Here is a 144179-nt window from a genome sequence, read left to right on the forward strand (position 1 = left end):
GACATTGAGTAAGGATGTTAAGAAAAGACTGGTTAAAGCTTAGATATGGAGCATGGCTCTTTATGGCATGGAAACATAGTTAATAAAGCAGAATGATAGGTGCATATTATGTTCCTATTGTGTTCAATCATATTGGAGGCTTTTGAAATGTGGGTGAGGAATACTAAGTGGACAGAAAGGAAACCAAATGAGGAAGTTCTAGGTATGGTGGGGGAAGTGAGGACAGCTGAGAGAAATCATAAGGAGACAGGAGAAATAGATTCAAAGTATATTGATTGGCATTGGGATGTTGAAGACTAATAGTGGGGAAAATGTTAGGTAAATGAGGAAAAGGGCAGGAATATGACAGGCATGGACAGAATGAAGAAAGTAATGAAGGAATTGTAGAGGGGCTAATTGTGATTTTGGATTTCAAGTTGTTTTGCCAAGAGAGACAAGGGAATTGTCCCTGTAACATTTGGAGGCTGGTGTCCATAAAATAACTATCTTAACCGATAGATTACCATGAATAATTAAAATTGTATTTCATTCCTATTTCTCCTGAAAGAATTTAAAAATTTGCCGATGCAGTCATATAGCTCATGTGAAATTGTCATGCTAAAATAAAAATATTAGAATATTCCTTCTACCATACACAATTCCAAGTTTCACACAGAGGTATTTTGATAAATTGTTGGACATCATAAGTGAAATAAAAGGAAACTTGACAAGTTGATTCCAACACTTAAGATGTTATATAAAATAAAAAGGAATAAAAGTCAATGGTCCAATTAAATGATAATTTGTAACACAAAACATATAGAAAATTTTAATATTCATTCACTTAGTACAAACATGGTTCCTACAATATTATTTCTACATTCAATGATGAATTAGGAAAGCTTACACTACACAAAGAAATATTTCAGAGGCTCATGAACGTAATCTAACAAACCTCAGTGGCATCCATCAAAGATGCTGCAAAACCCCAAGACACAATTATGATTTAAGTTTTAAAATAAAAATGCAGTTAAAATACTATCACACACTAACAATGGACAATTATATTTAGCAATACCTTTGAATCAATAAAATCCACTTATTTTTTGACTGTCTCATCATTTGTATTAAATTTTCAAACATCAGTGATATAAAATGGGTATGTATTAAGCATCGCCAACTCCATTAATTTTTAGGTGAATATACATGGTATAATAAATTCATTAGGTATTAATAAATGTTTGTGAGTGAAACAATTCTTAGGAATATATGCTTTGTTGTGGGCTAACTGTTATCACAGCATACAATTACAGTACAATCTCACATTTCCAGGAGTATAAATACAAAAATCTACCTCAAATATTGCCATGATTAACTTAAAAGATTTACAGTAAACAAAATCGCAAATGGAAGAAATTACCATGCTCACTTCACTAACAAGTGGTAGCATGTGTGAAAATATACCAAACATTTGATGCTAGCCGGGCAAAGAGAGGCAGGGTGGCTCCAAACAATGAATCAATTTACATGTTGCACTTTTCAAAATTATACGAGGCTTTTATAACGGAAAATATATCAAAGCATCAACATACAAAAACATACCATATTTACTCATGCAATTACTCCATCAAAGAGTTTACCTTCTGAATTTTAATAGAAATAACTTTTACAAAACTTGAATTAATTTCAATCTCAATTTACCAGAAGTCCACATGGATAAAAAATGTTTATCTCTGACCCATTGAAACTGCACGAAATATACCAGGATCATGACAGCATTATATTACATGAAGAGTTATTTATGCTAATGACTGAGCCAAGTAGTGTACAGACAAGTTATACACACACAAACACGCACGTTATTACACCAATATGTTTTCTCCCATCAGCAAATATTTCCATTATGAATTTGATCGAGATTCCAACAACATTCATCTGTGTTATAACATTTTCATTCTAAAGAGCAAGTGGCCTCTTGATACAGCCATTATCCACACTCCACTGCCAAGTTCACTATTTTCATTAACTATTACTTCATTGACAACTAGATCATAGATGTTCCACTAACAGCAATACCAAACCATTAACATAATTTCATGAAATGAACAATTACTGTAGATCATTCTTAGATCATCAGTGGAGTCCGACCTGAATTTATTTAAAAGAATTGCAGCTCCAATTTTTTCGTTAAATTTGGTAAGTTTTTATTCCAACATTACAACAGAAATTATGAGGAAAAATGTGAGTAAATGCAATAGTATGGACTTAGGATAGGACAATTCCACATTTAGCCTGTTTAAACAGCTGATAATGTGACTACTTTTTCTATGCCCGCAACCACAATAAGAACATCATAGAATAAATTCCTTTTAAATTTACTGCAGAAACCAAAGACAAAGAACTGGAAGCAAAATAACACAAAATATTATTTTTCACTTCAAGTTTTGACTTCAGTTCCTCGCATGAAATGACACAAAACAAATAGAAGCAACTGATAACTAACACTACAGAACATTTCCACTTTGTCGACCTTTCACTGTGCTATGCTAAATCAATACTAAACACTGAAAAAGATGAATTTTTAATTGAATATCATACTCCAACTACAGAAACTATTGCAAACTGGCTATTTAAAAATATGATATTAATAGTTATTTTGGGTCTAGAGTTCTAAATGAATAGTTTATTCTCTCACATTCTCAACGTTAGTTAAGATTTAATGATTAATCAAATCCATGGCACATTTGAATAAAATAGACCATTAAATAATTTAAATGAAATTTATTGGAAAATGTATGCAATGGAAAAAAATACCCTGGGCAACAATGTTTCCACAAGCCAGTCACCACACACAGACCAGGTCAAGATATAGGTTATCAAAATTAATGTGTGTAAAAACAAAACAGCAGGCTAGTGAACATGACCCTAGAAAATGTGATATATCACGCCAATTGGCTGTTCAGTACATCAAATAACCGAGTGGAGATTGGGATGGTGTGGTAGCTAACATACTGGCTTCCCACTCCTGAGGGCCATTCCAGAGGTGGTACGATCTTTCAGGGGTATCCCACTCCCTAATTGGGATGCTTTGTGGTTTAATGTCAATGCCAGGTTTCTCCCCACCCTTCCTTCATCCCCTGGATTTCCTACCAAATCACCCACCTATTCCTAATGGTGCAAATTATCATAGATGTCAGTTGCCTTCCCTATTAACTACTACTACAAATTGTCCAATGATGACCCACAAAGTGCAAAAACAGGAGGATAACTATCAAATGACACAGAAAAACAATAGGTCACCATGAGCAATACCTCAGTTAACTCCTAGCAACTGCATATTTTATGATGTTTTCAGATCAGCATTTAACTAGAATCTAACTCAAAATCTAAGAGTTGCAAAAACCTACACTTTATGTAGCACATACCTATTACTTGAGATATTGAATCAAATCTTTAAGACTCAAACGAATAAAGTTAATCTGGTTTCATTGAAGGTGCTTCAAAACATCACATCATATTTCTGAAGATTGCTTGTCCAACCCAAAAAATATAAATCACAAAATCAAATTTCAATCTCCTGCACTTTAAAGTAAGAATCCCAAAGACTTCATTATTCTCTTGAAAATGCAAACAATTGTGCAGCAATACCTGCTAAATTCTAACAGAACAAGACCACATCAACAGAGGATTTGAACGGTCTCCTTTTCTACTGGGGCAGAGCTCAATAATTTCCAATTCTCAGCAGTACTTCAATATTAATCACATATGTGACCACTGGAAGCATTTTAAAAGAGAAAACCTCTTCCAAGACTTTCAGCGAGTTATGCTGAGAAGAAGAAAATGGTCACAAACGAGGAATTACTTCCAAGCTTAGCCTAATTTTTTGATTTCACACAAGAATAGTAAGGCAATGCAAGATTTTGGCAGGGAAGACGGCATTTGATCTGGAAAAATGATATCTACTTCCGAAAGGAAATTTGAGAGGCATTTCAAAACATCAAGAGAAACCTCTACCACTGCTGACCACACCCTGAAAATTCTACACCAAACAGCCTGCCTGCCAGGAACCCTCTACCCACCTTCACATGCTAATTTCTACCATCAACCAATAATGACAATCATAGAATGCAGACACTCCTCCAACACAGGGCAACACTATCAATTGCTCTTGTGAGCCTTTCTTGCCTCGTGATTTAGCCTGCCAACATATAACCAACATTGGTCACTTCAGACTCAACCAGGAGGGAAGGGCAGGGGCATGGTGACATCTCAAGTTCAGCGCGACCAACAAAACATAAACAAGTCTCCTCTCCTCTCGGAATACTTTCATGAAAATGTTCATTGCCTTCCCTTAGGACATCATAAGTAAATGCTTCCCAAAACCACTCAATCTAATCACATTCCAATTTCATATCCCTTCTGTTCTGTTGATCCCTTGCATGGGATAGAAAGATTTCAATGGCACACCATAAAGTGTGGCCCACATTGAAATTGAACAGGAGATCAATGGCAGCAGCATAGGCACACCAAAAGAAGATGAGTTAATGCAGATAGAGATTCAGTGCACGGTATATTTTTCCTAAGGAGTTTCCCGCGAAAGACAATTAAGGGTATGCATCTCAAAAAAACACTGTCAAGAAACAATGGCAAGGTAATGGTCACCTGCCACCAAACACTCACCTCCCATGATGATGAAGGGGGTGCATGAAGCGGATGGTGATGCTGAGAGACCTCATGGGATGAACAACAAAAGGAACTTCACATTCAGCAGGAAATGAACAAATGCTGAGGAGTTGGCATACTTTACATGAGAACAAATAGTGCAAGCAGAAAATGCAAAGCCACCCAAATGATAGCCAGGCTACTTCAAATGCATTCCCTCAGTAGTGGCTCCAGTAGTGTGGAAGCACAGGATTCCATTATCGATCCTCAATGATTGGGAGGGCTTCATTATGAATGTTTGCTATTTTTGGCACTCCAGTAACTAAGGTGACTCCAAATCACCTAAGGGCCCAAACTATCATTCGGTGCACAATACAGGGAAGCAATGTGCAGTGTAGGATTTGAACGCTACCCTTTTGTCCTTAAAGATTTTGAATCAAGTGCATACCCCAATGGGATACCCTCCACCTTAAATGGATGGGGGACTTGATAGATGAACACATTTCTACTCGTTTATTTAGTGATAGTCATTACATAAGGCTTTGAGAATCCAAATCACAGCAAAAAATCAAGGAAGTACCCATAAAGTTCACTTGGAGCAAATTATTTCCTACATTATAATTATTATTATTCGATTTGACCATTTATGTAGATTTTGGAAGGGCAAATTGGAAGGAAACACACTCACGACCACTATAATTTTAAGCCTTGCACAAAATGTTACTGATCTCCATGCCTTTCCTTACTCATTTTCAATAAAGTGAAATTTACACATAAAGAGGTCCATATTATATTGTTCTAGCAAAGCATATAGTGAAAGATTTTTGTCAGACCCAGAGGTCAATTAAAGTTTTGAAAAGAAGATGTGCAATTTACCAATCTGCAGCAGACAACAGGTAGAAGGCACGATTTTCAATTGGTGTTTTTTTTTACATCTAAAGATTATTGTGCCAAAACACTTCCACTAAAATCACAATGGTGAGACAGATGTTTACATTCACGAAAAGATTCAATGACACATTTTTGCAAAAATGGAAAGGACTCTCTCTGGAACATATTGGCTGGAATGTCACTTTTATCACGGGATCAGTGTGCTTGCAGCTATGGCTGCTTTGGGTAATGCCTCCCTTGCAGTGCATCTATTTGTTTGGCAAAGCATGGAATGGACAAGTTCAACAATCCACGTCAATCCTATGAATCTCCCAACTCTTTCTCAGTGGACTGCCTCCAATAAAATAACCGATGGTGGACTTGACCCGTAGATCTTTAACAGACTCGTCTAATATGCCATTTACCCCTTAAATACATGAACTTAACCATTGACATAATCAGTCACATATTTCTGCTGACAACACGTCAGGTCTTGAGAAGACAACACAACCAAGGTAGTTAAACAACTAAAAGATAATGCATTCGAGAACTTCTTAGACCTCACTCATAAAAAAACAGGACATGAATCTCAAGTGAATATACTGAACAACTCTACAACTACATGGTGACCTCAATCAAAAAAATTAGTAAATTACCACAGACACGTTAGATTAGACTGATATGAACCCAAATCAAGACTAGTTCATAATACAATCTAAGAGGACTCAGCACAACTATGGCAAACACTCAAGAGGGCTGTTTCTATTCCAGGTGACTCCACAAACTCTGATTTTTGACATAAACTACTCATATACCACATTTGAAGAATATCATTTTTTATTGCTATGCTGAAAAGTTATATCACTCAATTAAATTACATTTCAAAAAAATAAATGAGACAGGTATTTTACAGGTAAATTGTTAAATTCAGTCAGCAGCAACATTCAATGACTTTAAACCTACATTCCACTTGATTCTTTAACCGAGTGGATTAGTAATATTGTGTTAAATTAATAGATTTAGTATTTACATCTATAGGCATCGTAAAAATATTTCAGAAAAATGCTAATAGATAAATTTAGTTTTAATATTCAATCCTCATGCCATGAATACTCATATCTTTTGAATGGATGAGACATACATTACCATGCAATGAAAAATATTCTGAATGAATCAAAGATATCAGCCAGACAATGGTTCCAAAAAAGAAGAAGCAATGCAAAACCTTTTGGTGTGGTGGTTTATCCTTCAGAGTGAGCACTTGATTCAAAAGGAAGATTTGATATCAAAGGACAAATATGTAAAATAATGAGCCAGTCAAAATGACCCCATGGAAAACTCTTAGAAGACTCCTTTTAATGCAAACAAATTCAACTATATTCATGAGCACAAATTTAACCTGTCCTGGAACATTAAAAATAGCAGATAAAATGGGAGGAAGTAAAGTTTTTTTATCACTGAAGGAAGTAAAAAAAATCTCTATAGTGCACATTTGTACAAGAACTATCAGTGAAGTTAGCAGAGAGGTTTTATTTTCAGCATACACATTGATCATCATATGAATGACCTTCAACGAAGCACTCCAAAGCTTGCAAGTTAATACTTAATACAAACAAACAAGTACAATTGTTTGCTTCATGTTAAAGGTGGAGGAACTGAGTCGTGCTTCATGGTTTATTGTGGGCATCCAAAGCACAAAAGAATTATCTAGACTCAATTCCCAATGCTGACTTTATTGATTCCTTCACTATTACCCTTCTCTTCATTCCCTTAAATGCACTACAATCTCATATTTAAAAATAGCTCACTATATTAGTACCACTAAGTATTCCAACTGTATTAGTCGAACAATGTATGAAAAATATTAGGGGCGGTTTGCAAAATTCAGATTAAGGTATCATATGACTTGATTTTACTTCATGTGGGATTATGTGATGCTAACCTTTACACAGTAAAGAAAATCAGAAGTGTTAACTTGATCCAGGAATGAAATGCATGTACATACATAAGGTTAACTGCAAATTTCCAATTATTAGTACTTCACAGAAGAATGTAAGTTATTCATTACGGGTACACATACTGAATATTTTCAAGGCTGTTAAATGAATCTGAAAGCTTTTCGATCAAATGGCACTGCTTTGATCTGCAAAGATGTCCCAAAAATCTTCAAATTTGCAACCTGCAGTGCATCAGAACAAAATTTAACACTGGAAAGACATGTATTAATTTTTCATATGCCGTTAAAGAGTTTGGATAAGAATATAATTTGGCCTGAGTTTACGTGATCTGCACATCCCCAATATATTAAGATGAGTACAGTTGTATTTAGAAATTCATTTTCCTCTTTTTATTCTTTTCCACATAAGTACCCTATTGCATTGAGAAAAAAAGTATTTCTTACACACAACTACAAAATGAAAGATAATTTAAAATAAAAGAGGGGCCTTCGATAAACAAAATTCACAGATTGCCTTTGGGAACAAAAAACCTGTGCCACTACATTTACAATAGAATTTTAAGACAAAATCTCTGTAGCACAGCATTGTGTACCTAAGTAAGGAGGGCATAAAAACGTACTAAATACTTTTGTGAGGCAGTACACTTTAGGATGGGTGACGAGAGACCAAGGCATTCCATTTGCAATAAGAGATTGAATTGAGACTTCAACTGGGCACAAATTCATAAGCTCATTCACGTCTTGAAAAATTTCCTTGCGAATACATAAAGCAAAAAATAGATTTAATTTCATATGGCTCAGCATAGAAAAAAACAGCATTCATGTACTTCTCCAGTATCAAACAACATAGCAGGCTATATAAAACAATATCATTACAAAACTCAAAAATGTACGCCCACAAGACTGAAAAGCCTTCTATGCAGAGAGCCTCTCGATCTACCAAATAAAGGATACTGAATGGATCAAGAGGTTAATTTGGTGCTCTACTGGTCAAACTTGGGAAAAGATTTGTTGCACTCTTCTTCTGAATTCATAACATTATTTTTCCCAGCTCTGTTGGTGAATACAAAATAAAATATGAATTGAAACATCTTCACAAAACTGTGATCATCACCTAGCCCATTCATTGATTGTCACTCATAATGATTGAAACAAAACATTAAAAATATTTTCCATTTTCTGGTTTCACATGAAAAATTCATAAGGACCCTCCACAATTTTACAATTATCGTAATAATATTGCAATGTATATTTTATATATATTTATATTTAAAGGGATATTTCAGGAGAAAACAATTCAAGTCACAAAACAAATTTTTATAAAATTCTACTGCACTGTTGTCATCAGTGATTTTCATACATTTGACAGCATACTGTAAAGAAAATACAAATTACCCACTTTAGATATACTGGGTGCCCAAAAAGCAACAGAAGTTTTATAAAGAATAATACCTTAAAATGTGAAATGCAAAATATCAGCTGTATTTTCCAAAAGAGCTGCCACCAAAAAAAAATATATTAAAAATTACAGTGCACCCAATTAGGCTCCAAAAAGAGATGAAATTTTGCAAGACAAATTATTTTATAGTAAAACCCAATTCATAGCAGCAAAACAAACCCTGATTCAATAACAGATGTCAAGCTTTAATAAATGAGACATCTTCATTCCAGGCATAAATGTTTTTTTTGAGTAAGATTTTTCCATGGAATGTACCACAAAATATGCATTCCCTCGTAGGCCAAATTAATCTCAAATTTGATTATATGCAAAAGAAACTGAAATATAGAGATCTTCTCCATGACAGGTCAACTGTATATAGCACTCATTATCACAAAGAGAATTGTTTTTGTTTTGAATAATTGGTAGTTAAAGGGCTCAGTAATATGTGCAAATAAGGTATTTTTTTTGCTCGTAACCCCAATGTTACTGACAGAGCTTCAATTCATCGAATAGAAAACTACAAGTGAAGGAATGATTTGGAAAATTGTTTTTGATGATAATATGCCATATTGCAAGGACAAGTAAAGAAATCATAACTCAATAATGTTGATAAATGAACTATAAATGAAACCTTTTCTTCATGACAGGATAACAAATACTGTATGACAGCAGGACAGCAAGTAAAATGGTGGCACGTGTGTCTGCCAAAATGAAACAGGTTTCTGATTCCACTTGCCCACTTCCTGACACGAATTTCTTCATTCCAATTCTTCAATTCCAAACAAGAGAACTTCCTCTGTTGGCAGGAAACAGAAAAATCTATGAACTGATCATGATCAGCACCTCTTACAAACAATATTCAAACTGAAATAAACAACTCCATAGTATAAGGCTGGAATATCCAGCTTTAAAGCTTTAACCGTGTGTTCAACACATAGAGATAATGTCTCATCTAAAAACAAGCTATTTGAAAATCTAAACTTTGGATAGTCTATATTAAAACCCGTGATATATTCCTGTGTTATAATTCCATATCCTGTGCTTCATCTTCACTGAAATCTGACATTGAGGATTCACTCTCTGAGGAAACTGCCTGCTCTTGCTCACGGAGCGCGGCTTCTGTTGCGTATTTCCTGACGTACTCTGAAATTCAAGCACATTCAATCACATTACACCCAATTGCTCACTCTTCAAAAAGATATGGCCTTAAACAAGTCCATCAAAAATGTCATATTCAAGAGGAAATGGGAAACAGGCAATAAACCTCTCTAAGTGAAAATAAAGAAGTGCATGCTCCCTCACAAGTTTTACTTTTTAGTTCAAACCTTCAACTTGCTGACATGTAAGAAAATGTATCATTATCTTAAAGTATGAGATACCCTTTAAATACCTGGAGGAGATTCAAGGGGAGACGGGGTTAAAGGAGGTAGTTACCCCCCCCTCCCCTAGGAATTTCCGCAAACTTGAAAAAATTACATTTTAATAATTTGTGTTTTTTATAAAGTAAAACATTAATTTAAAAAAATTAAATATTTATACGTACCAATTGCTTCCATTCGTCATTATTACAATATCACTGATCCCTACAGAATTATGAGGGGCAATCAAAGGAAAGCTGAATACTCACTACTACAAAACCGTGGAACGGTTTAATGAAAAAGTAGCGTACTTTCCCATCAATAACGTGCACGTTACCTATTCAAAAATGTTCAGATGATCAAAAATTTGACGATGCACGTTATGCAATCAAAATTGAAAAAATTCAAACATAGACATATTTTTACACACATAATATATAATTTTTACCCACATATGTATAGGTATACACAGATGCGTGGCATCTATACACGTTCAAGATAACTATGAAGCCCTGGGTGCACGGTATCAATACAAATTCATGATAACTACAAAGTTCTGGGTGCACGTTACACATAAGGTGCGCATTATGGATTGGAAATTACGGTAATGACCAAAAGCATGAATACATTTCTCCCACTTGGAGACGAGACGATCAATTCCAGTTTTGTAATAAGAGTTAGGTCACCGACGGATCCACAACCACACCCACTCTTGCACTTCCTCGTTCGAATGAAACTGATGTCGAAGTGTTATTAGCAATATTAATACTTACATTCAAATTTTAACACTGCTCTCTTCATTAAAATAAACCAAGGTAAAAACAAAATCATTTATTATGCCAGACAATGAATTATTGAGGTGCCATAGCCTGTTGCTCTGAAACGTTGCCCTTTGCAATTTCTATTGCCCTTGTAAATCTCTTTTGTTAGTTTGATCCATTTAAAGTTATGCATTGGTATGGCATTTTGAAACAACATCCCATGAATTTGGAAAGTGATATTGGCCATTGCTCTTCCATCAGAAGCCACCAACATGGCAAGTCTGCAAACCCATCATGTTCTTTAATTATTCTTGGTAAGCCATAGCTTTGACATTTACATGTATTTCACCAATGAATTACGTTCTTCAACATCCCATTGCACGTCGAAATGGTCAGCATCCATCATTCCTGCCGCTATTTGATTTCTCCCAACAAACCCCTCTCCTCCCCCACCTTGTTTAGCAATTCCTTGTTTGTTTTCCTCTCTGTCCACTTCACCTTCTCATTCCTTCTCCACACCTACATTTCAAAAGCCTCCAATCTACATCTATCATCCTGCTTCAAAGATCATGTTTCCGCGCTGTACAAAACCATACTCCACATCAAAGTTTTGACAAACATTTTCTTTACATCCTTTCTCAGTGTCCCTGCCATCAATTCCCTCCTCCTTGTGAAAACTTCTTCGCCTAATGCAAATCTTCTTCTTACCTCCCTGCCACTTTGTCCATTTTTGTCAAAAACACTTTTGAGATAGGTAAACTGTTCTTCCTGCTCTATTTCATGAACTCCTTTAGTCTTCCTCTTCCTCTAAAATTGCATAACCTTTGTTTAGTTAACATTTATTCTCATTCCATACATATGACACTAGTTTTTCAATGTGATCAGCAATGTTTGCAAACTACTGGCTGACTGGCAAACTAAAGCTAGGTCAAGAGAAGGGCTTGAGGCATCACTTTGTGGAAGCGATTCATATCGAATGAGAAAATACTTAGTTCCTTCATGTATATTTTATCATTCACGACATAGGTTTCGACTTACAAAGTCATCATTCCGGCTTAAGTACAAAGGACACACAGCTTTATATAGTAGAAAGAGTAGAGGAGGGTCTACTCTATAAAGCTGTGTGTTGAACTTTGTAAGTCGAAACACAGGTCGTGAATAATAAAATATATGTGGAAAGTATTTTATTTTCTGATATAAAGCTAGGTCATCAGCAAACCGAACTGATTTCATTAATTCCCCAATGATGTTCATCTCCAGTTCTTCCCATGCCTTTTTTACCATTTCCTCCACATTTGCATAGAAATGCACATGTGATAAGGGACAACCTTATCTAACCCCTCACTACTCATAAGTTTCTATATTCTATCAACTCGATGGTAAAAGACCATGGTATTTTAAGGCTACACTTCAAGTTAAGGATAACTTTCAGGTTACAGTGAAAGTTGGTACAAAAACAGTAAAAATTTTTTTTACAACTTTTCCAATGTTTGAATAGAAATGCACAAAACGTGAAAAATCACTGCATAGTCACCTAAGCACTTAATAGCCAACAATAGATCTTCAAAGTGGTGCCAATAAACCGCATTGGAAAACAACAGCAATAATATCGAATAAAGTTACTAATATGTACATAACTGGTGATAGATGACCTAATTTATTTAATATCGTTACAAATTATTTCCAATGCAGTTTATTGATACCAATTGGAAGATATATTCTTGAATGTTACAACAGAATTAAATACTTCACACAATAGAATTAATTTAATATTCCTTCCTTAGCAAGTGTTCTGGCAGGACATCATTATGGTTATTGGGATCATTTTTCATGTTACTCCTTTCCCTGAAATTTGTGGTCGAGGATTACCTCAACAAAGGAAGGAGCTCTCCCAGTGATGGCTGAAAGAAATTCTCGGTCATGCTATTGCAACACATGCCATCATTGGATCCATTTTCTCCAACAAAAACTCTCACATATTTTATTCTATGGTCACCTCATCGTTCAACACAAAGGAAAATGTAAACAAAGTAGCATTTTTGATTTATCTTTGGTAGACTTTTCAAACTTTGGAAAGGTTTCTTTTCCTTACATGCGTCAGAATTAAAATAAAATTCAAAGATTGCGCAGGCCCCAATGGATATTAAAGTTATTACTACCATCATTAATTTCAGGATTTAATAAGTAACATAATATTATATTATATTCCCAAACTATATTGTCATTATTCCCTAAAGCAACAAAATCATTGTAATGGAAGTATTAACCTTAAGACTAATTGTTATATGTTTTATAGAATTTACTAAACAAATATTACTTTGAAAAAATCCTAGTCAGTTAATTACGATTGAATGAATCAATGGTGCTAATGAATCAATGTCTGAAAGACAACATGTAAGTTTGATTGAAATTAGTGAATGCATTCTTTAAAAATCTTTTTAAAAAACCTAACCAGGGATAGGCAAATTTCATACCAGATACTTCATAAATATGTACTTTTTTGCCGTAAAATTTCACACAGAAGGTCTCAAAACAATATGACCTACATCATTGTTTAAAAATCTATCTAAATTTCCATCAAGATACAGCAGCATAACTTCCAGTCACCCTGTTTTGATAATATTTGAGGCACAGTACAATTTAAATTAAATAAATTTCAAAGGTATCCAGAGAGAAATTCAAACAAAAATTAAGGACAAGTCTACAAATGGTTTCCATCATCCTTTCATTAATTTCACAAGCAAAATTCAGTGGTTTACATACCTTGAACCTTTTTCTTATATTCTTCAGGCTTGTGGAGGTACATCGCTGCAGCATCCCCATTGAGGGGATCTATTGGATTGGGGTATGTAAGGAGCTGAGGCAGGAATGACTCAAAGATATTCGATAAGTCTGAAAGGCAAAAGATGAGGATGACTACATGATTACACTCAATCTGCCACAGGAGGATACAAGCACACAAAACAGATATGAATCCAAATAATGTCCAGGCCCTTCTTAATAAATCTTTCCATGAACTTAATAGCAGTGCACAGAGTATATTAGATACAAATGGATAAGGCAAATTGAATAAAACATCCAAACCATCAGAAAATGGTGAAGAATAACTATAGAGAGCAACTGTATCTTTGTCACTAACAGATTTCAATAAGCAGCAAAACTTATACCAACACTAATAGTTTAAAATATGCTTTTTCCAAATGTACGGTTCATAATAGCTTGAAACAATGTTAACATATAAAACTATGCATTTGACTCCATTGATGCTTTCAAATCATGAGAATCCTACTAGCCTCCTGAGTCTCTTCCATTACAATCACCCCAGACGTTTTTGGTCCAGTCTTTCCTCTTCAACCATTCAATCTGCTCTCATACACTACCACCTGTCTATCTGGTGACTCAACTCTCACACATTCCCATCAACATTACCAGACCAACAGAGCACACTTCAAACACGCCCACCTCAATCTGCATCGAATACACACTTTTTCAAAACTCAATTCCTTCTTCATCCTATCCCTCCCTCCTATTTTAGCTACTGACAATCCTGCAGTAAGTCATACCCATGGCTTCTTTTTGACATTATTGCTTATGCTGACATCCCCAAATTTCTTTTCCATAGAATGATGTAGGCAGGATGCACTTTTCTACAAGTCACCCTAGCTGACCTAGACAAACATTCATGTTTTGTTACATATTCAACATAGTGCCAATCATCCCACTCTCAGTAATCTCAAGCATTTTTATCTCTCAATCTATGCCTTTAACCTTCCAGAATCATGCTACCAAAACATTTAAAAAAAACATCCTAATGCACAGTTATCTTTATGTTTACATTCACTATGCAAGCAGTATTCTCATTCTCTTTATCAAATACAAGATGCATTCACCCTTAATTTCATTCTCTCTTTCGTCTCACTAAAGTTATCCAGGGTTCCCTGCAGAACCTTTTTGGTTTCCAGACATAAATAATTTATTGCCAGCATATAAGAGAACAAGCATATTTAAATCTCCAACCTCAAACTTTTCCATGCATCCGTCTCTATTATGTTGATAAAACCATAAATAGCAGTCATTCAGAGATTGCTCATCCCTGTTACATTGCATGCTTCATTACCATCCACTCACTCACTTGTGTGTCCCATTAACTCTTATGCTTGGCTTACTATTTTTATTTAGCTGTCAATATTCTTAAAATAAATTCAACCATGCTCATTCATTTCACATCCTCTCTTAACCTTCTTCCCACTACGGAACCTTGCCAAGAAACTAGCAAAAACAGAGTCTCACACAGCAAATAGGAAACCATTGAAGCAACTCAAAAGTGGCTAACGTTTGGCAGGTGGGATACAACCTACAGATAATGTTCGCCTTCTCGCTCTACCATTTTCTATACCTGATGCTGGAAAAAAATACTCAATGGTATTTTTTCCAGCAAATCGGCTTGCATCTTATGGGTCAAAGTTAAATTCATATACCCTCGGTTCATAAGATTCAGGCTGATTTTAGAGCACACTTTGGAGTAAAATAAATGTCTTATGGGCTGGGAAATACAAAAATTAAAGAAAAAAATGCAGGTTTTCACTTCATAGAAGCCTACAATAATACATAATCTGAACATAAACACAGCAATCAATCCGAAGGTCGGTTTGGTTGGTGATGTCAGTGTTCACCCAATACTAAGCCTGATTGGCATGTGAAATCAACACATCAGAGTAGGGGGGGGGGGCAGTGCCTTTCCCTGTGAAAGCTATGGTTTCCCAGGAAATGCTGGTACCCGAAAAATCACACAGTTCAGGTGAAGTTCAGGGTTCCCAGAGAGACATGCCCAGGATTCGATTCTGGGCCCTTTGGCCAGCTCTACCTCCTGGACTACCACGTCCCTTCATCTGAATACATTAAACTTTATTGCCACAACTTCAAACCATCAATTGCAATACTCTGTGACTGAGATATAATTATTTCGTAGAAAACTATTTCCAACACCACGTACTCCACTTTCATGATCTCATTATTGTTGAGCATGACATATTGATCGCAAATGATGCTGAAACTTTACACAACTAAATGTTTTTTTTCAATTTCTCATATCATGGCAGTCTTCTTAATACTTCCAACCTACCACAAATGGAATAAAAATGTGATAATCCATTATACGCTAAGGACAAAGGCACTCAAGATTGATTCATCAGAAAGGACCATAAATCTACTTTCACAGAAGTGCACATAGAGCAAGTAAAATATAAAACAAACATTGTGTATGCCAACATCTATTTCTACTCAGGGGTGAATAAAACAAACCTAGAAATTCCTTTCCATGGAATGATATTACATGGTGACGCAGCGTACACTCAGGGGGCTTTATATCACAAGGGAAGAAATAGACACAGAATATAAGAGGATAGAAGTGGCAATTTTGCGATAAACTCATGTTGTTAATCACTAAAAATTTTACAGAATAAGCTCTAGGTCAAATTGCCAATCAAATAGTTAAAACATACTTAATTTAAACACCTTAATAATGTTCAATACTATTTTTCATCTTGCAAATATTGTAAGTAATTCCGTGGATTTTTCTTTACTATGTGAAAATGAGAGAAAACATCCTAGGAATTTCCTTTGATTTATGCTTAGCATATACTTCAGTTTATAAAATAATTATGATTAGCACACACATTTGGTTTTAAACTAACACTGAAGCCATGGCATTTGTCCCCACTCCTTGGAAGTGACAAGACCAAGAACATTAAATTATTACATACGATGAATAACTGATCATAGCACTTTTCCACTTAATAAAATTTATTTTACGACCGGGTTTTGATGCATTAAACAATCATACATTTTATTAAATGGAAAAGTGCTTCGATCAGTAATTCATTAAGTTCGACTTCCACCACATCACGCCTGAAGCTACTCAATTTATTACATGCAATGTTTGTAGTTTACATAAACACACAAATATTTTAATTACTCCACAGTTAGGGGAGGCTCACCATATAAAGCTGTCCATGCTTGATTGATGACATCCAGGCAAACAGTTCCAGATACTTCATCGATGTTTGGGTGATAAACCTTGTTCATAAATCCAATTGATGGAGATTTGAAGGGATAATGCTCTGGCAAATGGACCTTGACTTTCCATACACCTCCCTCATATGGTGCTGCAAGGAACAATGGAAACCTCTATCAACCACATAGATAAGTAAACCTGCCTAATCCTCATCCACGTATTAGGGGAGATCATCCAGCAACCAGGCTTCATTCCATAGGATATCACCCACTGGGGACAGGTATTGCTTTATTTTCTTTCTTAAGATAAAAAAATATGCTAGCCCCCTTGCTAACATTATCATGCTATGAAACTAAAATGCTGTTAGCAGGGAGCACCTCAAATCAAAAACACCTTCAGTACCTTTCGCATTAACAGCAAATGATGATGTTCTGGGTTTTCCATTGTCTCTTTATGTGCCATGTCACAGAATGGAAAGAGGGACAGAAGTGATCGGATGGCATCAATTATATGAACTTTGGCAATTATTCACTTTCAATTCAGCCATCTGACAGTATGGCAGTAATATTGTACTCTCTCAAAGGCATACAGTATGAAAATGGAAAATAACAGCACAGTTTTTTAAGAGAAGACATTGATAATTAAAATTATTCAGCATACCGTTTAGCTAACAAGTTCAACTAGCAAGTGTTGATCTTTCAAAGATACTCTTATGCAAAAAGTGTAGAACGCTCAAAGATTCTGTCCTTTCCATGAACTCTTTGAATTGCAAAACAAATTTGCAGATTTAGATGTGGTCAGCACACACACACACTTCTACTTCATTGGAAGATTTTCGAGTATTTTTCCTAGTCACTTATCTAAGTATTCCTTCACACAAACTTCCAACTCCATTAAAGTCTCTTCAGTATCAAAAGTGACATTAGGTACTTATATCTTTCCACTCCTCCAGAATCGCAGTAGCGGCATTTTCTTACATTTTGTATTTTTGAAACTGTTGAACTTTATGCATGTTTGTGCAAAGCATATTGTTCAATTCCATGCGTCAACATTCAAAGTCAAACTTCGGAGAATACCATTTCACACATAAAGGTGGGCTTTCAATTGGAAGGAAGGGCATTAAAATTCAGGGAGAAAAAACTGACCACTATTGCTACCATAAACATGACTGACTAAAAAGTATTCCTATGTTATGAATGCTTACTTACGAAAAGCCATGTTACCTACTTGATAACTTCATTACTAGTCCTTCATATTATTATGTACCTCCCAAAAACAAGCAATGTCAATGGTAATTTTGACTGCCCTTTCCATTGAACCAAAATGTACCAGAAATCATTCCCTGCTATTGAAATTGAACTTTGGTACACCCACTCCCGCAACATATGACAATATCAACCCTAAATTGAAGTAAACCTCTTATTTTTCCAACATCTTCATTCAAATTCAAAGGAACTATACCTTTTTTTCCATCTATATCATGAGAGGCCATAATATATGTTGCCCATGTATTTCACTAATTCTTTATGTTCAGCTCCTACCTGTATTGATGTATGTCTGTCATGCTCTTTAGGAAGAAAACTGACAAACTGTGATTAGTGAGCCAAGATTATCAAATAAATTATTTATGTAAACTGTATCACCCACATTTTGTAATGCAATTCTCTAGTAATGTCAAAACATGCTTTGAACATTGAATATTATGCTTTCATTAATAGGTGGCTCTGCCACTCAACACTACTAACCACTATCATTATGGTTATATTTCAATAAAATTTTTGTCTCAATAGCTACATTTCTGTTAGCAAGTGAAATATTACAACCTTTTGAGAGTACAGGGTCATTTTTTTTTACTGCTACCTGCAAAATAAGAATTGATGTATGCAAACAGATTTACAGTAATACAGGGTAGTCAAAAAAACCAATTGCAAATTTCCCAGTTTTGCCAAAATTTTCCTAAATACATAAAACAAGAGTTCAGAAACAACCTTTCTCTACTATGGCATCTGTCAAGTGAGCTGGCTGCTGAGAATACCATATGGGCATGGAAAATTATCAGAAAGCTCCACCAATGAAAATTTGAGGAACTAAAAATAATAAATAGTTCCTTAAAGGCTTTGCTAAAACATTTGAAATAGATATGTTTTCATAGATAGGGGAGCTTAAGAATATTCAATATATCATGTAACATTTACAGATCCACCCATCATCTATAAGAAAACAAAATCTGTCCCAAAAAGAAATGTTTCCAAACCCTTGCAGTAATTTAAATAAGTTCGCAGTAAGCTTGAAAAAAAAAACATTTTTGGATCAATTTTTCTGATGTTATGCATAAATTTACTATTCATTCATCAAGTTCTATTTTATCAAGACATGACAATGCATTGTAAAAATCTGACGAATGGAAATCTTCATTGCACTTCCTTCCTGCAACTCTTCTTGGAATGAACTAATGAGGGAAAGAATATTACTCTGGAGCTTAAACAAAAGAATACAGATCATGTGCCAATCTACTCATTTATGTTATTGAAGCATTGACCATGGACATCCAAAAGCAGTTATGAAGGGAGTCTAACAAAATTTTGTACGGCATTAATGAATCCTAGGTCTCGACACCACAAGCTCATATTACTGATGACCAAGAACAGGTAGAATCAATCCTTTATGTAATTATTATTCCCTTGAATGACTCTTGAGTGATGTGACTTGGAAAAGTGTTAGGTGACAGCAACAGACCCTTAAAAGTAATTTTTAATGGGGCAATTGTTGCAAAGGAAGTATCAATGATGACAAAATTTTTGCTGCTAATTATTAGGCTTAAATCAAAGTTGGCAATAAACTCTATTCACCAGTCAACTTCCTTACCAACCAACACCGAAAAGGCTTTTCTGATTCAATCAATAATTCATCCTAATATTAAAGTGCGTCAATGGCTTCTCTGCTATTGTAGAAGAAGTTAACAAAAAATAGCCAACTTTACAATCACTGAGTCTGTATTACCAAAATGAACTTTGAATTAACTTGTGAAAATTATATCTATCAGTAACTCTGCTCAACTGTGATGCTACCTGCTTGACGGAAACCTAGCTTAATACAGACAAACTCAGCTAAATGTAGTAATTAATTTTATTTCCAGGTCCGTAGAAAATTATGATATTAGTGACAAGAATTATGGTGGTGATATGTTGGTTGCAGTGTCCACTATAATTTCACCTTTTAAGAGATTCATCAATTTTTTCTAATATTTGTTACAATACAATTACACATATTCATTGAATTTGGTTTCTCTTATCTGAATTATACTTAAATCTGAAATTTGTTGGCTTTTTCCTTTGGGGGCATCTCAGGCAAGACTTAAAGTAAGGGCTTCTAATTTTGTTTGCACAATTAAGAGTAAAAATACACAAAGTAAAACAAGCTAGGTCCAATTTGGATGTACTTTTCTGGAAATTTTTCAGATAAAAAAATTGATTTCTTGAAGAATAAAATTTTCACACACAAGTGGCAGCACATTTTTGATTCAGAATTAAGATTTCAATTCATTTACTTAAATGAGGAACGAGAATTAAAATGTCACATTCTTTCTCCAGCTATTTATTCATTTGCAAATGCATATTATGATTTATGCCAAAAGCTGAATAGGCATTCTGTAAATTGTAAACAGCAGTAACAAACTCCTATAGTCTCAGATTATTTATTTAAAAGTTAACTTTAAAAGGAAACTAAGGCAAGTAATTTTGTGAATTGACAAACCTTTATCAAAAATGATAATTTGTGGAATTCTATAACAATATTTTGGTCAACTAGGCAACTATCAACAAGAGTGAGAGTTTTATTGCGGGGAAGTAGTGCCCGTGGAAGTACTGCCTATGGTGAAATGAGTGACTTGCTTGACTATAGGCAGTAATTCATTGTTGTTTTCTTCCCCAGGGCCAAGGCCACTTCTGTTCATGGTCATACAGTTGGCTGAAATATTGGCAATAAGTTCCACAAAAAATCCATATTGGCTAGAGGACCATCACCTTACAAACTCAGAGCCAACAGTTCACGCCCTCTTCGTTACAGTTAAGTAATACAGTTAAAATCATGGTATATAAATTGGGAGTATTTATGGTGGAAATTAATTGGTACACATTTAATATCCTTGCTTCTATCATGGTCAATTAACAGAGCATGTTCAAGTGTTTCATCGAAACAAGGTTTACTTTTCAATGCACCACATGGAAAAACTATGAATATATTTTGTACATAAAACCATGCTGCAATAATGATCAAATTACATACATTAATGTTTGTCACCATAGCAGTATTTCAGAATTATGTTTCATATTAAAAAAAATAATTACTTCATTAAGGATTTATTACATTTCTATTTACACAATACTACCTCCTAACACACACACACACACACACATAAAAAAAGCCTAAATACGAATTAAATCCAATCACAGGTGTACCAATAAATTGGTCAGGCGAAGCCAGGCTTAGCCACTAGTGATTTATAGTTTCCCTACATGGGGTCAGAAAGAAGAAACTTCGAAGAAAAATTTACCATTTAGAAAGAGGGACTAAAATAAACTTAAGTCCAGGTCACTTGTTCAATTGTAAATTTTAAGGTATACTGTAAACAGAGAAATATTTATGATACATAGAATCACTTCCTTGGCATCACCTCTCAGCAGTCAACAGGTTCATTCCAAGTAAATTTATTAAAGATAGCATGGAACCTAGATGGTACAATGTAGAAGTTTGAAAAATGTTAACATGTCAAAGGATATGTCATGCCAAGATGAAAAATACATAGAATGATGATATCTCTAGAAAAAAAAAGAAATGAGATCACTAATGATTATAAGATACCTAGGGTGAATACCAAGAAGGAATTTCAGAAAGCATTAAGCGAATTCAAAAGGAAAATATTAGCAGAAAATTTGAAAGAGAATCCGAAAGCATTTTGGTCATACATCGAAGTGGTTCCTGGAAAGGAAGTCTAAGATTGATTCACTGAAAAATAATAAAGGCCCATATATTTCAGATAATTTTCCTATAAACAATACAAGGTCTGTCCCAAAAGAAGTCAGACTATTTCTTAGATGGATGGATGGGTGGTGGTTTCTCTGGCTGGGTTCTCAGGGAGGGGAGTCACAGGGAAGGCTTGAGGCCGGTGGCAGTTGGCTCCCAGCCTTTGTAGTGTGTGGATCGTTTGTTTACAAAACCTCTATAACCTCGTGACACTTCGTCATGAACCATTTATTGAAATAGTGCTACGCCATCAAATTTTGCATGAAACTGGGGAAGAGACTCATAACCTGTTCAAGGCAGCTAATGGTGATCCCATCTACGCCATGGGTGATAGATGGGGTGTTTTTGAGTGGCATACTGTAAGTTGCTTTAGGAGGGTAGAGATGATGTTGAAGACGCCGAACATTATGGATGCCCTACAAACTCAAAGGGCAAATTCCACCTCTGACCTTCGGCTCGGGGGAAGCGTTACAACAGGCTGTGACGAGGGAGCTTAGCAGCGTTGTGAGTGCCGACTTCCAGAAGGCGTGGAAAACCTGCTGGCAGTGGTGTGTGGATGCACAAGGGCACTACTTTCAAGACTTCTGAGTGAATGTATCAATTCTGGCAATTTATTTTTTTTAATCGACTCAGTGCTACTACTTTTGGGACACACCTTGTAAGATTGACGCTTTCTAATTAATCCCTGCAAGTTATCAGACAAACATTATTTAACCAAAATAGGCGAGAGGTATTTTTATTTTTTCCTTCTTAGTAGCCTAGTGCATTGTCTTTATCTCATCTAGCTTTAGTTATTATCCTTCTTGTTAATTACAGCTCCTCTTGTATGCACAGGGAAGAATATCTCTCACTTAAATATCATAGTGAATGTACCTATAGTTACATCTACCATGATCTTCCTTATTTGTATTATTTTACAGAAATATATTGCCACTAAAAATTAATAAAAATAATTGTTTATGTGGCACACGTTTTGTGTAATCACTCCCTGTCAAACACCCTGGTGGTGGCTTGCGGTGTACCATGCAGAATAAAATAGAAGACTTTCGTTAATGAAATTCGTTAGTGGGCTTTGCTCATGTATAGCACTAAATAACTAAATATTTCCTTAAATGGCTTGTTGATAAGTTGCTAGGTTCATCATTTACTAAACAACTCTATGCTAGCAGGTTTGCAGCTCTCCTATATCGTTTCATGATCTCCGAAGAGCTATACTTGCCCAAGATTTTTCAGAAAAAGCATCATACCATTGGACAACTATTTAGCTACAATAGGATGCTTAGAAAAAGAGGCAACTGCATGCAAAACTCGTGTCAAGTGTGAGATTCTATTTATTAGAGATGAAAGCCAATAGACCTGCAAATGAGATGATGACACAGGAGATAAATACTAAAGAACAAGAGAATAGTTTCAAGTAAAAAATGAAGACGGTAACACGAGTGTGGAAGAAATAAAGGTAAAAGGAGCACTATACATAAAAGAATAATTAGCGACATTTTCAATATCCTGATATACAATAGGTTACATTAAAAATATAATGGAAGAAATATGGGAGGGAAATTTCAAAAAGACCAAGGGACATACATGTAAGCCAAGGAAAAAGATTTGAGAAAGAAAAGCTTTCACATCTTAGAATTTTAAAATACTTTTTGGATAGTATGCCAAGAAAATCTCCAACTGTGTGAGAAATCCTCCAAATGTTTCCAGCCATGGCTATTTCCCCTTCGCTCACCACCCTGCCATATAATTTGCGAAGATGACAACTGACACGGAGAGGAACTGACCAAATATCGTCAGATATTCCGTAAGATGAATAAGTTTTACCATAAAACTTGCAATTGAATGGCTAAAAAATGGAAAATCAAGATTAAAAATATGGAATTAAATTTGCTTTTTAACAATCCATTTCTCCATTTCATTTAAATCAATGGTTTTCTCTAACTTCATCGCAATGTTACACTAATATTCGGTTGTTTTATTCCCAATGACGATAAATCATCTAAGCATAAGGGCTGGTCACTCATGATTTCTTTCTGACACCAGTCATTCTCATCAACAACAACAAATGCACTATGACACTAATAAACATTCGCTCATTTAATTCATTATTTGTGTACAACGCATACAATTACTGATTTCACCTCAAAATATTCTTGCCGTTTCTGCCACCCAAAGAAATTTAACGCCCATGCCCATTAATCAGCAAAATTACGAGGCAAACTAAAAATTTTAAACAGTGAAAACAATACTTGTTTATAGCACGAGATCCCTATATTTCAGCTTAACCCATACAATATATAAACATAGAAAAATACTTTACTTACTTCTTCGTGGCCCAAAGAATTTGACACAAAATTCATTTAGGCCCCTCAGTATTGTAACTTCATGTTTGCTCTCGATTCTGTTAGAGATGTTAAGGAACATGAGGCACAGATTTGTACATTTTCACTTGATTTCATAATTTAAACAACGCAACAGGCAATTGAGAAGGGAATCATTGACATATCCCAACTTAAAACTAAAACAAATATATTGACACTTCATCCTGAGATAACCTGAGTATGACGATTTTGGTGACATACGTTGAATATCATCACTAATAAATATAATTAATTTACAAAGTACAATAATGACAGGACTTCAGCAAACATCCTAATCAATTACAAAAGAATGTCATGGTTGACAGAAAGATAATGTTGACCTTAAGATATGCAGAATAATATCACTTTTTTGTAAACATACGCAATGGAGAAAGTAACTGTAGTAAATGCTTCGTCCTCAAAATTGTTTCTGATGGCTACAATAAGATCTAATGCTATGTCAACCAATATAAAGAAGGTGATCGCGGAGTAAGCTGTCGAAAACGCTAAAGCTTGTGCTGCTCCGAGGTCTGATTCAGTAGTGCATCATATCGCGCAAATTAAGCAATATCACTCGACCACACGGAAAGGATACAATTTCATCAAGTCTGTGTCCATACGACGCTTTCCAGCACTTGGCGAAGACATTTTCGTGATCCTTTAGAATGCTATGACAAACTTTCCCCGTACGATCTCTAACTCGTCACAACTCTTCCCTCATGAAATTGCGATCTGTTTTGTGACCATAGAAGTGACACTCCGTGTTAAAAAACGGAATCGAACAGCTGACGATGGCCACAAGAGTGTGACGTCAAACAGTCGCTGCGTTTGCAACGGTAGTGAATGTAACTAAGGCCCAAACCCGGAACACGCCCCGCTGTCCCCCCCCGCCCTCTCTGGCGCCATTAAATCCCAAGGTCCCCCCCACTCCTCAGCTAAAAGGCTGTGCGAAAACATTGGAAAGGAAATACAGCAACGCCCAGAAAACTTCAATTGGTTTTACTGATGACAACTACCCCTTACAAAGTGAAAATAAAATGAATCAAACAATTAATGTACATGTAGAAGTTAATCACCTACAGAAAAAATAACATTCCATAATATCATAGTAGTTTTAATTAATAATAGAAATAATTTGAATTGGTTATCAGCATAAATACACTACAATCTGTGGGAATGTGGGGACATGACAGTCCAGCAAGTAGAGTGGTGGGAGAGTCAGAAGAAAACCCAGATCTGAATTCAGGTGATGCATCTGGGTGTATACAAATGTAATGATTTTTCGGATATCAAATCTACCTAGGAAACTACAGGTTGCACAAGAAAAGGAACTGGTCCGCCAAAACCGATCTGTGTACAAGTGTATTTCATATGCTGTTGGGTTAAGAACTAGTTGAGCTCTACCATCACCAATCAAACCAACATGAGGGTTGATACCTCTGGTTTTTCATATATATATATATATATATATATATATATATATATATCGATTACATAGATGCACTCATGAGAGCAAAATGAAGATTAAATAAAAGGGCACTCACATTTCACAAAGTTTAAGCTTTCGGCCTTCTCTGAGACCTTCTTCAGGTCATACTCTGATGTATATATTGATTTGTGAGAAAAGATATTTTCCTCTGATAAGGTAACCCATGCCAGAAAGTTTGAAGGGTAGTCAGTTTGAAGGGAAGCCAGACAAAAGGTAGTCTGGGCAGCATCTCTCCCTCAGTGAGGCAGCTGCGAAGGCATCTGACCCCAGTTGGGTGGCCATTGAGTGATGGTGTCAAGATAAAAACACTCTAAGAGGAAGTCATTGGGAAACCACCTCAATTACTTATCCACAGAACTTAATTATGGGTACTTATGGAGTCAACTGTGTCTGGCCCATGAGGCAAGACTCCATGGTCATCTTCTCACCAAATCCTCGCATAGAGAAAGCAACAGCATCTGGACAGGAGAGGACTGAATTAGTATACGAGTTTGGCAGTGATGTTCTCCAGGAGTCAGCTATGGTTGACACTTGTCCATTACATTCATCAATGCTGTGATAAGTCATTTTCAGAGCACCATCAAAACTGATTGAAGGATGCTTAGTTGTAATATGATGGCGTTTTGATGCATAAGTACCACCAGACTTGTATGAATACCTAGCCTTGTATGCCAAATTTCACTCAGTTCCTTCTCATGGTTCATGAACTTCACAAATTCCTGTTTTAAGCTAATGTATAAATCACAGCTAGATTCGATTTTTAAATGATTAACAGGATGATCAAGGAAAATAAATTGTTACACATATAACAATCATGCTTATTTTGGAACATTTACAAAATCTCACCTATGGCAGTTATTTATTATACAACTGACACAAAATCTTGTTCAAGTAGTGCAAAACAAATCGGTAAGAGGTGAGATACATAGATTTTACTTTCTTAATGGCATTAACATATGAGCTGGCCGTCGTATAATTCTAATGGAATGCACGAAATGGATGCGAGGGAGATGGGTTGGCGACTACTAGGATCTCTCATGGGGTAAACATATATGACAGATATGCGGAGAAGCTAACTGTAAATGAGATTTCATCATGAGGGTATTTGTAAAATATGATGAGATAGAGAAATGAGAAAGAGCATTGTTCCTTCTCCCATGTTGGATCTCACCTGGAGAATGCAGCTAGTATCTTGCTACCCACTTGAAAGCACTCAATTGAATCATATTGAAAGACAGACAACATGGGCAAATTTATACCTCATGTGCAATGCAATGCATATAATTTAAGCTATGAATCACTTTACTAGGATTTATAATAACATTGATATCACTCTTTTAATGTAAGACATTCAACATGCAAAATAAACATTTGACATCATAACAGCAATCCACCTGCTGAGTCACTAAAGAAAGTAAAACCACTAAAAATTAAGGAAATATATTAATTTCCTATTGCAAATCAATTTTTATCATCAAATGAGCCAACATGTGTAACAGAGCACATTACAATAGAATTTCATATGTATTACAACAATTTCAGAAGAAACTGCAAAGTGAACCAAATTTTTACTGATCAACATCCACATGCATATTACATGATTAGTTTTCACATGAAATAACTTTTGATCCTTATTTATGTTAAAAGTGATTCCAGATTCAATTAATTGATAACACATGGGCAATGAGTTCATTAGGAGTTCATGATCCTTGAGTGACTGTATGAGTAAATGGTGTGAAGATAATTTGATAATCATGAACAATGAGAAAACAACATTTATCCAATTACATCTCCACCAAAGAAAAATTACAGCCTCCCCGCTTTTAAAGATAAATGGGTCCCCTCTTTTAAGTTCTTCTGTGACAAAATTCTTAGGGATGCATATTCATGAGACTCAAAAGGGAAACTCATGTGGACAAATTAAGCCCTTAAGTTGCCATTGAATGTAACCTTTTGAGTGAAAATGTGACCCTGGTTGACAATGGAACAGCTCAGGATCAGTTTATCATGCATTCGTTCATAGTTGACTGAAATATGGAATTGCCATGTGGGGGCACTCATATCATTTCATGTACCTCTTTTGATCGCAGAAATGGGCAGTGTGAATCCTAGCTAACATTCCAAGGGCATGTAGTAGTAGCCCTTGCTTTGAAAATTTTAACTATTCCGTGTATGCATATTTTCTGTTTAATTATTATTGTCCAGCAAAACAAATCCATGCTCTACTTGATAATTAATGCTGATGAAAATGGGTACATCAGAAGAGGGTGTGATGATTCAAGGGTAACTGTCATTAACTCAGCTACAAGCTCCGTTCCAAAAATAGTAGGACTGAGTCGATTAAAAAAATTTATTACCAGAATTGATACATTCAATCAAAGGCTTTCGAAGTATCACCCTTGTGTGTCCACACACCACTGTCAGTGGGTTTTCCAAGCCTCATATGCATTCTGGAAGGCTGCACCCGGAATGCTGGTAAGCTTCCTCACCACGGCCTGTTGTAATGCTTCCACCAAGCCGTAGTGACGTCCTTTCAGCATGGATTTGAGGTATGGGAAGAGGGAGAAGTCTGGTGGGACATTGTCTAAAAATTTGGATCCTCACACATATGGTCGAGAACTCTATCTGCGTGTGAGTTTCCTTTTGTTCATCCGAGAGCACTTGTGGCACCAACTTTGCACACATTTTTCTCATGCCCATATTTTCAGTCACAAGTCGATGCACATCACTTTAAAGGATGCCTAGCTCATCAGAAACCATGCGAAAACTTAATCTGCGATCCCTGTCCAAAAAAGCAATTACTTTGCAAGATTTTGGTAATTTTTGAGGTCGAAGGGCATCCTGAATGTTCAACATCTTCTTTACGCTCCCGAAAAAACTTCTGCTACTCAAAAACACCTGACCTACCCATGGCATTATTACCATAGGCTGCCTTGAGCTTGTCATGAGTCTCTTACCCAGTTTTACCCATACTCATGCAAAATTTGGTGGCGTAGCACTGTTCCAATAACCGGTTCACGATGGAGCATAACGAGGTCACATAATTGAGGTTTTGCAAATGATATGTCTTCCCTGAGACTTCCCCTTGAACCCAGCCAGCGAAACTGCCACCCGTCTACCCGGGAAAAAATAAGTCATAATATTTTTGCAACAAACCTTGTGTGTTTTGAACTCTTGTTATGATAGTGTGAATTTCCTGAAATCATTACCAAGAAAACTAAGGGAAATGGAAAATATTTTGTCACTAAATCCAAACTTCAATTCCTGTGCTAACATCAATGTTATACTGTGGATAAATTCATGTCTCTGTCAACATACAATTTTATTCTATGTAAGCTGTTACTGCTCCCTATTTACTGTTTTCTTTTTTACTTGTGACTATCAATTGTATTCAAACTGTTACTGCAATCGTATTGAGTATACTGGAATATTTGCAATAAATGTGACGTGCTCCCTACATATGTCAAATAAATCTTTTAGGAACCAATAAACATCACCACATCTTATTATACAACTTACCTCTCACCTCCCCTTTCTTTGAAAAATATGCAGTTTCATTCACAGCCAATAATGCAACATATTCCAGGGTCCATGGCAGAATTCAGGAGTTTTTACCATGAAAATAGCACAGAAATCTTGAATGCTTTTATAGCTACCAAGAGTCAGTTTGAACCTGCACATTTGATGTTTAGTAGGAGGGCCAATACCATGTTTCCAAATAATGATGATTTGTTAGAGCCTTGTGTTTATTTTTTCAGAGATTCAGACTAAAATGTGGCGTAGAAAAGACAACGATAAAACTGGTCAAAACAAACTTAACAACTTTTTAAGTAGTCACCTTGTGGTTTAGCATGTGGTGCTTACTATGTTTTCCCTATGCTCGACTGCTGACGCATAAGAGCAGTTGTTTTCCATTCATACATTCACATGGCTTATTTAATTTTTGTGCAATCATAGATGTAATTATCCTGTGCTGACCTGCACATTATTGTCCTATAGATTGGCTGGATATTGTGTTCCATCATTTTCACTTATGTATGTTTCTTCCTTTAAGTAAGAAGCTGGCATTTTGTGCAGTTCCAGAATACGGCAATATGTATTCTATAGGATAACTATCCAGTGAAATGAATTTCCTTTACAAGAAATAATGTACGAGTAGAAATGCCAGAAATTATGTAATGTATTAAAATGCTGGGTTTTATTTATCGATTTACAAAGGACTTCTGCAATCTAAATTTCCTAAGAATTCTATTTCCCACTCTTGTTCGGCCCACTCTGGAATATAACTCCATAATTTGGACTCTTTCATATAAAAACCACCAGAGCTACATTGAGGGAGTTTGACACAAATTCTTAAAATTATCATACAGAAAACTTGACTATTTTTCTTATGATTTACCATATGATGATGTTATGTAATTGATAAATTTAATTACCTTACTCCATATGAGCAACGTCGTTGACTTAAAAGAGTCTTAAATGAGCTTTGAAACTGTCTTGTGGACTGCCCTGTTCTCCTTGAGTCGTTATGTCTCAATGTGTCTAAACTTAATACAAAAGAAAATAATTTTTTAAGTGTTTAAATTTGTAAAAGAAATTACACCCACTTCAGTTCAATTAAGAGGATGATGAGGCAATATAATGAACAGCCAGGTAACATTAATTACTCATCTCTCCTTAATGGTGCAAATGACCTCAGCTGTATATTGCCTTTTGTAATTACAACATCTACAACAAATTATCTCCTAAATTCCCAAAACTTTTGGGCTAACAGACCCTAAAAACACAGCCTTCCCTTCCCACAACCCTTCATGACAATCCACCTTTCCCATCGTGCCGCAGTCACTAAACCCCTCTCCCCGCACAAACCACGCACTGGTCATTTAGTACACAACGTTTACCCAAGTTATTTTGTCCAACTTCCACCCCCCCTCCCCCCTTTCACCTGCCCACCAACATGTGACTGAGATATGAAATGATTGTATTTGGACTCCAGCCGTCACCTATGCCTCTTCTTATACACACATGTAGCCAAAAGATGCTCTTCTCTCTCTTTACTTGATAATACATCAAGGTAACACGTCATATACCAATAAACATTCTCTAGACAAATATGCCATTCTCATACTATGGAACATTGGCATAAATATTAGCAATGGTACAATATCCCAGTTTATCTGACAACACAAAAAAGACCCAAGTTATTGTCCCATTACTTCAAATGCAATTTATGATTCTAGTCCACAATAAGAGTGAGAAAAACTGCTATTGTGGGAATAAAATCATCTGTGTCAACAACAACCAAGTTAATGAAATTTGTTGTCTCCAGCTTAACTTTATGGAATTTATACAACATATTGAAATGAAATAAGTAACTTAGTAATTCCACACACACTTTATTTAGAAAACGTTGATTATTACTAACTTATTTCATTCCAACCAAGTTAATGTCTTACATTCTGCTTTAATTAGCATTAAACAACTTTTATTAAAGAAAATATCCGCATATAATCCAACCTTAAAATGCAATGATAACCTTCATATGATTAAAAATGAACTTTATATAATTGCTTTCATGTACATATGTGGTTTCTATGAGTCTGACCATTAGAAATCCACAATAGTGAATTATTGTGTTTGTCAATCCTACTGATAGGAGAAGAGTGGATCAAAGCACTGTGGATGAAAGAAGGGCAATAAAATCAATGGTCAGTAGATGTGTAGCAATTTCAAGGGCGGTTTGCAAGAGGACTTGACCTTTGCCAAAAGGCTCAGTCCAGTTTCAGAGGAGTAATCCATGAATAAGTGAGCAGCAAGGAAATGTATCAATTGAGTTCAGTCGATTCGGTGAGTTCATATTTATGAAACAAAACAGCTCAAGCCAGTTTTGACTCGTAGTTTCATTTCAAATCTAGCTTGGGTTCAATTGTGACATTTTTACCATCAGACATCCTCTTTAACTCCTCCGATAATTTCCAATCATTACAAAATAGCATTTAAGCAAACAAATTTATTTCTCACATATCTACTGTACACCAAACTTTGATTCCAAGGAATAAAAGCATTTCAACATTATTTACAATAACATTATGAACACCATCATATCTAGCCAAGTTTAATCTTAACAAACACACCACGATTTTACTACAATGCAAGGAGACACTTTCATTCTTTACACTATGATAGAGGGTTGCTTTACACATATATCTGGAATGTTGTCATTAATTACATTTTGTACAATAACACCCAACTTTAGTTTCAAAACTAATGAAATACATAAAAAAACATCTTTGTGTACACGGCAAGCCATATCCACAAACTTAAGGTTCAGAAGAATGGAGGCAAAAGATAATTCAATGGAAAGGATGGAATTAATAATGACCTTAAATATATATACTGATTACTTAAAGAGTTCACCAAATTAAATCAAGATTGATTCCTTGATACAGAGATCATCCATAAATTAAATTATGAACAATCAGTGCGTTGCAAAGGCTTCAAAATTTTCTGATTTGATCAAAAACACAAGAATACCAGACACTGGTTATTATTTTAAAATACACAAGGAACTCATCAAGTAAGATTTACAATTCAAAATTACCCTATGACAGAAATAAGACAGTTCAAGGAAAAGGTTTGTAGGAAAAACTTTTACAGACTTTGCAGCAAAAATTGTAATTAAGGATTCACCAAATAAATGTAAATTTATAAATGAGATTTGTGCATAAGCAGTATTATACAAGAAGGGTCAATTGGCCAAAGAAATTGCTTTCCCAAACTATTCTGCATATAAACAGCACATTAAACCACTTGGAAAAGCGGAACAGCACATAAGATTAGATGCGAGTCACACCCTTGGTCCTGGAGGTCGATTCGCCCTCTGAATATGCCCTCACAAGACACACGAGAAAATTAATACTAGACTCCCTCGCTCATACCTACCACCACCCTCCAAGCATCTGACCATCCTGGGCATCATTCACTTTCCGTGGCACTGACCTCGTACTACACACTCTCCTCTGCAGGCCCCAATCGCAATTAAGCCTTGGCTGTGAGGGCAGATGATCCACCCTGTGCTGGTTTGCCACCCTGCGTTTGCTCCTTTTCCAGCTGTCGACCCAAATACTCCCTGCAAAGGAATATACATACGCTATGAGGACAGGGTGCAGTTTACTTATCCCCATTGATCATAGGCTGCAATCCTCTCTTCACAACATCTCTGCCATACCGTACGTCCTACATATCCCACAGTCAGAGGACACAATGCTACATGCAAGCACTGCCCAATGCGCAGGAGACATGGAATTGATTAAAATGCACCATCTCCACGTGCTGTACCAAAGGTAGATACGTTTGTGTTTTTGTTGAGTTCACCCTAATGATTATCGGACTGCGAGTTAACCAATTATGCTGCATTTCCTCTAGTAAGGTGTAGCCCTGTGATTGGGCAGACCCTCGTGGAGGGTGAAACAAAAAGGAAGAAATGCTTAAGAGAAACTGGCATGAACAAATAAGTAATAATGATAACTATTGCTCAGGTCTTTGACCATTAAGAGTGCCTTTGTTGCACAGGTTGAAGCTTGACAGATATGTTAAAAACCCCAGCATCACCCAGAGTGACTATAATACCTCCAGCATATCATTCATTATATATGAAATGATTTGCCTCAAGAAAATTGAAATTTTTATTAACTTGAGTTCAGGCTAATTTCACCTAAACATTATTTTTGTGACATTTTGAATGTAAATTTGGGTTGAATGCAAGCTTAAGTTTCACAGTTCCACTTTAATTCTTTCTTTCTAGATCCTCTGCGTACTCGCAATTAGTTATAAAGGCAAAAGTAGTTGTTGTTGCCTGTGTGTAGATGGAAGGGGGAATGGATTAAGGAATGAAGAAATTGCCAACTTTCATAGCAACACGTCAAATGACCATGATTTCTCAATCAGTGATTCGGAGAATAACTCAAGAGGAGAAGAGTTAGACATTAGTTTAACTAAAATGCCATCCTCCAAAGGCTGTGCAAGTGCGATTGACAGGTGAGAGGGATAATCCAGAGCATCTTCATCAAACTACGCTGCAATTATAGGCTTGGCGCAAGCTGCATATCATGTAACTGTACTGTGTAGTCTTATTTTTTCATGAACATTCAGCTGAAGCCAAACCAAAGATACCAAAACCAAAAGATAGGTTTAACAGTCGCCCAAGAGAAGATCCCCAAATTAATGAGGAAGAAATTGTGGCAACCAACCTTGCTTGCACAAATGAAAGCATTTCTACTGTGTGTTTTGAATTGTCCCATTAAATGCAGAATTCCCCATATCCTGCAACCTAAAAAAAGTACCTCTTGCCCCAAACCAGGCAAAGACTCTTCTGACTCCAACTCATACAACCCCAATTTGCCTTCTCCCTTCCCTCACCAAACTACCTGCTGAATGCATCATATTTTGGCCCGTCCAGCCACTCAGTAATCGAGGAAAATGACATCCTCCATCCAGAGCAGATGGGTTTCCGCAGACAGACGTCCAGAGTTCACCAAATTGTTCACCACTATCAACTCATTTCATGAATAATAAACAATTAATTTCGATTCTTTTCTGCTTCTACAAATAGAGTTTGCATTCCCGATTGCTTCATTCCACGATAGAAGAAAAGATGAAGGTGATCCACAATCCTAAACAATGTATACATAATTTTCTTTGAGCAAACCAAATCTTGTACATGATTTATTTTTATTGGCATGAAACACATTATCGTATTTTACTTTAATTTGTATGCAAAAAGTTGTTTCACTAATCGAGAATTTCACTTTGCAAGAAAGATCACGGAATGGATGACGCCCGTGTCATGAGGTTCCACTGCATCATGTTTTACATCTATTTATATGGAAAAAAGTGTTTTGCTAGATGAATTTTTTGTTGACGAATGAGAATTCTCAATGAATTATGCTCATTAAGTGAGGTTCCACAGCATTCCCTCTCTCCAAAATTCACTTGATATATTCTAACTTCACCCTCAATAGTGTCCTATCATTCCAAATTATCATGATACCATTCCCTTCTATCTCTGTGTTGTTTTTTTGCTACAATATGTTAACGTTAACCTTGCTCAATGGGACGTAATGACTCGTTAACGTCCCATTGAGCAAGGAAAAATTCCAATCAGAATTGGAATACATAAAATGAACCGCCGCTATAAATGGTTACAATCCAAACATTATCGACAGGATCCTCAAAAAACAAAAAACTTATTCAAGGCAGCACCACATTATTACCCGCTGGCAAAAAGAAATACCTAAAATTACCTTTCCACCCCACACTAACTAAAGGACTCGCTCCCATTTTCAAAAAACACGGTAGAAAACCTATATTCGTCACCAACAACAAACTCAAAACACTTTTAGGAAACCCAAAAGATGCCATTGGTCCACTTCAAAAACCAGGCATATACGAGATAAACTGTCCCGAATGTGACCAATCATATTTGGACAAACACGTAGAAATATCCTCACACCATTTAAAGAACACATGGCTTGCTACAAACTAGGACATACCAAAAGATTGGCAGTTGCGGAATATATGCATCAACACTCACACAAAATTGATTTGAAAAATTTAAAACTCATTGGCACAGCACCGAACCACTTATTAGACTATTACGAAAGCATCCACATCCACTGCTCAAAAAATAAACTCATGAACCATGACAAGGGCCCCATCCCATCATCCTTAATCTCCATAACAAAACACCAGAACCTTTCCACTGGGAAAAATCACCACTAATGACTAGGCCTCCATTGTCACCTGCGCACTGCTTATCGCCCCCTCCCACCCACCTTTCCCTGGCCACCAAAACAACTCAAATCCCTAACATGACCATTCCCCACACCCCCCATCCTAACTGACTTTTCACCACAACTCTCTTCCCCCCCCCCCCCCTTTTGTTAACCGTTACACTACACACAGTATATATAAGTCACCACACATGAGATGGCATCATTCCTTCTCTGAAGAGGACTGCTTTGCAGTAGAAACGCTGCGTCAGCTTCCGGGCACTCCCCTTACCCTTCCACAAAGCGCGAGTCACAGTACTCACGTCGGAAGAGATTCCACGGTAGACCTGTGAGTGAGTGAGTGAGTTTTGCAAGGGTTAAGGCGTCTTCGCATAACGAAGCAAGTGAGTGATTGGCGAGCCACATGGCGCAGAGGGAAACCTCTCGAAAGCCCTGGTCGTGTGAGTGCATGCGACTAGCAAGGATCAATGCTGCATAGTAGATCCAAGCTAGAGAGTGCATGATTAATTTTCATTTATTATTATTCTAATTTTTATTTTATTACGTGCATTTGAGTGCTTGAGAATAGCAAGGATCAATGCTGTATCGTATATCCAAGCTAGAGAGTATGTGATTTATTTGCAGTTTTCCATTTCATTGTTCTAACCGTTTGCGGTATCTATTTATTTTAATTATTTTTAGTTTTTTTTATTATATTTTTACTGGTTTTATTTTCAGTTATTAATTTATTTTTATAATTTTTATTGATTTACTGCTTATATCTTCTCTAATTTCCCCCACCCATCCTTTGCACATTTATAAGAGTACGGCTGAGGTTGACTCTTCCCAGTAAAAGCCTCTTAGTTGTTGCCAAAGCACATTTCCATATTTCACGTCATATTTTCCAGGGATTAAGTAATTGAGGTGTTTACCCTTCCTCAATAGTGTTTTTAACATAAGATCATCCCTCAATGGTCACCTCACAGGGGTCAGATGCCTCTGAAGTTGTTTCACTGAGGAAATGATGCCTCGTCGGCTACTTTTCATCATGAACAACCCTTACAAGGAGCAAACATCATTGCTCCCACCAGCGTAGCCCCACATTAATGCTGTAGTCCACAGGGAGGGCTAGTGATTGGGTGCCAATTTATTAAACGAACTATCTAACTCTGTAGAGAATGTTAATTGAGATTCATTTAAAACTTAAGCGTCACTTCTGCCTGACTCAAAGTGTTTTTGGATTCTTTCCATGTTGATTAACCCTGATGGATGACTGTTTCGCCACCTGGAACGCAAATCCAATGTTGACTATCAGGCTTAATCAACTTGGAAAGAATCTGAAAACTCATGAGCCATCGTTTAATCATCACGGAAGCCTTCACATCCACTCCTGGCTGCTATAAAAGGTATTTTGATAAATCCAAGAAATTATTGATGCAGAATTTCAGTGATCTCACCTTTTGAATGACTTTTCAATAGAAATAATCAATTAGTGCTCATAATTTTTCATCATATTGATTAGGTGTTTCCATTTCATGATTAATTAAGCAATTGTAATTCCAGCCCTTCAAATTAATTTTAAAACACAAGCCTGTAGAAATTTATTCACAGACTCGGGTGAAAATTACGTTCGTGCTTAAATGATATAATTACAGATAATAATACCCAAAAGAATGAAAACAGTTAAAGTATAAGAAGATTCAATACTTTTATATTTTTATTTAAAATATGCAGTAAGGTTGGAAAAAATTAATTGATTTCATATTCTGCACAAACACTTGGTGCAAAGGCATGGCCTCAAAAAGCCCACAATTCAACTGAGATTATACATACAGTTAACTCTTGATTATCCATGCCGATGGGTGCATGATGAAGCAAGGTTAATGGAAGAGTTTACTGTATGTATCGCAAGAAAAACTCTTTGCACTGAAGATGATAAATAGTAAACATCTAGGATTGCTAGTATGGTGGTATTTAAGAGATTTCTTCAAACATGTTCACAATGCAATCAATGTTTTATCACATATTTCCTCACCAGTTGTGGACCATAAGCTTCTGTACCGCTAACAGTGCTTCATACCGAACATTTGGATCATTGTGCCCAAGGAGCTGCATGACCAGCTGCTTTCCACCCAGTTGCTCTATAGCCCTGAAAAGTTTTAATTACACATTAGCATGCTGTTGTATGAATAAAAGAAAAATATACATGTTTAATGCTAGGCACAGTTTATGTTGTAGGAGATAGATGGCGTTGTTTTTAATTCAGGAAAAATTAGGAAGCGATGGGAGGCGTTTAAGGTGGTCATTTATTGGTAACGTAGTATGGACTCCCTTCAAGCAATTATCTCTTCCCTCAATGCAACATCTTCTGTTTCCTTCACATCCAAAGTTTCCTCCACTCAAATCACACTTTTAGATGCTCAAATCTCCAAGAGACAATGTCATTGATAAGAGTCGTGAGTTCAGTTCTGGAGCCGAAACTTCAACTTGGGGGGAAGGGAATGTCCATAATGATGAGCATTCGGGGCAAATGCCCGTCACTGAAGAAGAACTGCTGAGTTCAACTGACTAACTAATTAAGAGTGATCAATGCATTACACTGGATGAAAACAGTGAACAGTTCACTGATATTTCATTCTCAATCATTCATTAAACTTTCTGATGTATGGGAAAAAAGGTGGGTCCATCGCTGGCTACTGATTAACACAAAAAGAAGTATATGGATGCAGCAATGAATTTTCTGGAGCATTATTCTGATGAAAGAGACTCTTTCTCAACTCAAATTGCCACCGGAGATGAAACAGAGGTTCTTTTTTTGCAACACCTGGGTGTAAATGATTAATCAATCGAGTGGTATCACGCCACACCAACCAAACCAAAAAAAATTCAAGACGGCAGCGTCTACTCGAAAATTCATGGCAACCGTTTTCTGGGATCGATTAGGTGTACTGCTCATTGATTTTATGCCCTGTAAAGCTACTATCAATGCTGACACAATTTGCAACACATTGAAGAAATTACAGAGGGTGATTCGAAATCAATGGTGAGGTCAATTGTCTATTGGCATCATCATATCGGCCAACACGACAATGCCAGGCCTCATGCGGCCGAGGAAACACAACAACTTATTCAAAAATTCAAATGAGGAATTTTCAAGTATCCACCCGACAGCCTGGACTCGGCTCCTTCAGAGTTTCATTTCTTTACAAAACTAAAAAGACTTTTTGGCAGGGATGAAATTTCAAAGTGATGAAGAACTAAAAGAAGCGGTGACTACTTTTCTCAACGTACTCGAGGCAGAGGAACATGAAGCTGGAATACAAAAACTCATCACTCATTATGAAAAATGTTTAAATTTGCATGGAGACTGCGTAAAGAGGAAATTTAACATTTTTAGTTAGCAGATAAAATATTTTTTTAAGAAAATAATAACTACTCTTTCTTTCAATTCCAAAATAGGTGCTACTTTCCAGATGGCCCTTGCATGTTCTTCTCTATTAGTGACCTCATTACCAATTGCTATGACATCACACGTGCATCTTCCCTTTCTGAACCCAAACTGGTCATCCCTTGAGTTATCATTAGTCCTGTACCACTTACTGACAGTGCTTTCACCTTCCTTTTCATTTCACCAATTTTGCCTCTCCTTTGTACTATGATAAGCATAGATCAATATTGTTAATTCATCATTAAAATGCATGGTTAATGATAACCCATTCAAGTTTTCATGAAATGTCTAAGAAAATTTAATGCATTCTAATCTTTCACCTGATATTTAAATAAAAATGTACATTTTACCAGAAACATTGTACATACTCCCAATAATTGCATGCAGCTAATGTAATAAATGTTTATGCTAAATAATATCATGACTTTTCATCTTTAAATATTGGGTATTTAATTAATTATAGTCATAATTATATGCATGATCTTTCTGAAATGCATCTGGACTTACTTCTTCCCCCGGGGATAATGCCGGACAAATTCTCCAACGTCGAATGATGCCACTGACAGCACAAGAGGATCAGTGCTGGTTTCCAGGAGGCGAACCAGGATCCTCAGCAGTTCCATGTTGCGTTCGACGAGGCGAGGAGCATTCTCACGCCAAAACTTTGCAGATTTGTGCACCGGTGTCCACTCCAGTCTTCCGGATTTCACCTCTGTGGCATACTCGTCAAAGGAGCTGCAAGTGAGCGGAAAGAAGGAATGTGAGAGAGTCCCATGGGCACATCAAAGGATCAAGAAAAACCAGGAGCAGTGAACAGAGAGAATTACCCTCATCGAACATTCATTAAATTTTGGGCACCAATAAAGCTACTCTCTGACATACACAAGTGCCACCTTAACGTAAAGCCACCTGGGATCAACTAATATGACAACTGCATTCATGTATGTAGACATCAGAGATGTGAAGTTTTGAGGAAAGAGTTTTAAGTCAACTGAATAACTCAAATCAATGCATGCGATTTGATAAGACAAAAAAATGTACTCCCTAGAATAAACGCAATCAGATGGCTCAATAAATAACTGATTTTGTGATGTTGACATCTTGTAGTAGTACTTTTCATGGGAGGCGACTGACAGCTAAGGCCATTTGTGCCATTAGGGATACATGGGAAAGGATGAAGGGTGGTGAGAAACCTGGTGTCAGCATTAGCCTGCTCTCAACGAAAGGTGCCAATGGGTCCACAGCTTAATGTCCCATCTGATGGACAACGTACTCACTCAAAGTGCCCTTCACAAAGCACCTCAAGCAGGGATCAGGACATCACCGAAAAATATCTGTCGTCACCGGGATTTGAACCCAAGTCCTCATGGTGGGAAGCCAGTACGTTAGCCAATGCACCATCCCAATCCCCTTGACATTGTGATAAGGCCCAAAATGTCATATGTATTAGCTCCAAATCATCTGCTCACAATGTTCAAACTATACTACCTTGATCAAAAATTTCCCGGAATTTATTCAGAAAATTAAAAATACAAGTTTATTCATCTAAATCTATATTGTCCCCTTCAAAGTAATCCCCATCGACTGCAACACACTTATGCCAGCGCTTGATCCAATCCTCGAAACATTTTTTATATTCGGTTTTCGGTATGTCCATCAGTGCTTCCTGCGATTTTTCCATTACTTCCTCTCGGCTGCTAAAACGCGTTCCCCGTAATGGTTTTTTAACTCGATTGAACAGAAAGAAGTCACAGGGAGCCAAATCAGGTGAATTCGGTGGCTGTTGGATGGTATTTGTTGCATTTTTCGTCAAAAAATTACGAATAATGATAGCACTGTGCGACGGTGCGTTATCATGGTGCAAAATCCACGAGTTTTCTGCCCACATTTCTGGTCTCTTTCGGCGAATTGCTTCACGCAAACGTCTCATAACGCCCAAATAATACTCTTTGTTTACTGTCTGGCCTTCTGGCAAATATTCATGATGCACTACACCGTTGTAATCCATGAAAACCGTCAGCATTGCCTTCTTTTTTGACTGAAAACGACGTGGTTTTTTTGGTCTCGGCTCATTTGGTGAACGCCATTCACTTGCCTGATGTCTGGATTGCGTGTCGTACTCATAAACCCACGTCTCGTCTCCAGTAATGATCCTTTTGATGAATGTGGGATCGGATTCAGCCTCGCAAATCATGTCTTTTGCGACGTCAACACGGTCTCTTTTTTGCATGAAATTGAGGTCTTTTGGCACCAACTTTGCTGCTACACGACGGAAACCCAAATCATTAACCACAATGTCTTGGGCGGATCCATAGGCAATGTTCAAGTCCTCCGCTATTTCTCTGATGGTTAATTTGCGGTTATTGACCAACATTTCTTTTACTTTATCAATTTTTTCACCGACTTTCGATGTCGATGGTCTGCCACTGCGTTCATCATCTTCGATTGACTCACGACCACTTCTGAACCGCTCGTGCCACTGGTAAACGACCGTTTTTTTTAGAGAATCGTTGCCGAAACACTTTTCCAACATTTCCAACGTCCGTGCGCCACTAAATCCGTTTTTTACGCAAAATTTAATACAAGTTCGTTGTTGCAAATTTAAATCCATTTCTGCAATTGTAAAAAATCGCCAACACACACAGAGATAGATGTACTCTTGGCTACGTAACTTTTGCAAATGTCAAGTTATGACACTAAGATTTAAAGGGAATATCAACAACAGATGTACCAATTTAACAAAAAAAACAGAACTCAAATCGGAACGATGGGAGCGCCACACGGTGGTTATTCCGGGAACTTTTTGATCAAGGTAGTATTCCAAATTTTCCCAAAAATGAAAGATCCAAAGATTATGGACTTGATGCTCTCGAGGAGTTGGAAATTTCAAAAACCAATCTTTGCAATTGTGAAATTGTTAACAAATTTTTATAAGGTCCCCTCCCAATCCACCCATCCTAGACCTTCCATTTTTCACTATCGAAGTGCTCACAAATGGTGAGAGTACTTTGCTAATTCCTTATCTCTCACCACCCACCACTTCTTCATCTTCCCTCTCACACCTTCTCTCCTCATTGGTTCCACTGACACCATCCCTTCTTTTGATTAGTTGCACTTTGTAACATTCAGACAGTTCGAGTGTACATATACTGATATCCTGACAGGGGTATCTGTATAAATTTGAACCTTCTGAGTGCAAATCTTCCAATGATGACATCTTACATTGAAACCGAAGTTGTGTTCTAAATAAAAAATATTGCCTCCAATAATGAAATTTCAAAATGCTGCGGGAGATGCCGCAACAGTAATTTTTAACGGAGCCATCTGCTGAATGTGAATTACAATGTAATGAAAAATGATTTTTACACTCTGAAATCATATCATTGGAATAATCAAGTTTTGGTGCAATAATCCAACAAGAAAAAGTTGTGATGAGACAGCAGCTGAGGAATTAAAAACTGTTCAAGTATTTCATTAAAAATAAAGAATGTCCCAGCATTATAAAGATTTAATCTCAAAAATAAATTATCCATTTCATTATGATTACGACATCTATTGGTGCTCTGTACGGATACACCAGGTAATTTATATTCTTCCAGCAATGAGCAATTACGCTTACTGCTAGAGCTGAAAAATGAAATACCATTAAATAATTTAAAGGAAAAAATTAATTATAGCTTTAATTTACATACATTTGTTTTAAAAAAGAGTATTGCTGTAAAAAATTACTAAAAAAGGTTGAAATTGATAATGAATACGAGTTAATGTTTAGAACCAGAAAATATCTACACTTGGATTAGGATGGGTTTGAACCACTTATGTGTAGTGTAAATCCTCAAATTTACAAAAACAGAAAAACATTATGTCAAGAGAAACGGATATTTATTGGGCAAAAAAAAGTATAAATGTTTGTTGTGATGTTATCTGCACCAATCTTGAATCTTTGCTGCAACTGGCACTTGAGCAGTAACTATCGGTAAGACTTAACTCTCTTTCACATCATGTGCCTGACATGTAAGATGACTTTTGAATTTCGCCAAATAAGAATGAGATTTCTTGGATGGGATTTTATTTGCGGTGGACAGGGATGATGAAGTGGGGGAGGGGTGGGGGTGAGGAGTAGGGTGGGGTGGGGCGGGAGAGGATTGAAAGGTGTTAAAATGGAGCCTCAATGGGCTCCATCGATCATTAGAGAATTCCTCGACGATAGACACACGCAGGACTAGGTGGGCATTCATGACACTTTCAACATGTACAAACAGCGCAAGATAATGGGTGGTCACCATGGAAAACATGGTGAGGTGGAAGGCAAGAGTATAGATAGATAGATAGATGAGGGATGAAAGATATTCAAGGGAGGATCAAAAGAAAAGGGAAAAGAGAAAGAAAAAAATGGAAGAGATATAATGCCGTTTCGATCGCACGGCCATCTTTATTAGGCTATGTATGATTACCAAATAACCACACAACTGACCATGGGGAACAAACAACTACAGAAGTGGATAGAAAAGGGGGTGATAGCAGATAGGGGAGTGTAGATCTGTAGTGCCATGAGACCGAAGATGGAGAAGAATTAGTAAAATAATATGAGCTTAGGACACTAATTAGAACTACTCACCTTAAATCTTGTACAGACGTCTGGAGTTTTTCATTCAGATATGCAATATCTGACGATATATCCTCATCATCAAATTTCCTTTGCTCCAGTATTGATAGCTGCTTCAATACTTTACACTGAACCATGGCTATGCAATGCTCTTTGGCTACAGCTCCATCTTCCACTTTCTCAATCAAGTTCTGGAAAAATCCATTATTTCATAGGCATTCAATAAGTTATAATAATTCAAACAGGATCTAAACTAAGGGTGATTTGAGATAGTTTATAAATTAATGAAAAAACATGTAAGCAAGATAAAGATAGCCTACATTATAATTCACAACATATAAATGCGTTATTAAACCTAAAGAACTCAAATAGCTTAAGGCAGTCATTTCTTACCCTGAACACTGCCAAAATGATCCGTGTTACTTTCTCCTTCACTGAATCACTTAATATATCGGCCAGAATTGGTATAACATTGTACCTAAAGGAGAAAATGTTTACTTAATATCATCACAAGTTACAGAGATTGATGGGGGGAAATTTACAATCACAAAAACTCACTGCCCTTACTTGATACTACTCCTTGAGCATTGTAAAGAGTCAAAATACTGTCTCAGTCAGAAGCTAGAGATGGTAAAAATAAGGTAATACTAGCACCTTGAGGTACTTAGATTTCCTTCAACTTTAGTTATTCTTTCACTCCTTCAGCTATATTCTGTGTTATACTCCTGGGTGCTTCAGTGCATACTCATTGCACAATGCCTTACTTCACGTGTTAAGTTTATTTTGAGTGCATAACTTGTGTTCCGATGCAATGGCTTGTTATGGGTTAATTTTTCTCAGGATATTTTTCATGTTGATGGGGTCATGTCAATTTGATTCAATAATTAGAAATTCATGCCATGTGGCATTAAAAGTAATTAATCATCCATTAATTTTCCATTTTATTCACGATATTGTTTGTTTTCATGTGAAACCTTCCAAAACAATGACAGCTAAACATTTCCCTTAAGACTAATCAGAGACAGAGTTAAAACAAGTCAATCAAAAAGGTTGCTATTTATGCTATTTTATTTTCACTTTGGAAATAAAGTTGGTATGCATGGTTGGTTCATCCTCCATGATTTTTAAAACTGCTTATCCACACTTTTATTTTTATAATGTGTTACTGAATTTTCAGATATACATATTTGAAAAAACCCTGACATCCAAGAGTACCAACAAGCAAGGAAAGGTCGACAGCATTGGCTGAAGAAGTGGAAGAAATGTCATTCGAGAGTTTTTCAGATGAAAATTTACTTGTTAAGGAAAGAGCAATCTATTGACGTTCACACAGAAATAAGTGTACAGGAGGATGATGAGAACAGTGCTATTGAGAGCCACTCTGTATGGGACAATACCTTTAATTGTAGAGGGAAGAGGAAACATTTTTTAGGCACTCATGGTCCGAAAATAAGTGCAGAAAATATGAAAAATCCATAGAATTGGATAAATGATAATTCCGTGGATGCAGTTTAAGACAATATTTCAAAATGCATGTAAATTTTACATTCTTCAGGCATTGCCTTAGACATACGACTTTATTGGCCACAATCATTTTGTTATAGGACACCATTGTCACTAATTTATCATGCTTTTGAACTTCGATAGAGGGAGGCTGTGGAATTGGAAAATATCTTGTGCCGAATATATGTGGAACTGTGATGCATAATACCTTTGCCATTAAATTCAACAAAACATAAGAGAGGGAGAGAATGATGGCCGAGTGAAATGCGAGGAGCTAGCCACACTTGGTCATGCAATCAATACATCTGCACTTACTTGTTCATCTTTTCTGCCAGGACAGGATTGAAAGTGAGGACCCAAAGACAAAAAGTTAACTGGTACTGCACCTGGAAGTTAACCCTTCCAGAAAGCACCTGTTGGAAATCAGAAAGGCACTGTTAGAAAGTCATTACTCAAGAGATATACATTTTATCGCTATACATACACTTCCAAACTTCAATGCAATAATTTCAGTGTAAAAATCATTCGCCTTGACCGGGATTCGAATCCGGATCCATTGATGTCCGGCCGAGTGCTTTAGCCAGTTAAGCTATCGAGGCGTCCTCTTAAACTCTGAAATTTTGGGGGCTTTAAAGGAACAATATGTTGTGGCGAAATAGCGTACATAAAATGTCGCAGGCATTCGCAGTCGTACGCAATGCGCCACAGTCCACGAGGTTAAGGTCAACTTTTAAACAGTTAGGCTGTTTATTCCTTATACCAATTCCAAAGCAACTGCGGGAGATGCTGCAACAGTAACTTTTAACGGAGCCATCCACAAGGTGAATGATTTTTACACTCTGAAATTATTGCATTGAAATCCATATTAGCAGATGACTCCATTAACAGTTACTGTTGCGGCATCTCCCGCAGTTGCTTTGGAACTTCCAATCATGTACAAAATTCTAATTAAGAGGTAACACTATGGAATGAGACTGTTTTGCCGTGCAAAATTCTAATGCCTTTAGTCATTACAGCTGAGTAAATAGGGGGTTGCAGTTTACAGGTAGGAATACAATAGCAATATGATAAAAAGAAATAGCAATGAATAGGGAAATCAGCATTTAACTTAAAATATTCTTAGGTGACATAGAAAAATCCATTAATTAATTAACTTATACTAATCCAATTCCCTTATGGCCCACTTAAGAAGAAGCATTCCAAAGGCAAATCTGGAGAGCTGAAAGAAATGTTTTTTTTTAATTATTGGTAACTAATGTTGCATAAAAACATTTCTGCATCATGGTGTAAAATGTGAAATGGATGTATACTGAAAGACATGATATCTTTGTTGATTCATGGAGGCAATAAAGGATTACCGATATTTCTACAGCGACAAACTTTATACCTGAAGGAGTGTGGAGATGCCATCAACGGAAACAAACGCAAAGCGGTACTCGTCAATGCGCAGCATCATCTGCATGCACCGTGCCACAGACTGCATGTACTCATTGGCCTGGATGTTCGGGGGAGAGAGAGAGAGAGAGAGGGAGGTTGAGACGAGAGCCAAAGGAAACAACACAAATCATTCTTTTACCACTACACCCTACAGATTCTATATGGGGTTCAGATTCATTGTTTTTTATGGCAGGGCTTTAATGCACGAGTGGTCTTCACAAAAGTGCTTGGTAGTATAGGCCACAAGGCTAGGAAAATTACCCTGAACAAATGCAACTCCTCAGCTTAAGGAACAACCTTGTCCAGAAAATGGGGTAAATTCTCTCAGAGTTTTACCGTAATATGCAGCAGTCATTCTACAACTTATTCTCTCAAAAAACCCTGGGACTGCACCCAACATTACTCCACAATAACTTATGCTAATATATTTGGGTTATTTTTTGGAATAATGTGATGCTGTCGTTTCTGAAAGGATATACACAATAGAGCAATATATCGGAAAATAGTATTGCAAGATGAACATTTGAACTGAACCAACTAATGGTGAAATTTATTATTTACCTGGTACTTCTTCATTCAATTTACCATGTTAGTTACAAGTTCCAATTTACCTAGTTTGCTCCTAAACATTTATTTGCTGGAAAACTACATGGCGTCCCAGAATGCATCATCAATGTATACATAAAACTCTGCAAACTGTGATAGATCCACAGTCTCTGTGCATCCATCACAGATGGTTTATTTGCCAGCTATTAATGATGAACTCCTATTTGAGTATTCAACAGCTAACAGTTTAATATATGCAGCTTAAATTCAAATTTGGGTGGAGATTTTTCAACTCTACATGAGACATAGATTGGGCACTGAAGCTCAACTTAATGCAGCTTCTTCCTCCCTGATGGTCCATCATGGTTTTCCACTCTTCTGCCTTGATTCAAGATAATCATCACATTCTATATGCCCTCTCAACCAATTATAGGTTCTTTTTTAGTGAATGTTTACATTTTAGTTCCCTTGCCTCTTTGAAAAACCCTTCTAGTCATAATACTGTGTTTTTAGAGAACTTAGGGCAATAAATGATCACTTCTTTCCTGATTTCTGGTCTTTTGCATGCTCACTGTACTCTTTGCTTCCTCCTCCTACCAGAAATGACTGGTAGAAACTTAAAGAAATGAGAATGTAAAGGACATACTTGTACATGGGATACTGGACTTCATGAAATGTGGGAAGCTTTTTATTTGCTTGCTATATCTTGCCCTGTATCTGCCATCCTAGTATGTACACTTAAAAATCATGTACATGCTATGATTTTTGTCAATTTGAAATTATTTCTGTCACTGGGAACTATTAAAAAGCATTATCTGGGAACTATTTACATACAGGGAATGGCCTCATGATGTCACCACTCCCTCCTATGAGAAATCGACTCAATCTGTTCACTTCACTCATTTATACTGTATTCAACCTATACCTTTTGGTTCATATTCTTTCTCGTTCCACTTGCTTATCACCAGAACAGTTCACCACCATGCTTTGACAGAATCATATGAACACAATCCACTCTCCTTCTACCTTTCAATGATTTCCGACCATTTCAATTATTTTTAACACGTACAGGACTGCCTTTTTGGTTTGCGTACAGTGCCCCCATTCCATGCATTTTTTTTAACTTTGCACAATATTAATGCAAGCAAAGTGACTGTCCAGGTACACCACATTCATATTTTTTTAGTATTTTGTACATAATATGACTTGGCTCATGGCCTAGATTATTATTATTTCGCTCTCCTGCAACTCAGATGTGGGCATACTAATATTTTCAAACCGTATACCTTCATCATGTAGTTATGCATGAGAAATCAAAAGGATTAATAAAGGTAGGCACAGAGAATAAGAGGTAAGTGAAATTAGGACACTGAGACATCTTACCACACCATCCTCATTTCCCCTCAAATAGACCGCAAGCTTGTTGACTGGGGGGGTTTAGGTGAAAAACGTGATGGGTAACATTAACTATCAGTCATTCATATTTGAGGAACTGTTTACAAATTTTGGGTGAAATCTGAAGAAAAGCAATAAGAAAGTATGAAAAATGAAATTATGCTCGCTTGCCATCCCAATCCAGCAACCATGTTTCCATCCACGAGGCTCACATGGCCTCACAGGCCGGGGAGGATTACTTGGAAAATATATGAAGTAGCATACCTGAACTGATAAAACATCCAAAGAAATGTTCTAAAAAAAACCTGGAAAAATCCTCAATAAAGCAATACAAGAAGTAAAAAGGGGGAATAATTATGACTTGAGACCAGTCCCACCCCGGTACCCATTTCACTGAATATGGACAACAACCATGTTGGCTGGGTAGAATGGTACACACAGCAAGAGGTGAAACTCATGAGGCGATACTGGTGTCAAAATAGGGCTTGTAGTCTAGTACCCCACTCTTGATTGGATAGTTCCTTTTCTTATATAAGGTGGAAAAGAAAGCTTCGAAAAATACCTTCGACCTGAAGACGCAGGCAGGATGGCCAACAAAACTGTCGTCACTTAAAGACAACCAACAAGGATGGAGAACCCGGAAATGCAGAAACATATGATTTAAAAATTCAAAGAAAAAACGCTTTACTCTGTTTATGGTGCATCAATTTTAAAATGCAAAAATCAGTCATCTTGACCGGGCAATTGATTTTTACACATTAAAATTGATACATTTTAATGCACATAATTGATGACTCCCTTAAAATCACTGTCGCGGTACCTACCGCAGTTCTTTGGATTAGTCAGTTTATGGCATTAAAGACAAAATAATTTCCAGATTGCTAGGGTGGCATCCAAACATTTACCAATATAAAATACGAAGAAATGCTTTAAATATTGCGAAGATCCACAAATAATAAAACTAGAATAGACTGTATTCCATATTCTCAGTGATTGTTGTCCAAATACAAAAGTATTAGAATAACTTTTCAATTACAGATTATCCACTATTTTAACAAATGAATGTTTCCCCTTGCTAACTTACCAACACTGCAAGGATTGCGGTAACCCCCATTTACCCTCATGGAGTCCATCAATCTACTTCCAATAGTAATGAAATACAGGAAGCTCTCTAAGATTCAAGGAAGATAACTAAATAATGCAACGTTGATGAATAATTGCTATCTAACAACAATGTATTCCTTAATTTACCTTCAGCCATAGGTTTCAATAACGATTAAGGCTATTACGTTCACAGAAAACACCTTCTCACAAAGAGAGACATATTTGGACCATAAGTACTAAAATCAAACAGCTGCTGCTCTATGAAAAGCATGCAGGTACCAAACTTCTGTACATGGCATACTATCGGAGACTGGGGATCTTGGTGCATCAGACAGTGAGAGGTCCATGCTTCATCCCATTACCTTTGGCATTGAGTATGCCCAAGTCCACCCAATTCATCACGGTCTCACTACTGCAGAAGTGCTGTTTAGGTGGCTGTTGGACCTGAGTGGACTGACATGTCCTTCAACTCAGGCATAAGGATTCGAAGGTATTGAAAATGTGCACTCTGATACAAATCTTGCACATTGCAATGTAATCATACAAAATGACCATACATTCATAGATACACAACTAAATAGCTTGGAGGATAAACAAAAATAAATAGGGCAAGAATGCCTGATATCTTGTCTCGGTTGAGATGACCCAATTAGAATTACTCAGATGTCTTCTACCCTTTCCTGAGATAGAATCCCAAGAAGAGTAGACCATCAACTGTCTCAGGATTAAATGATGGTCACTGATTGTCAACAGTTATCCCTGTATAACAAAAATTGTGATTACTTGCAGTGCTTTGTAGCTGGTCATGAGAACAGCCTTTGTACTAATTTAACCAGATTTGGTAGCTTCTCTTCTTGTTTCCACCACCAATTTAGCACCCTAAAAAAATATCACTTTTGTTGCTTGATATAGGTTGCCTGTATCTGGCAATCTCCTCGCAAATTGATATGTCCATATCGCCCGGTCACTTCTCATAATCAACATCAATTTTTCCTTTTTTTTCTAGCAGCTATTCATATTGGACCTTCTTCCATTCACATGCATGGGTAGCACACAATATACACTTCAAAGTAAAAATGTTTTGTTTTTTTCTTAATCACCAAGCATCTTGGGCCCTCTGGGTGGTAGTATGAGGAAAGTGTACATTTTCGGCCATTCCAGAGTGACAACACTTACGTCAAAATAACATAAATCTCACTCTGAACTTTCCATAATGATATCAAATCAGTTGCCATTTTCTTTCAAACTATACTACACCTTCTTAGGCATGTACAAAGGCTGTAAAACAATGTGAGCCATACATATTTTTCATCCTTTAATTTGGGAGTTCCCTCTTGGAATGGCTTTAGAAAAACAATTTAATTCTTTACCAATCCTTCTTCAAGTCTGCTTAAGCAAAGCTCTTGGTTTTCTACTTTCAGTAGCTCCTTTATTTTTACATATATTGTGAGGGCACTGATTCCAACACAGGCAATTTAGTATTCCATTTGAGTTTTGCATTCTTGATGGCCAGTTTTTTTCCAGCCTTGAAGCAAGGACAGACTATTTTACATAGGAAACCAAAGATTTCATCACATAAAACTGTTCCATCACTTCTGGATTATAACCATTCTCAACCGAAAACCATGCGCCACAAGTATGTCAGAGTATTGTGGCAAGAGAATGTCTAAGGAAAGATATTCTTCTTTTATTCCCAAAATGATGCTCTTGTGTACGTAACTCCTTTGATATGAAGGCTCCTGTTTGCCGCATTTCTTCAGGAAAATTCATTCTTTAAACACCCACCCTGTTAATTAATTGCCAATTTACTACGTAGCACAAAATTATCGAGTTAAAATCTTTTCACATTTTCCATTCCGTTTCACGTTGCCATGCAAGTCCCTCACCAATTCACATCAACTCCTAGTTTCTGGGAATATCGGACAAAGTGAACATAGGATATCCAGTCAGCTCTTAATAAAAAGAGATGTTTCAGGCATGATATGGTGGAATATCATGATTCATTAAAAATTGGCAATTTTCCACAGAGTAAAATTTAATGCGAGCGGTTTCAATGTAACTACATCATCATCAGGTCAGCCTGACCTGAGGTTGACCCGATGACGATGTAGTTACATTGAAACCAGTCGTATTTAATTTTATTCTGTGGAAAATTACCAACTTCTAGTTATCATCAGCTCTTGATACTGTTGAAGAAAACGTTTATAAGTTCTTCAGCATTTACATGACCAAAATAAGGACCACTCTAGATTACCAGCTAGAATACTCAGCTAAAACTGCCACCATTCACCACGTGAAAATGGATGTGTATCAAGTTTGCAAATATCTATGCATTTTTGTTTGAATCACTTTTGCTACAGAGGAAGTACTTGTAAACCTAATAAAGAAACACCAATAATATGTAATAATACAATATGAAACTTATAAAGCTTGTTAAATGTATTGAAACATTAAAATCCTAAGTCACATTGAATATGAGATGTTTTTAGGTGATCTCAGTTTGTGGCACCTAACAAATAAATAAAGACCTCTATCTATCAAGTAAAGGAAATAACCTTGATCTCATTTAATTGATGGAAATGGTGTTCGTGACGGAACCATCACTCTCTTCTAATATAAGCACTCATTACCAGCATCAAAGTCAAACTGTTTTAAAATCAAGGTGGAAATGTTTTGAGTACAAGAAATCAAAATAATAAAATAGGGAGAGCTCAGGAAAAGTGACAACTCACCCAAAATTCTAGATTATCAATGGTGCCTGAGTCAACTAGGCATGAACAAGGTTTAGGCGGGCAGTCAAAGTAACATTCTTTTGACTTCGACCCCATTATCAACATATTCTAAGAATATATGTAGTCAATATAAGAAGGATTATTACACATAGATACTGCATGTCAGCATAAAAGTGTTTTAGTTCTACTTTTGGAGCCAATTCTTTCAATATTAAAGAAAGTTGGAAGATTGGGCAGATATTAAAACCATTCACTACAGTGAAAATACTAAATTCATAAGTCTTTGGAGAAATGAAAACCTTGAGTGGGTCAAAAATATCAACCTGACAATTAAGACTACAATGCTATTTATGTTAAAAAGACCAACACAGAAGTGTCCAAAGAATTGCTATTATGATAGCCTATGATGAGATTCTCCTTCCTATCTAATTGTGTTGTATTCTGGGGTGATTCCCCTGGAGCTAACAGACAATTTTCTAATGAGAACAAGCCAATCTATTCTATCATGTATGTACTTGGGGAAATCCCCTTTTCAAACTTGAAAGATTTTAACTCTCCTGTCTTTACACATACTTCATTGCACTATATTTAAAAAGAAGCTGTTTCTTAACCACCGCTCCATACCACAACTACCAAATGATTGCCAGAAGTAACATTCATTTCTTGACAAAAGTTCCATAATCTCATGGGACAGATATATCTGGGGTCGAAAAGTCACAAGGGTGAAAAGATGTGAAGCCATAATGTTGTAGGCAAATTATTCTGTGGTAGAGGAGTGGAGAACAGGCAGAGACAGGACAGGTTTCACAAGGCCACTTCAGATATGATGTATTTCTTTCCTTGCCTTAAATACAGTCTTGGGGCTAGAGGCCACTCTACATAGACTTTTCATTTTTTTACAGCGCAAAAATGAGCATCAGAATTATTTATGTAAGTAAGATATTTAAACCATCATTTTTGAAAAGTTTAACAGTTAATATTAATGCACATTATACTATTTCATGGATTAAACAAAACTAATTGCATAAGAACAATTATTAATGTTTATGGATACAACATTTACATGAAATTTGGTATCATATATAAGTTATCCACGTGATCTTAAAACTCATTTGATGCAAGACTGCTGTTTCATTCTATTTTCCCATTTGGTTCATGATGCATAATCTTTAATTCTACTTCAAAATCAAATCATATAATGACCTTAAATTTAATTTTGACAAATGCCACAAGCTGCTTGCTACTTGTAGCTTTCATACATATTTCTTTAATGTTTTATGAAGGATCTGGGATCAGTAAATGCTATTATTATACTGTAATTGTATTATTAGCTTTTGTGAAAAATCTCATCATTACTACATACTACTTGACGATGTGGCAGAGTGACAAGAAGAGGTTGGCCAGAGTAGTTGGCCTCTTTAAATGAGGAGAGAACGCTTTAAATGAGATGGAGCAAGTGGGATCACCACTCACACGCCTGGAGGTGGGGCCACCATACCGGATTGTCACTGATGAACTCCCCCGAGTTGTTGGGGGGTGGGAGGGGCTGCTGTGGCGAGACGGGCCCTGACACGTGCACATCCAGGACAATGTTGTTCTTGACGTGATCACACTGATGATCATCCCCCGTAACGCCAACGGTGGAAACAACCAGGCAGCCCAAAGGGTGTTTGCATCGAGGTCACATGCAAATGGTTTCAAGGCACACCACAAACGCACACAATTGCATGTATGAGCCCACATGACAAGGAAGGCGTTGAAAGACAATCCAAAACATGTAAGCATGAAAAATACAAGTTGGCCACCAAGTTCATCAAGTTCAAATGCACAATGAAAACTCATGTTTAATAAGGGCTTACTATGGATATCAAGAATCGTTTAAGTTGATGTTACCACATCCGCATGACAGTGAATTTTTTCAATCGCAAATGGGCAATATTTCAAATATACTCTCAAATTTTTTTAACCGTTTCACAATTGTGGATTACACATTAATCATCATTTAGTCAGGTTTCTAATATTGTTCAAAACATTATTCAAGTAAATGAATTCAAGTCGATGAAATGGTCCCTCAAGAGTTCATTAAATTTACCTCAAGAAATGTTACACAGGCACTCGTCAGGGTATGGGTGAAATATGGTCTGGGGAGCACATCAATTGGTTTGGCAATTAACTCTGAACCCTGATGGCCAATGCATACACATGCACGTACAATAATAATAATAATACATAATAATAATAAAAGAATGGCACATGTGGTAACAAGGGCATGGCTATTACACTCATTAATCAGAGACTCAAAATAATGAATAAAGTAAAGACAAATTCATAATGAGCATTACCATTTAATTGATGAGACTAGCACTAGCATAAATATGTGACATTACTGAACCACTAATACATCTGGGTTTGGTTGCATTTCCGAAAGAAAATATAGAAATGTAGAAATAGTGCTGGAATTGAGTTTTATACAATCCTTAGTAGGCATACAAAAAATTAATAGATCTAAAGAAATTAAGTTTAAATTACTGAAGAAAACTACATCAATTACAATATTCGAAGTAATTACAGGAATAAAAGTACTCTATACATATGTATGTTTGAAAATGTTCGTGTAAGTACGCACAGGCAGGAGTGCATGTGGATGTTCTTACGCAATTGTGTGCATGAACACAATTGCCTGGGTGCTTGTAGTGTGTGAGTGAATGTCTGCTCAAGAGCGTGAATGTGAATGTGTTAATGAGAGAGTAGGCATTTGTGTGACTGATTGAGTGAGTGAGTCTTTTGAGTATCGGTATGGGTAGGTGTGTTTAAGTCCATGAGAGTGTGAGTAAGTGTGCATGTGAGAGTGTGAATGAGTATTTGAGGGGATTAAGGGTGGCTAACATAATGGCTTCCCACCCAGAGGGCCCGAGTTTGAATCCCGGCAGCAACAGATATTTTTCAGTGGTATCCCGATCCCTACTTGAGGTGCTTTATGGAGAACACTTTGATTAAGTACAACTTCCATCGGATGGGATGTTAAGCTGCGGACCCCTTGGCGCCTTTCGTTAAGAGTAGGCTAATGCCAACACCGGGTTTCTTGCCACCCTTCATCTTTTCCTACCCATCCCTAATGGCACAAATGACCTTAGATGTCAGTCGCCTCCCATAAAAAAACTACTAAATGAGTATTTGAGCGTGGGTGCTTTGGTTTGAGTGTGTGACGGAGAGAGTGAAAATGAGCATGTAAGTGTATATGAATGAGTGAGTATGTGAATGAGTGTACATGAATGAGTGAGTGACTGCGTAAGTGTGAATGAATGAATGAATGATTAAGTGAGTGTGTAAATGAGTATAAATGAATGAGTGTGTGAATGAGAGTAAATTAATAAAGGTGAATGAGTGTGTGAATGAGTTTGTCTGAGTGAGTTTGAATTTGCAGTAGTAGTATTTATGGGAGGCGACCTACAGCTGAGGTCCTTTGCGCCATAGGGGATGGACAGGAAAGGATGAAGGGTGGAGAGAAACAAGGCATCAGCGTTAGCCTACTCTTTACAAAAGACACCAATTATTATTGTTTGGGTAGTGTGAGGGGTGTTCTTTTCCCTTCATCACTTCATGTGCACTTACTCACCCAAACACTCGCACACTTACTCATGCACATACACACATTCAATCCAACACTCATTCCTACAAACTCATCCACTCACACACGATAATGGGGAAAAAGCAACAGTTCAAGAGTAAATCTAAGTCCCGATGCTTCAATTGTCATAGTCATGGAGGGTTTTTCATAGACAGAAACCCACGATTCCTTGAAGAGTGACCCAAAGCTGTACAAAAAAGGTTCAAGGAACCAAGAACACCCTTGGATGCTTGGTGTTCAACCTGGAATGACTAGGAAGACTATAAAATGCAGTAGTTTTGTCATGCAGCTATTAAGCAGTTGCAGCAAAAGGCAAGGTATGTAGTCCTGAAGAGCCAAACAATGGCACTGGAATTAAGGGACCCAGAGGAACTAACCCAGCCAGATGAAATATGCCATGCCCTTTGGAACCAGCTCATACCTGTTCCATTGGTTGCGGTGAATGTTGTAAAATCACCAAGAAGAGCATGTGGAGACACACAAATTGCTGTACTGGCAACAGAAATAGGAAGAAAAGCCCTGACCAAGTGAAAAATTAAAGTTGGCTGGTCTTGAGCCAAATAAGGGAGGATAACACTTAAACCATGCGGAGTAAATGCCTTGGGTTTGAGCATCTGGGCCAGGATTGTGAAGGACCTGTCTGGTCCAAGCTATGTTATAGGGGTCTGGGGGGAAGGGCATACAGCTAAAGCAGGCATTGTGAAGGTGGACTGGTGCCTTCTGCTTGACGGCATGGTCGGCAACAACAATCAACCTGGGAACTCCCTTTACCTAGGAATACCAAAGTTGGGGCTCTAAGGAGGGGATGAGATTTCTTCAATTTCTCAACCACTGTGAGGCTGCCCACTCTGGGCAGATGGTATGGGAGAATGCAACCAATGTTGCTGTACTGTGTGAGCAGTGCAAACACTACAAGAACATTGAAGGATCACAAGCAGTGCAAGAACATTGAAGGATCACAAGCAGTACAAGAACATTGAAGGGATGCAAGCTCTACAAGAACATTGAAGGAATGCAAGCTCTGCAAGAACATTGAAGGAATGCAAGCTGTACAAGAACATTGAAGGCATGCAAGCAGTAAAAGAATATTGAAGGATAATAAGCCGTACAAGAACATTGAAGGTTCACAAACATAGGTCACAGATATAACTGGACATGCATCCATTTGGATTGGCTTTGGAAATGACATAACAGGAAATCCAGCAAATGCAGACACAGGGATTCATGTGGGCCAAGGTTGGGAATACATATATGCACCTTCAAGTGCCAGGCAAGAGGAATATGAGATCTTGTAGATCTTATAGACTAGTGGAACAACTGAGGAGTAGGCAATCAGTGATTAATGCTGTGGCTGAACGGTAACTAACAGAGCAGACAAATCTCTTTTAGACACCCTTGTGTCGCTTGAAGTCATCCTTATGAACAACAGCATGACACAGACATCAAACACCTATATTCATGAGGAATGGGAGTAGTTCCATTATAAATTTTATATTCATGAGAAGAAGCCTAGTTCAGCTTGACACTGGGTGGCATGGCAGTGATTCCCCTAAGTATAGTGATCACCAGGTTCCCATAAGTAGGGTGATTACCAGGTTATCTTCTTAAAACTCCAGACCCCTGGTAATTTGAGGAAGAAAATGCAACTGCCATCAATGGGATAGACCCCTGCTTCAGACAAGTCTGCCTTTGCACCAGGAGCACAATGGGCAAGAGGGTGGTCAACATACATGGCCCGAAATCAAAAGCATGCAGAGGCCAAACGAGCCTTAGTTAGGGCAATTATGTCCTGCAAAAGAAATAGCTGGAAGAAGTTATGCAATGAGGTTGATGAGGGGGGCCCTAAAACATTTTCATGGCCAAATTGAGGATGTCTGGCTAATTTATAACTGGTTCCAACAATACACCATTCCCAACTGAAGCAGAAGTAGCTACGCTGGATATCTCATTGCTAACCTCTTCATTCTAAACCGACTCCTCCATACCCAGAGACATCATTCTTCTCACCGAAGTAATAAAACCAATGTATCTTTCCACCACATTTTTTATTAGGTTCCCGAGGATGATTCTGATGGGTTGAAACTAGTTGTACCTGATGCATAAATATAGTGGAAATATACATGGTTTTTTCTTACTTCAGTGATAATGGATTTACCCAAAGTTAAGCCAGAGAACATCGATTGTATCATTCTTCTCGGTTTGAGAAAGTTGGCGTGACTGCCAAAAGGTAAAACTATACATTTGAGAGTCCTTTTTTTGTGCCAATGTTTTGAAGGTGTGAAAATAATATGGATAGTGTGTTGTCGCTGCTTAATATTTCCTCCAAGAGTGTGTGTGTGTGCATACATCAGAAAAGTACTCACGAACATGACATTTTTAATAATAAATAATACTACTTTCAACACAGACACAAACAAGTACAAGTAAGTAACAGAAGCTGTTTTTAATTTTATAATACATAACCACAATCATCAGAGGGAAGAATAGGATGGATGGAAGGAAGGGGTAGCGCACATGGGGATGAGTGAGGCAGGAGCACAAAATGGGAATTGTGGATAGGGAGAAGGGAAATGGGGTACAATTGGATAGGGGATCAATTGTGGATGGGGGATGTAGTGATGGTCGATGATTCAACATAATTTCTTTAATCTGGGGTAGAGACAATATTGCAGAAGCGGGATTCATACTTCTTCCAATGCATTCCGTTGAAGAGGCATGGCTGTGACAGGAGGGAGGAAGGACAGGCTGGCAAAATCATAGCAGTTAGCAAATTTTTGTCCTTAAGGGAAGCATGTTTATGAACCACGAGAGAGCAGACAGAACAGAGGGGTTATTAGGGTCTTGGACTATTAAGAAATAGGATGGGCATGTTAGAAGAGACAAATAAATGTATTGCTGTGACATTTTATAGTCTTGAGTCTATCAAAAACTTAATTTAAATGGTAGAATACCATTAACAATAATCAAGTTAATTTTTATTGGATCATTTATTTGTCGTAATTCAGTGACCCATCGCTACATAGGTATATTGAGTTTAACATGGAATATCTGTTTATAGTTTTGCTTCATTTCCTGCAAATTACAATTTCCACTTTCCCTACTATTTACACTTTTTTCCTTTGACGTCACCAAGTGTGTCAAAGAGGGGTTCCACTGCATTAACACAGGTGTGATGATGGCACAAAACACTAAAATAAGAACATGCAGATCACTCTTTAAATATTTTGGTGTTTAAACACCTTTTTCACTGAAGGGAGAAGATATAGAGCAGAGGAGATTCCAAGAAACTGAGGGAGATGCTGCGACAGTAACTTTTAACAGACTCATCCACTAAAAATGCATTTCAATGCAACATAAAAAGTGCATAAAAAACATCTTGTTCATATCAAAGCCTCAAAAATTTCAGAGTTAAGAGGATGCCTTGATAGCCTAACTGGCTAAAGCACTCGGCCGGCATCAAGGGATCCAGGTTCAAATCCCGGTCAAGGTGAATGATTTTTAGACTTTGAAATTGTGGCATTGAAAGGCAAGGGAGATGACCGAGAGGGGAGGGAAGGCGCAAGGAAAGGTTAAAACCTGGACGCATGGAGCAAAAGCCTGACTCATAGTTTCACAGAAAAATCTCAGCATGATTCTTAACATCATTCAAATGAAATCTCCTTGTAGGTAAAGATGATAAGAAAAGATTAGTATGAGACTATATAGAAAAGACTATATTATAGGGTGTAGTACTTCTTTGATATGATACCTGGCCTTTGAGGCAAGAGGAAGAGCAAAGTTGGGATGTGAGCAAAGAATGAATACAATAAGTTTGACAGAGAGGAAGTCAAACACCAAGATTTTAGATAGGAGAGAAAAGAGGTTAAGTAGCTGGGGGAAATCCGAAAAAGGAAGAGAAAATGGGTGACATCTTTATTGATAGGTAGCGTGACATTAAGACTGTGATAGATCGGAGAATGCTAGGTACTTGGAAATGTGTAGTATAGAGGAAAGAGGAGAATATGCTTTCTAAAAAGCCTGAAGGCAGGCAGAAAATATGGAAAAAAAAGCAAAAATGTACGGGAAGTTTGTTTTGTGATAATTACAAGGAAGTACAAGGTTGGTATAAAAAGTATCGGTAACATTTTTCTCCTGACATATGCATGATATGCTGAATTCAGACCATCGTTTAAGTGTGGCCATGATTGAAGATCATATGGGCAATTGATAATATGACAGTGCACGCCACTATCACTGAAACTTTGGTGATACGAAAGATCTACGCTAAACTCGTCCTGAAGGTCTTGACCAAGAGAGCAGAGTCGAGTGTCTGCTTGCATAGATCTTCTGCAATGGCATCACGACAATTCCTCAACCCCCTTAACAGTTCCGACTTGGCACCAGCAGACTATTTCCTATTCCCAAAAGTGAAATCTTCTCTCAAAGGACACTACCCTGGGATCCTAAGTGCTGTCAAAGAAGCTTGCATGTGTACTTAAGGACCTTCTGGACTCAGCAAACCAGGGAACCTTCAAAGCATGGGAAATTCAGCTGGGTACAGTGTGTTGACACCCAAGGGATGTACTTTGAACAATTTTGAAACATTGTAGCAATATCTGAATAAATCTATTTTTCCAAAACTTTACCAAATACTTTTTATGCAAACCATGTATTCTGCGCAATTGAATGAAATTTGAAACCAAAAGTTATAAGTCTGGAAACTCATAAATTTACAGATTATTTTGAAAATCTTTCCAAATCTATTAACTAACTATATCTACCAAGTTCAGTCTGTAGTGCAGCATAAGCTTGCTTTTTTTGTTGCCAAAGAAAACACCTAACCGCCTTTTAAACAATTTTAGTTCCTTTTGCATATTAAATAGCCAATTATATGAGCCCACAGAGATGAAATCAACAGAAGCAGTCAGTATCTTGGCCTTAAACCTGTACGTCTAATTAAGATTTTTGTTCTAAAAATGATAGGCACACACATCACCGACAGTTATTGCATTTTAAACAAAAGTACACCCAGATATGCATGGAAATATTACTCTTATCATTACAGCAATTAGTAATAGGTATCCTCATATGACTGTCAAAGAACAAATAATTGAGCCTCCATCAACACACTCACAGAACACAGAAGTCCCTCTGATTGCGCAGTAAATTCTGAATGGGGACTCTATATAAGAACCATTTTGACATATTTCGTGCATGCAAATGTCCTGATTACTGAGTTTCATTTTGAAATTATTTTGCATACATGCACTTGCATATATCATTTAGCAATGTAGCTGCTATGCTTAATTTGTCACGTAGATATCAAGTTAAAGAGTTGGGATGAACCTCATCAGTCTGTATCAATGACAAAAAAAAGCAGTTAAGAGCCCCTACAAGACAAGGGCCTACTGCCAACCCAATTGGCAAGCCCCACTCTGTCCAAATGGTCTCAAAATGAAAATATACTTGGAAGAGTGCACTTTTAGGAAGTCCAGTACGCGCATTTTCCATAAGAAGGTCCAAATATATACTGGAACCCAGTATTCATCAGAGGTAATTTTCCAATCATGAGAGCTATTATTTCCTCATGTAACATTGAGCCAAAGTGTATGAATGAATAAAGTGATGCAAAGAATGAGTAGGAGATCAACAAGAACATCAGCATCAATTGGAACAACTACATGCAAGATGCTTGAGCTGAGAACCACAATCAGCAAACAAACCAGAAGATTAAAGGCATCTAATTGCAGAGATGGATGAGAGCATGCTCACAAAACACAAGAATAATGTAGGCCGAAGATTCTTCAAGGGGAGTTTTTTGTAGAATCTACTTTGAGGTGCACCAGTTGTTTTTGTCTAGGTACACAATCACAGCGCAAAAACACCAATATAGTCATTTTAACCAACATGGGAAAAGCCTTAAATCACTTAACTAGGGTACTGGCAAGACTACACAACAATGGAGCTGGAAATGACCAGAGCTGCACACCTCGAAAGTCAATCACCATTATAAGTTCATGGATGTGGTCACTGGAGTGAGGCAACCAATTAGTGCAACAAAAACCTTCAAGGAACAGGGCCTAATCATTTGGAATTGTAAAATTTATTGCCTCAGGCCTAACTTCATGGAATTTGCATAACATATTAAATGAAATAATTGACTTAATAATTCCACACACTTTATTTAAATAACATCCCTATTAGCGAAGCACCTCATCAAAAGTGACTTTGTGACTAAAATTCTTCATTTTGAAAATAAAGGTCTAAGGCTCGATGCTTTGGAGCAGTTGGAAATTTTGAAATGCATCCATTGTAAGGATGAACTTGGCGATGAAATTTTGTATCCCTCCCGCTCCCCACTCCCAGACCTACCACTCTTCCAAGTCAATGACTGACACCGAAAGATGTAATTCTCTTTTCCTCCCAGCTACATTTTAACCTTTTACTCCTCCACCCTCCCTTACTCTCCCTCTCTGACCATTCCCTCCTCCCTCAATCAGAAGCATATAGTAGTATTTAGGGGAGGCGCCTGACAGCTGAGGTAATTTGCACCATTATAAATGGACAGGAAAGGATGAAGGGTGGAGAGAAACCTGGTGTCAGTATTAGCCTACTCTTTACAAAATGCATCAAGGGGTCTGCAGCTTAACTTCCCCTCCGATGGATGGCGTACTCACTCAAAGTGCTCTCCCCAAAGCACTTCAAGTAGGGATTGAGATACCTCTGGAAAATATTCAACACCGCTGGGATTTGAACCCGGGCCTTATGGGTGGGAAGCCAGTATGATAGCAACCACACCATCTTGATCCCCTCAGAAGCATATATACCAAGTTCGCTTCTATGAGGACCACCTGATGATGACGTTCAACGTCGAAACCTGGGTCGTGTTTTTTTAAATAAAGTGTGTGGAATTACAAAGTAAATTACTTCATTTCATTCCAATTTGGAGTTGTTTTTAACAGAATTCATGCGACGACAGCATGATGACCATGGAGACATGCTCGAGTCATGATTACACACCATTAGGGTCTCCTAAGTCTTAGTTGCAATTTATATTGTGTTTGCCATTGAAATAAAAAGTTTTCAACATGGGTCATGTGAACAGGAAAGTACATACCACCAAATGTTTACAGCATACAAGTTAATAAGATGTCTAACATAAATACATTTACCACAGGTTCATTTGTGAAATAAATGAGCAGATAAGACCCCCCCACACATACACACCACATTCTTAAATGATCTAAACAAAATCTTCTGTTACAAGAAATTACAAACTATAACATGCAGAAAATGGTGAATGTCAGAAATTTTTTAAATAAACTTTTAAACTATTAGGAGTAAGACACTTAAGAGTGACTATAATCTAAACCAAAATAATTACAAATTCAATTAGTAATAATAATGGCTATGAAACAAAAATATAAAGCACACAACATTTTTTTGGCACGCACCATCACAATTTTAACCAGAATCTCAAGTATGCAATGAGAGTAAAAAACTTCAAAGGTTATCATTCATTTTTGTGGCAGTATAATTTTAGTTTTGCAAATCTGTCAGCAGAAAATCTACAGGCAGCAATTTATATTAAGTATTCCAACATGCAAGATAATAATAAAGAAACATTTGTGACACTTCAAACAAAATCTGATCCATGTCTACAAAGGAAAATATACTTAAGGAAAAATAATATTTTAATCTTTTCTGATGTCCCAGGGTTTTACCAAGTGAATAGACAAAAGGGGAGAGGCAAGTAGCAGTTACACCACAAGAGTTTGGCAGCACTCTCACTCACAAGAGGGAGTGGAGGAGTCAAAGAGGGCAAAGACATTTATTTTATTCACTCCGTGAAACTTCAAAGACATAACACATGCACAAAAAATAAATACTTTCACAAACAAAAATGACAAAAAATGTCCATCTATGCAATATAATAACACCTGTAAAACATTTACAAGATAATATTCATAGGAGTGGACAAGAATTACAAAGCAATCATCTCCCATCTAGGTACTCCTAGATGCTGTAATAGTATTACTTTTGGATCTAACAAAACTGGAGTTCATTAAAAAACACTTAACATGTTAAGGCCACTTTCTTGTAAGAATTGAAAAACACGGAAGAAGGTATAAAAGAGTCAGTTCCCTAGCCCATTAACAGCAATTTGAATCTTTGGCTGTACAATTTACAAAAAGGGATGGCCTGCAGTGCGCGGGAGTATAAGTCCTTGAAAATAAGACACAGGCGTCAATTAGCAAAGCCGGGAGCGATATACAGGTATAAATTGGAAGAGGGGCTGATAAGGAACATTCAAAATAGTTACAATATTGACTAAATCTTAAGATGACCCTTACTTCTATAATAGAGACATTAACAGAGGAGGAAGATATTATCAGTCTGACATTTTAACATTACGTAGCCGTATTTATTGAAATGTAACAAAAAAAAATGATGAAATATCAAAAAAGGGAAATAGCTTGTGGAATTAGTAAATACAATTGAAATCCAAAATATTGTTTCACCCTGTAACCGCTGGGAATCTTGGAAATGTATTTAAAAATACAAACAATAGTCATCAAATTAAATTTACTAGAAACTTCTTTTACATGTCATGAAAAATAATTCAAACTACTATCCTATGTGATGCATTGCACAGCCATGCAAAATAAAGGAATTACTACTGAGGCTTGAATTGAAGCTGATGGGCAATTAATACATTTCAAATTGCTCAAATAAATTGCGGGACAGTAAGTTTAACGGAGTCATCTGCTAGTGTGCATTACAATGCAACAATTTCAAAATGCTAAAATCATTCATCTTAACCAGAATGGCACCTGGTCAAGTAGAATGATTTTTACACATTGAAATTGTGGCATTGTACTAAAAATTGTAACAAAATACATTCAACTTATACAGAAATACTCCTTTAAAAATATGTAGAATATGCACTTAATAGGCACCAATGCCATAATCATAATCATCACACCAGAAGACAAATTAATCCTTTGAGTGCCATGCATAGCTGCTTAAATATCGTGCAAAATTGCCAGACCATTTTAATGAGAAATGCAGAATTTTTTAAACATGTCTGTAAAAACATTAGTAATTATAATAACCATAAACACAGTAATGAACCCGAAGGTCTTTTGGTAGGTGATGGTAGGGCTCACTCAATACTAAGCCTGATGGCATGTGAAATTCACACATTAGGGTAAGGGGAACAGATCCTTTCCCTGCGCTGGCTATGATTTCCCAGGATTCTTGTATAGGAATAAACACACAGCTTGGGTGGAGCTTAAGGAGCCCAGAGAGGCATGCCTAGAATTAAACCCGGACCCTTTGATCAGTAGAGTCCAATACTCTACTCCACAACTAACGCATTCTCTATTATTATCTATGATAATTTGCTGAAAATGAACAGTAAACATACTTTCATTTAGTAAGCATTGTACTTTGAACAAATTAAAAAACAAACTTATCGCAGTAAAATTATTATACTCCACTGAGGCAGAGAGAGATAATAACTTTTGTTGTGTTTACAGCTCAAAAGCGAGGGATACCCTAAGAGTCCACACAGCACTCAGTATTTCCGCAGTTAACCACGTCCCCCTTATTCAGAAAGTCTGACTCATTGTCAGAGGCTATCTGGCCCCTATCTCTCCAGGTTAAAGGGACACTCCGTGATTCTGCTGTCACCAGAACACTAGTCCTAAGATGCAGTACTTCAAATTTTGGCAGTAAACAACATCCCTAATTGTCCGTAATTCATCCCATCCCATCCGTAATTCAAAAGTTTGAGTTGCCACCAATCTTTTTTGAAGATTGGTGTTCTAATCATTTCATTCCTGCAGTCCAACAACATCCCATGATTAAATATTTATCTTTCAAAGAGTCCTGGAAAATGAACCTGGCTCTAAAAAGGAATTTCAAGCAGTTCATCCAAACACAAAAGTCAAGAATACAACTGCGATAGTTCAAACCTACAGAACAGGGTGTAATTTCTTCATTCAAAACCTGGTACCTTAAGTAAATGTTTGCCAAAGAAATCGCAGAAACTAGCGTTCAAGAAGTTTAGCGTTCCTTCAAACAGTTTTAGAAGTCATATACTATGGCAGACGTGGCAAAAATAAATGGACTGTCATTTGGTGAAGTTAAAGAAAGCAATCTTCAACGAGCTTGAAAAAAATATGCCTTAAATTGGTGATTTATTTTCAAGACATAAATGACCCTTTGGAAGATGCTACTGCTACTGTGATTCATACTACCTTGATCAAAAAGTTCCCGGAATAACCACCATGTGGCGCTCCCATCGTTCCGATTTGAGTTCTGTTTTTTTTGTTAAATTGGTACATCTGTTGTTGATATTCCCTTTAAATCTTAGTGTCATAACTTGACATTTGCAAAAGTTACGTAGCCAAGAGTACATCTATCTCTGTGTGTGTTGGCGATTTTTTACAATTTCAGAAATGGATTTAAATTTGCAACAACGAACTTGTATTAAATTTTGCGTAAAAAACGGATTTAGTGGCGCACGGACGTTGGAAATGTTGGAAAAGTGTTTCGGCAACGATTCTCTAAAAAAAACGGTCGTTTACCAGTGGCACGAGCGGTTCAGAAGTGGTCGTGAGTCAATCGAAGATGATGAACGCAGTGGCAGACCATCGACATCGAAAGTCGGTGAAAAAATTGATAAAGTAAAAGAAATGTTGGTCAATAACCGCAAATTAACCATCAGAGAAATAGCGGAGGACTTGAACATTGCCTATGGATCCGCCCAAGACATTGTGGTTAATGATTTGGGTTTCCGTCGTGTAGCATGCCAAAAGACCTCAATTTCATGCAAAAAAGAGACCGTGTTGACGTCGCAAAAGACATGATTTGCAAGGCTGAATCCGATCCCACATTCATCAAAAGGATCATTACTGGAGACGAGACGTGGGTTTATGAGTACGACACGCAATCCAGACATCAGGCAAGTGAATGGCGTTCACCAAATGAGCCGAGACCAAAAAAACCACGTCGTTTTTAGTCAAAAAAGAAGGCAATGCTGACGGTTTTCATGGATTACAACGGTGTAGTGCATCATGAATTTTTGCCAGAAGGCCAGACAGTAAACAAAGAGTATTATTTGGGCGTTATGAGACGTTTGCGTGAAGCAATTTGCCGAAAGAGACCAGAAATGTGGGCAGAAAACTCGTGGATTTTGCACCATGATAACGCACCGTCGCACAGTGCTATCATTATTCGTAATTTTTTGACGAAAAATGCAACAAATACCATCCAACAGCCACCGAATTCACCTGATTTGGCTCCCTGTGACTTCTTTCTGTTCAATCGAGTTAAAAAACCATTACGGGGAACGCGTTTTAGCAGCCGAGAGGAAGTAATAGAAAAATCGCAGGAAGCACTGATGGACATACCGAAAACCGAATATAAAAAATGTTTCGAGGATTGGATCAAGCGCTGGCATAAGTGTGTTGCAGTCGATGGGGATTACTTTGAAGGGGACAATATAGATTTAGATGAATAAACTTGTATTTTTAATTTTCTGAATAAATTCCGGGAAATTTTTGATCAAGGTAGTATGCTGTGGCATATGAATCAATGCCGGGGCAACTACTCTTTGAAGTGGAACCTGACAATGTTCAAGAGCCGCTAAAATCTAATACCCATCAACTGACAAATGAAAATCTCCTCATCTCGCCCAACAGAGGAAAGGAGACAATTTCGAGATTGAAGAAGCCATTCCTATCAAAACCATTACAAGAAAATGCCTCTTTGAGGTATTTAACCATTTAAAACCTGCTACGATTATTTTTAATTAAGATGATCCCAACATTACACGAAGCTTCAAAATTGATATGAGCATCTTAAATTCTTATGCTTGCTTCAAAGAAATCTATCGAGGCAAAAAAAAGAATCACTCCAAATTTCTTTACACAACTTTTTAATCAGACAAGAGACATCCACAACTTGTGAGAAATGCCCCAAAACAGTAGATGGCAAATGGTGATGGCTGTTTTGCTTAGGCAATTTATAAAACTAAAATAACACAACAGAACAACAAAAAAATGTTTTACTTTCTCAATTTCTTTTTCAGAAAAAAATTATCTTTTTTTAATTCAAACATGGCTTTACACCAACAAGAAAGAAAACTTCACAACTCTCAAGTTCACCAGCCTAGAATTATTATGCTGGAACTGGAGTTCATTGGTGTGATGTATTGATTGGGTGTGTGTGATGCATTGCATTTCAAAAATTTAAATAACGGAGCATTCATGCAGTGGTGCAAACTGTTGCAAATATCAAACTGGACAGTGCTTCAACAGGCGGACAAAATGTAGCCATGCATGCAAGGTTAATATGCTTGTAAGGTAAATACGTTTGCAAACAGAATCTAATTTGTGATAACGATGCAATTGGCGGCTACATTAACAGTAGAACAAATTAAAACTTAAAAAGTCTAACAGTATGAACTTACTGGTCATTTCGACTGGACAATCAAGAGCCCACAGAAAGTAATCATGTACTTACATACATGCCTCAATTCAATGGAATGAAATGAATAACTAATCGTAGCACTTGTCCACTTGATATATTGATATCAATATAGTGCTACGATTAGTTATCCATTATGTTTGACTTCCACCACATCACGCCTGAAGCTACTCAATTTGTTCAATGGAATGAAAATAAGTGATGCTTTTGCTGCAATATTCAAGAATATAACCTGGCAAAAAATGAGGACTCCCTATACTATTATTAATATAAGCCTACAAAACATACAGGAGAAGAATTCTGCTGAGAGTCTTTTCTGAAAGAAAAATTGAAGACTTGAAGGAAAAATTTTATCCCTATCTTTATAAATATTGTTCCTCTATTATGTAACTCTGAGCTTTTAAAGTATGTAACACAATGTTCTAGTATACAATATTCTATTCTAATGAATAATTCAGGTTTATTCATGACTAACCAATGAAATTAAAGCTATCAGTCAACATCCATTGCCCAACTGATTTCTTACATTCAGCTCCACTCAGGAGATTCATGAAATTTTCTTGGGTCTTCCACCGGGTCAGGGGATCCATATTGGCAGACGTTTCGATGCTCGACTTGTGCATCATCATCTACCCTGAGGACGATGCACGAGTCGGGCATCGAAACGCCGGCCGATTGGAACCCCTGACCCGGTGGAAGACCCAAGGAAACTTCATGAAGCAAATACGCCGGGAAAGCACCAGATCTTACACCACTTAAGAGATACTTCACAGCTTGACACCAGAACTAAAAAACTGCAATCGGCAGTAGGTATAAACAAACTTCATCCTTATATTTAGATCATGATTTGCAGAGTTTTTAGGTGGAGAAGATTCCAGACAGATCCTGTCCCATTAACCTCACATAATTTTAAAATTTTCTCATAATTTCATTAGTGCAGAGGAAATGGAAGCCAGAAAGTATTTCAGACAAGAGTGAGTACAAGTTCACATTGAAGGAACACACATTGGAGGAGGTTCTAAAGGCATAGACTGTTGATACCACAGGTTTCCCAAGTCTCTACACATAATCCCTTCTAAAATAAACTTATACACAAAATATATGAAGGAGTGGAAAGTTTTCCAAAGACCAAAGAGCCTTAGAGACACGTTTGCATTCACCAAGCACTCTTTTACACAAAGTGCTTAGGACTACAACAGCCCCTCTCATCAGACAGTGCCAAAGTTCAAAGACCTACCATGAACAACTGAAACCCCAGACAGTAGCAATCGCTAAAAACAGGTTATTTTTGTACAGAAATATATCAATGTTAAAATTTATGCCGATGCATTATAAAAAATAAAACATTCAGGACATATTTTCAGGCAATGAATATGGTACAGGTCCTGTATAGCAACAATAGCTAGCAAGTATAGCATTGCAAGAAATATGAATTGGTATTATATAGAAATTGATGAACCACAATCTAGGACCCTGGAAACTGATCCCATTGACACAGGAGTACAACCATGCATGACAGAGGAGAATTCCTGGAGTAAAGCATTTTATAATTCTTTCTAAAGGTATGAAACACAAAATTTAATTGCTCTTAATGTACCAAGGAATTAAGGACCATCTGTAACCTCTCTTTGATGCATCCACAAATATTTTACATTGTGAACAATGAATGGAAAGATAGAAGTGCAACTCACATTCTGCTTCAGTTGGTCCTTGAGCCACGTTAAATAGAAGTGGAGGTCTGATCGATCCATTGGCTCTGAGCCCCAGCATGCGATTTTGGCAATGATACGAGACGTCATATTTGTGATGAATCCATCAGGACGGTTCAGGAGGTTGAGGAAGGGACCCCAAACTGACTCATGCTTGCGAGCTGCATGCTCCCGAAATATCTCCACACGTGAGCTGTCTTCCTGAAAGACATCATGCAAGACAACAATAATTCATGTGAAAATTAATAATGAACACTCAAGTCTGCATTTTTTACAGCCACTACAGTACTAACTGATCAAGTTTTCATTTAAAATTACATTTCCTCTCTTAACTGTCTCTAATAATATACATTGCATTACAATACTATATAACCAACATATTCAGGTGAGATGTAGTGGAAGTTTGTCATTATGCAAAAATCAAAATTTGCACTTTTCTACAGATTTATTTGTAATGTACAATGCATTTCAGTTCATCGAACCATTTTCAGGTACAAGACTAGATTCAACATGTGATGCATTATATTTAGACCCGTTTGAGGAAGAGGGGGAGTGAAAAGAGTGAGGAGTAAGGTAGGCGGGAACAGAGAGGGTCATTTCGGAAAAGAAAACACTTTGTTCCTCCACACGCACTCCAATACTTGACATACACACCAGGCCTCGACTTACAAAGTCATCATCCATGCAAGTCGAAACCTAGATGATGACATGTGGAGGAATTAAGTGTTTTCTTTTCTGAAATGACCCTCTTTGTCCCCACCTACCTGACTCCTCACTCTTTTCTCCCCCCTCCCTTTCCTCATAAGGGTATAAATATGATGTATCACATGTTGAATCTCGCCTAGTGCCTGATGATAGTTAAAAGAACTGAAACAGATTGTACATTACAAATAAATCAGTGGAAAAGTGCAAATTTGGTTTTCCGCATAATTACATTACAAAGAAAAAAATCAAAAATTAAATTTTGAGAAAAAAATTTCCAAAACTTTCACAATGAAAATGGGACAGCAAAAAAACAGTAGATATTTAAACAGCGCTTACCTGGAGCATGTCATCAATCATGATCAGTATGTACTGAACGGTTTGGTCTTTGGACACATGGCCCAGGAGGTTGAGGAATGTGCGGGCACATTGAGCCCGTTCTTCCCGCAAAACCTTCTCACGAGTGACTGCATCGGTCCCATCAAATTTAATGACAAAATTGTAATCCTCTTGAGAAATCATCTGCGACCTGTAAAAGCAGCACCGATGAAAACGAAGCACATTCCATACATTTAACCTCAGTTTCCAAAGAAGGAATGAAGTATCTCTTGGATTAGAATAGACCAGAAAAATTCAAATCAACACTGCATTAGACCAAACATAGGCATCAAAGCTACGAGGAGTACATATTTGATGGTTTAGTAGGCAGACCTCTACTGGTAAAAATCCCAAATCATACTTTCCAGGCAGAAGGACAATTTTTAACGAGACAGTGTTATTCTCCAATGCATGTAAATGTGGCTCTAGACAAAATTACATTTTATCAATTGATAAAAGTATTTTTCTGTTTAAGTTTCGCTGAATTTTAGCATTATGATGCACAAACTTGATATAGCAAAGTTTTAAACTTGTATTCAAGAGACAATCAGTACACACTGGTTGTGTCTAATGTATCAAGATGAAATATGCCACTCTAATCAACGAAATTGGCTGATTCAATTATGCAGTTGAGAAATTATCTTAAAAAATGTATTCAATCCTTTCCTCATGAAAATACTGAATGAACAAAAAATGACTCAGCGGAAAAAATTGGAGAGATCAGTGCCTGATAAGATAAGAATTCATTTATTCTCGGTCAGGTATTGCATAGAACATAACTATCAATGAAGGTGTTGAGCAGCCTCATTCTGTGGAGAGAGAGAGGGGACATCAACATGAAGACATTCAACCAGTTCAACTTAAATATTGACACATTTGGTTTTCCAAACATCTAACTACTGCTTAAGTAGTTAACTTTGGGGATTGATATGGTGTGGTGGCTAACATAAGGGCTTCCCACCATGAGGGCCCGGGTTCAAATCCTGGAGACAACAAATACTTTTCAGTGGTATCCCAATTCCTACTTGAGGTACTTTGTAGAGAGCACTTTGAGTGAGTTGTTTGACAGGAGTAGCCTAATGCTGACACCAGGTTTCTCTCCACCCTTCCTTTCCCATCCATCCCTAATGGTGCAAATGACCTTAGCTTTCGTTTGCCTCCCATCAGACTACTCCTAGTAGTTAACTCTGTGCCCAACCAAAGTGGTGGCGATACTCAATGGGAACATATTAAATCTGTTAGGGATAACCTTACTTAACTAAGCCCCGCTTTGTTTCTTTTCTCTTCTATTGCTTCTTGTCTGCCAATTTTCAGTCCACAAGGACATATTATAGGACTTTTAGAGAAATAAGTTTGATTTCATTCACATATCCGAGTCTACAATGGTAATTAATTATTGAATGATAATAACAATGGAACCAAGAAGAAAATTTGAATGCAATTAATTTTTTGATGGCTCTAAATTAAATTTAATCAAATTTAATTTACGCTACCACAACATGCAACTTTAAAGAAATTATTAGATGACATTGAAATTTTACTAAAGGGACCGGAAATGGCCAAATTATTTTTATTTTAACAACGCGGAATCCCCGCTAATAGACAACACCCATAGAGCGTTGCAAATTCAACCTTAATAGGCCCATTTTCGGATGTATCTCACCACTCTTCCTCCGGCATCAATATCGTACCTAACCACCTCCAATCGCACAACACACCCCCTTTAGCCCCACCTTCTAATCCCCTTAAAAACTCAGTACATGTTGCTGTGGAACATTATCTGTAACCCACCTGAAATTGTGGCACGACAGCGAAACCTGTGTGGAGCATTTGAGTTTTTTATATGAAATTAACTGATTGAGTCCTTTTAAATCATAGAGCTGGAATGAGTCAAAATGCCAGATTTTTTCTGGCGGTGAATCTTGTCCAGTATAACTTAACAAATACCCCAGGGAAAAAATTACAAGTTTTCCCCTTCGTCCTCCGGGGAATATTCATTGAACCAACCTACTTACTGAAAGTAGGATTGCCAATTAACTCGCTGAGCCCGAATCTCGGATGCTTTCTGCTGCAAAACACTAGTAGCTGCTAACATATCTGAAAACGGAGGTTGCCATATGATAATTAGGGCACGGTTATTTCCCGTGAATTACATGTTATCAATTCAATGTATTTCAAAATTACTAAAATTAATTGTCAGAGGTCTTCATGCAATAATTAACAGCTTCAATTTATCCCGAATAAGTAATTTAATCAAAAGAAACGCAATATATGTACATATATACACACGACCAAATCAGGAAAATTACAGAAATTTTCATTACCAATCTTCTCATCAGGCAGAGCGGGTAAAAATTCTTTGATTGACCCAGCCATTGTTAATGTCAATAAATTTTTCCGTAATCACAGAGACCAAACTTTAAAAAATTAAACAATAACTCATTGAAGAAATAACGCCAGATATCACAGACGAAATTGTCTTGTCTCGTGACTACCCATCAACCTCTGCGAACCTGACAAATGAAGAAATTAATTCGTCAAATATTATAAAATTAAATGAATATTCCTATCAATACGAATGGTAAAGATTTAAAGTTAGTGAAGAACCCTATCTACGTCGCTTAGTGTACAAACCTATGAGGTGTAAATCTGCTACTATATTTCAACTTCCTCTGAAGTGCGAGTATTGAAACCCGAAAGGTTAAAGCGATTATATCCTCAAAAGTCTTATTCTCACGCTAATTCGAATGCTTTGTACCGTTAGTTATCGTGAAAAATCATTTAAATGTTGAAAATAATTATCAATTAACGCTTATTTAACTACTTATTCATTCGTACGTTCTCTTGACTATAATACCACCATTTGGATTATTAATACATATTCGAGTAATTATGATTGCGGTCGATTAAAGACGTCTTGACGCATTCATGTAGCATCGTCATCCCTCGATTGCATCCTTATGACAACCTATTACACGGAGCAACAGAAAACAAACTAATCTCGGAGAAGGGAATCAATCAATAAATTTTTACCCCCAGATTTCACGTCAGTGTAGGAAGTTATCTAACTAATTACTATGAATAAATTTACCAGCATAGAGTATACCCCTAAAAAGACATACAATTTTACACAGCCATCAAAAATATATAGCGAATCCTTTAGAAATTGCTATTTTCGCTTATTTCCTTCCTTTACGCAAAGCTGTACAAACTCTCAAATATTTTTCCATGACTTTTTGTATATATTAACCTTTTCCGCGAAAAATTCGCGTGAAATATACCATCAAGTTCCGGGCAGTCTCTATTTTTCAAGCCCAATTCTAGAAAAAACAACAAATTACCTACATTTTCCACCAACATGAGGAACCCTCGTTTTTTCAATCCATTGCACATTTTTGCTGTACTTACCTGAGTGGGGGAAAATCCCACTTATTTACGCTACCTGGGCGCTGGTTAGATGAAATTTTGGGGCTAGGAAAAAAGACTAACGTAGATTCCTAATTGAAGTTTTCTTTCAGTGAATACTTGGGTTGCATTATAATGACAGCATGGGAGTGTACGTAGGTAGAGTTCTTGAAGATATTCAACGGTGTACATGAAAGAATCAAGTAACTAAGAGTTTCCACTGAATAGAATTTTTACTGTCAACTAGTTTTGCTACCCTGTGGCATCATAAATCCAGATTATAGATTAATACCAATGAAGAATGTTTCAGAGAATTTTACTTAAAATATCTCTTTCATTTTAACGTTGTTTTTCCTAAAATTTGGAGATTACAAAGGGTGGAAAAATCTTTAAAAAACTGAGTGACTGACGGAATCAGACAACAATCAAGAAGTCTCAAAGAAATGGCTGTAAAATCCAAATGTTCCAATCCAATAAGGCTATGTCATAACATAGCCTTATTGAAGGAATATGAAATTTGTAGAAAGAAATATAAACATTTATTGGCTACAGATAAGCATACCTGCAATAATGTTAGAATCGTATATGCTGAAAACAAATCAAAAGAATCCTAGAGGATAATAAATAGCCTCAGACAACCCTCTCATACCACTTCAATTAAAGGATCTACAAGGAAATGTCACCAATCCTACACATATCATTACTACTTTACCATCAATTTAATAATTAACTAATCAGCTCTATTGCCTGTAATAATAACATCCCAAGTTCTAAGTCTCTCTTCTTATATCGAAGTCTGGAAAAAGAGTTAGGTACTGTAGTAAATCAACTGTATGCAAACTGTAGTCCTGGAGAGAATGCAGTCCCAAGTGCTGTGTTTAAATTTTGATATACTTTCATTAAAGAACCTATACTTTATTTAATTACTGAATTTCTCTCCCAAGATATTTTCCCAACACCTCTCAAGACTTAAAAAGAGATTCCTAAATATAAAAAAGGGAAGCAAACACTAACCTCCAACAACAGTAAATAGCCAAATTAGAGAATTTATCACATCCTCAAAATTTCTTGGCATCCATTTGGACTCAAGCACTTGACATTGGAAACCCATATAAACTGCCTTTTAGAAAAATTAAGTTTGGCATTTTCCTCCAAAGAACTTTCAAGAAAACACTGAGCAAAGACGTGCAACTAATGCTCTTAATGGCCTTATCTACTCAAATATTACATATGGTGTCATTCTCTGGGGCTCATATTATTTCTCCCAAGTCATATTTAAACTGCAAAAGAAGGATATTTTGCATCACTGCATCTAAACTTCCAATTTCATCTGCCCGTCCAATCTTTCAAGATCTTTGGCTCCTACCTTTCCTGTCCATATGCATCCTGTTCACAGTAAGATACATGAAATAACATCTGTCAGACTTCCATGCAAATTCTCTCTACCACAGACACCATACCAGAACCAGATGTATATAGGGATGTTGCATCTATAGTGGCCATAATAATCTCGGTATCTGGAGGGAGGGAGGTTGATTTTAACCTTTCCAGGAAATGGTAAGAATCTTTGGTGAATGACGATAGGGAGTGGACTATTGGCTGGAGATAGTGGTCTACAAATGCAGAGATTCTTTTGGTTGGGGAGTGACAGGAGGATAAAATCGGCCGACTGGTATTCCCAGGCTCATGAATCTTTGGAAGGATATAGAAATGAGGAGTGCGTGGGTGGGGAGGGGAGAGGAGGTCCAGGTCTGTAGGAGATAGACCCTCATTCGGCCCGTTGGCCATGGAAATTTCAATTAGCTCCTTCTGAAGTGTGGGATTTGGATCTTCGGCCAATAAAATTATTATTATAACTAATTAACGGCAAAAATTCTATTTTGTGGAAACGCAAAGTTGATTCTTCATTGTACATTAAAATGGAATTCCTCCCAAGTATTGGCCTCAATCATCTCTCAAAAGTTTTCTCAATGTTAGCCAAAATAATGAGTTCATCCAAAGCCAAAAAGACCTATTTCCTTCATTCTAACATGATGTCCTTGGAAAGGCCTTATTGGAGGTCATTAAAATATCTCAATAGTCATAACGATACCTTATTCTTAGACTTAGGCAGCAAGCTTAGATATAGAGACAATGGCTACAGCTAGATTTGCAATAAAAATATGCAGCTTCTGATAAGATAATAGTGGAAAATATGTGAACGATGAGATGATTGAATTTTTAAAGGGGAAAAGAATACAGAGAGAGACCACCATTGCCCATACTCCAGAACTTAATGGCACTGCAGAAAGAATTAAATTGTATCATTACGGAGAAAGTTTCCTGTAGGAGTGATTCAGATGCTATTAATGTTTTTTCGATAAAAAGAAAAGGGCTTTTTTTTTTAAGAAACATTTCAGGGAAAGTTTGATACGAAGGAGAAGGAATGTTTTTCTTGGGATAGTCCCCAAATGGATAGAGATTATGGATCTTGGGAGATCATACACTAACATGTACTAGTGATGTGGTTTGATGAAAATAGGACTAGATTCCAAGAGGTGTGAGAAGATTTATTCCAGATTGAGCAGTTAAAAGCCAACAAATGATTCATTTGTAAAAAAGACAGGTGGAACCATAGAAGTAATGGATGATTCTAATGTATAGGAAGTTAACCCAGATATTGCAGGTAGATGATGAGATTACAAATGAATATATCACTAGAATTGAAGAGGAGCAGACAAGAAAACTCCAACATACCTCAAGGACTATGCTATATTTGCACTTAAAGAAGATAATTATAAAGGTAAATCTGAAGAGGAAAGTTAATCGCATTTGCTATCCCCATATCCCAAGAGATAGTACTCCAAGGATGTAAATTTTGAACATGGAAGGATGTGATTAATGCTGTTGCCTACTATGAAGTACCTAACACATATAGTGAGATTTTACTGAAAAAAATGAATGACTACTGGCAGTTAAGTGAGGAGATGGAGACCTTATAGAACTTGGGAGTTAGTAAATTTTCCACATGATAAATAACCAATTTAATGTAAATGGCTTTTCTCAGTGAATCACGATTTGATGAAAAAATAGACAAAAGGCTATTTTTAGTATCAAAGGGATACTGCCACAAGTTGGGTCATGATTTCACTTAAACATATGTATGCAACTGTTGCCTGTCAACCCTGTGGAGCACTAGTAACTACCAAAAGATGCAAGTACATCGGCTAGACATTAAAATGCATTTCTTAATGGCATCCTAAATGGATGGGATTCAAGTGCAAGAGGGATATACAGGTATGTATATGTACACAAGAAAATATTATTTGGCCTGAAACAGGCACCAATGGAGTGGAATGACAGAATTGATAATATTGTACCAGAGACTGGATTTGGTCGGTACAAAACTGATGTTTACGTCAGCACAATTGATAAAATGACTAGCTACTGCTTTATATTGATGATTTAATCCTGGCAGGCTGTAGTAATCTTGGTGTTTCAAGTAATCTTAAAGACATTTTTATGCAAGAATCCAAAATAAAAGGCCTAGGTGAACTGAAATACATTTTTTGGTATTTAAGTTGACCATACAAATGATCCAATTTTTCTTAGTCAAGGAAGCTTTGGAAAAGGTAATTGAAAAATTTGGGATGGACTCATCCAAACCAAAATTAACTCCACTGGGAATGTGTTTAGAGGTATAAATTCACAACCAGTAGACAACAAACCCAATAGAGAACTAATTGGATGCTTGATATGTCCAGGAACATATCAGATTTGTGTGCAACCATATATTTCTATCATCAGAACCAGAGTAAGGCCATACACTTTGGTTAGGTTTAAAGAGTCATACACCACATATTTGGAAGCTTACATCATAGCCTTTGCTTTAATATGACTTCATGCTCTCTAAATAAGAGAATATCATTAGAGCAATATTTTCCTTCGGAGAGCAGTATAAAGAAACCAACACCATTTACCAACCCGACATTTTTCAGTATTTCCCTACCTTAATGTTTGTAACCAAAATTTTATTTCTTCATTCATACATCTTGGTACTTACCTCTTGTAATCATACAATGCCATTTATTCTTCAGAGAGTAAAACCTAATGATTGAAATATTAAAGTTTAATGGGGTTCAAATTTTCTTTCAATTGCTTTTGCCATAAGTAATGTATGTGTGCAAATGATTTATATCATATATCATTATGCAATGTGTTAAATTATTTTTAAATCAGAATTTTAAATGTTCTAGCTCTAAGTATTTTTTCAAGTTAAGAGAGAGACACCCCAATGTCAACTTGAAAGAAATTCACAATGAAAAACAAATTCAAAAAAATTGATTGCCTACCCTTATGCATATGTACATGGATCAGAACATATAAGTACTTAATGAGTATATATTACAGGGTGTGACTCAAAGATCCAGACAAATTTGAATATCCTGCCACATCGTAGTTCAACTGTAGGTCGCGATTGGCAGTCATGAAAGCTATAGGCATCTAGTAAACAGTCATAACCTCAAAATGGCTGAGATGTTACGTGCAAGTGCAGAGTACAATCGAAGAGTCACTACTATTGAAAGTGTTCGCCCTGGGCTTTATATTTTGAGATGGTTAAATTCTTCTGGTACCCCAGATCAATTGATTACGATATTACGTCCAAGTACAATGCTTTGGAGAAGTCTGGGGAAGGTTTCGCTAACCCGGCGTGCTAGTCAGGATTTAAGCACCGCACCCTGTATACATAATTGAGTAGGTTCCATATAATTAACGTAATGCCAATTCTTTCATCATCCTGTAAAGACGAAAACGATGCTATTTCAGTGGACAATCAATGGCCAGAATGAGTAGAGAGTTGGGATTTTAAAATAAAAGAGAAGTTTCTCACCAATATCCTTCATTATTACAAATCACAGGAAACCTGTCATTACAAAAGAAATGCATGGCTGACATTATTCCATTGGCAATTGCACTTAGCCTCCATTTTATTTAATATAATATTTAATAATAAATGTCATCACAGTTTTTACTTGTTTATAGTAATTGAAGTGAATACACTTAAAACACACATTAGATATTGCAGCACAATTCCAGAAAAACCAATGAATTTCACATATTCCTCTCAAGATGTCTTTAAAGTCTATACAGTTGCATGGGTAATACATAGGAAAGTGAAGAAATGGGGTAGACATGCAACAGCTGAGGGTTGGATGGCTCAAATTTGTTGTATCACACATACACACCCATGTAACACACTGCACCTTCAAGGGTTCAAATTCAAACGTCTTAAATTCCCTGAGTCTTGTGAGATTAGCACTAATGAAAAATGCAGAATAACTGAAGTGATTTAAATAAACAAGAACTTCATGAATGTTATTCCATCAGACAACTTGCTTCTAAGCTATGATGCTTTCGCATCTGTTCCTTTAGGCATCAGAGATGAGAGCACCATTCAAGGGGTGTCTTCCAGGCAGAACCCCACGATAAATGAAGAAGGACGTTTACAACATAACATACCAACAACAGATCAGTGAGTTTTATGGGTAGGTCATAGTCCTTTAACATGCAGAATTATCACAAAATCATCATCAGAATAAGAAATATCCAAGAAAAATTACTAAGCATAGATTTATTCTTGTCTCTGTTTCTATTGCACCAAAACATCCAATATGTCAAACCCTGAGAAAAATTCAATTAGGAAAAATAACAGATATTTAACAAATAGATATAAAGACTCCATTTTTGTATTCATTTATATTTATACAGTACTCCTCTTAAGTAAGGGCTCTCTGTGAGGCCACATATCTGTGCTGCTGCAGAAACTAAAAAGTATGCTGCATATTATACAAAATTAATCTAAGGATGTCAACATGAGAAGAACACAGCAAGAAAATGATAAACCACCCACATATGACTGGTTACAAGCACAGCGACAGAGTGCTCCAAATTGTCTTTTTCCTTCTAAAAATGCCTTCTCACTACAGTGGCAGTACTCTTGATGGCAATAATATTCACTAATACCAATGACAGCAACCTAACATCAAGGACTGTGCCAAGTCTTCATTTTCCATGAACTCAGTCTTAAAAAATCATCTATATATTTTTATAAATATTCTAGATGCATAAGAAATGCTATTGTTTCTCAACAGAATTAAGATTTAGCACTCACAATTTGTAACTTCACTGAAAAAAGAGTCACTTTTCAATTGGCCATTGAGCAAAACTAAGGTGCCTGATTTTGCAATCAACAGAAAAGTTTTGGCTACCCTTCATGTTACTAATGATGATTCCATCAAGAGCCACATCTTAAAACAGCGAAACAACCTGAATCCTTGGAATTCCATGGTACCAGTGCTGATCATGATAACATCTCTCTATTGCTCGGTCCAGCCGAAACTTGAACTTCTTATAGACAAACCATATAAATTCTTGCTTAAACATCTTCTCAAGAAAAAAGAAGATTAAATTATAATTATCACAATTTCTGGCACTCATTTACCCAAATCGTCAAGCAAATGGCCGAGTGAAAAATTGGAACACTGGCTACATCACTCTATAACCACCAACAGAAACACTACATGAATGCAACGCTGGAGGAGCCCTTCCAGTGAAGACATCTATAGGGAAATAGTGAGAAGTTTCAACAAACAATAGGCATTCCAAATATGTCATATCCATGTATCCAATTAGGTGCATGAAAGATCCACAATGTTTTTGAAATTGCTGCAAAAAATGTTCTCTCTCCCACACAGTTAAGACCATCTAAGCGAACATTTCTTGCTATCAAGATCCTCACACTTGGAAAAGTTTTTCGGGGATATCACTTAGTCCTGGAACACTGACGACATCACCCAGAATAGTTAAGTTTACCATGGTGGAGGTCAGAACTCATCTAAGTCCTGGCCATTTTTTTATAAAATATCTTTACACGCCAACAAGCCGAGAGAATAAAGACATTCTCCTAAATGTATCTTTAGATGGCTAAACGAATAATTTAAACTCAAAATGCAACTATCAATCCAGCCTCTCCTTTTGCAAAAGAACTCCAATGAAAAAATTTATTCTTGCCGTCACGAAGATCACAAAATTGCACTAACGGATGTAAAAACCATGAATGCACTCAGTTTCACGACCACACTCGGCCACTTTTGACCTGTGGACAGGTCACATTTAGCATCACTTTCCGTAAATAACTGACTCCCGAGAAGTTTCTCTTCCCCTCTCAAGTTTCAGCCTCTTCGCAGAGTCCTTCGGGAGTTAATTCCGTAGAATCCAGAGGGCTCTTCCCCTTCTTGCACCCTAGGCACTCGTGTCACCTGGGCACCTCCACCTTCTCGACGCTGAAGAGTGCCCTCAGCTCACTGTTGTACGGCACCAGGACCACCTTCCCCCCGCGGGCTGGGACTTTGTCTCCCATCACATGACAGCACCGTGCCCGCTCCAGGAATTCCGGCAGCGGTAGCTCAAGCGTCATGGACACATCCACACTGGCACGGGGGCATTTTGCCTCTGGTTCCAGTCTCCTGAGCTCCCGACCCTCCCGGCCATAGCGGGTCAAGGGTGATCCCCTTGGGGACCGGCCAACCCGAGGCAAGACTGCTTCCACGGCCTCCTCCGATGGCGATCCCGATGATGCACTCGCCTGGCTGAGCAACCTCAGGACGGATTCTTTGGAACGCCGGAGGCATGTGGCAACATCCTGGAGAACGGCCCACGTGCCATAGCCTGTGCCAAGAATCCGATATATTGTCGGAAGGGGACAATCTGACGTGGTCTCAAAGACGACTACCCCTTCGTCGCTACTCTCCTCGCTCTCCTTGTCTTTGGCCTTCTGCTCCGAGTGGCGTCCACGACCCACACCTTTCTTCCTCCGCTTCCTCCTCTTCTTCCGACCCACGCAAATGCTGTCATCACAGTCCGAAAAGGAAGAGCTTGAGGAGAGTGCTGGAGGGTCTTGGAGGGGGTTGAAGCCATTCAAGGGGGGGTCTGTGGGGAACAAAACCAGAGGATTCCATGACTGGATTGCCATCATTCATGCACACTCTATCATACATTGGCACAAATTATGCTTTTCCCCTTTGATAGAAAATTTATATTGATTTGTAGAGGAGAGGAAGTTGTTAAGTAAAATATATGTAACAAAATAAAGGTGGATGAATTTTTCAAAGATGCTTACCGACAATAAAAAAAAAGCTGAGAGGGCATAGTCAGTACAATGGTATACTATATACATGGTAACATTTTACCAAGAAAAGTATGCATTCGCAGAATAATAAGCGTATCTTGAAGTAATAGAACATTTCCCGGAAACATAAACAATAATCAAACAACACCTTTTGAGGATAAGAGACATGATTAAGATGACAAAGACAAATTAAGAACAAAGGACAAATAATTTTTAGGAAGTAGAAAAACTGATTCAGTACATGCATAAAATACAGAAAATGGAAAATATAAATTTAGATACAAGCCATAAAAACACAAGCAATGGAGGAAAACTGAATATTTTAGAAATATGCAATCCTATGATTGCTGCCTGAAGATGGTGAATGTATTATGATGTAGAATGATGTGATGTAGAATTTATGGTCTAATTGAAAAAATATTTTTTTTCATCCATTATATGAAAAGGAAGTAGAAAGGAATTCATAATTCCACAGCAGTAACAAAGTCACTAATAAAGAGGAATATATGAGTACAATCAGGATGTACTAATCTATTTAGTACATTTCAGGTGTTTGATAGAGTGAATTTGGTAGAGCTAATGAATATTTTGCAGAAAATAGGGGTAAATTGGAGGGATAGGAGTCTTATCCGCAACCTGTACATGTCACAGACTGCTCAGGTGCAAATGGCTGATGAAGAGTGTAGATCGGCAGTGTTAGGAACAGGAATAAGACAAGGGGATCTATTATCACTGGTGCTGTTCAACGCATACAGGTATATACAGGAAATGGTTAAAGAGGTGTGGGAAGAACAGGAAATAGTTATGAAAGTCGGTGGGCAATTCATACAACCAGTTTGGTTTGCGGATGATTATGCTTTAGGATAGGCTTGCAGCCAATGGGTTACAGTCACCGCTGAGCATATTAGAAAATCAGTATGATTGTGAAAATCAATGTGAGCGAAAAAACTAAGGTTATGAATATAAAAATTCCTCTCGGGTCTTCTTCCACTGACTGAGTCTCCATTCTGGCCAACATTTCGATGTTTGACTAGGGAATCATCTTCAGGGCTAGAGATTAACGTCGCCCAGAGTGGAGATTCTCACGTGGTGGAAGATCTCAGAGGAATTTCTACATGCAATTGGGAAAGCATCAGATCTTTAAGGGCATGAGGTTTTTAAGAAAAAGAAAAACTAGGTTATATATTAAAACAGGTGTTCATAGACTAGGGCAGGTGGAACAGTTTACATATCTTGTGTTATGGACTAAAATGATAAAAGTAATAGTGACATAAGAATAAGAATTGTGTTATGGAAAGAAGCCGTGACAACGAGGGAATTGATGACAGGAAAGTTCAGTAAGGATGTTAATAGAATATTCATTATAACTTTAATATGGAGCGTGATTTTGTTTAGTGTGGAGACACTGTCATTGAAACAAGATAATAGTCATAAAATTGAGAATTTTGAGATGCAAGATGGATGAAAAGGGAAAATGGGCAAAAGATGATATGTGCTAGGCATGGTTGCAGAGGAGAGGGGATTGTTGGGTAAAATGAAAATTAGGCAGCAAAGATAGGTGCAAAGCATTTTCATTGGCGAGAGAATGCTGAAGACTGTGATAGAGGGGAAAAAGTAAGGAAAATGGGGAATGGGAAGGAAGTGGATGGACATATTGGATGGAATGAAGGGAGGTTAAATGTATTTGAAGTGAAAAACAGCATCAGGTTATGCCTAGCTATGTTACCTTAAGAAATGTAGGCATGTTAACTTTGTGTCCACCCTTAACCAGCCTAAATGGGATTATATATATATAATAGTATTTGTAGAATATATAAATAAATGTTGCCAACCAAATAGAAGTTACTCTTCAGACAGCCAATTTTACTTTTAAAGATAGAAATTCTACTTCTCCACCTTCTAAATTCCTAGAGTTTAAACAAACAGTAAAAGGAGTCTTACCCATGCAGGAGGCCGATCCTGCAAAAGTCCAGGTGGGTGTGGGACGTCCTTGCATCTCGGCCACGTGATATTTGAGCAGTAGCCTCAAGGGTGATTCTATTTCTTCCTTCTCATGTCCTTTAGTCGACCTGACCCCCTTCCAGCTGCCCTTGCCCTCCCCAACATGCCCTTCCTTTGCCTTCTGACGATCAATTGAACCGTCGGCTGACCCCGCCAGAGACATAGGTGTGTGGCCAGAATACGTTGCCAGCAACGGGTCTGCACCATAAGACAACAGGAGGCGAACCACTTCCATGTAACCATTCTCAGCTGCTTCGTGTAAAGGCCTAACAAAGAGGATACAAGTAGAATGTGATTGTCAATGGTCATTGCATTTAGTAATTATTAATAGGAATTTAGACTCGCAACATAATACCATTTTAGATGATGAAATTTGTCGTGAACTGTCAATTCATATTGAGAAGGTCCATGTGATAAGTTCACGCACCTTTGGCTCCTTCCTCTAAACACAATTACTCACTTTCAGCAATAGCAATTAGCAATAGCAATTAAGAACTCATCAACTTCTTCATTTCTCCCTAATCCTGCACATTAAAGAGTTATACTAGTGAAATGTTTAACCTTTTCGATATCTTGAAGAGACCCTTTTGGTTTCACATATACTATCCTTTATTTGGGACTTAAGGATGAATTATTACACCAGTCCATTATTTATTTGTTTCTTCCTCATAAACATCCATTCCTTCACATGAGGAGCTGTGCAAAAAACTTTCTAAGTTGTGATTATAGCACCTAAATGTTTCTCCCCTCTCAATCCATAAAGGCTGTCAATCTTTGATTTTAGGGCAGCGAATATTTTGACAAATGCCACATGCTGGGCAAAATTTCTTCATTCAACCTTGTCTAATCCAATTTTTGTTTTCCCCCTGAGTTTTCCCAGTCAATTTTTGGGCTTTTACAGGGATATATTTTACGGACATTCAGCAGATGTTTGAGGAAAATATCCAATGAAAACACTAACTCTTGCATGGAATGTTTAACAAAGAAAAGGGCAAGGAAGTTAACTGTTTAAATTATTGTTTTCTTGAAAGAAGATACAAAAAAAGTCTCAAATGCAAGGGACATATTTTATCGCAGCAAGTAGACACAAATGTCTCTCAAGATAGGGTTCTTTCTTTGCAGCAAATTTAATTGCAAATAAAATAACTAAAAAGAAAAGAAAACTTGGTAAAGATTAGTTCTGGTAAGGAACTATAAATTAAAATATGCCAGAGTGTGTGTGTGCAACTGACAGAATGCGCAAAGTTTACAACACTTGAGCACAATTTAAACATACTAAACTTTCTCAAAACAAAAAAAAATGAAAAAAGAATTATCAGCACCACTTCCTCATCAGCAGGACTTAATCAATGACTGAATGATTCCTTTGCCAAAGTGAGCAATTTCGCCTTCTACTGGAAGTTTCGCGATTTTCAAAGCAGCCTCTTTTTCCTCCCTCAGATCGCCTCTTGGGGCCTTCTTATAAGTCAACTTTGCTTTAAGGGCTTTCTTTATTTCTGGCGCATGCATACTGAAAGCTATGAATCTATCATTTGTAGACAACCACACCAGCCATTATTATCATTTCATAAATAGCACATAGGCCAACCACAGAAGCCTCAATAGGGTTTCAGCAAACACTAACTCATTGGCCTAAATATAATTTCCCCCGTTTTACACTCCTAGAGAGATAAAATCCCAGTAATTTACAGTTAGACAAGATTCCCTCCGTGTTTTCAAAAATGCTGGACACTACAATGTGGCACCTCTGACAAAGCAAGGGAAAAAGATTCCTTTAACTCTTCAATAAATGGAGTGTATTATGCGTCATTATTGTAAACTGGTAAAGTGAAGAAAATCAAGAAAAACATCTTTATTTGGCAAGGAAAAATTTTTTTTCCATCAAGATAATGTACAGGTGCACACCTGCAAAGTTTGGAATGGAATTATAGTCTGAATTGTTACAAAATCCACTTTCTTCACCAGATTTGGCTCCCAGTAACCTTTCTTTTCTAAATTTAAGAAATTTACTTGGTGGAAAATGATTCATGTCGAATGAGGAGGTATTCACCAACACAGATGCCTATTCTATTTTGAGGGCCTTCTTGAAATCCTACCTTTTGGATGACTTAAAAATTAAAAATATTGAGCTTGTATGAAATTATGTTTAAAAATGAAAAAAATACCCAAAATAATTTTTTCATATTTTTTCTAAAGATTTATTGAACAATTCAAGTATCTCCTCCAAGAATATGAGAGGATGAATTTCCAAAATACTACACTGATTGAATGAGTGAGTTGCAGCCACTGCTCTTTTTAAAATTCTAAATGTAGATGTATATCACATGGTGGATAAATATTCTCCAACAATTTTGCCACATCTTATTTAAGTTTCAATCCTTTCCTAGCAAATACATTATGGTTTGCTCGAGTCACGTCAAAAATAACATGATCAGACCACAGTGTACAGTAATAATTCCAAATATTATGCTCTATTGCGTTTGATTCCTCCTTAGAGAGAGAAATGTCACTCGCTCATACGTAGGTGCATGGAGACACATAAATTTTAGGAGAGAGTAAATATATAAAGTAATCCAATTAAAATGGTAACTTTGTACTTTCCCCAACTTTTGTTACCCAGAAATATGGCAAAATTTGTTTGGCTACCTTGCAGAATAGCCATAAACTCATGATTATGCTAGAAGGTAACAATTGCACCACACTTGTGAACAATAAGACTTCAAAAAACTACAAACTTATCATTTTAATCATAGTTATCTAAAATTTCCATTAAGTCAAGCCTGATTATATTAGGGATTAATTCAAATAATAGTTCAAATGACACTTAGTCATGTGATTTCCTCACAAAGCTGCATGAAGTACTTGCAAATCAAAGATTCTCGTATTCAAAATAATTATTCCTTAAAGATATTCTTATACTTCTAGAAAGTCAGCTAACTACAAAAATTAAAGTTATTAAGTATAAGGATGTGTTGCGAACCCAATACTCAATTAAAACCTAGAGTCTTAGTGACAAGCCCAGAGTGGGTGGTGTAGGTGACCTTGGCCACCAATAGTGCCTCACCTTATTCCTCCCAGTGCACTGTCACTGGGTGATGCTCCGTAGAGTAACAACAGCCTGGCAGTGTTTAAGTGGCCCCTTGAACATGCTTCGTGCAGTGGAGTGTACCCAGCATTATCTCTTGGAGAAACTTGATTCCCCAACATTTCTAAGCAGTACCACACCAAATCCTAATAAAGTAAATAATAAAGTCATCACATTTCATATACTTTTTGGAAAGTCACCAAATTGATTGCAATGAACATTTTAATAACTTGACTGATCCAAACAATTATTATGCTCAATATAGGCCATCAAAGAAAATATAATTTAACAATGGCATTTAATTTTCAAGCAGGCTTCTTGAAACTGGCAAATTTAAGTGGGTATGACATTTGTGAATGAATTATCAATATTCTGTGCTCAAGAATATTCCTTCCCTTGAAAGATAAAGAGAAATTTGTCAGAGCAATCCTTCCAAATCAATGGGATATTTTTTGGGAGTTGACTGGGCATTAAAACTTACGGTGTAGCCGAGCCTGGCAGCGCGATGGAGTACTGTCTCCCCGAGCCCCTTGTTGACGACCCAGCCACGCACTTCATTCCCCATCTCCTCAAGGCTCCATTCCTTGTCGTAAAGCCTCTTGCTCTCACCCCAGCCCTCGGCCATCCTCCTCTCCCCAAAAACACCAAACTGCAATGAGGGTAGGGTGACATTAGCAGGCACGCCAAATTAGCAAGCAATTGACAATGAAAAAAAGAGCAAAGTTAAAAAAAATTGTGCCATAAAAAACACTATTGCTATGATTTTATACTCTCTCTTACTATTAAAGAGTACTCTATTGCAAATAAATGGAATACTGTAACATCTGACTTATTAAATAAATTTAATCCACGCAAAACACCTTCCAATATTTTATGTAAAGTTAGGTATGAAGAAATTGCTTAAAAACTAACCAATTTCACAAATTTTCACCTTATAAATTCATGGTAACACAAATGAAAGAATAGTTCCTAACATAGGTTCATGAACTTTGATTACTTATTGTCTATTATTATGTAAATAAAGTTTTAGCCTATTACTGTCCTGGAGCATGTTTCAAGTAACATAACATTTCCTCATGTACATGCGTTAATTTACAAAGCATGTCTTCAACAAAACATTTGACTCAACCCGAATGTTCTCAATGCAACATGAGAGCATGTGACAGACTGTTAATCAAATGTGGTGGATGAGGGTATGAGAGTATATATTAAACTTTCTAATCATTAACTACAGTTAATTGCTCCATGTGTATCTTATTTGCATTTATTTGTGCATTTTTTAGATGAGGGCATTTATAAGTTCCATAACAAAAGTAACTGAATTCGACCATTTCAACATATCATGACTCACAATTAACATAACAATTCCTAAATTTTCTCAGTATAGTTCAAAAGCAAATAATCTAAAATTCACCCCATAAAATCTGTGATAGACATATAATTGAAAATATCACCTTTCTACGGCTAACGACGAGGCCATCTTTCCCCGGAGCAGGATCTTTCTTAGCAGTCTGCGAGGGCTTCTTCTTCTTCCTGATGTAATCGAACCCTGAACGGAACTTCCTCCTGACGGTCCTCAGCCGTACCCTCCTAACCACTGCACCGGGTGCGGGAGGGCACGGGGGCACCGCAGGCACCTTCCCCTCGCCTTCCTCCTTGGTGGGGACCTTCACCCGCCCGCCCAGGCACACGCTAACCTCGGATGCCCCGAGCACCCTCGCCACCTTCTTCTTCAGGCGCCGCAGAGGGGATGTCCCCCCAGCGTCGGCCACCACTTCCTCCCTGGGCGAAGCCTTCCTTTTCCCTTCCGCTTCGTCGGGCGCCGCTGCCTCCGCCCCCAATCTCCGCCGCCGCCACACCGCGCGGTCCCCGAGGTAATGGGTCACGTCGCGCCGGCCCTTGGAGAACACCCCGAGCCTGGCGCCATTGCCGACGACGGCCGCGGCCGGGCCGTCACAGGTCCTCCGCCTCGGCCGGCCCCTAAGGTGCCCGTTGCTAACCGCCGCCCCCTCATCGGCCGCCCCCCTTCTGGCCTCCGCCCGACGGACCGAACGGCGGCGCCCTCTCGTGGCCGCCGCCGCCGTCCCCCCTCCGCCTCCCTCCAACGTACGCTGGCGGTACTTCTGCACGAGCATGCTGTAGATGGAAGACTTCTTCCCGGCGTCCCCTTCCGCCGCCGCCGCCTCCAGCTTCGTCTGCGGAGGTCGCTCCTCTCCCATCATCACTTTGGCCACGAGCGCGTCCTCGTCCTCGCAAGAGGCGTCCCAGAACCCGTTGCGCCGTCCTTCGCCCTTGGCGCTGCCGCCGGGGACCTGAGGCCTCCGCTCGAGGTCGGGCAGCGCGGCCGAGAGGAAGGGGGAGGCGGAGGAGGGAGACGAGGAGGCGGAGGAAGGGCGCGGAGGCGTGGAGGGCGCGCCGGTGGTGTGCCGGGGCGTGGTGGCAGGCGTGGTGCGGCACGGGGACGAGTGCGCCGAAGACGAGGGCATCTTGGGGATGTGGATGAGCGCCATGGGCATCCGAAGGGAGCGCTTGTAGCGGATCACCTCCTCCTCCCAACCCGCACTCGCCCCCCTTCGCGTCGCCCCCCTCTCGCCGACGCCATCCCGCTTCACCGGGGGTCGGCCCCTCTTCCGCCCGGCCCCCGGTCGTGAAGGCCGGCGACTCTCTCCCTCCTCCTCTTCCTTCTCCCCCGCACCGCCACTCGACTCCCCCCCGACCTCCTCCCCACCCGCGGCCGGTACCTCTCCCTTGGCGCCGATGTGCGACCGGAGGCGCATGCGGTTGGGGCCCCCGTCCGCCGTGGGGCCCTCTTCCTCTTCTTCCGCCCCCCCGCACCGCCTCACCTGCTTCTCGCGACGCTTCCTCGCCCGGAGGCGCTCTGCCACCGTCTCCTCCGTGCTCCCCCCTTCCTCGCTAGAACTGCCCGCGCCCCCCTTGTAGCTCGCTCCCCCACTTGCCTTCTGCCGGAGGCTCCTCCTCAGTCTACCCTTCACACCGCCTCCCTCCTCCTCGCTCGATTCCTCCTCTTCCTCCTCCTCTGCCGCCTCCTCCTCCACCACTTCCTCCTCCACCGCCGCCTCCTCCACAGTCTTCTCCTCCACCGGCTCCTCCTCCCCATCGCGGCCGCCCCCGAGCGCCGAGGCCCTTCGCTTCCTCCTCCACGGCCTCCTCCTCACCAGCGGCTGGTCGTCTTCCGTGTCGTCGGCGCTCTGCGCGTCCGCCGTGGGGGGCGCCCTCCGCCCCCCACGGCGCCTCGTCGCCCGCTCCCCCTCTTCCCTCTCGCCTTCGTCGTCCCCGTCGTCGCCTTCCTCCTGCCTCTTTTGCTTCTCTGCCGCCTCCCTGCCCCCAACCCTTCTCCTCCTCCTCTTGGCTGGTTCCGCGTCCGTCTCCTTGGGCGAGGCCGCCCTCTCGGGGGTGGGTTCGTCGTGTGGGGGCGAAGGTGGTGGCGCAAGAGTTGGCGAGGGGGCGGGAGGTGGCCCCAGAGGAGGCGTTGCGGCGGCGGCCCTCCGTCCCCTTCTCCCTCGCCCGCCCCTCGCCCTCTCCGCTACCCGGCCTCCGGCGCCACCTCTACCCCCCGGCGTCCCCGCCGAAGACGCCGTCCTCCGCCCCTGGAGTTCCTCCATGAAGCGGTCGCACGTCTCCGACCAGAACGGGTCCATTTCGGCTGCCTGCAGATGGGATTCAAATGACACTCTCTTTAGCAATCTCACTGAAAAGACGTTTACAGGGGATCATTCCTCCCATTCGGAGGTGTGTTTCCCTGGACTGGACCCAATCGCCAAGAAATATGAAATGCAATGCAGTTTCTCTCTAAGTTTCATAAAACCATAAAAGTATAGCCTGCATTCTTCTCTCTATCACCTTCGCACAAGGGAGAACAAGGTTAGGGCCAACAAGCCTACAGATTGCCATAATTATGTACAATTAAAGTATAGGATGTGTATTCTTGAAAATTTGAGCTGAAGCCCAAGAAATTATAACTTCCACTCCTTGGATGATGCATGTTATATTTCATTAGGGGATATCAATATTTAGGCAAAACCTTCCCACTGGTTACATCAATTTCTCCTTTTCTGGTAAAAATAATGCATTTATAGATGGAAATTGCCCAGAGGAATTCCTCAGGTCATGTGGACACCATCCTGAAACATAGTAGTGTGGTACATAGAAAAAACTACACAAAAGAAGACCAGTTTGGATTCAGAAATGAAAGAGAAATGTGTGACACTATTGCGGTGATGAGAACATTAGTAGGAAGGAAAATCGAACATAATCAGGAGGTCTTGGTGTGCTCCGCGAATTGTTAAAATGTACTCGACTGAGTCGCGTGGGCAAGGTTAATTGGGATATTGCAGAATATGGGAGCAGACTGAAGGTATGAAAGAGTCTGTTAGTTGATAAGATATGTATTTGCATGCGTTTAAGTTAAAAAGGTTTTTGCATGAATATATACACCTCGGTAGATGCATATTTACATGAATTTGTTTGTTTTGCATGTGGTTTTATTCTCTTTTATGGGTGGTGACCTGTCAGACCCTGCCAGATGCCCTGGTGGGGAGATCTGCAGTGGCTTGCAAGGTATTATATAGATGTAGATAGGCAACTTATTTCAAACTTTAAATGATGAAATTTCTGGTACCATTCCGATATATCTTCTGAATGAATTCCTCTTGGGTTTTCTATCAGGTCATCCATGCCTTTGATTAACAACTCTCTTGTTTCGTCCAGGGCTTCCCGTAAAGAGGACCTTTATAGTAAGTTGTTCAAGGAAATGTAGGTGGATGTAGGGAGTATGACCCAATGGAAGACCTGAGAGGAATTCATCCTCTATATGAATCCGATGTTACAGAAAAGGTTAGCAAGGGGATAATTGGAATGGGCAGTGATGGGCAGAGAGAGTGAGACAATATCCCTTTATCACCATTACTTTTCAACATAAATGCTGAGGAAGCGTTGAAGTTTGGCAAGAGAAGGGCTAGAGCTGGGAATAAAAGTAGGCAAATGGATAACTAATTCAGTCATGTTTGCAGATGATTGAAAAATAGTGAGTCAGAAAAACCTTGAGATTGCAGGTATTATTGAGTGCTTTACAGGGACAATGCGAGAGGAATGGGATGTGGATCAACCACAAGAAAACAAAAGTAATGAGATTTTCAAGGAAGGCTATGTAAACGTTTAAGTATTGGTGTGGAGATAAGGAGAAGAATTGCACTAGTGAACGATGCATTCAATTGAAGATGAGAATTGAGAAAAGATACATTATGTAAAGATGCAAATACAAGATCATTAAAGACATTAATAATATGAACCGTAATGTTTTATGAATGTGAGATCTGGTCTTTGAGACAGAGGATGAGTGCAGATTGGAGGCTTTTTGAGATGAGTGGGTGTTGAAAAGAATGGATAAAATAAGTTAAATAGAGATCCAGGGCAAACGCTGTAGTGATAGAGAAGAAGAATGTTTTGAAAAAGCGAGGCAGAGGAAGAAAGAGAGTAGGCTATGGACATGGTTTGTATAAAAATATCGGTAACAATTTTTTCTTGACACTTGTACATGAAGTGCTGAATTCAGACCGTCAGTTAAGAGTGCACATTGTCGCAGATTGTAATGGCATTGATAAGATGACAGTGCATACACCATTATCACTGAATATTTGGCGATGCGATAGATCTGCATTAAACTTATCCCAAAGGTCTTGACAGACGACCAAGTGCAAAATCGAGTGTCTGTCTGCTTGCAAAAACCTTCTCCAATGGCATCATGACGATTCCCCAATCCCATTACAGCCCCGACTTTTTTTTTTTTTTTTTTTTATTATTCAGTATTAGTCCGAAAACAGCGCATTTTGGCCTTTACATCGAACTGTTAACAACGATAACAATGGTCACATTTACAAACACCCAAGCCCTAGATGGAGGGAAACTCACCCAGGCGGGAATCGAACCCGCGACCCTTGGAATGGCAGACGAGGACGTTACCCCGCCGCCACCGGGGCCGGCCGGCACCTTGGCATCAGCAGACTATTTCCTATTCCCAAAAGTGAAATCCTCCCTCAAAGGATACCACCATGGGACCCTAAGTGTCTTCCAAAGAAGCTTACATGCGTACCCTCCCTTAAGGACCTTCCGGAATCCACCTATCAGGGAATCTTTTGAGTTGCCGAAAAGCCACAGGAAAAAGTGTGTCAACACTCAAGGGATTTACCTTTCAGAAATTGAGGCATTGTACCAGCATCTGAAATAAATATATTTTTCCAAAACATTTCCTGATACTTTTTATACACATCATGTATACAACATGAAAACTGGCAGAAGTTAGACAGAAATCAGGAAAGAAGTAATGCAGGGCAAAAAATAAAAAATTCTCCATATTTATAGAAGATTCAGATCTCCATATTCGTTGAGAGTCATAAGGTGACTGTCCTTAGCCGACATTTAATAGGAATAATACCTTGAATCAAATGTGTGTAAATATATGATCAGGGTATCAAATATTCAACCATGAAAAGTCCCTATGTTTTCCAGATATTTTACAGGTGAATTTTTTTAGCAACTAATGTCTTTTGCCATTTTCATCATACACAGTTATCATTATTAATATTTCGTGGATTTAAGCATATTAATTTAAAGTCCTTAAATGGCCTTGAGTAAACTCGTGAACAAAATATTATTAGAAAGTGTTTCCCCAGTAGAATCCCATTTCTTTTAAATTGCAACCATTACAGTCCCACAAGGTTAACTTTATTTAAGATTGAACTTGAAAAAAATTTGTTTAAGAATAAATGGCGCTTTAAATTGATTTGATAAGAATCCATATTTCATTATAACAGATGTGTATCCTGAATGATATGCCTATTAAATCAATCATACAATATAATATACCAATTCATATGAAACCATGGCAACATATACAGAAGGGTGTCATTAAGGGCAGACCACCCAGGTGCTCACCGGGTCGGCAGCCTCAATGGTGCTCCTCCTCCCTTCTCCAACACTCCTCTCATCACCATCACCACCACTTCCACCTGCACCAGCAGCTGCCACCACCACCTCACCCATCAGGTGCTGCTCAAGTGGCCCCTGAGCTGCGGGGGGTGAGCCTATGCGCGGAGTGGTGCCCCTGATCTTCCTCAGCTCTCCGATGGTCTGCCTCTCCAGGACAGGCATCTCACCTTCCTCGGAGTCTGCAACACAAGGAGTTGCACTGCTCATTTGGACAACAGACACCACACACAAGACAATACACTGCCATGGGCCAGCAAATATTTCCCAAACAAATAGACATTGGAAGTTTCTTTTAATGGAAATTAAGTCACTCGGGGGCCACACATGTTAATGGAATGAAAACTTTCAAACATTTCTCCATTCATCAATTAAAGGCTATGCCTCTTTGATACCATCAGGATTTCCAGCATGCATGAAGGCACACAAACTATTTGTCAATTCTACACCATATTCATTTGGTATTCTTATAATATTTCCCATTAACCATTAAAACCTTGAAAAACTAGCATCTATGCTAAATTGTCATTGTAAGAATAAAATGAAATTTACTTAGGCCATGAAATTACGGTCAAATTTGGGCACCTTGAAAACTAATATAAAAACTTTGTTTGCACTTTTTTTTAAACATAATAAGATCAAAATGTTTACTGGTTATTGAAATTTCCAGCATCTTCCAATGCAAAACAAGATCAGGCTTTTGAATAGTGAATGAGGGTCTTCAGACTTCACAGAACTTTATACTGTAGACGCTCCGTAATATCATGCTAGCAAAATACAAACACCATCTCTTTTGAAGGCTAATTCATAAAATTGGTGCCCAAACATGTCAACGAAGTTTACAGGCCATTGTACACATTTTTAATGAGCAAATATATTAATTTGATTCCAATCGAGTTGACAAAATTTGGTCTTAATTGACATTTTCACTGTCTCAGTCGTCATTGTCCAGGAGTCCAATGGCCTCATCAGCTTTTCTCTGAACCTCATGGCACAGAAAAGACAAAATAAAATAAATAAATAAACCTGGTCAATTAGAACAAGGGGTTCAAAAAGTCCTTCCTCTTTCCTAAAAAAATACTAATAAGTTGTAAGCAATTCTTTTTGCTTGACTGCTAATAACATTGCTACTTTTCCTCAAATAAACATGAATTCTCCACGTGAATATCTGAATAAATAAGTGAGCATTCAATTACATACGTATTAACTTGGACAGAAATGTAATTGGTGGCTGGCACACTCGACAACACTGCACTCGGGGAGTGATATTTTCACCATGGTGGCTTCAAAACGAGAGAGACGGGAACTCAAGGTTTGAAATGAGTACAAAAGTTAAGATTGACTGACTTTCTCACCACTTGCTGGAAATTACCAAAATTGAATGAAGAAATATTGTACCCATTCCCACAAAAATCTACTTTTTTCTGGAAATGTATACAAAAGGAGTTTCTAACTAACATGACTACCAAGTGAATATGTGATACTGATTTATTTATTTATTCAGTATTAGTCCAAAAACAGCACATTTTGGCCTTTACATCGAACTATTACAACGATAACAATGGTCACATTCACAAACACCCAAGCCCTAGGTGGAGGAAAACTCACCCAGGCGGGTATCGAACCCGCGACCCTTGGAATGGCAGACGAGGACATTACCCCACCGCCACCGGGGTCGGCAGATTGATGACTCAAAATAATTCTGCCTTTGTCTGTCTAAATTAATAAAAATAATATTGACCTCATGAAAATGCATAATAAAAATTTCAAATATGTCTACTTGCAACAGAAAATATTTGTATAGATGAATTTTTGATCTTTTGATAAGGTCATTTGGTAAGGACTTAGCCTGTGTGTTCCGCTGAAATCTGAAAAGTTTTGCATCAAAACATTTCAACCGTGTGAATCAATCCTCTACTGGGTACAGGTGGAAATTTGTAAATTTACATTGGAGCCGTAAGTGACTTTATGGCTACTATTTATGCATTTTATTACAATGAAAGGTTGAAATAAGTTCATTTTCATACTCAATTGAAAATACGGTTCATAATTTCCACCCAGGTTTGGTTCATGACGTCTAAGCACCAGTTCATCCTGGGAAACCATATGTGGATAGGGAAATGAACTGCCTCACCTCCCACCTTGCCAATGCGTGAATTTCACATGTTGTAAAGGGGGCTTAGTGTTGAAAGAGCTCTTCCCCTACCTACCAAATCATCCTTGGGGTTGATAATTGTGCTTGGTTGACAGGTTAATTAAAGCTAAATCATTCGAAAGCCTTAATGATGAAAGAGTTCCACACCTACTTCCCCTCCAGCAATTAATTTGAGCATTTTAAATAACAACTATTTTAAAAAATACGAAAAATTATTAAAATAATAAAGTTCACACAGCATTGTAACACGCATAGGTGTACAGGTATCAGATTCCTTAAGATAATGTTGTCTGATCTGAAGAATCCGGAATGAATCCGAAGGTAAGTTTTTGATATGCTGGTGGAAAGGGCTCACCTCAGACCAACTCCCCCCTGCAAAGGCAAATGACATTCACCCCATCATCATTATCAACCTCAATCGAGGTGCAGCACACTCACCAGAGCCCCGAAAGTCGAACACGGACGCCTCTGAGCTGGAGACACGACCCTTTCTCCATCGGCGCGGCGGCGCAGCCTCCACACCCGCCGCCGCCTCCTCCTCCTCCGCCGCCGACCCCACGTCCTCTTCTCCCGCTGCGCCCTCCTCCTCTCCCCGAGGCGCCACTGCCGTCGTCCGGGACGATGGCGCCACCGCAGGAGGCGTCGCCACGCTCCCTGAATCCACACCCGCAGCCTCCGCGTCCTCGCCGTCCACGAACAGCCGCCTGCGGGGGACCACTGGGGGCGCCATGGCACCCTCCTCCAGTGTCAGCTTCGGGGGACTAGGGCCACCCCCGCTCGACGCCCCGCTACTGCCCGCCACCGTCGGGGGCGTCGAGTCCACCGCCTTCTGGCTCCACGCCTCGCCTTCCACCACCGGCGACAGCGATGAAGTGGTGGTGGTCGACGAGGAAGGAGTCGCGGGCGCCGCAGGGGGGCCCGGCGTCTGAGGTGCCGATGGCCCGCGGTCCTCGTCCCTACCCCTCGGGGGAGACTGGGAGCTGTCCATACGCCGGTCGCAAGCCGCCTCGCCGTTGGCGGCATGGGGGCGGGCGGGAGAGCGCTGGCCTTCGGTGGGCGACGGAGTGCTCTTCGCGCCGGTCGGGACAATGCCCCGTGGCGGAAGGCTCGCCATCGACGGCCCCGGGCTCACCTTAGGAGAAACAGGAGATGGGTCACTACGATGCCATGTTGTATCGCGGGACACTGTATCACGGTAATGGACTTTAAAAAACACGAGGATTCCATTTAGAATTTAATCTATATCAACTACCGTATGAAGCTGCCATACTTTCATTTAATTAAATTGAAATACACAGCACGTTTGAGCTATTTTGTGCCACACAAATATAATTTGTAGAATATGAAAACACAAATAAAAATACCCAAGTAGAGATGATTATATTGCAGTACGAAAAACTATTTTTTTGTCTAAGACCTTTACTTTGAGGACAAACACCTTATGAAATTAAAACCCATGTTTTAAAAAACATCATGGATGACGTATCTGGGAATGTTTGCTGATTAAGATGAGTTGTATCACATATATTTTACTGTTACCAACTGATAAATCATACTTTCCAAATATAATATTTCACTTGAATCACACATTTCACCATAATATGGCATCCCTAAGTAACAGGGGAAAATGCATGAAATATCGCATGAATAATTACGACGAAGTAAAATTACATAGGACATTCAAAACTTCCTTTTGAGTTAGGTTTGAAACAGAAGAGTTGCATTCAACAACATTGGATTAGGGAACTGAAAGGGGCTTCGAAATGTGCAATCAATGGACTCACCTGTTTCCTCTCAGCTTTAGTTCGTATCCTAGCAGCCAAAAATGCAGCCAGTCCATCCAATTCTCCATTGCTGTTTGTTGCACCATTTCTAGGCACTGCACTCGCGTCAGATTTCCTACCGTAATTCGTCTCCTTGTGACCACCATGCATTAATACATCCTCTTGTTGACTGTTGGCCTGTGTGTTGTCACCACTGTGAAGCCTCTCCTCCTCCTCCATCCTCCGGAATGAAGAAATGGAGTCCACAGCACGGGGAAGGTGGAACTTGGGTCCAGGGGGCCGTGTGACTGGAGCATCTGGCTTGGTTGACTCCACTCGCACCAAAGGCATACGCGAGGATGGATTTTGGGCAGGAGGCATATTCTCGTGATTTTGAGCCCTGTTCTGCTTGTGAGAAGGAACTGGCACTGCACTCTCCTGTCGCCAGTTCTGTGAATTATGCCAGTATAATGAATGACTATTGGATGCTACAACAATCTGATGTTGGCTATGACCATGACTACTTGTAGCTGGGACGGCCCCAGGTATTTGTTGTCGATGGGTATGACTTGGGCTGAGTGGTTGTTGGTTACGAGGTGGCTGTGGCTGCAAAAGTTGGTTGGAAGGTGGTAGATGTGAATGCTGTGCATGATTATGGGTTGCCTGGCCATTGGTGATACCAGTATGCATTTGACTGCTGTGGTACTGACCAGCCTGGATTCTCAACTGACCAGATGCAGATGGAGCCAATTTGGCACCACGGTAAGCCTCCTGACTCGCTTGGTAACCTCTTGCTTCATTTATAGCACCTCTTGTTTCCAAACTGTTCCTGAGAATGCTTAAAACCTCTTTGCTCCTACCACCAGAGCTTCCTTCAGATGGTGCGGTCTTAGAAGAGGAAGAATACCTTTGACCAGATGGATCCATTGATGTCACTGTCTGCTGTTGTGGTCTAGGAACAGCAGTAGAAGCACCACTACCAGTGTAATGATGGACTGGTTGCAACTGCTGAGTTGGAGGTAGGTGTGCACTACTGTACTGATGTGAGCCATGTGCTGCTGTATCTCTTGAGATGTACTGTGATTGAGAAATGACACCATTTACATAACCCTGTCCTGAGGCAGCCATGTGCTGCCCCCCAGGTTGGGCAGTGTATGCGTGTTGTTGGGGCTGTGGAGATATCTGCTGCTGTTGCACTTGCTGCTGCTGCAACTGCTGACTCCATTCCAGTCTAGAAATTTTTGAGGGTGGTGGGTGAGCAGGATAATTTCCACCAGAATGGCTCACAGAGGGAGGAGGATTAGTGTTGTCCAGTGAGTATGTCTTTAATGGATGGCTTATTTCCGAGCCTGGTCTTTTTCCAGATGTGCGACCAGATGTACTGATTGGGCGAGTGTTGGAGGTGGTCACTGATGGGTAATATGTACTCGGATACCCCGCCACACTGGTTGCATAATGAGGAGCACTAGACGATGACAGCGATGATGATGAGAGTGAAGCCTGATGAGATCGCACACCATAAGCACCATGACTGCTCCCTGTCTTCCCAACTTCCAGTCTATGTTGGTGCGACACACTCACAGTGCTTTGTCCAGATGTAGACGGAGCAGATGTAATCACAGGTGTGACACTTGGTCGACGACTTGAGTCTCTAACTGGTTGAGCATTTGCATAGCCACTGCTGAAGTTGGGGTTGAAGTTGACCTTTGGCGTACTATAAGTGTTGGCATCCGAATGAATGCCAGACACACTGCCGTAAGGATACATTCCCAATGGGGTCGTGTGATGTAGCTGCTGAGCTTGGTGTGGCTGAGAGGACAACGCCCTGCTTAGCTGCACACCTGGGAGTGGCTGCTCGTTTGTCGCAGTGGCATGGTTTGTGGATGGAAGGGGAGCGGGGTGTTGCTGTGGCTGCCTTGAATGGGTGCGATGATGCACACGATGGTGTCCCATCTTGGATGATTCCCCATGCGAGGAGACACCAGCGGTTACGTCATCATCCTTTGCCGTTGAATCTGCAGACTGCCTGACTGTTTTGACTGAGAGGTCAAGTGGTGACTCTCTCCTGACTCGGCTCCCACTGGGGTATGAGGGATGCGAGGAGGAAGTGGACGAGGATGAGGGGGCCTGGGGTCGGGCAGGAGGTGGCAGGGTAGGGGTTGGACCAATGATGATCTCCTCATCGTGCACTGATGGTGAAGCAGATGGGGCACTGTGGTGGGGCGAAGGTCTCCAGTCGGGGGTTGGCTCCCGTGATGAAGAACCATTCATGACAACTACACTTGCCATGGCAGATGCAGGGGAAGGTGAGGGATGCTGAGTTGGCTGCGAAGATGAGTAATGAGACTGAAAAACAAAGAGAAATGGAATGAGTAAAAAGTCTCGTTTTCACTGAATGTTTTTATAAATATAAAACTGTGACATAGTCCTAAACGGGCCATTACAGGACAAAACTGCTTAATGAAATTAGAAGCTGACCCTATAAGTTCTCATTTGTTTTTGGTCTGATATTTGCAAGTGCCTACATGAAATTTCTGTAAATAGTGGCCATGGATATTGCCCATTTTAGAAAAAGATCCATCATGGCAGTAGACTTGAAAATTTCATGAAAAATGAATTAATATCAGAAAAAAATGAAAATGGGCCGTTGACAATCAACTCACAGGACAAATTTGGTTATCTAATTTTAAGTGCCAAATATTATCTAATGAGTTCTTATTAGGAGAACCTCTGTACCTAGAGAAGTTGTAGGTTATGTTTTCAGGATGGTGACCAAATATGTTTTCACAGAAAGTTTAAAACAGTACATCCTACTTAATTTTTAACTCAGAGAAATTATTATTCTTTTATAATCTATTCCATTCCTTAGAAACTTATTTATTCCTTCAAAATTTAGCCAATTCCTTTTTTGTCTTGGAACAGAAGATGTTTACAGTGCAGCTGACTAAGAGTCACAAGGGTCATAATGCCATTGTGAACACATATGATAGGCCTTGAATTCTATACAACTATATACTTGTATGTTGCCTTATTTTTGTTTTGTTTTAGGTTCTCCAGAGATTGGAGGGCTAGATACACATTAATTCAAAGAAACTGTGGGATATGCCGCAATAGTAACTTTTAATGGAGTCATCCTGCTAATATGAATTTCAATGCAACAATTTCAGAGTGTAAAAATCCCGGTCAATGTAAATGATTTTTACACTCTGAAATTGTTGCATACACATTAATGTTAGGGGCCATAAAAAAGTAGGTAGATTAGGATTAGGAAATTAAATTCAGTGAAGACCCATGATGAACAGCACCATTCCCCAAAATTACAGTCATAAGGAGATGGATAATGAAAAGTAATTATAGAAAAATTGCTTGTTTAGTTGAAGTAAGAATTCCGAGGATGGTACATGACATTTTATATGGTTTCTTCACTTCTTCACTATATGGCGCAGATTCATGTTGTCCCTCTACGTACATTTTGCTTCCTCAAGCGTTATAAAAAAATGATAGCTATTTTGGGAGTCTGAGGGCTCAAAATGTTATTTGCCAATTAAGAAAATTCAAGAATGCTTCAGTGGTTGGTAAGCAAAAATTAGCACGTATACTTCAAGTGAATTCTTAATGAAAACAACATCACAATGAGGGTGAAAGAAAGAGAAAAAACAACTTTGCACTTCCACACACTTATTTAATGTAACACGACCATGGTTTCGATGCTGCGCATCATCTTCAGGTGAAATAAGTGAGATGCAGGCTTTTAAATAAGTGTGTGGAAGTGCAAAGTTGTTTTTTCTCTTTCTTTCACCCTCACCGTGAAAGAATTCCACAAAGTTAAGCCTGAAACTGTTAGCTTTAACATCACAATGGTATTTTAAAATTATGGAAAACCACCAAATTAAAAAAATTCCTACCATGTGTACACTGAATATTTTGTTTCATCAAATACATTGATGCCATCTTGTTAACAAATTTTCTTAAGTCTCCAAATTACTATTAAAACTTTGTGGTCCAGTAATGATGAACCATCAATACTGAGATATGCTAGCTCCAATTTAGACTATTTTGTGAAAACAAGGTACCAAAATACATTCACAAAATATAAAGGTATATTGAAATTTAACTTACACTGAAGGAAGCAAAATAATAGCAGCTTATACTATAGCATTAGTACCTTTAAATTTGAAAACTTTGTATGGAAATAAAAGAGACAATATCCTGAAAAGTAATAAGCCATTGAGAAAATTAAGAAGAAGAGATGGGGAAAATATCAAATTCATCATAAAACATGTGTTTCATCATTCAAATGTGTTTAAGAAGACCATATGAACTGAATGTAAAGTAGTAGAATAGGTAGTAGAATATATCATTCAGAAAGCTTTCAAAACTCTTGATTGGGTGATAAGAAACCTCAAAGGGAGCGTTAGAGCAACTAAGGAAAGGGTGTATCAAACCCTGGTAAGACCAGTTTTAGAGTACTCATCACTTGCATGGCACCCACACGAATGAGGACATATAAAAAAATGTAAATTTTAACAATAATAATAATAAATTTTAAGATCTTAAAACCAATGTGAGTAGAAAGACAAAAGGAAGATGAACTATGTATACTAGCACAAAAAGGAGCATGTATTTTCCAATTATGGTACGCGAATTTTATGCATTATTATCTTATTTTTGTAATTGGAGAAGGATAGCAAAATTTCAGTGAAATAGCTTTATATTTAGATTGATTGCAATGGGTAACGACAAAGTCATGGTCAAGTGGAATGTGCTCACGTCAGATGGTCCAGGTTACAAATTTATTTGTTTCATTCATGCACTTATATGCATGCCTTTAACAAGATTTCATGACTTCTTTATCCAACAAATCCAAGTGGCAAACAATTTGACAAACTACGATAGATATTCCATTCAAGTATATATAATAAGGGAGGCTATCGACAGCTGAGGACCTTCATGGTATTATGGACAGATGGGAAAAATTTGCACAGAGTAATAGTGATTGAGAAACCAGACATTGGTATATCGTAGGCTTACTCTTAATTAAAGGAACCAAGAGGTCACACACAATTCAATGTACTATATGATGAACAGTGCTCTCCACATGACATCCAATGAGGGACTGGAATGCCCCTGAAAAATCCAGTCACCATTGGCATTTGAACCCAGGCCCTCAGGGTGGGAAAATAGTGCATCAGTCACCCCACCGACCCCAATCCCAGTTAATTTGTAAATAAAACTATAGCACATTCGTTGCGACTCAAGACATATCCTCACTAAATATTTTGTACCGATCCCTAGCAAATTAATTACTACTATTATTTACCTGCAAGGCACCTGCAGACAACCACAACTGTATTTCAAGCTGCATGACTTACTGGGAGCCAAAACTCTGTGGGAAAGGAACTTGCTCCCCTTGGAGTCCTTTTGATGAGTGAATTTCAAGTCATAAGGCCCAGATCTATACTCAACCAACAAAATTAACCTTCAGCTTGATTGCCGATGTGGTGATCAATTAATACATTTACAGATATTTTAAGGTAATGTACATAGATGATGAGTGTGCCATTACCTGTTGAGTATTTCCATACTGTCGAACCTTCAGGGCAGACGCTGCCAGCTGCTGGGGAGGCGGAGGTGCCTGCCCACGAGGGTGGACCTGGGGTGTGGGAGCTTCTTTACCAGCGTAAGTGCCAGCTTGGTGGCGGGCACCCGTGGGCACGGTCGGCCCTGCCGCCGCCCCTGAGTAGAACGGCGAGGGCACGGACGTGGACGGCTGACTGGTCGAGTAGTTGGCGAGGGCAGTGGCCGTGGGAGCGTAGCTTGTCCTGATAGACTGACCGCTCTCTCCGTCGACCAAGGGTAACTTTGATGACACCACGGCCGCGTACTGACCGACACCTCTGTATGCCTCGCCACCCCTCTGGAACGATGCGTACGAGCCATTGTCGGGCGATGGCCCCGCTGGCGGCTGAGCCCTCGCCGCCGATGAAGACCTCTGCTTCGTGGACGACTGGTGCGGCCTCGAGAACTGCGAGGACTGGGGGGGGAGGTAATGGTGATGTGACACCACCGACGAACTGGGTGCGCTGGCGGTGGGCTGAGCCGTCGAGTAGGGCGTCCCGTTGTACTGGTACACCGAGGAGGATGATGGGTAGCCGCCGCCCGTCCGCGGCGATTGGTAAGGTCCGTTGGCGTTGAAGGGGCGGGAGGGGGCGGCATCGGGGGAGGAGGTTGGGTAGAGGGGCGGAGGCTCGTAGGGCGGCCTCCGGGCGGTGGGTGACTCGGCGGGGTAGGCCGACGAGGGCGAAGGGGCGGCCGACGTGGGGGGCAGACGGAACGAGTCCTTGGCGCTCCAGTACTGGGGCGCGGCGGCGGGCTGCGCGGGGGGTGGGGGGGCGGCGGGCGGAGGATGCTGCTCCGGGGGGCCGCTGCCCCCGCCCCCTTCGTAGCGGGTGGTGGCCGAGGGCAGGCCCTGGAAGTATTGGCGCGCCCCCTCCAGGACATTGTTGAAGGAGACGTCCATTGCCTGCCGGGAATGGAAGAAAATAACCATTAAGACCTGACATCAAGAAGCGGGCATGCTGGGGAAGTTACCAGGCGAATGGCGTGGCGTACGCTCTCATTACCGTGATGACTTTAGAGGTAGCGGAGCCCATCTCGAAATTTTGGTGAGCTGTATCCTAATATCTGGCGGTGACTTGACTTAACAAGGTAAGAAATGGTTGCGTCGCCTACTAATTAACTCAAAATAACATTTGCGTCCGACGGAAGGCAATAGTAATACACAAGAGTGATCAAAACGATTACAAATGACACGCATGTTTTCAATTGCCGCTTGGAAGAGTTTGCTACATGAGAGAGCATTACACCTAATGCCACCAAACATTTGCGAATTTCCATTGCATTCAAACTAAACATCCACTGGGTGTTACAGAATTTAAACTGATAATTTTATTCAATTCGAACGAAAAAAACTGGCAATTCAAAAATGAGCACAGCAACGAAGATATAAGAAATCACACTACCATAGGCATTTGTTATGCACAATAAGCTTATGTGTTTGGTTTAAGTAGAGGAAAAAATTGTTACAGACCTGATGTATGCCATCAAAGACTTCCGTAAAGATTTCATATAAACACATATCATCATTAATATAATTGATATTTGACATTTCAATAAAAACCTTTACTAATAGTTGATACGTCCAACTCTGTGATAGAATGTCAATAATACACAACTCCTTGGTTTTAGTGTTGACGCTGGAGTAAAACAAAATGCGAGCGTACAGATTAAAATAAACACCCAAAACCTGAAGGTTTCACTGAAGTTAAAATAAGCAATCGCGAAGGAAATTTCTGACCGTGACACATTTTGAGGACGCCATTCACTTATGAGAATCCATTCGCACCAAGAAAATAGCTTCATGGAAATATTTCACGCGATCCTTCACGACACCGGACAAAAGCGACTGAATAAGACCTGTAACACATGGAAAACTATGATACCACAGTATGAACCCAGTATGTGACAGCATTCCCACTACGGCGAGTGACGTTTCGAATACATAAGGCCGTACGGTGTTAACCCTGCAGCGCTAATATTACGACTGATCACGACGAGTGTCTCTCTATCTCACCGCCAATCTTTATAAGATTTTTTCACAAACACAATGTAACTAATTGACGTCCTTCCGAAGCCCGAAAAGCATATTTTGTTTCGGGAAATGTACGTTGGGCTTCACGGGTTCGTTGTGAAAGCTGACGCTACCAACTTATGACTGTTTCTTTGCTGTATCCTGTTACGTTTTGATGCTGTACATTGATTAGGATTTTGGACACAGATAGGGCCTTTTTTATAACTGGAAAGGCCTCCATATCGCTCCACGACTCTTTGCTTTTCGCTAGATTATAATTTAACTCTTTTTATTTCCTTCGACCTAACACTGTGTTTACAAAATCCCATTTCCTTCATTTGTCTATCTTTCCAATCATTTCGTTCGTAAATCAATGTTTCCTTGTCCTGTTCCTATTTCCTTTTCACATGCTTTCGTATTTTTTTATTTTAGACCACCGCTAGCGTGTGTGGCAGTTGGTGAATACACACCAGATTAATTTTGACCCGAATATGACCATACCGCGGTCGGACAATGTTATTCTCATCCATTTACGTTCTTGGAAAAAATTACATCTCATACCTATCTATTCTACACTTAATCACTCTAATTTAATTGACATGATCTCTCCTACCGTAGTATGATGGGAGTAATAATACATTGTCAACATCACTGCCAAAGAGATGTCCATCCAATTGATGAAAAAGATTTAATTTACAATTCCCTCCCGAATGCCTACTGCATCGGGAACACCGAAATGAAATGAGGAGACTCAATTAAATACCTAGGCGGAAAATATACGGACAAGCTAATTAAAAGAGTACTTGGTGTATGTGATGAAAAGGTCAAAGAGAAATGTAATCAATCGTTGGTTAGGCCACGTTTAGAATATGCTGCAAGTATATGGGATCCTTATGAAGCTAGACTGATTGCCCAATTGGATCGCGTGCAGCGTAGAGGAGCTAGATTTGTACTAAGTAGTTATTATAAGCTTAGTAGCCTATCCAAAATATTAGAGCAGCTGGGCTGGGAATCACTCACGGAGCGAAGGTTAATATACAGATTAAATCTCTTGCATAAATTGGACGGATGTCTCTTTAGCGGTGATATTTAAAATGTATTATTGCCCCTGTCGTACTACGGTCGGAGAGATCATGTCAATAAAATTAAAGTGATTAAGTGTACAACAAAAAGATTTGATGTAGATTTTTCCACGTACGATAAGGGATCCGAATGACATTGTCCGACCACGGTAGGATCATATTCGGGTCAAAATTAGCCTTATGTGTATCCACCCCTGCCAAGCGGTAGCTTGCAGGGTACTAAAATGCCAAAAAAGACATAATTCATAATTAGAACTAGACCATAAAATCAAAAGTGTCTCATCCCAAAATAACGATCGTGACATTATAATCAGTGGGCATTTCAATGCCCCATCTATTGATTGCAGTACATACGATATAGATTCAAAACGGGAGTAAACACAAAGATACTTGCGAACCGCTACGACATTCCTATACGCTGATTACGTACATCAACTAGGGTCGAAAATATTCTTGATTTGTTACTAATGAACATACCCAAGAAGTCTTAACTAAGAAACTATCAAAGGGAAACAGGTTACCATGTAGATGGTATCTTATATGACTTATCCATCCACAGGGAAGTATATGTTAATTTCTCCCTATATGAATTCCTAAATAAGAAGCCCAAAAGAAAAATCACTTGTTTCAGAAAGAGACTATGATGTCTTGAAGTGCGTGTAACAGTGTTCATTTCCTAATTTAAAGAAATAAAGTCTTTATTTAAAATTTTAGTAACCACCAAAATACTGAGGATACGTGGAATCACTTCCTTGAGATCACGCGCTCGGCAGTCATCAAGTTCATTCTCAGTAAATTTATGAAATTCCCAGTAAATAATAATAATAAAAAAATTAAAAAGGATTCAATATTAAAAAGAAGACGATCCTCGTTAAGCATGCAAAAACCCGTAATGTCAAGGAAACATTACCCGTATTGGTAGTATATTGTCGAAGTTTAAAAAACCAAGTCGCTGAATATCATCACCTAATTCAAAGCACAGGCGCAGATATAATTATTGGGACAGAAAGCGGGCTATCCACTGATATTGCCGACGGTGAAATTTTCCCAAAATCCTATTCCATTCACAGAAATGACAGAACAAATAGAATCGGGGGCGGTGTCTTTACTGCAGTTAAAAATTCTTGCGCAGCAGGGCCGAGGTAATTCCGGGTATTGGTTTGGAAAGCGTTTGCAACTCAATTGAAAGTCCTCAATCCAAAAGAATTTACAGGTATGTATACGCATTTTACAGACCACCAGTCGACAGAGACAATTCAATTCTAGAATTATGTCAGCAAATCAAAGTTTTTTTATTTCAATACAATGATCGCGACGTTATAATCGGTGGAGAATTCAGTGTCCCATCTATTGACTCAAGCACATATAGTTTTAAAACGGGCGGTAAAGACAATATAAAAAAGAATTCTTGAACTGTTAGCAACGAATATTCCCGAAAAAAGTCTTTACTATAGAAACTGTACAAGGAATTAGTGACCAGAGGGCAATAAATAGCTTTCGCTACATGGGGTCCGAAATAAGAAGCCCGAAAGGAAAATTTACTTCTTTCAAGAAGGGGACTACAATTACCTAAAGTGCGTGCTACAGAATCATTTGGCAAGTTTTAAGAAAGGTTGTAATCACCGAGATACAGAGGATACGTGGAATCACTTCCTTGAGATCACGCGCCCAGCAGTCAACAAGATCATTCCCATTGAAATAATAAAAGATAACACGGAACTTAGATGGTACAACGCGGATGTTAGAAGGGCATTACGATGTCAAAGGCTATGCAATGCCAAGATGTAAACTACTAGGGATAATATCTCTAAGCGACAAAAAAATGAGATCACTTATGAGTACAATATATCTGGGGCGAATGCCAAGAAAGAATTTCGGAAAGCATTCAGGGAATTCAAAAGGAAAAGATTACTATAAAATTTGAAAGAGAATCCAAAAACATTTTGGTCATATGTCAGAGCAGTTTAGGGAAATAAGTCAACCGTAAATTCACTCAAAAATGATAAAGGCGAAACAGTAATCGGCAGTTTGGAAAAGGCCAACTTATTAACAAAATGAGTAGCTTCAGGCGTGATGTGGTGTAGGTAGCCTGATGATGATGTAATACATCGAGACCCAGTCGAAAAATAAAATTTTATCAAGTGGAAAAGTGCTACGATCAGTTATTCGCTAACTTATTAAATGCCTTCTTTCAAAGCGTCTTCACCATCATCGCACAGAATACCTCCGATAGCTTACCAAATCGTGCCGGTCAACCGATGCCCAAAATTGAAATCTCATATAACGGAAAAGAACGTTTGCTGAAAAATATTAAGCCTAGTAAATCCTCTGGGCCCGATTAAATACCCACTCGTATATTTAAGGATCTAGCTTCGGAAATTGCGCCGCATCTGGAAATAATATTTAATAAGTCGCTGGTAGATCACAAGGTTCCCAGAAATTGGAAAACGGCCAACGTAACACCAATATTTGAAAACAGAGACAAGGAGGAACCGACCAATCACAGACCTATTTCCCCCGCAACCATTTCGTGCAACGTTACGGAATATAGACAAGTTGTAGTTGCTAGTTCTATCGTGAGACACCTCGATAATCAGAATTTATTAATGAAAAATTAGCACTGTTTCCCAAAAGGTAGAAGCTGCGAGACAACTTGCGCTTTTTGTTCATGATATTCTTATTTCGGGAGAGAGCAATGTTCCAGTGGAAGCGATTTTTCTAGATTTTAAGAAAGCCTTTGAAAAAGTACCTTATAGTAAACTACTCGCAAAGCTATAAGTATTAGGCATAGATAAAAATATCCAGGGTTGGATTTAGGCCTTTTTGAATGGTCGGGAAAGTGTAGTGATAGATGGAGTTGGCTCAAACGCAGTAGAAGTTACATCAGGTGTTCCCCAAGGAAGTGTCATCGGACCTCTTTTATTCCTACTTTGCGTTAACGACATTCATTCCGTAGTCACCAGTAAGATACGTTAATTTACCGACGATGCAGCGGTTTACCGTGATATCCGTGATAATGATGACACAGCGGCTTTGTCAGATGTCAGACCTTAATGCTATACAGCACTGGTGCGACAGTTGGCAATTAGAATATAACTTAAAAAAGTGCGTAGAGATGAATATTTAGAAAAAGAGCATTCCCACCCCAACGCCTACTGCAATGGGAACACTGAAATGGAATGTGTAGACTCGATAAAATACCTGGGCGACACCCTCACTCACGATCTCTCCTGGGCGAAACACATACGGGGAATATGTGGACAAGTTAACAAAAAATTATGATTTATTGGAAGAGTACTTGGTAAATGTGAGGAAAAGTCAAAGAGATATGCTATTTATCATTGGTTACGCCTCATTTAGAATATGCTGCAAGTATATTATGGTATCCTCACGAAGTTGGATTGATTGCCGAATTGAATCGCGTGCAGCGTAGAGGAGCTAGATTTTTAAAAAGTTGTTATGATAAACTTAGTAGCGTATCCAAAATATTAGAGCATCTAGGCTGGGAGTCACTCACGTGGCGAAGATAAAAATACAGATTAGATCCCTTGCATAAATTGGAAGGTCTCTTTAGCAGTGATGTTGAAAATGTATTATTACCCCTATCGTATTATGGTAGGACAGATCATGCCAATAAAATTAGAGAGATTAATTGTGGAACAGATAGATTTAAGATGTCATTTTTTCCACGAACAATAGGGGATCATAATAACATTGTTCCACCGCTGTAAGGTCATGTCGGGTCGAATTATTCTCGTGTCTATTCACCCCCTGCTCCACACCTGGTGGCTTACAGTGTGTGTGTGTGTATATATGTATAAATATATGTATTTATACATATGTATATATATATGTATTTATACATATGTATATATATATGTATTTATACATATGTATATATATGTGTATTTATATATATGTATATACATATGTATTTATATATATGTATATATATAAAATAAATAACTATCAATTGTTTTGTCCCAGAATCACACAATCCAAGCCAACAGTCGACTGCTGGATCACAAGAAAAAACACGGCATTACATGTCACAATCTTCAGTTAAACAATTACTCCTTCCCCCCACTTCGCCCCTTCCCGCACACCTTGAATGCCCCCGGAGAGATATCGCCACTGCTCCCGTCTCTGTGCCACAATTTCCACATACGCCATTTACCCCCTCTCTCGAACTTCCTCCTTCGCCTTTTCCCGCATGGCGGCATGCACACACTCCCACTCTTCCAATCCGAAATAGCACACACCGTTATTCCACAAAATCACAACAACTCCGCAAACACCACTCCCAAAACTCCCCGCTTCCTGAAATTTTGACCATCTGATCAGTGCTTCTACGTAACGATAACTGTTTCCGAATCCGCAAACAGCACAGAGGTGATAACTTGGGAGATGGCTCATATCACGCTAATGAAAGTATTCCAACCGCCCGGACAAAACGTGGCCCAATTAATTATTCACCCCCACGCTTCCAACGACCACCAGACGCCCACGCTCGCCCCCCGGACATTGTTACCCCATTACTATTATTGTCACATTATGATAATGCACTTAATGCTAATGTAGGGTATACATAAAAAAATAAAATAAATTCCGCAGTTTCTTTGGAATTTGTCAAAGTGAAAACACCATAAGTGTTTAAAGTTGGCTTTAACCTCGTGGACTGTGGCGCCTTGCGCACGACTACGAATGCCTGTGACATTGTATGTACGGTATTTCGTCACAACATCTTGTTCCTTTAAAAGCCCCAAAATTTCAGAGTTTAAGAGGACGCCTCGGTAGCTTAAGTGGCTAAAGCACTCGACCGGATATTGAGGGATCTGGGTTCGAATCCCAGTCAAGGCGAATGATTTTTACACTCTGAAATGGTTGCATTAAAATAAATTTCTATAACGGAAGCGCCACCACCGCCGAAACTTCGGTGAAGAATTCATGCTCCATTCGTGCTTCCGTACATGCCACAAGTGTTTTCCGTTAACATATGTTCTGGTCATAATATTTATTATTATTATTGCATAGTACAAACGCAAGTCAACGCTAGGGTGTGTGGCAGAGGGTGAATACGCACCAGACTACCTTTGACCCAAAACACTTTCCCCCCTAGGACCGTCGTACAATGTTATTCGGTTCCCATATCGTTCGTGGGGAAAATAACATCTCAAATCTATCTGTTCTACACTTGATCGCTCCAATTTTATTGACATGATCTCTCATACCGTAGCACAACGGGGCTAATAATACATTTTCATCATCTTCGTTAAAGAGGAAACTTTCTAAACATAACATTTTCAGGCTTAACTTTGTGGAATTCCTTCATGATGAGAGTGGAAAAAGAAACTTTGCACTTCCACATAAAGATTTAATGCTTCGCACGACCATGGTTTCGATGCTGCGCATAATCATCAGGTGTTGATGATGACGCGCAGCATTGAAACCATGGTCTTGTGAAGTATTATATCTTCACGTGGAAAGGCAAAATTTCTTTTCTTAACCTTACCAGGAAACTTCCTCCCAATTTATGCAAGAGATTTAATCTGTAATTAAGCCTTCTCTCCGTGATTGATTCCCAGCCTAGCTGCTATAATATTTTGGGCACGCTACTCAGTTTATCACAGCTTCGTTTAACATAATCTAGCTTCTCTGAGCTACACTCGATCAGGAATCAATCCAACTTCATGAGGATCCCATTGCTATCACCGTTTTCCAAGAATGCGAGCCAATTAAGAAATACGTCAAGAGTGTGGCGTGTTTAATGATGATGATGGTGGCGATCAACGGACGGCGGTCGATGACCGACAGACTGACCTCTCTATCTCCTCTCGTCGTGGTCGGCTAATCTCTCCGCCGGTGTGGCGGCGTCTTGGCAGCGTCCCTCGGCGAGTCGGTGGGTCGGCGATTTGCCCCCTTGTGGTTCATGACCACCGACCTCGGGGTGACGGGGCGTCGGGTGGAGGCGATGCTGACCACCTTGGGGGCAGGGGGTCAAAGGGCTCCCGGCCACGCCGAGGGAGTCTGCCGGGCGGGCTCCCAACCGCCCGCCCTCACACTCACTCGGGACAGCCAAAGGCCCTTCCAGACGCTGTCGTCCGTCTCTGCGGAGTGATCACCTGCGGGGGAGGCAAAGGAGAGGGGGAAGAAGATTAGTACTCATCTTGAACGAAGCACTGAGCATTTACCTTAGTAAAAGACTTGAAGCCAAACCTTGGCATAGGAATCGTATCAAATAATTGCTACTAGGTAATCTACTGGTTAAGGCAGGTTTTGGATGGACACAACTACCAATTAAATAGTACATTTCTCCTAACAAAACACAAACTAACATCCAACTCTAGAAGTCCCTCTTCATCTCTGTGTATTTCCTTCCTCCTTTCATATCATCCAACATCCCTATCCTGTTCCTTCCCTTTTCTCATTTGCCTAACATTCTCCCCTCTATTACAGTCTTCAACATCCCACTGTCGGTCAATACGCCCCTCGTCCATTTTTCCTTCCTCCATAGGATTGCTCCCAACAAACCCCTCTCTTCGCCCACCATACCAAGTACTTCCTCATTTGTTTTCCTTTCGGTCCATTTCACCTTCTCCATTCTTCTCCACACCCACATTTCAAAAGCCTCCATTCTACCTCAATCCTCCTGCTTCAATGACCACGTTTCCGCGCCGTACATAGCTACGCTCCATATCAAAGTTTTTACGAGTCTTTTCTTAATATCCTTACTCAACGTGCCTGCCATCAATTCACTCCTTGAGAAAGCGTCCCTCCCTGCCTAGGGCAATTGTTCTACTTCCGTCCCTACTACTTTGAGCGTGTTGGTCCGAAACACTTCCGAGACACGTTAACTATTCCACCTACTCTAGTTTTTTCTCTCCTATTTTAATGTTTAGCTTAGCCTTTCTCTACCAGGAAAATCCCTTAAAATCGATATTAATCGTGTTAATTCCATCGTAGCGAATTGCCTCGGGTGCTGCGGAACGTTAATGAGGAAGGAATGTCAGGGAGGCATGGGTAGGGCAAGAGGAAGGGATAGTGGCAGGGGGTGATTACACAACAGAGTACCCTTGACCTAAAACACGAATATTTAGATTCCGAAGGATAAAAAAGGGATATCTAAAGCAAAAAAAAGAAACTATATAACACGTAACTAGAGAAAGGGCATCAAAACCACAGATTACGGATGATAGGATTGGAAAGATAGACAAGCACAGGAAATAGAAGATTGTAAACACAGAGCTAGGAAGAAGACTGTGTACAGAGTTAAACAACAAATTGAGACGGTAAACTAACAGGGCGAAGGAGGCGTGGTGAGTGACGCAGAGCGAGGATGTGGAATGTTAACAAAGGAAGGGTGAAATTGGTGCGCTATACAGAAAGTAAGCAGGAAAAATAGGCGCAAACAATCAGAGATAACCCAAGTAAAATATTATTAGAACCAGGGAAGGTTCAAGGGATGTAAGGAATACTATAGTAGTATCAAAAGTATAAGGAGTACTATGTAGTATCTAAAGAACTACACAGTAAAGACAGTAGGCCAGCAAGGTTAGATATAGTACGATAAAAATCACGTGGATGAGGATGGCTTTGATCCAGGCTCACTCGATGATGAGACAGAAAGGGCATTCCGGGAATTGAAATCAAATAAAACCGCGGAGATATATAGCATTCCCGCGGAACTGCTGAAAGCTTTCAGAGAACGCGTGAAGAAGAGGTTTTATGGACAATTACGAAGCATTTATGAGGGAGGAATTCAGCCGAAAGGCAACGTCAGACCAGTTTTTTAGTTCCTATTCCGAAAAAGGAAAAAAAAGCCATATAAAAAGACTACAGAACAATAAGTTTGATTTCGACCGCAGTTAAATGGTTCTCAGGATCATCATTAAGAGAATGCGTCTAATGTGTGCGTTAAACATTAAGATGTAGAGACATCAATTAAAGAAATGTCTTCTTTGATAAATCAAGAAGATGCCACAGTATATTTATAATTGTAGCATTACGAATTTCTGAAGAAAGCCAAGCATATACACCTAAATTTCCTATTAGTTGATTGGCAAGCGAATTCATTGTATTTTTACTGCAGTGCGATGAAACAGTGATTGTGGTATGTGTGTGTGACGCAAGATAAGTGCTTTAAATGTATACTATTTGGAGATTGGAGGCTTTTTAAGATATACAGGGTTTGTCCGGAAAATAAGTGTACTGAGCTCAGGAAAAAAAATTTATTACACTTTTACATATCTTAAGCTAATATTCCTCAAAATAGGACCCTTGTGAGTCGATACACTTGTTCCAGCGGCGTTCCCGTTCCTGGAACGCTCCCGCGAAGGCATCATCGGGAACCTCTCGAAGACACGTCGTCACGGCCTCTTTGACGGCGTCCAAAGTCCCGTATCGCGTTCCTTTCAAACTCCTCTTTATCTTCGGGAACAGAAAGAAGTCCGGTGGTGCCAAGTCCGGGCTGTAGGGCGGGTGCGGCAGCGTTGCCACGCCGTGCTTGGCCAAGAAGTCCGACACGACAAGCGCGGTGTGAGACGGCGCATTGTCGTGATGCAGCCGCCAGATGTTTTTGATCGCTCGCCAGACGTTTTTAATCTCGTGCACTATTGTTTTTGGCACATTACACTGCTCTGCTATCATCCGAACACTAAGACGACGATCAGAGTTCAGTACATCGCGAACTTTTCGCACATTTTCGTCGGTGAGTGTCGTTGATGGGCGTCCAGGCCGTGGTTCGTCGTCGACCTCTTCTCTGCCCTCCACGAACATCTTGTGCCACCGAAAGATCATGTTTCTGGACATGGCTGACTCCCCGTAAGCCTGGTTAATCATACCGACAGTTTCGGTAGACGATTTCCCAAGCTTTACCGCAAATTTGATGGAATAACGCTGCTCCAAAAACTTCGGCATCGCGTTCCGTGACGTGGGTCGAGCGTGGAGGTTCGCGTTAACAGAGCTCCTCACTACACCACAGCTCAGAGCCGGCTGCCTTTTTCAGCGTCGCTTGCCAACATACCCCCCTCCAATCGCAGCCCGTCAGAGCGGTGCTGGGCGCGCCTGGAGCGGCGGGAAAAAATCAGTACACTTATTTTCCGGACGAACCCTGTAGCCATGACTGCCCTTGCAGTTATTTTTTAATTCATGAAGCCGCACCAAAAGCAACTAGAATAATATGTGACGAAACACATGGATTTTGCTGACTTTTACATCATTAGGTCGGGCTAAATTTGTTGTTTCAACAAGCACTGCTTGGACCTCAACAATTTAAGTGCATTCGAGTCCCGTTAACAACATCCTTTTGATTGAAAACAATTAACATAAGTTATGCAAACTGGTTTTTATTAACATCAGTCAATTTCAAGAAATACATGCTGACCTGATTGAAATATTTAAATACTGTTCTCTGCTATCCTTGAATAAAATGAGGATCACGGTACTACGAATCATTTGAAGTGGTGAAAACTTACGAGAACCAAATGCAACACTATGCTATTGCACAACATCGAACATTGAAAATGAATTCGGTCTCTTCAAAATTAGCAACGAAATTGTAGATAGCCAAAGGACAGTTATGCAATTCTTCGCGTACAAACACTGAAAACTAATATTCAACATGAATGCCGATTCATTAATACTGTTGGCAGATTCTGACGGAGCATTGTGCAATTTATGGAAGTGATTAGATCAGTAATTTAACCATAATAAGCCATATCTGGCTCATCTATGCTGCACGCGATCCAATGCGGCAATCAATCAAACTTCGTGAGGATCCCATACACATACATACTATACAGGGTACCTGTACTAGTAGCCTATTCTAAATGAGGCTTAACCAGCGAACGATAACATGTCTCTTTAATCTTTTCATCACATTTACCCAGTACTCTTCTCATAAATCCTTTTTTTTCGCAGCTTGTCCATATATTCCCCGTATACGAGCATGTTTTACCCAGGAGAGGTTGTGAGTGAGGGTAACACCTAGGTAATTTACGGAGGCTAAACTTTCTATTCCGGTGTTCCCAATGCAGTAGGCGCTCGGGAGGGAATTGCTCTTATTCAGAAAATTCACCACAATACGCTTTTTAAAGTTTAATTGCAATTGTCATATCGCATCAGCATTGCATAACGTTTAGGTCATCCGCTAAAGCTGCTGCGTCCTCAGGATCGCGGTTAACCATCGTCGGCAAATAAACGTATCCGACCATTAACTACGGAGTTAATGTCGTTAATGTAAATAAGGAATACGAGTTCCAATGACACTTCCATGGGAAGCACCAGAAATGACTCCACTGCATTTGAGCTAACACCATCTATGGCTACTCTTCGTCCCCGTTCATTCAAAATGCCTTTAATCCAGCCCAGGATACTTTTATCCATGCCATAGGTTTCCAGTTCGGTTGAGTTCCATGACCGTGATATTCCAACCGACCTTACAAGATATGGATGCCAGTAAAGTAGGTCCGTAATTACTAGATTCCTCCCAATCGCCGCCTTTAAATAAAAGTGTTACATTAACTATCGTCTAGCTTTGTTACCCATTAGGCACCAGTTATTATGATTTCTAGATTCGGCACAATTTTCGACGCTAGTTCCTTAAATATAAGAGCGGATATTTCATCTCGCCCAGGGGATTTATTAGGCTTAATATTTTTCAGAAAACGCTCTATTCCATTATATGAGAATTAAATGTTGGGCATTTTCAGTAGGATACGATTCCTTAAGCTATCGGAGACATTCAGTGAGACTTACGGCGAAAACTCTTTGAAAGAAGGAATTAATTAAGTCGGTCCTTCCCAAACCGATGCTAACTCTTTCGCCTTCGTGTTTTCAGTGCGAATGAACTGCAGACTCATTTCCCAGAACCTCTCTGACATACATTCTTTTTCAATTTGAACCAGTCTCAAGGACATCAATCAATTTGCGCAGTGTATTTAGTGCACATAGAATCCTTGTGTGAGTGGAGGAGAGAAGCTGAATGCAGTTCTCACAATTCGAGGAGTGAAACTATAGCAAGTGGAATCCTTCATCTACTTGGGCAGCAGTATAACTTGTGGAGATGGAAGAAGCTTAACCGACATCAAGCGAAGAATAGCCCCAGCGAAGTATGCGTTCTTTGAGAAGATGCAATTACTATGTTCAAATAACCTAAGACTGGAAACAAGGAAGCAGTTCGTCAAAATGTTCGTGTGGAGCACGGCACTCTACGGATCGGATACGTGGAATATTGGAAAGTGGACCAACGAAGAATAGAAGCATTTGAAACATGTTGCTGGAGGAGAATGCTGAAGATTAAATGGACAGACGAAGTGAGGAACGATTAAGTAAATAGAAGAGCAGAAGAAGAAAGGACCATATGGAGAGCTCTACAGCAAAGAAGAACTAGCTGGATTGGACACACATTGAGGCAGAATGGATTAGTTAGAAACATAAAAGAAGGGAAAATTGAAGGAAATATCCCGAGAGGAAGGCCAAGAGACAAGTACGAGGGTCATCCGGAAAGTAGTACCCGTTCGTGCCGCATGAAGTGCTGACGACGCGAGTAGCCACTGGACGAGGTCAGATAGCTTCAGTGGCTTGTCTGCCTTCTCTGAGCCAAGTTGCGTGACGCTAGCATTGCCTGTGTTGTTTCTGTGATTGTTTACAATGTTTAAAAAAATTGAGAACGCCGCCAGTTGTGAAGTGAGGGCAGTGATTAAATTCCTCAATGCAAGAAACGTTCGCCCATGTGATATTCATCGCCAAATAAAGGAGGTGTATGGAGACAATGTAATGGACGAGTCGTCTGTTCGGCGGTGGTGTCGCAACTTCAACATGGGGAGGGGGAACACACACGACGATGAGCGTTCGGAGAGACCGTCTGTCATTACAGACCAACTGGTGAGCTCAGTTGACGAATTCGTGAGGAACGATCGGCGCGTCACAATTGATGACATCTGTGAGCATTTTCCCAATGTTTCTCGAACAATTGTTCATGAAATTGTTAAACACCATCTGCATTATGCAAAAATTTGTGCAAGATGGGTCCCTCGCGTATCTCAATGAGCTGGCGGCGAAGGACTATGCAGCAGGAATACAGAAACTTGTCACACGTTATGACAAATGCCTTAATTTGCTTGGAGATTATGTTGAGAAGTAGTTTAAAGTATCCTCTTTCAAATAAAATTTTTTATGTTTGTTAATATTTACTTTTGTGTCTTTATTTCACGAACGGGTACTACTTTCCGGATGACCCTCGTACATAGGATAAATTAAGAAGGACGTGGAACAGGGGACCTATCATATGGCGAGGGAATTGACACTAATTAGAGAAGAATGGAAGGCTGCAGTAAACCGATCTTAGGATTGGAAAAGACAGAGATCCTTATTTGGGCGAAATTGAGACCTAATGGTCTCTTCTTCCTAAATGGAATTCGTATATATATATATATATATATATATATATATATATATATATATATATATATATATTATTATATTAGCATAAAAGTTATAGTTACATTCATACGTACACATAAATACATATAGACAGACACAAATGGTTTCCCCGGAAGATCTGATACCCGAAAAATCACTTAGCTTGGGTGGAGCTGCGGTGGGTGCCCAGAGTGCCTTGCCCGGGAATTGAACCCGGGACCCTCCGGTCAGCAGTCCAACGCTCTACCCACTGGACTACCGCGACCGACAATATATATAAATATATTTATATATATATTGTATATGTATACCTATGCATATATATATTATATACACATATGTATATATACACACATACATATGTATATATATATGTATGTATGTGTGTGTGTGTGTGTGTGTGTGTATATATATATATATATATATATATATATATATATACATATGTGCGTATATAAAATTTGTTGTCTCAGGCGTAACTTTATGGAATTTGCGTAACATATTGAAATGTAATGAAATAATTGAATTTGTAATTCCACACACTTTATTTTAAAAACACGACCCAGGTTTCGACGTTGAACGTCATCATCAGGTGGTCCACCTGACGATGACGTTCAACGTCGAAACCTGCGTCGTGTTTTTATGACGTTCAACGTCGAAACCTGCGTATTGGCGTTTTTAAAATAAAGTGTGTGGAATTACAAAGTCAATTATTTCATTACATTTCAATATGTGTGTATACATTTATACGCTAATGAGAGAAGATGGTTTTATAATTTGTGTAAGACCGAAGGACAAAAGTGACCCGAGCAGCACACTCTCAAGGTCCCATCTCTGTGCCATTTAGAATGCGGAGAGAGTGAATGATGTCAAGCAAAGGGAGTCGGGGCGGGGAGTGTGCGCGGCGGGCGCGAAGGGGAGCCCGGGGGGAGAGGGCACACAGTCTTCGGACTTCGGTGCGGATGAATGGGGACCCCAATCGGATGGCGTCGATTTGGGAGGGGGGCAAGGGAGAAGGGATGGGGTGGGTTGAGAGGGATGTGTGAGTGCTCGTCTCTCATTAAGAGAGCGAGAGGGGGGGAGGGGACAACGACGACGCCCCACGTGGATTCAACAGGTGCGACGGGGGGGGGGAGGGGAGGGTGGAGGGGATGGAGGGGTGAGCGATGCACGCCGATGGGCTCGACAACCGCACTTCCGTCCGTCTGGAAAGAGGGAGGGGAATCGCGGATGCTACTCTTCAGAATCCTGACTTGCGCACCGGATGTGACGTACGGATAGCACAGATTAGACAGCAAGTCTATCATCCCTCGAGGACACTATTCTACGCACAGAAACATAAGAAGAACATTCGCAAAGGTGGCTGGACTGTTACTGTCCGACTTCGTCGACAGAAGAACACTGATGATTGAAGCAAGGGAATGGGGTGAGGTGGGATTTTGAGCATTTATTTGAGTCCTGGGGGTTCATCTACATAAATACCCCGCGATCCACCGAAAAGGTGTGTGGCGGGGGGTGCAAGCACCAGGTGGGATGGGTAAGGGATGAGAAAGAGGAAGGGGAAAGGGAAAAAACATTCACTGAGACTACCTCCATACATGTTTACGAGGCGTGTTCAGAAAATAATGGGAATTTTTCATTTTCGTGGGGTTTCAGAGTCCGATTGCCAAATTTTTTAATTTATTATGTTGGTATAAATGCCCCTAAAGTATGATAAAATTTTCAGCTGTATTCATTGTTTAACTTTGTCTGTGGTGTGGTGATTATTAAAACCGATGACAGGAGGTTGCAAGGGAAACTAAACAGTGTTGATGGAAGCACAACGATTATGGATTCATACGAGGTGCAGGTACAATAGATACTACAATAGGTCTGTTGACAGTAAGTGCCGTACGAAACAAGGATAAGAACATTGAAGTGCAAGTTGCATACATTGATTATGAGAAAGCTTTTGGTAGAGTTAGATGAGATAAATTAATGGTGATTCTGAAAAAAGCATTGGAGTGATTGGAGGGAAAGAAAAAACTGATAAAATACCTCATCTCATTCAGACAATCAGAGTAAGAATAGTAGGTAAAGCATTTACGCGAAATTATAAAGTTAATATCGACGTAACTATAATCAAATGTTATCCCCCAATGAGGACAGTGTAGAAGAAATCGTTAACTGATAAATGATTACACCTGGGATTGATCGATTTCTTTATTTCCTTTGAACACCTCTGCTCGCCCTCTCGTCATATCTTTCGGAAGTACATGTTTTGCTGAATATTCTTCGAATGAATGGGTAATATCTTGTCTCAATTAATTCAATAAATTTGGTCTTTTTTGCTTTAAACATTAGTCACTTAGTCGTTAATTTAAAAGGTTTGTTGCAACAGAAAAAAAAGGAATTTCAGGTATATTTCGCATCAAATTGTATTTTGACAGTTCTTTTTCCATCCGTCGGCACTTCGGACGCCTATTTAATTGGTTCAAAAAGTGATCTCCTTCACTCATTTGGAGTCCTCGATTAAGTCCCGGAATATCGCTTTCCATTCACTTCATCATTTCCACATATTTTTAAATTCTCCCGTAAGATGAAAAGATGTCAAATGGAAGGTGACAAGATCTTGCAGGTTTCGGTTTTAATTAAATAGAAACTCTAATAAAGCTGCCACAAGAGGCAAGCTACAGTTCTGACGGAAATGAAGCATGGCCAATATTCATCATGAAATACAGGTACAGGCAAACAATAAGTTAACAGGAAGTTTTCGCGTAAGCAATCGAAGAAATCGCAGAAGGGCTGATTTTATTCGATCAGCTGTCTTTGCTTGCAAATTATAGTTCACCTCTTTACCGGGCGCTAGTATTGCGTGGCGACATTTCTAAAATATTCCATTGGCTCCTTCCTCCGAGTGTCGCCCCTCTCCGCGGCCGGCTTAAGTACTCACTCTATCTTCTCATCTACGTATACACAGGTAGAAATTAGTTAGCTTTAACGGTGACTATGTTGAAAAATAAATAAATGATTTTGAAATTTGAGAATTGTACTTAAATTAACTTTTTTCCCGATCTTGTTATCTGTTTTTTTTCGCGCTCTACAAGCATGTGTGCATTACTTTTCAGCCCACCCTCGTATATCCATACATATACCTACGTAAACGATATATCGTATACATTTTCTTCGTTCTACACGCCATCCACGATTTGTTGATCGCTTCCAATTTTCTCCATCCTACCGCTCTTGTCGTCCACGTCTCAAGATAGCATTAGAGTAGAAATAAATCAGAGTGAATATATTCAACACATTCAGGCGAGATGTGGCGGAAGTTCGTCATTATGAGAAAAAATTTGCGCTTTTCCACATATTTATTTGTGACGTAAAACGCGTTTTAGTTCATCGAACCATCTTCAGGAACAAGTATTGTACCTGATGACGGTTCGATTTACTGAAACGTGTCGTACGTCACAAATAAATGTGTGGAAAAGTGCACATTTTTTCTCATAATCAGAGTGATTTTCTCCTCCAGTCTAAAATGAAAGGATTCGCCATTACCAGTTTTTATCCTAGTGAGAACTGAGAGGCCCGACACCAAATCCTAAACAGTGCTTTAGCGAATGATTAAAAACGCTTATAATTCGCCTTTCGTTTACATTTTAGATGTAAAGAGCAGCTCATTTTATCAGGTTGGATAAAGAGGGAAAATTTAAAAATTCCCACAGCATTGATTTTACCATGAGTCGTAGCCTTATCTCCACAGCGACTTAGTACGTGAAGTTCAGCGCATATGCGGTTCTCAAGGGCATCCTTCTGTGCGCATTTCAATGCTCTTCGCTGTCATTTCAAAAGTTTACCCCGTGCGTAATGGCGTTATAATAATAGAGTAACGGCACTCGATAAAGGGAAAATCAAACTTGTGCCGGTATCTGTTACAATATTTTATAACGACACGAGGGTAAGCTGAAAAATAATGCACACATGCTTATAAAACACAAAAAAATGACCTTCAGAATCACTCCGGGTGGCATGTGGAAGTAACATTTCCCCTCAAAACGCGTCCGCAGGTTTGAGGTCGTTACATTCATCCAGTGTATTTCGAGAAGCGGAAGCATTGAGACGTGTCCTAGTGCTATTTCAACGCGAGTTAAACAGCGTGCTGTAATCGAATTTTTAACTACTAGAAAAGTGACTCCTACTGAGATTCATCATCGTTTAAAGGCTGTTTATGGTGACAACGCTGTTGATAGGTCTCCTTTAAATCGATTGGTAGTAAAATTACGTGGTTGCGAGCCTGAAGAAGCTATAATTGTTGATGAAACACGCAGTGGACGTCCGATCACTGCCACAGACGATAAACATCGCAAACTCGTCGAAGATTTGATTCAAAATGATCGGCGAATCACTCAAAAGCGTATCGCAAACCATATTGAAATATCCAAGGAACGTGTCGGCTTCATTATTGAACAATTGGGATACCGTAAAATCTGTGCACGATGGGTACCACGCCGTCTCGAGAACAAACTAACTCCTCCTTATTCCCCGATCTTGCACCGTGCGAATTTTATTTTTTCCTCAACTCAAGAGACAAGTCGAGGGTAATCATTACACCTCGGACGATGAGGTGAAGGCAACTTATCTGCGCAACTATCAACTCCTGAATTCAAGAAAAGTTAACTCGCGTTGGCACAACACTAGAACACGTCTCCATACTTCCGCTGCTCAAAATACACTGGATGAATGTAACCACCTCAAACCTGCGTACGCGTTTTGAGGGGAAATGTTACCTCCATATGCCACCATGAGTGCTTCTGAAGGTCATTTTGTTTGTGGTCTACAAGCCCTCGTATTTCCCATTACGGCATGTTTTTCTTCACGAAGACCTTTAATTTTCAGGATCTTTTGGCCAATTGGGGTTGATGATGAGATTCCTGTTGAAATCAATAACACCACTTTAATATACCTTTGGGGAATTTTTAAAATAAATCTCTCGACTCCTTTTCGTAATCCGCCTCATCGATATCTCGACTGCGAAGGCGAAAAACTGTCCTCGGGCAGATCCAAGGGAAACCATTATGTCACGGAATCTATCGATCGAAAAGTATCGAGCGAAAGGCTTCCATTGCCGAGTTGGATCGCGTGCAGCGTAAAGGGGCTAGATATGTAAAAATTTGTTATGATAAACTTAGGAGCGTATCCAAAATATTACAACAGCTATGTTGGGAATAACTCACGGAGCGAAGGTTAAATTACTGATTGAAGCTCTTGCATAAATTGGAAGGTCTCTTTAGCAGTGATGTTGAAAATGTATTATTATTCCCATCGTACTATGGTAGGAGAGATCATGTCAATAAAATTAGAGATATTAAGTGTACAACAGATGGATTTAAGATATCATTTCTTCCACAAACGATAAGTAATCAGAATAGCATTGTCCAACCGCGGTAGGGGTAAAAATATTCGGATCAAAATTAGTCTTGTGTGTATTCACCCCCTGCCACACACCCTGGCGGCGGCTTGTAGGAATAATAAAACATGCAGCAATGAAAAAATAATTGTTCTCGCATTTCTTCGGCAAGCACTGATCTCAGACCGTGGACCATGGTATGGACTACGCCTCATTCGACATTGAGATGCTTCAGCTTCAACAGTAAACGGGCCTGTCAAGCGTCCGCAGAGCCGTTGTGCGAGTTGGTCAATGTCACGCCGATCAACACCTTTTTCCGTCTCCTCTGCGAACTGAAACCCGGAGAGGATCAGTCACGAGACGGTGCGGTCGCGGTTTATTCCACCACTGGCGTCCACAGCTCGAAATATGAATGTTAGGTTCGCGACGGCATGAAGATGTGCGAGTAATCGTCTCGTGCACTCATTATTCCCCGGTGAGGCATTTTTGGCGGAAAGTGGAGTTGGAATCACTTCTGGCGCGCACCCCGTCGCTCGCACCAGGTTTTCCGGGAATATACATTCGCGCGATTCTACATTCGGGGTTGAAGCGTAGCAATCCCAAAAGCCCTGCGTGAGCCTAAATTGAAAATCAAGTAAAAATCAGTAAGATTAATGCGGACGCAAGCAATGCTCGTCTTATGGTACTACAAGGATGCGTACAGTGTTCGCTTTAGTTAAGTGACTGAGAGTGGTGAGGGAGAGAGAATATTTGGCAAAAAGAATCAGATGAATTCCAGAGAAAATCCCCTAGATTCGTTAAAAATTGTTATAATAAGAAGACCAGTGTGACAGGTCTCTTAGGGGATTAGGCTGGGAACCACTTGAAGTGAGGAGAGAACAAGCGAGGCTTAGACTTCTAGAAAGGTTCAGAACAAACGAATTTAACGATGACACTAAAGGAATGATAATGGCCCCCACACCACTTAGGTAGATCATACCACAAAGATAAAATAAGGGAGATGGATTAAAGTACAGATATATACAAATACACATTCTTCCCCCGATCAATCAGGAATCATAATAGTAAGAAACCGAAGTCACTTTATAAACATTATAAATATTTATTTTACAAGTCGAAACATAATTAAACATTGCAAAGAGATCAGGTATGTTTGTGGGTGCATGTTTACATATGTTAGTTGGTAGCTTGAGTGTTTGCTTGTGTGTGGGGTTTATGTGTTCTCGTATGAATTTATACCATGTTTTGCTAGTGGACTGTATAAATTTGTGGCTTTTGCATGCGGTTTTTTCCGGGTGGTGCCCTAACACCCCCCGCCACAAGCCATTGCGGCGGCTTGCGGGGTATTATGCAGATGTAGATGCAGACATGACTTTTTTCCTAAACTTACAAAAAACTGGACGCCCTTCGCGAATGGAAACAAAGCGATCAAAGGGATATGCCAGGATTCTTTCGTTAATAGTCTCCGGTCACCAAGTTTGTCATAGATTATGAATGTCGGAAATTGTAACTGGCGAGCTGGACGCGACTTAAATCCCAAGTCATGCAAATCAACTCCTCTCCTTCATCCTCTCCACAATCGCCTCCCAAAATGGCGGCACCACTGGTAAGAGTTAGTTAAAGCTTATTTTTGGAATTGGCAAGACTCCACTTTGAGATGAGATGGTCGTGGGGTGGGTGGGGTGTGGTGGAGGAGACGGCTGGAGGGGTCTGGAACTGTGGTGCACGCAGTCGAGCCCCGAGGGGGGACAAATGAGGAGGGGGACCACGGCACACGGCCCTGCGAATTCCTCCGCCCAGAGAGGGTTGCTCCACGAGGGAAAACAGACATATTTCTCGGATCATCAATGTGAAAATTCCAAGACGTCGTCATTGTTCCGCAAAATGTCCCCTTTCACAGATCTCGTCTGGAAACCGTGGAAAGTAATTCGCGTGAAATTTACACAAAATATTTTTTTGTTTCTTTCAGTTTACACCAATGTTTTATGACACCTCTTCTTCCAACAATGTTTTCTTTCTTACCCTCTCCAAGGATCCGCGACGGATAAAAAATGGGACGCACACAAATTCATTAGAAGAAAATAATTATTTCTGACGAATTATTCACGCAGTTGAAAGACTCGAGCCCCGTCACGAAATATTGGACTTGAAATCTTTAGCTATCACTTCCTACTACCTGCTAACTCTTCCCTGGGACGTGGCTTGTTCGTTAGTCCTAGAGACCTACCGGCACGGGAATAGATTCTCCCGGTAGCGTCACCCATGATAGATGGGTCGCACTGGTAGGGGTTCGGCGAAAGGTGGTATTCGCAGTTCCTGCTCCTAAGCAAGACGGCTCCGAATGATGCGGTCACAAGATTTCTTAAACCCCCTGCCAAACACTATTTCAGAAGATGGAGTATTTAATAAGCAGATGCAGAGATGCGTGCGACGCCAGTGGAACGGACATTTGAGAGACGGTTTCGCGTTAAAAACACAATAGAGGAAGGCAAAGGGAAACCACTCCAATGTTTTCTATCGCGATGATGTAGAGGGCTAGGAAGTCGAAATGAATCCTGGAAATTTCCAGAGTTCATTTTGCAGGAATGGGCCAAATTCCAACCAGGGGAGTGGGAATTCCCTATTAGTTGGGAACACCTGATGCAGAAGTCGTCCAATTTTACATACACATCGGTCAGTGCGAGGGCAGCTCAATATACTTTTGTGAAAATTGCACTCCCATAATTGACTGTGAACAATTTAATGTTAATTTAATTGTAACGATAATATCCGAATTGTACGAGGTACATGCTTCATCGTTTTCAGTTCCGTATTGTATTAGCGGCAGCCGCTGCAAGTTGTAACACTTTCTTTTCACCTGTTCGCCAACAATACACGGGACACACGACGAGCAATGCGCTGCGTTGAAATGTGGCTTCCGCCGGAACAAAACGTCATAGGGCAAAACTCAACAAATTAACGGAATTTATAATTATAATTGTTTATGCTATGATTATATTTTTTTAAAGCAACATTTATTGCCGAAGTTTTTTTTTTCGAATCCACGCAATTTGCTCGCTACACATAGGAGACGCTGGCTAGCGTTCTGATTGGCTGCTCCTTGAAAATAAGGTGGAATTACCCTTTATCCATGGTTTAGCCGTCCTCACGGTTGAAATTCATCGGATTTTTCATTCTTTCTATAGCTTTTCTTATCTCGGGAAATATTGTTTTTCCCTTGTCCGGAAGCAGCATAGGACATCAATTTGATACACGCCGGAACATCGAGAAGTGAGTGCGCCGTCCCTTCCAGGGAATACCTCGTCCCAACGCCGACGGTGGGGTAATAGCGAGGGGTACCCCTACTTCGCGCCACACGTGAATACGCGGCGATTTGCATTGGATGTGACAAAGTGCGCCAAGTGAGGCGACGGAATAATCCGACTAGAAACTGTTTCGTCTGAGGATTGAAAGGACTCAACCAAGGGCCTTGGGACCACGCACGCATTGACACGTAAAACAAGCGAAAGTGCTCAATCGGGGAAGAGAGTCAACTAATTTGAGACTTCATTACGGCGACATCAATTTGCTTTCGTTAAGAAACAAAGAGGCTGATTCACTTTTGCTTTTTAATCATCGACTTGGATGAGACTGTACGAGATTCACGGGTAGACAATATTAATCATTTTGATGAGAGACTTTCAAGGAAGGAAAATTTCCATCGAGTTTCCCCTCGCCGCGGGGGTGGCGTGTCCGCCCCTGTCGTGTCCGCTCTCAGGATTTTGGAATGACTCGCGCGGCCGCCTTTCATCGTTTGGGAACAGCGCCGTCACCTTGAGAAGTGGCGGCCGGCGACATTAATCGTCCTCGAGTCCCCCCTCCCCTCTCGACCTTTCATTCCGCCCGCCCTTCCCCGGCCTAGGTGGAAGGGATTACGAGAAGGTCGAATCATGAGTTAACCGGCACAGCTGCATCAGCATTTACTAGACGTTGTTTTTCCAATTATTGGAATTCCGATACATACATATAGTATATACAAATATTTTTACGCTAGTGATTTGCTTGATTCCGCCTTCCTCACCTCTCCTGGGTTCGTCCTTTATATATGTTCCTATCCCTTCTCCTTATATCTATTTCTTGTGAATATCTCTCTCTCTCTAGTGTATGTGTGTGTGCATATATATATATATATATATATATATATATATATATATATATATATATATATATATATATATATATATATATATATATATATATATACTATATATATATATAGTACAATACACAGTAACACACAATATAGAAACACAAAAAAAGAACACTCACACGCATTTCGACGGAAACAATCCGTCTTCCTCTGAAGATATAGAAGTAATGCTTTTCTTACTTCTATATCTTCAGAGGAAGACGGATTGTTTCCGTCGAAATATCAAGAAAATACGTTTGAGTGTTCTTTTTTTGGGTTTCTATATTGTGTGTTACTGTGTATTGTACTATTCGGCACTTCCGTGTTACGTCTACGAAAGCATATATATATATATATATATACACACACACACACACATATACACTATATATATACACACATACACTATATATATATATATATATATATATATATACACACATATATATGTACACACATATATATGTACACACATACACGAGTATATATATATAAAGGAGAAGACATAAGGTCGACCCGTGACGATCTGGGGTGGGGAGAGAATTAGTGTCAAAAGAGGGGAGATACATAAGGAGATAAATGTAGGATGTAGATAAGTCCGAGATATGGAGAGAATGGTTACTAAGGTTATGCCTAGTTGCCACCACACCACATTACGTAACCAAGTGATGCACACTCCCCGAGCCTCTTCCTTCGCTATCACCGATAATAGCGAAGCACGAGAAACAGACGCCGTCACAGACGGATTCAAGGACTCCTTCACCCTCGTTAAACATTCTTCCGCCCGATACGCAACCATAGCAAAATCCAAACGAAGAGAGAAAATACTGAAATAACACAAAAACGTAATGAATAACTGATTGAAGTACTTTTCCACTTGATAAAACATTTATTTTACGACCGGGTTTCGATGTATTAGATCATCATCAGGTAACCAACTGAAGTTGTGTTCAAGCTTATATACATTCCGGAAGGGGTGGAGAGGAGGTGGTAGGAAACGAGGGGGGGTGGAGAGGGGGGGAGGGGAAAGGTGGGGAAGGGAAAGACAAGGGAGACATTTACAAGAAATAGCGGAAACAGCGTATTGACCTTGTATAAAAAACACACAGTATATAAAGGGTTCGAAGTGGTCCTATTGGGTGGATGGCGGCAGTCTCCAATAAACCATCGGTGGCCAGGACGAAACCAGTAGACGTGCTGGGTTTGGAGGCCAAGGATAGGCCCTTCTGGTAGAGTGGTGGTGGAATACCCCCACTTAACTCACACACTGGGGGGGGGGAAGGAGAAAGCACTCAAGGAAGGAGGCGGTTGTGTGTCACGCGTGGTCAAAGTTTACTGACGAAAGTTGATGGAAAGGAGGGGGGAGGACGAAGTGAATTCCATGTCATTGAGAAGAGGGGTTTTCTTCTTAACTCGTTGGACAATTTCTAATTGTTCCAACGCGTCTAATTTTCTGCATTTATTTGACTGCCGCCATCCACCCAATAGGACAACTTCGGACCCTAAAGACTAGAAATACACTGTGTGTGTTTTTTAACAAGGTCAATACGCTGTTTCCGCTATTTCTTGTATATATCTCCCTTGTCTTTCCTCCCCCCTCCCCCCCCCTCGTTTCCTACCACGTCCTCTCCACCCCTTCCGGAATGTATAAAAGCTTGAACACAACTTCAGGTGGTTACCTGATGATGATGTAATACATCGAAACCCGGTCGTAAAATAAAAGTTTTATCAAGTGGAAAAGTGCTTCAATCAGTTATTCATTATGTTCGACTTCCACCACATCACGCCTTAAACTACTGAATTTATACAAAAACGTTGGAATCGATTAATTGTTCTACCGCAAATACAATTACTTATTTAAATTAAAAATTGCTAATTCTACATATTATTCCGTGATGCACAATCAGGAGTCTTCTCATAAGAGCAGAAGTGTCTTATCCCGCGGATTGAAGTGCATACAAGACTCATGGGTGTCCTGCACCGGAAGATGATGAAGTACTACATCGAAACCTGGCCGGTAATAATAAATTCATTGAACTGAGTAAAAGTGCTATTTCCGCGATTGGTCCACCATTTGTGCTCATCATCACATCGCTTCAACATTGACCGATCCATCATTTCCTCTCTCTCGTTATTTTTATAAATAATCTATTCCACATTATTTACATGATAGGAATTTCATTTCCTCTTTGGGAAATATCAAGTGCTAAAGGTCAATTTCAACACTATCAACTCAAGGTACAATGCCTAATAAGGTAAATTAAATGGTGAAAAACATCCGTCGTCCGTCTACTATTTTGCTTCGATACTGGTAGTTTTAATTAAGCAGCCACTTGGCAGTTCCCTCCCGAAAGCACACAGCATCAAAATCCGAACTTTAAAAGTTTAGATTCGATTAGATAATTAAACACACTCACGACCTCTCCTGGGAAAAACACATGCGGGGAATATGCGGACAAGCTAACAAATAATTAGGATATATTGGAAGAGTATTTGGTAAATGTGATGAAAAGGTCAGAAGGAAATGTCATCTTCCACCTTTTAGGCCTCATTTATAGAATATGCTACAAGTATACAGGATCTTCATGAAGTTGCATTGATTGCCGAATTCGTAATCGCGTGCAGCGTAGAGGAGCTAGATTTTTAAACGTTACGATAAAAATAGAAGCGTATTCGAAATATTAGAGCAGCTAGGCTGGGAATCACTCACGGAGCGAAGGTTTAATTACTACAAGTTAAATCTCTTGCACAATTTGGAAGGACGTTTATTTAGCTGTGACGTTGAAAATGTATCATTACCCCCAACGTACTACGGTAGGAGAGATCACGTCAGTAAAATTAGAGAGTTTAAGTGCATAACAGTTAGATTTAAGATGTAATATTTCATACGCCCGATGATGGATTAGATTAACGTTGCCCGACCAAAATATTTGTCTTTCCAACTTAATTTTTTGAAGGTGCATGTTTGGTGTTGAATCACCCCTGGTGGAGATTGGTGCCAATGATGAGAAGAAGGCACCGCGGTACCTCATGATGGCTTCCGGAGGCGACTCGATCCCTTTCCCCCTACCAACGAATGGGTCGACAAAAGGCATGGGTTGCCAGCTGACCAGTTTTGAAGTGGGATTTTGCGATTTGATAAGGCGATTGGGTAATATTTGATAGAGCAGAATTATGAGCAGTAATCCTATCGATTATCGGGCTCTAAATATCCCAAATTTCGTGAGGGAAAGATCATTTCCTCGATTATGTACGCAGTCTGTACCATAAATACGCGAGCCCGTGCAATCTGGCGGCCATGACTCGGACTATAGCCCCGCCCACTAGCGGCGCTAGTTGCCCGAGACCCAAAGAGCCGCCTGTGTTTGGCGGATCGTCGAGCTGTGCGTATGGTGGCTGTTATGTTTGTTTCTGTTGTCCTTGTTTTTAGTGTTGGTCGTAAATTGAAATTGACGAAATCACGGAGCAACGAATCAACATCAATTGTTTTGGTGAAGTACGTTAAAAGTTGTCAAGAAATTAGAGAATGTTGACAGCTGTTTACGTTGATAATACTCTGAAGAAAACATCAATTTTTTAGTGGATTAAGCGTTTAAAAGATGGCCGACAAGACGCCACGGATGATGCAAAGCCGGGACGACCTTCAACCACCTGTGTTGACCACAACATTGATCGTGTGCGGTCCCTTGTCCTTATTTATCGTCGAAAAACTGTCCGAATGAAAGCTGATGAACTGAATTTAGGAAAATCAGCAGTGCACACCATTATTAACCGAAAATTTGTGTTAAAAAAAATGTGTGCAAAAATCGTGCTACATCTGCATTGACTGTTCGCCAGTTTGTGGCAAAATATTCAATCGCCATCCTTGATCGTCCTCCTTATTACCCAGGTCTCGCCCCCCGCTCCTTTTTACTATTCCCAAAATGCAAAAATGTGATGAGGGGACATCACTGGGAAGATGTGGACACAATAAAGCAAGAAACGACGAGAAAACTAAAAAGCCTATCTGCAATGAGGACTTCCCGAGGGTGCTTCAAACAGTGGAAAAGAAGATGGAAAAAGTGCATAGCCTACGAATGGAGAGTACCTTGAAGGCGACGTAATGGATGTAGACTAAATTTTGCAAAATAAATTTTTTATAGCCTCAGTTCGCGTATTTATTGGACAGACTTCGAGAATATTCCACCTACTCCCTTCACCTAGCAAAATGCGAGAGTAGTTGGGAACCCCTCTCCAAAATTGACGAAATCGTGCGATAAGCATTCCATCCTGGGTGGGGGAGGTCATGGGGTCAGTATTCAATATGGTCCTCGCGGGGGACGACGCCCAGGTTGCAGTTTGCACAATATATTCGGCGGACGCGTCCAGTTCGCATGAGAGCCAGTTCGAACGAATCGATACCCCCCCCCCCATTCGTGTTTTGTTTCATCCGCGAATTACTCGTATGACGGGGAATTTGGCCCCACGAGAGGGCAATCATTCTCCGTTGGCCAGGATCCCTCCCTCCCCGCTTCCTTTGCCATTCCCCCTCGACAACCCCACCTCCCGGACCTCCCAATCCCCGCCAGGGAATTTAATGTGGGGTCACACACACACACCCCTTCCCCCAAAGACTTACGTCATTCAAGGACAACCCCTAGTAGTCCCCCCCCCCCTTCCCCACGGTCGATAGCTATCGAGCGATAACAACCTCGTCGTGGTCACATTTCCTACGCTTGTTCCACGAGTCGAAGTCCATGGCATTCGAAATATGACAACAATGTTCGCCTCGAAAGCCATGCCTCTCGCTAAACAGACGCGCCAGGGTTGCCAACACTCTCGGGATTATCTCCAAATTTGGCCTAATTAGAGCGTCTCTCCCGCTGAGGAGGTTAGAAATCTCCCGGAACTCATGAACTGGGATGATGTACTGAAACTCGTGTCTTGATTCAGGCAGATTTATTTCATCCAAAGTGCAAATATCTGGCAATGACAAAATTTGCACTGACGCCTCGGCAACTCTCGTGTTTTTTTCTCAACGGAGACGATTGGTGACATTTGTCGACAATAAAATTTAAAATACATTTTTTGTTTTAAAATTAAGCGTTTTGAAAGTGAGAGCAGTCCAGGGAAAATTTTATTTGTGTCCCAATTTGTAGTAATTATAGAGATGAGCTACATTCATTTTGTTACCGACATAAAATTATAATTACCTCCTTTGAGTTTCAAATAAAAGTCGTGATTTCATATCCACTAGGCGCCCGGAAGTCTTTCAAGAGGGCTGTCGCTTCATACTTGATATTTATTTTCAGCCTGCAGCCAGGGAGTTGAGCCAGAAATACGTCCGCGGTTTGTTTTGACATGAGGAAATGACAACATGAGCCAGCGTCACATGACTGTGTCATGTCTTTCTTGAAGTACGTGATATTTTAGCGTCAATGCACACGTGTTTCGGGGAGTACTGATTTGTAATGTCACACAGACTATCGGGTCCTCGATGCACCGTCCTTCTTTTGATATATACAGGTATCCTGTATATTTATTCCTGTACTTTTAGGGCTCACTCAAGTAAACGTACACCGTTTCTACTGCTTAATTTTCTTACTCTCTTGTTCTGCATTTATTTAAGGCATAGTTTTTATTAGGATGATGAGAAACTTAACAAATCTACATCTACTTGATACCCCACAAGCCGCCGCAAGGGCGTGTGGCGGGGAGTGTTAGGGCACCATCCTTAATTAAGAAAATAAAACCGCATGCAAAGGCCACAAATTTATACAATCCACACACAAAACATGGCATGGATTCATGCAAAAACCCTTACACCCCACACACACATGCAAACACTCAAACTACCAACTAACATACACATGCGCCTACAAATATACCTGATGTCTTTGCAATGTTTAATCTTGTTCCGACTTGTAAATTAAATGTTTTCAATATTTCTAAAGTGACTTCGGTTTCTTACTATTATGGTTCCTGATTGTTTGGGGAAAGAATGAGTATTTGTACCTAGTATCTGTACTGGAATCTATCTCCCTTATTTTATCTTTGTGGTCTGATCTACCCAAGTATTGTGAGGCCATTATAATTCCATCAGTGTCATAGTTTACCTCGTTTGCTCTGGACCTTTCTAAAAGTCTAAGCCTTGCTTGCTCTCTCCATACTTCAAGTTGTTCCCAGCCTAAATCCCCTAAGAGACCTGTCACACTGGTCTTCTTATCATAACAGTTTTTAACGAATCTGGCGGATTTTCTCTGGAATTTATCTAATTCTATTTGCTAAGCTTTCTCCCAAGGATCTCACATACTCGCGGCATATTCCAAATGAGGTCGAACTAGCGGAAAATAACACCTCTCTTTAACTTTTCCATTACATTTCCCCACCACCAACATAAGGAATTTTAAGCAATAATTCGCTACGTGGTAAGAACTTCAACAAAGTATTCTTTTTCTTTCAGAATTAATAATGCTCAGAAATTATTCCAAGAAGATTACAGCTTCAGGAGAGGTGAAATATTGCAAAAAGTTCAACGATGGGTGGTTAAGTCATCCGGAGTATGAAAACTGGGTTGTTTAGCGTGACTACTTCAATGGTAAATAAGCAGAAAAGGAATTTATGTTATTCATGAACGAAAATAGACATTCATTCGGACTTCTTGGTATAGAAGACAGCTATTAAAAAATAGAAATAATCTCAGCCAAAATCCTCGAAGAAAAAAAATCAGAGAGATAAAACTTCATACATATTGCCGTTCCAACTTTCGATTCGAATTTCCGACGGATCTCCCGAACGAATTAACAGCATGAAAAATTGAATATGGAATCAACAAGAAAAAAATTAACGAAAGGACAGTTGAATGACGAAATACAATTATTATTTCGAAATATACCATTATGATCTAGGTTATTAGATGTATACAGACTGAACACACTTTATAAAAAGTTACACTATTTGATGCTAAGAGTGTTGAGTTATTTATGCACGTAAAAGACGAGGGATAAGGTGGAAGAAGTGACTATCTAGTCTCGAACTCGCCCCAATTAAGACGTATTATTTTTATTAGTATTATTACAATGGCAATCTTCATTCATCTTCATTAACCATCTCTTCCCTCCCTCATAATTAATTTCTTCATTTCAATTTCAGTGATTTATAATGTTTATATTATGTAAAAATGATTGGTGTAATGTATATGTATGTATTCCTATAATTAATAGGGTTTTCGCAGGTTCTTCACACCCCCTTTGTCTTCGTGGGTGTTTTCCTGCGTGGGGTTTTACTAGGCGAGCAATGCCACGCTCTCCCTAGCTTTTCCCGCAAACCTCACTTTTTGCTTGGACTTTCCTTATTTTATTGTACTCTTTCTTCACTGTCATTTACTTTGAGCATGTGTGTTTGTTTAGGTGTATCCTTCAGTTATATGTGTATATATATATAAACACAGTAATCAACCCGAAGGTCGGTTTGGTAGAGGGTGATGGTAGAGTTCACCCAGTACTAAGCCTTATACGGCGTGTGAAAATTCACACATCAGGGTAGGGGGACCAGTTCCTTTCCCTGTGCCGGTTATGGTTTCCCAGGAAGACCTGGTACCCGAAAACTCACTTTAGCTTGGGTGGAGCTGCAGGTGCCCAGAGTGCCTTGCCCGGGAATCGAACCCGGGACCCTCTGGTCAGCAATCCAACGCTCTACCCACTGGACTACCGCGACCCATATAGATTGCTGAGGAAATTCAGTGCGACAGGTATGAGATGAGAATAAATATTAATACAACAAAGGTTATGCGATTTTCTAGAAAGAAAAAGGCTAAGCTTAACATTAAAAAAGGAGGGCAAAAACTAGAGCAGGTAGAACAGTTTACGTATCTCGGTAGTGTTTTGGACCAACACGGTCAAAGAATTAGGGACTTGAGGAGAAGAATTGCGCTAGGCAAAGAGGCTTTCACAAGGAGGAGGGAGTTGATGACGGGCACGTTGAGTAAGGATGTTAAGAAAAGACATGTAAGAACTTTGATATGGAGCGTAGCTATGTACCGTGCGGAAACGTGGTCATTGAAGCAGGAGGATAGACGTAGATTGGAGGCTTTTGAAATGTGGGTGTGGAGAAGAATGGAGAAGGTGAAATGGACAGAGAAGAAAACAAATGAGGAAGTACTTGGTATGGTGGGCGAAGAGAGGGGTTTGTTGGGAGAAATCCTTTGGAGGCAGGAAAATTTGATGAAGGGGGTATTGGCCGGCAGTGGGATGTTGAAGACTGTGATAGAGGGGAGAATGTTGGGCAAAAGAGGAAAGGGAAGGAACAGGATAGGGATGTTGGACGGGATGAAGGGAGGAAGAAAGTACTCAGAGATGAAGAGGGACCTGATATAGAGTAGGATGCTGGATTTTGCGTTTTGTTAGGAGTCACAAAATGCTTTATTTAGTAGCTTTGTCCATCCAAAAACCTGCCTTAACCGGTAGATTACCTAATAATAATAATAATAAATAAATATATATACATAGATATGTATGCATGTATATATATATACACACACATACCATATATATATATGTATATATGTATATATGTATATATATATATATATATATATATATATATATATATATATATATATATATATATATATATGTATACATATATATATACATATATTATATATATATATATATATTCCTATTTTTTTCGATGTGCAAACATGGGCATAATGAATGTGCCTGTCTACATGTATTTATGTGGATATATGCATGTTATAATAAATTTTATCCCTAGTATAATATGAAACACGACAATGGGTTAAAAGAAAGAAGGGACTATTTGGTCTCATTTTCGCCCTTATAAAGACCTTTATCTATTTATCTATCTAAAAGCTATGCGTGGTCATCCAAGCACCACCGAATCCATCGGTTATAGCCGTATCGAGTGCCAATGCAGCAATCGTTGCCCGAATCGGAGCGAACAATCGACGCTAAGCCACCGAATCAATTGGGAGGGTTCCCGAAGAGCGAGTTTGGGGCATCCGTTCGATTGTGACGTCAAACCGACCCTAAAGCCCCTCTCCTCCTCCCTTCCCTTCGCGGCGAGGAGCCCGCCATTCCCCTCCCGCCCGCCAACCACACACACACACACATGCAATCTGCTCTCCGACTTTCATCATGACAATTGCTCTCTTGATTGTCGAGGATAGAAGTACATTCGGGATCACCACAAATTATTAATTACACAGCATAGATTACTTACTTTGACGCATAAAATTGATTCCATGCGAACCGACCAATTCGTTAAAGGGTCAGCTGGTTTTTTTCACAGCAAACGATGGCGAAACAGATTATTAATGTCGCATCTGCGTGGAAAAAAGGATTCACCTGAGGATGAAAACATCGAAGATATTCCACCTGTATCTCAATAGTATTGGGCTCAACCTTGTGAACATTCATCTTGAGGAATTAAGACAAACTTTGTAATATTCACCTAAATTTTATTAATACAGTACTACCGGTTTCATCAATAAAAGGCGGCATCTGAAGATGTCAAATAAGAGATGAAACAGGTAGTACAATATTTATAAAAGTTTGGTGAATTTTTACAAAGTTTATACTGATTGAATTGAGCTCTTAAAGTTAGTAGTATTGAATAAATGAAAACTCCAATAGCCGTAAACAGTTTACCTTTCAAAACAAAGTAAAGTAAACAAAGTCCCCTCTTTACCAACGGTCATTTTCTCGATCACGCAGTTCCCCCTCCCCCTTCACAACACACCCAATCTCCTCAACTGTCAGTTCAATTTATTGGCTCCCACCCCACCAAACCCCCCCCCCATATTTTACACTATATATTCTTCGGATGCCTTCAACCCGTTCCCACTTCAACATGTTGCCTCTACAATTCACCTTCAGTACGCTGAAGAGGGCTAATTTGTGGCCGAAATACGCGTATTCGTATTCACCTTTCTCATCCCTTTACTTTTTTTACCCTTACCCAATCCTTCGAGTTGTGGCGTTAGCCAACTAATCTAATTTGTACTTTGTTTAGAAAGGTAAACTGTTTACGGCTATCGGAGTTTTAATTTACAAAGTTTGTCTAATTCTCAAGTAAGATCTGGTGCTTTCCCGGCGTATTTGCTTTATGAAGTTTTCTCGGGTCTTCCACCGGGTCAGAGGCTATACTACCTTGATCAAAAAGTTCCCGGAATAACCACCGTGTGCCGCTCCCATCGTTCCGATTTGAGTTCTGTTTTTTTTGTTAAATTGGTACATCTGTTGTTGATATTCCCTTTAAATCTTAGTGTCATAACTTGACATTTGCCAAAGTTACGTAGCCAAGAGTACATCTATCTCTGTGTGTGTTGGCGATTTTTTACAATTTCAGAAATGGATTTAAATTTGCAACAACGAACTTGTATTAAATTTTACGTAAAAAACGGATTTAGTGGCGCACGGGCGTTGGAAATGTTGGAAAAGTGTTTCGGCAACGATTCTCTAAAAAAAACGGTCGTTTACTAGTGGCACGAGCGGTTCAGAAGTGGTCGTGAGTCAATCGAAGATGATGAACGCAGTGGCAGACCATCGACATCGAAAGTCGGTGAAAAAATTGATAAAGTAAAAGAAATGTTGGTCAATAACCGCAAATTAACCATCAGAGAAATAGCGGAGGACTTGAACATTGCCTATGGATCCGCCCAAGACATTGTGGTTAATGATTTGGGTTTCCGTCGTGTAGCAGCAAAGTTGGTGCCAAAAGACCTCAATTTCATGCAAAAAAGAGACCGTGTTGACGTCGCAAAAGACATGATTTGCGAGGCTGAATCCGATCCCACATTCATCAAAAGGATCATTACTGGAGACGAGACGTGGGTTTATGAGTACGACACGCAATCCAGACATCAGGCAAGTGAATGGCGTTCACCAAATGAGCCGAGACCAAAAAAACCACGTCGTTTTCAGTCAAAAAAGAAGGCAATGCTGACGGTTTTCATGGATTACAACGGTGTAGTGCATCATGAATTTTTGCCAGAAGGCCAGACAGTAAACAAAGAGTATTATTTGGGCGTTATGAGACGTTTGCGTGAAGCAATTCGCCGAAAGAGACCAGAAATGTGGGCAGAAAACTCGTGGATTTTGCACCATGATAACGCACCGTCGCACAGTGCTATCATTATTCGTAATTTTTTGACGAAAAATGCAACAAATACCATCCAACAGCCACCGAATTCACCTGATTTGGCTCCCTGTGACTTCTTTCTGTTCAATCGAGTTAAAAAACCATTACGGGGAACGCGTTTTAGCAGCCGAGAGGAAGTAATGGAAAAATCGCAGGAAGCACTGATGGACATACCGAAAACCGACCGTAACTTTTGCAAATGTCAAGTTATGACACTAAGATTTAAAGGGAATATCAACAACAGATGTACCAATTTAACAAAAAAAACAGAACTCAAATCGGAACGATGGGAGCGCCACACGGTGGTTATTCCGGGAACTTTTTGATCAAGGTAGTATATTGATCGACGTTTCGATTCTCGACTCATGCATCGTTCTCAGGCCACCCTGATGACCCTACGAGTCGAGCATCGAAACGTCGGTCAATATGGAACCCCTGACCCGGTGGAAGACCCGAGAAAACCTAATTATTCCTCAGTGTTTCTTTCACCTACAACGTGTCTTTCCCGACAAGTTACATCCGATAGCAACAAAAGAAACTATTATTATTGTTAGTATAATTATAGCGTCTAAATTTAGCATCACAAATGCGAGTTCCTATGGTTGCACCAATGTTCGACCAATGTCTGTTCTGGAGGAGACCGCGGACTTTTCGGGCGTGAGACCTGTTTCGAGTTATCACCGCCGAACGCAGGGTACCCTTCGAGCTGACATGGAGACAATCGGAACCAAGGGTGTAGGGGGGGGGGTTGTGGTGCAAACAGTAACTCCTCCTCTCTCAGCAAAGATATCCACCGAATGCATTCAAAAATATAATAGTCGAGTCGCCGTCTAGCCTGGAGGCGATCGGAGGGAAACGTTTCGCCCCCTCTCCCGACTGACTCCTTCCACAGGCAGCAGCAGTCGCATTCGCTCTGAGCCTGGCCTTCGAGCCACTAGCGACTTAATTATTAATTGTCTTGGCCAAAGGCGGCGCAAGCACTTGGGAGTGGGAATGCGAGAGGGAGGGAATGAATGCATGCATCGCCGAGGCGAGAGAGGGATGGAGGTCAACGGGGAAGATATTGCGTTCGCTCGGCTAACAACGCCCCCATCCAAGCACCACGGTGCCATCAACACACCACCTCTCCCTCTCTTCCGACCGCGCTACGCAAATTTCGTTTCCTTCTTTCCATTCCACCACTTACATACTTCTACAAGCCCACGTGTCTAATATCTCCAAACAAATCTTTTTCTTCTCGCCTTAACGACGAAGTTTCTGAGCCACACAAAAACTATCTGACCAAATGAGGAGACTTCGGATCGCGGCTAATTTACAATCGAGGCGTAAGACCGCAGTCACACAAGAAAGTACTAACACAATAACACAATCATGCAAACGGTATCACATCATGGCACTTATTGCCATTATTTTCATTATTAATTCCATATTTTATGTGTGTGTGTGTATATATATATAATATATATATATATAATATATATATATATATATATATATATATATATATTATATATATATAATATATATATATATATATATATATATTATATATATATTATATATATATATATATATATATATATATATATATATATATATAATTAAATTACGGTAGATATTTTAGTATCCTGCAAGTTAGTGGAAAATATGACATCTTATGTCCATCTATTCTACACTTAATCTCTCTTATTTTATTGGCATGATCTCTCCTACCGTAGTGCAATGGGGGTAATAATACATTTTCAACATTTTTGCTCAAGAGGCCTCCTTCCAATTAATGCAAGAGAATTAATCCGTAATTTAACCTTCTCTCTGTGAGGGATTCCCAACCTAGCTGCTCTAATATTTTGGATACGCTATTAAGTTTACCATATCTAGCTCCTCTACGCTTCACGTTCCACCGCATTATGAGGGAAAAGTATTTTTTGGTCAATAGTAGTCTGTTGTGTGATCGCCCCCTGCCACACACCCTAGCGGTGGCTTGCATGGGTACGATGCAGAGTCTGCAGCGCCACATGTTGGCGGCAATCGTAAAACAGTTCCCCGAACCCCCTGCGTAGAGGAACCCTAAAGGGGGCGGGGGAGGGTACACGTGTGCGCCCCTCCCCCACTCGGTCGTAAGTCGGTCGGTTGGGGGTGTATTTGGGGTGGGCGCGCATCGATCCGAGGGGGCGGGTGGACGGGGGCCCGAGGGCGATCCCCCGAATTCCCCCCCCCTCCCCCCTTTAAAGGGGACGGAACCGCTGAGCAATCGTGCCCATCCTCTTCTCCGTGGGTACGGCCAACGTTCCCACACTCGCGCCACCAGCGACATTCATGCATTCATTTCTGCCCCCAGTGCATCACCATCCTCAAGAGCCACCGGAGCCTGCCCGAATATTCCAGGGACATCCACGGAGTCCCCAATGGATTGGGCCCAATGATCCAAGGAAGAAAACACGACTCCGGGGAGACAGGTGTATTTGCTGCCCTGCTGTTCAAATGATAGGAGGGTTAAATTGGGCAGTGGCGTACTTTTTCCGGCGCAAATGAGGGAGAAAGATGTAGAAAGGCGGGCGGCTAGGGATCGAGAGAGCTAAATCTATTACTATTAATAGAAGAAGGGCTAATACGTTCCCATGCGCCCGTACTCATCCCCATGGACGGAAATGTGGAAAAACAATCTTAAAAAATAAAGGAACAAGACTAATACAAACGGAGAATACACAACGAAAAATTAAAGTGCCTTGTTGCGTAATGTTTGTATCCTATAAACATTATTTGTTTCGCTATTTTGATAAAAAAATTTGCTGCCCGTTTGGACAGAATTCTCCACGTTTTTCCATATTTTCGTTTGCTTGTTATTTTTTCATCTATTTTGCTTCAGCCCCGGGCTGCAGCCAAATGCATCTGATTTTTTACTTTTTCATATTTTTAAGGGAATCGAATTTTTCTTTCAGGGAATAGGAATGCTTCCATATTTTGTACTCCATCCTGGTTTTACCATCCATCATTTAATAGTTCCCGGGACATATTGAATGGAATATTATTTTGAGATGCGCAAGGTAAAATTTACATCGACTAACTTTAAAAGAGAATATCTATCAATAGCGACAATTCCAATGAGTTATTGGAGCTTTAAACGACGAAATCGCAAAAAAACGACCGCACATGAAGAATAAAAAAAATCATCTTTGATCAAGAAAATGCGCCACAGTGCCACTATTCAAGGAAAACAATGGCCAAATTGAACGAGTTGGGCTTCAATCTGCTTCCGTACCCACCCACCACATGTACTCTCCAGATCTGACCCCCGCGACTACTAATGGCTATTTGCTGATCTCATAAAAGATGCTCTAGGGAAAAAGATTTGGCTCGAATGAGGAAGTCATCGGTGATCAACTGAAGCTTCTTATTTTGAGAGGACAAGTATACAAATCATTTAAC

General features: G+C 39.3%; 3 protein-coding genes across 4 annotated transcripts; all 3 read right to left on the reverse strand.

Moving 5' to 3' along the window:
- Positions 1-781: 781 nt before the first annotated feature.
- Positions 782-25213, reverse strand: LOC139693316 (ubiquitin-conjugating enzyme E2 H-like). The gene is made up of 5 exons (XM_071591431.1): positions 25019-25213; positions 24388-24464; positions 17025-17192; positions 13792-13920; positions 782-10052 (listed from the first exon to the last, which is right to left on the reverse strand). Exons 1-5 carry the CDS (start codon positions 25069-25071, stop codon positions 9931-9933), a joined length of 549 nt encoding a protein of 182 aa, XP_071447532.1. The 5' UTR covers positions 25072-25213; the 3' UTR covers positions 782-9930.
- Positions 25214-31906: 6693 nt separating this feature from the next.
- On the reverse strand, positions 31907-73850 carry VhaSFD (V-type proton ATPase subunit VhaSFD). Of its 2 annotated transcripts, XM_071591419.1 has the most exons (12): positions 73672-73850; positions 73363-73444; positions 71309-71498; positions 70250-70468; positions 53952-54065; positions 46627-46734; positions 45555-45652; positions 44130-44214; positions 43749-43927; positions 39638-39865; positions 37718-37831; positions 31907-33041 (listed from the first exon to the last, which is right to left on the reverse strand). In XM_071591419.1, the coding sequence occupies exons 1-12, from the start codon at positions 73721-73723 to the stop codon at positions 32951-32953; spliced, it is 1560 nt and encodes a 519-aa protein (XP_071447520.1). In that variant the 5' UTR covers positions 73724-73850; the 3' UTR covers positions 31907-32950. The 2 variants fall into 2 exon arrangements, with proteins under 2 accessions (XP_071447520.1, XP_071447521.1); XM_071591420.1 differs by lacking the exon at positions 53952-54065 and having other exon boundaries at positions 73672-73849.
- Positions 73851-79628: 5778 nt separating this feature from the next.
- On the reverse strand, positions 79629-113697 carry LOC139693283 (uncharacterized). The gene is made up of 11 exons (XM_071591396.1): positions 113458-113697; positions 104492-105448; positions 98947-101271; positions 97601-98294; positions 94957-95189; positions 91077-91673; positions 89460-90962; positions 88487-88654; positions 87985-88151; positions 84861-85186; positions 79629-82720 (listed from the first exon to the last, which is right to left on the reverse strand). Exons 2-11 carry the CDS (start codon positions 105443-105445, stop codon positions 82047-82049), a joined length of 7641 nt encoding a protein of 2546 aa, XP_071447497.1. The 5' UTR covers positions 105446-105448; positions 113458-113697; the 3' UTR covers positions 79629-82046.
- Between the last annotated feature and the right edge of the window lie 30482 nt (positions 113698-144179).

Source organism: Hetaerina americana, unplaced genomic scaffold (genome assembly GCF_022747635.1).
Source record: "Hetaerina americana unplaced genomic scaffold, ioHetAmer1.1.p SCAF_46, whole genome shotgun sequence".
Taxonomy (NCBI): Eukaryota; Metazoa; Arthropoda; class Insecta; order Odonata; family Calopterygidae; genus Hetaerina; species Hetaerina americana.

Excerpts from the sequence above, each read along its gene's own strand:
- LOC139693283 (XM_071591396.1), bottom strand. The coding sequence starts at position 105,445 with ATGGACGTCTCCTTCAACAATGTCCTGGAGGGGGCGCGCCAATACTTC. Across the intron at positions 98,295-98,946 it reads CTAAAGCTGAGAGGAAACAG|GTGAGCCCGGGGCCGTCGAT; the intron begins GTGAGTCCATTG and ends GTTTCTCCTAAG. Across the intron at positions 95,190-97,600 it reads GTTCGACTTTCGGGGCTCTG|ACTCCGAGGAAGGTGAGATG; the intron begins GTGAGTGTGCTG and ends CTTGTGTTGCAG.
- LOC139693316 (XM_071591431.1), bottom strand. The coding sequence starts at position 25,071 with ATGTCTTCGCCAAGTGCTGGAAAGCGTCGTATGGACACAGACTTGATG. Across the intron at positions 17,193-24,387 it reads ATTCTTTGGGCCACGAAGAA|CACCATATGAGGGAGGTGTA; the intron begins GTAAGTAAAGTA and ends TGTTCCTTGCAG. Across the intron at positions 13,921-17,024 it reads AGCATGGACAGCTTTATATG|ACTTATCGAATATCTTTGAG; the intron begins GTGAGCCTCCCC and ends TTTGCCTTTCAG.
- VhaSFD (XM_071591419.1), bottom strand. The coding sequence starts at position 73,723 with ATGGCTGGGTCAATCAAAGAATTTTTACCCGCTCTGCCTGATGAGAAG. Across the intron at positions 70,469-71,308 it reads TGATTGATGACATGCTCCAG|GAAGACAGCTCACGTGTGGA; the intron begins GTAAGCGCTGTT and ends GATGTCTTTCAG. Across the intron at positions 45,653-46,626 it reads GCATCTCCACACTCCTTCAG|GTGCTTTCTGGAAGGGTTAA; the intron begins GTATAAAGTTTG and ends GATTTCCAACAG.